The 144,179-nt window shown below is 42.2% G+C and overlaps 5 protein-coding genes and 1 long non-coding RNA gene across 8 annotated transcripts; 5 read left to right on the top strand and 1 right to left on the bottom strand.

The window, feature by feature from the left end:
* Positions 1-1,895: 1,895 nt before the first annotated feature.
* On the bottom strand, positions 1,896-4,269 carry LOC309718028 (uncharacterized protein; the record flags this gene model as incomplete). The annotated part of the gene is made up of 3 exons (XM_082552971.1): positions 2,587-4,269; positions 1,963-2,136; positions 1,896-1,910 (listed from the first exon to the last, which is right to left on the bottom strand). The coding sequence occupies exons 1-3, from the start codon at positions 3,685-3,687 to the stop codon at positions 1,896-1,898; spliced, it is 1,290 nt and encodes a 429-aa protein (XP_082409097.1). The 5' UTR covers positions 3,688-4,269.
* Positions 4,270-19,123: 14,854 nt separating this feature from the next.
* LOC309717849 (basic helix-loop-helix transcription factor scleraxis-like) lies at positions 19,124-30,760 on the top strand. Of its 2 annotated transcripts, none has more exons than XR_014279829.1 (3): positions 19,124-20,117; positions 20,389-20,674; positions 30,001-30,760. XR_014279829.1 is itself a non-coding variant. In XM_082552714.1 (3 exons), exons 1-3 carry the CDS (start codon positions 19,723-19,725, stop codon positions 30,037-30,039), a joined length of 651 nt encoding a protein of 216 aa, XP_082408840.1. In that variant the 5' UTR covers positions 19,124-19,722; the 3' UTR covers positions 30,040-30,760. The 2 variants fall into 2 exon arrangements, 1 of the variants encoding a protein (XP_082408840.1); XM_082552714.1 differs by having other exon boundaries at positions 20,389-20,605.
* Positions 30,761-60,069: 29,309 nt separating this feature from the next.
* Positions 60,070-65,293, top strand: LOC309717497. The gene is made up of 5 exons (XR_014279702.1): positions 60,070-60,594; positions 62,379-62,424; positions 64,694-64,771; positions 64,887-65,021; positions 65,211-65,293. It is a non-coding gene; the product is annotated as an uncharacterized lncRNA (long non-coding RNA).
* An 8,129-nt stretch (positions 65,294-73,422) lies between these two features.
* Positions 73,423-85,017, top strand: gapdhs (glyceraldehyde-3-phosphate dehydrogenase, spermatogenic). The gene is made up of 11 exons (XM_082550679.1): positions 73,423-73,510; positions 80,516-80,575; positions 81,275-81,371; positions 82,274-82,380; positions 83,196-83,286; positions 83,374-83,492; positions 83,610-83,691; positions 83,802-83,953; positions 84,086-84,248; positions 84,341-84,438; positions 84,533-85,017. Exons 2-11 carry the CDS (start codon positions 80,547-80,549, stop codon positions 84,600-84,602), a joined length of 1,008 nt encoding a protein of 335 aa, XP_082406805.1. The 5' UTR covers positions 73,423-73,510; positions 80,516-80,546; the 3' UTR covers positions 84,603-85,017.
* A 4,887-nt stretch (positions 85,018-89,904) lies between these two features.
* LOC309717792 (steryl-sulfatase-like) lies at positions 89,905-118,924 on the top strand. The gene is made up of 11 exons (XM_082552645.1): positions 89,905-90,446; positions 91,429-91,486; positions 99,357-99,529; positions 102,353-102,474; positions 102,743-102,865; positions 108,755-109,160; positions 109,241-109,377; positions 111,398-111,535; positions 111,978-112,137; positions 112,362-112,483; positions 116,477-118,924. Exons 3-11 carry the CDS (start codon positions 99,375-99,377, stop codon positions 116,827-116,829), a joined length of 1,716 nt encoding a protein of 571 aa, XP_082408771.1. The 5' UTR covers positions 89,905-90,446; positions 91,429-91,486; positions 99,357-99,374; the 3' UTR covers positions 116,830-118,924.
* Positions 118,925-127,625: 8,701 nt separating this feature from the next.
* tmem147 (transmembrane protein 147) lies at positions 127,626-137,737 on the top strand. 2 transcript variants are annotated; one of them, XM_082552653.1, is made up of 8 exons: positions 127,626-127,722; positions 129,976-130,078; positions 131,154-131,223; positions 131,316-131,381; positions 131,516-131,652; positions 132,633-132,717; positions 132,942-133,063; positions 136,911-137,737. In XM_082552653.1, the coding sequence occupies exons 2-8, from the start codon at positions 130,002-130,004 to the stop codon at positions 137,029-137,031; spliced, it is 678 nt and encodes a 225-aa protein (XP_082408779.1). In that variant the 5' UTR covers positions 127,626-127,722; positions 129,976-130,001; the 3' UTR covers positions 137,032-137,737. The 2 variants fall into 2 exon arrangements, with proteins under 2 accessions (XP_082408779.1, XP_082408778.1); XM_082552652.1 differs by lacking the exon at positions 127,626-127,722 and adding an exon at positions 129,201-129,307.
* Positions 137,738-144,179: the final 6,442 nt, after the last annotated feature.

Here is a 144,179-nt window from a genome sequence, read left to right as displayed (position 1 = left end):
GCGGCGGCGAAGGAGACGACGGAGCAGTCCAGGGGGCCGACCGCGCGGAAGGCAGCGGCGGCCCTCCAGTCTCAGGCGTGCTGGCCATGGCCTGGTGGGCACAGGACCAGACGAGGCAGGACCAGACGAGGCAGGACCAGACGGTGGCGATGCGGGGGCCGGACCAGGCGAAGCACAGGCTGAGGCTGGACCAGACGAGGACGAAGACTCGGAGGCCGGACCAGACGAGGACGAAGACTCGGAGGCCGGACCAGATGAGGACGAAGACTCGGAGGCCGGACCAGGCGGAGCTGCAGAGGCTGAGGCCGGACCAGGCGGAGCTGCAGAGGCTGAGGCTGGACCAGGCGGAGCTGCAGAGGCTGAGATCGGACCAGGCGTAGCAGAAGCACAGGCTGAGATTGGACCAGGCGTAGCAGAAGCACAGGCAGAGGCTGGCCCAGGCGTAGCAGAAGCACAGGCAGAGGCTGGCCCAGGCGTAGCAGAAGCACAAGCAGAGGCCGGCCCAGGCGTAACAGAAGCACAGGCGGATGCAGCTGGACCAGGCGTAGCAGAAGCACAGGCGGATGCAGCTGGACCAGGCGTTGACGAGGCGGTCGCAGGTGGCGGCTGGACAGGCTCCTCGGGCCCTCCAGCTGACGTGGCAGAAGGCTGAACGGGCTCCTCGGGCTCTCCAGCTGACGTGGCAGAAGGCTGAACGGGCTCCTCGGGCCCTCCAGCGGAGACAGGTGGCTGAACGGGCTCCTCGGGCCCTCCAGCGGAGACAGGTGGCTGAACGGGCCCCTCGGACCCTCCAGCGGAGACAGGTGGCTGAACGGGCTCCTCGGGCCCTCCAGCTGACGTGGCAGAAGGCTGAACGGGCTCCTCGGGCCCTCCAGCGGAGACAGGTGGCTGAACGGGCTCCTCGGGCCCTCCAGCGGAGACAGGCGGCTGAACGGGCCCCTCGGGCCCTCCAGCGGAGACAGGCGGCTGAACGGGCCCCTCGGGCCCTCCAGCGGAGACAGGTGGCTGAACGGGCTCCTCGGGCCCTCCAGCGGAGACAGGTGGCTGAACGGGCCCCTCGGACCCTCCAGCGGAGACAGGAGGCTGAACGGGCCCCTCGGACCCTCCAGCGGAGACAGGAGGCTGAACGGGCCCCTCGGACCCTTCAGCGGAGACGAGGAGGTGCTGGCCGGGCTCACTGGAACCCCCAGCGGACGAGGTAGATGGCGGCGTGGGAGCCGCGGAGTCCTGGATGAGCTCATCCGAGCTTCCAGCAGGAGCTGATGTAGAGCCAGAGAGGTTTGGGACCCCTGGCTGAATGTTAAGCCGAACAGAAGACCGTATTGCTATCGGGGACTGGGCCAATGGTTCAGGTGCGAGCTGAGCTACTGGAGATGCGGATGAGAGTGGGAGCTGAGCTACTGATGGTGGTGAAGTAGATAACTGCACGGGAGACTGAACTGAGGGCGTCTGCACTGGCACAGGGGACTGAACTGATGTCTGTTGTAACGGAGGTGGTGAGAGTGGAGTAGGCAGTGGAGTTGATGACTTCACAGGAGAATGAACCAGAGGTGAGTGCACAGGAGACTGAGCTAGAGGTGGTAGTGATAGTTGAGGGGAAAGTGGAGCTGGTGATTGAGTGGATGACTGTGCTAAAGGAGGCTGCACTGGGGACACTGGAGACTGCACTGGGGAAAGCAGAGCTGCAGGAGACTGCGCTAGAGACTGCAGTGATGGTTGTAGTGGAGGTGTGACGGGTGGAGGAGTGGCTGAAGTGGCTGCGGGTCGGGCGGCTAACGGCTCAGCTACAGAGTGTATTAATGGCAGGGTTATGGGTCGAATGACTGACTGAGGGGCATCCTGTGCAGCTGAGTGCAATGATGGGTGTGGGGGCGGATGTAGGACAGGTGGCAGTGTCAGTTCCCCTGGGCCTACAACGCAGTTGAAAGGTGCAGGCACCTGCTGGACACCAGTCGCTCCCACCTGAGGAGTAGGTACAGGTGCAGAGACTGGCTGGGTCCTGGCGGGCACAGATTTCGGCAGGGACTGGGCGGCTGCTGTCCCCACCCGAGGAGCCGATACGGGTGCAGGGACCAGCAGAGCCTCAGTTGACCCGGAAACCGGAACACGGACCAGCTGGGCGCCAGCCCCCCTCACCTGGGGAATTGAGACAGGTGCAGGTGAGTGCTGGGCCGCAGTTATCCCTAGAACACAAGGGGCCTGGGAGGCGGGCCTAGAAAGAACAGTCTGCAAGAGATCGATTCCCTGCCCTGAGTGAGCGGATGAGGAACAGCGCTCTGACTTTGTAGCGTTAAGTGTACTAAAGCTGTAGCTTACAGGCACTAATGCATCACCTTCAGTGTGTACAGACTCTAGAGAAATGTGATCAGCTGATGCACCAACAGTCTTAGAGCTTCTTTCTTCGGAGCTAACCGTACTTATACTGACAGAGGAGGGGTTAATAGCCGATGTAAACATAGGTCTGTGCACCGGAGAGGCAGATGAAACAAAGTCTTTTACCACCGGATCGCCAGAAGCAGTAAACCTAGGGTAAACAGTGGTGGGTGTAGAGCCCCCTGACTCAAGAACATTTGAATCAGTACATACGTCAGAATGGACAATCCCCGGGGGTGATGGCTCAGAAGCAACGAGCTGGGGTCGAGCTATCACAGGAACATTTACAGTCTTGGATTTTACTGTTTTACCATCTAAGGGGGCAGGTAGTAAAGCCCCAGGGGTGAGCTTAACTGCAAAACAATCATCCTCAGCAGACACACAGGTAAAGGGCACAGAGACAGGTGTCTCTAACTCAGGAAATGCTGACTTCGAGTTTTTAGACCTAGGAAACACTAGCGAAGGATGATCTTTCTCGAATATGAGTCCAAACGTAGGAGAAACTGTCTCTGAGTTGACCCTCCGGGCAGTACAATGGTTCATAAGAAGTTCGGGTTCAGATTCAACGTTTACAGACCGTGAGCCTTTAGCGTCTACGGCAAGAGTCACAGAGTTTGCATTCCTGCATTCAGAGTAGTGAGAACTAGCCTCAGAGTGAACAGAGAAAGTGTCTTTGTCACTCACCCCAGCCGGCTGCCCAGTAGTCCCGGAATCCGACTGAGGAGAGGACCGGCGACGGCGTCTCCTCCTTAATGAGGGAACGGAGGTGACGGGGAAAACCGGTGATGATGCGGGGGTGACGGTCTCCTCTTCATCATCCGACCACATCGCTGCTAGGAGAGCAGCGGGAGAGCGACGGTCAGAGCTGAGAGGGGATGGAGAAGGGCTCTGCGGCAGCGGCGCCAAAAAACCCTCTCGTTTTAGCAGCTGCTGTTGCGACACCGAGAGCCCCGTCTGCTGCTGCGGTACCGTCGCGGTGAGCTTAGTTTGCTGCTGCTGCGGCGGCTGATGGGCGGAGATCTCCGTCTGCAGTCGCTGTGGCGTGGAATCCCGGGAACGGACATTGTCTGCCAGCTCACGGGCTTGTAATGCCTCCTTAGCTCGGCTCAATTCGTCGATAAAGCCTTCATAGCAGGTGAGCTGCTGAAGGAAAGGGTTTCCCTCGATTATTGCCTTTATGGCGTTAAGTCCGACGGAAATTGTCCGTGAGTCCGAGGCGTGGGTTATTCGTTGCACCAGACTCTGTACACGGAGAATATCTCCCTCACGGGCGGAGCCTGCTGGGTCCATTTCGTGGTTGCGTCGTTCTGTCATGCGGCGGCTGTGTGAAGGCAAGAGAGGACCCAAATGCACGGCTCTAGACACACGGGGATGAACTCAAAGGCCGGTCTTTATTAACAGGAACATAAGAAGTCATATAAAACTATACTGGGAGCAACTAAAAGCTGAGGCGCTGGGAAGACACGGAAAATGCACACAACCTAGAGGGACGACGCAACACAGAACAAAGGGACACTCTGACATAAATACACAGAAGGTAACGAGGGGAGTGGGAACACACGGGGAACACAGCTGAAGACAATTACTCATGGCCGAGCAGGGAGGACACGAAACTGACGATACTGACACCAAGATGTGGACCTTAAACACAACACAGTACACAGAGATGAGCACGGAGAGAGAGAGGCAGAGAGAGAGGCAGAGAAGAAGGATGAATACGAGGGGATGAGGAGAACACAGAACACATAGGGTGGGAACACGGTACCAGAGCAAACACCACAATAAAAACATGGACACAGAGGGAATCCAAATACCAAACCAAACAATCCAATGGACATAAGAAACAAAATACAAAACTACAGAAAAACTAAGAACACTGGGTCAAAATGACCCAGGACCATGAAACTTTTGGTTCAACACATTTAAAGTGAGTAAATTCGTCACTGCGAGCCTTTAAATATCAAATCGATTTAAACCTAAACCGTAACAAATGAAAGTTAGTCCTGTTCACGTATTAATCACCAGGGGATGTTGCATAAAAAGAGATGACGTGTGCCACACTCAGGAGTTAAAGTGGGCTGGCATTTTGTGTATCTGTCACAACACCGGAACAACTGCAGGTGCCAGTAAGTGGTGATGGTGGCACTTCAGCATCTAGCTAGCTGTACAGAACACGAGCGAGAATAAAGGAAATAGCATGTTGTTTCAGGTAATTTCAAACGCAGTGTTTCTATCAGCTCAGGAAACATAAGCGAACACACAAACTGTTTGTGTGAAGTCTGTTGCTGACTAAAGGTCCAGCTGCTGTACTTAACAGAGAGAGAAAAGAAAGAGCTAACTTCACTCAGAGATGGAGAAAGATAAGAAAGACAGGAGAGGAAGAAGAGAGGTTATATTTAAACCTCAGAGCAGCAGTAGCTTAGATCCGCTCTATTGGAGCTCTGATTAGAAATAATTGTGAGTTGTGATTCTTTTTCCCACACTGAGCAATTACTACAAATTTTAGGGTCCCACTAAGTGCTGAATCCCTCTTTAAACTATTCATTTCCTGTTTAGAGGCAAAGTTACCCTCTGCAACGTAGGCAACAAAAAACAGAGATATATTCTTCTTCTGAGTCAAGCTGAGTACAATTAGATTTAAACTTTAGACTAAAATAAAGTTTGTATTCCTGTCTACTAATGTTCTAAAAGCATGAGGCTCAGTTAGCTTTGCACTAATTCCTCCAAGCAGCTACTTTTTACTTTCTTACTTTGAGTACATTTCAGAGCCTTTACTTTTTAACTTTTACTTGAGTAAGGTAGCTGAATCAGTACGTCAACTTTTACTGGAGTATTTTTAACACTACTATCTGTATCTTGATGCATTCTCAATCATCCAGGTAAGTAAATCTCCAAAGGTTGATTCTGTTCATCTGGACGTAGTTGTTTCAGTGGGAGAAACATTTCATCACTCATCCAAGTGACTTCTTCAGTCTCAGCTGACTGCAGGTTTCCCCAGTCAGATGAACAGAATCAACCTTTGGAGATTGGTATCTGTACTTCTACAGAATGTCTGTACTTTTGCCAACTCTGCTAGTTGTTGGTTGTAGCTTCCTTTATACCACACGGACGTGAGAGCGAAATCTTTTCATCTACCTCTCAGGAAGAAAGCAAGTAATTATATTGGGTTGGACACACCTTTTACCCTCAGGCCTGCCTTAATTCTTCACGGCACAGACTCAACAAGGAGCTGGAAATATTTCTCAGCTTCATGTGACAGCATCACATAAGTGCTGCAGATTTGTCGGCTGTACAATCTCCTGTTCCACCACATCCCAAAGATGCTTTGTTGTACTGAGATCTGGTGACTGTGGAGGCCATCTGAGAACAGGGAACACATTGTCAAGAAATCAGCTTAAGGCGATGTGAGTTTTGTGACATGGCCCATTATCCTGCTGTTCAATTGGTAGTAAGGAGCCAATGTGTGCCAAGAAATCCACGCTTTCATGTTATGGACACCAAATTCTGACCATCCATACATTCATAATAAAAATTAAGATAATAATAAGATAGATAATCCATCCATTCATTCTCATCCGTTTCTCTAGTACAGGGGGGCGGGGAGACTGGACCCTATCCCAGCTACCATAGGACGAGAGGTGGTGTCCACCTTGGACAAGTCGCGAGCCTGTCGCTGTACTAACACAGACAACCATTGCTTTCAGTTGAGCAGGGTGTGTTATCATGCAAGCACAGTTTTATTTACTTTTTTTTAAATGATTTTTTTGTGTATATTGATTGTAAATGTAGTGACTGTCATGTATAGTGTACATTTTGTTTAACATGTACAGCACTTTGGTCAACTGAAGTCGGTTTAGATGTGCAATAGAAATAAACTTTGATTTGACTTGCTGCTGCCTTCTCATCAGCTCGAAGAGTCTGTGACTCCTGACATTTTTACCCAGGGAACTGCTGCACACTGGATATTTTCTATTTTTCAGACCTTTCTCTGTAAACCATAGAGATGGTTGTGTGGGAAAATCCCAGCAGATCGGCAGTTTCTGAACCACTCAAACCAGCCTGTCTGGCACCAAAAACCATGCCACCATCAAAGTCACTTAAATCCCCTTCCAACATGATTCAGGACCTTGGTTTGAACTTCAGCAGGTCAAGTGATTGGCTGACTGGATATTTTGCGCTAACGAACAGCTGCACAGGTGTACCTAATAAAGTGGCAGCTGACTGTAGTTCCCAAGATAACACAGCAGCCATTTTTAACCATAGCTCAATACCATGAGAGAGGTAGTTAGCTTTTTACATTCATATTACACAATTCAGGTTTTTGCAAATTGTTTGCATGTGGCTGGTCAGTGTGTTCCAATCAGTTCCAGGCAACGCAGAAAATTCATTCGGCTGTTTCGATGGAAACACTTTGTGCAGCTTAAAGTGGTTCTGGAAATCCAGGGTTCGCTGTGTGAGGAAGAGAAAGGCACACCTTGTTCATTTCTACTATCCAGATATTCCCAGCTGGGAATCTTGATCCGAGACAGCAATGGCACAAATTTTCTGCTGCGAGCCAAACGTCTCTCCGTCTGTCTCCCTGCACTTTTTTTATTTGAATTAAAAATAAAAGCCATTTCCTGGTTGAGCTTGAGTGAAACGTGCACGTCTCCTGTGTGTGAGAGCAAGGCAGTGTGTGGGAGTGCATATATGTGTGTCTGTGATAGTTTTACCATGTGCAGAGTCGCTGCATGAGGCTGAATGAAGTCGGATGTGAAGGAACCTGTCAGATCTGGGCTACCGTCGGAAACACTCCTTCTGCTATTACCTCCTCCTCTTCCTCTTCCTCCTGATTGAAGACTGGACAGGAAAACTCTGCTATGCATGCTGCCAGGAACTTTGTCTTTATAATGTGTATGCATATAATACATTTGCATGCTGCAAATGACTTGAAAGTTAAAAACTGTTGTTAGAACATTTTAGTTTTCTCTTGCTGTTGTCAGTTTGTATGTCACTACCAAATATTTTGATACCAATAAATCTAAAAAATAATAAGTATATTCTATAGACTCTATAGTTTGGGGTTAGTCCAGAGGGGGAGTCATCAGATTTGTCCAATGTTCAGTCCCACCCTGGCAGCCCTTTGGCTACGCCCCTGGTTTCACATCTTCCACATGGAACAATCTCAGTCCAGGACTTTCCTTCAATCCCAACCCCAATCCTAACTTTAACCTAAACCCTATAATTAGCTTTTCGGAGGGAAAACTGTCCGCACAAGTCATTTTCTGGTAATTGACTGCAAGTAGAGTTTAAATGGTCACAGGCACATACGCATGCAGCGTGTGCACGCAGTCACTCCTATAAACAGTGGTCGTGTGCAGCTGCGGCGTTTGTGATAATGAGACAATCCTTGGAGGGGCTCATCTGGACCAAGTTATATCATCGCCCTGGAAACGGTCCACAGCTCTAAAATAGGAGTGTTTGCTCCCAGTCAGCTGCAGCATGATGTCATCCAATATAATTCAAACAATCAAGGAAAAAAAGGGATATCTGATGACATGTGAATGTGCAAAGAACGGTGGTTTCCTTAAATAAGGAGATTTTTGTGGTGCAGACTAATTTTGAGCTCTGTCTGCAGCTGATGTTTGTCTAAACAGAGACGTGCCATAAACAGAAAAACATGTTGCTTTAACCGGAGCACCTGTCCCTTATTATTCGAAACAAAAAATATGCAAACCATGTGAACTGTCAGTATATTTGATACATGTGAAAAACTAAAGACTTTATACAGTGCACATGAAAAAAAAAGCACCTCAGTCTGCTGTTTCTCAGGTTCTTCCAGGTGTTCCACTTTTCTAATGAGTTTCACTGAACTACTGACTTCATAGCAATCACTGGGTGTCCCCCTGCTGTGGCTTGTATTACTAACCCCACATCTGGATGAGGGAGTTCTACAGTACATTCACGGCTTTACGGTAGAACCATATGCAGGCAAAATACTTATAATTGCGCACATCACCTAAAGAAAACAAAACAAAACAAAACACAATGTTCAAAATAGACCATCGTTTTAGGTTATGTGTTCTTTTTTCCCTCCTTCTGGTCTGAGGAATAAGGCTGTCCTGTACTGACCCATTAACTGCCTGAATCTATATGAACGCGAGCGTGACCGTGTCACTCTCGCCTTAAAAGAGCTTCGGATTGGTCGAGTCTGGTCTGTTTTACCGAGCAATAGCTTTATTAAAGGCTGCGTTTGTGCATGTCAGTATGTGTATGTGTGTGTGGTTTACTAGAGGGCTGTGGTGGTTCTCAGGGGACAGCCCACTCCAGCTGCTCCTTTACAAGACTCTAACATCAAACACACACACGTACACACACACACTTAACACAAGGGCTCGACTTCACACATCTTTCCCTTACACCGTCAGCCTGCTTTAACAAGTTCATCAAATGAACGCTTCTCATTTCTTCCATTCCTGACATGCCGCTGACCTTCTCTCTCTCACACTCGCCCTGTGACATGAAATATAAATATACATATTATATATATGAATGTGTTCCCTTTTTTCTGTTTAATATGTTGTGTATGCAGTGCAGTTTCCTATTGTTTATAATGGGATAACTCACATGATAATCACCTGCAATTAAACAAGAGTTGTCAACGCGCTGCTGCTTTTGAGCTTTTGAGCAACATTAAAATATCTTTAAATATGAGCTATACACCAATAGGTGTAGCACCAGAGGTGACCATGATCTCTGAGCCGCCAGGAGCACAACGTGCAGAAAGGTTCTCTTCAACCCCTGCCACCCAATAATTTCAGTGTCACTTTTAAAGAGGGATTATTTTTCACTCTCCAAGGTCTGATGGGTGAAAGCTGCTTGACTGCTGCAACACAGTAGAACTGTCATAAAATGTAGTATGAAGTATGAAATGTTTGTACTTGACCTGCCATAAAACTCCCTTTGCACTTTATGTTTATTTTCATCACACCTCTGCATTAACGTTTCAAAAGCAGAACTTTGGAAGGAGTCTGCAAAGTGGTCCTGGGTACATTTATGTAGTCAGAAAATAATGGTACGCCTGCATGTCTATTGCACAAAACAAGGCTATTTTCCAAGATGTGAGAGTATAGATTTGCAAGGTGGGGTTGGAGCCTTGGTACTGACTGTGTGAGAAGCAGGGTGCACCCTGGAAGAACTCCCAGCATATCATGGGAGTTATGCAGGAATATAGAAAAACCTCACAATGAAAAATTTCTGTTGCAGTGCAATAGTGAAAAATACTTCTAGTGTGTTTTTTCAACATATTTTATTCAGCTCTGTTTTATTAGCCGTCATCACAGGGCACTTTACGTTGTGAAGTAAAGACCTTAGATAAAAAGAAACTCAACAGCACCCAAGAAAGAGACAAAACAAGACCACAGGGAGACAACGTGCAAAATAACAATACCTGGAAGGCAAGTAAGGTCAGTAACTGGAGCTCCAGAACCAGAGATGCCTGGGAGAAGGCAAAGGGAGAAAGAGGACAGACAGGAGAGAGGACAAAAGGGTAATGACACACAGTATTGGAATGTAAATAAAGGAGAGCAAAAAACGGAAAAACAACAACAAAAAAACAAAATTGCAAACTGCCACCTAGAATATGCTCTGTAAAAAGGGTAAGTGTAATGAGCTAAAGTTTAAGGCTATAACTTGATTGTGTTCTCAAGCACTTGTTAATTATTCTTGTTCACCTTTTTTGTCTTATGTGCTTACACACCACTCTGCATTTAATCACTGGTTATGAATAATCTCTGGCTCTACTTCACAGCATGTTTTGTCTGTTTGGTTGCCCCTCCCTGACGGTTCTTCCTGTTAAATGGGAGTTTTTCCCTCCCACTCTCGCCAAGTACTTGATTATTGGGGTTTTTGCTGTATTATTGTAGGGTTTTTACTTTACAATATAAAGTGCCTTCAGGCTACTGCTGATGTGATTTGGTGCTATATAAATAAAACTGAAATGAATTGAATTTATTTTTCTTGGTGGTTGTTGTTCTTTCTGAAAAACTACAAAACCTGCCAAAAATAAATTAATCTCAAAACCTCAAGTAAGCAGATCCCGTTTCTCATTTTAAACAATGCTAAATAAATGTTTCTGTGTTTATGTCTGTGTTTCTTCCAGTACCTCTCAAAGCTCACTCATGGATTTCACACTCAGTAGCAAGTTGCTGCTGATAGGCTATAGATAGTCCATACCCCTTTCTCTCTTTCTCTCTGTTGCGCTCCAAGCTGCCCTTTCTTTGTCCCCCCTTTCTCTCGCTCTCTTAGTGATGTGAGCTCCCTGGCATTTGAGGCAGCCAGTCATTACACCATGGAACGTATTGGAGCCAACCAGAGCTTCAGGAGTTTGGAAAACCAATGTGTAATGTTTTATTTATTATTACCTTTTAGTTACCACTCATTTATTACAAACAATCCTGTTTGCATAAATGATTTGTTTCATAAGAGACTTGATCAAAGGTTTAGCGAGGTTTTAGTTTATACCAGTGATAGCTGCCCAACTCTTCCATTCAAGTGTGGCACTGGAAATGATTGAAGTGAACCAGCAGAGCCGACTAAGCTCATATAACCAGTGAGGGAAAACACACAGCCCAGGAAAAAGAAAAAAAAGAGGGGGGACGGCAGAGATGGTGGCACATGGGAGGGGAAGAAAAAGTGGGTGAGAAAGTGACTGAGAGACATTTAGAGAAAGTTAAAAATACAGAGAGAGAGAGCTGAGGTGGTGAGTGAGTCAGGTGGTCAAATCGTTCCTGCCACCTCATTAGTGGCGATGACATCACAGCTGATTCCTCTTTTGGTCCGCTACTACTGCTCCGCCACTCCTCTGTTAACAGAGCTGCTACTGGCCAGTCTTTAACGGCAGAGTCTGGGGAGCCACTTTTATGTCGTCAATAACTCAGAGAAAGTAGAAAAGGAGGCAGGATCCACCGTGATTGGTGAAGCCGTCTTTTTTTTTTTTTTTGAGATTTGATTTTTTAATGTTAGATTTATTCCCCGTCATGAATACGCTGCAGAGCAGCTGCAGCTGTCTGTATTCAACTGATTTAGTTGAAGCAGAGTCTTTAACGGTTTCTCCTGAGGATTTGGCTCACATTAATGCCTATAGAGAGATTTCAAGGACGTTTATGTAGCAACAAAGCAAATATCTCACAGGTGAGCAGCAGTGCTTCCAAACTGGGTTTCAATTCAGAAACAAACCCACTACTTGTTTGTGTGTGTGATTGTGCTCATTTTCTGCATACAGCATTAACTCAACAAGAAATATAAGCCCGATAATCAGAAGAAGGCTGTTCTTGAAATGTAGCAGGACTTTGATTTACACTGGAACAAAATGCGTGTGAGTGTGGGTTAAAGTTAATGTGTAACCAGCTGGGTTATGTTGGCTCCGCCCACCTGGAATTGACCTGTTTGGAATTGACACACAAGTCATGTGTTGACCACCTCCACTCCATGGTCTTTCTTTTGAAGATGAGGAACAACATGGTTCAGTCTTGTTTGCCTGATACTGAGTGGGGTCGGCTTCTCTATGCAGCCAAGGCTGCTTTGCCAGTTCAGTTTTATTTCCAGCATCACTTTTCTGGGTTGCTGCTGGGTTTTTATTAAAGGTTAGCCTTCATGGCTGTTTAAGTCTCCTGTGTTTTTATTCATTTATTTAAGGAGGGCTACTTAAGTGTTGACTTGATTTTAAACTTTATCAGAGATGTCCAGCACCTATTACAGAGCCAGTTGTGCACTGTAACAAGTGACTTCAGTTGTGTCGCTCATTCTTTGCTTGCATGTGCTTTTCATTTCCACTGATTGTAGTTTGCAGTGGCAGGAAGCCATTTTAAAGTGCCATTTGGCTGTCTTTTAGGGAAACCTTTGTTGTGTGGAGGAGAACCAGAAGATTGTTTGGGTGCAAGTCTCAATATGGCAATAAGAACTTTTAACCTCGTGCCAGTCTGGTTACAGGCTCCTCAAAGATATGCAGTAACTATGTCTCTGGGCTCCTGGACTATGCACCAGCTTTGATTTTGATTGTCTCCTTGGCAGGACTACACCGCGTTCAGTGGAGCTGCTCTGCTGTGATGAGTCCTTGAAGTCCGTCTGAGCATTTCCCTTGTGTGTCTGTGACGCGTACTGGATCTCCTCATATGTCAGACTTTGGGGAAGAAAATGGAGCCATGGGGCGCCAAATCTGGTACGTAGGTTGAAAGAAATTGTGCTGATGTGGCAAAAAAAATCTGGCACAATGGCACACATCACTGCAATGGGTGTTTCTGCCAAACGCTTTCCCACATCAGGATGTAACAGCTGTGCTCGACACTCTGACCTTTGTGGATTAATTCACAGTCCATAATGAATTAAAATAAATAAATAAATAAAAGTGACCATACAACACGCCCTCACTTAGATTCCTGACATGTTGATTTTGGGCTTGTCCATTGAAGTTTAATGTTAAAATGCAGTCCAATGCAGTGACTTTTACTAAGAGGTAAGCAGAGTTGCCATCCTAGAAATCAGTGTTACATGGATTACTGCTGCATGTGTTTAAGGTTGAGATCATTGTAAATATATTCTGTTTAATGACAAGCATTATATTATAGAAAATCGGGCTTGTGGTCGCTGTCCTGTGAGAATCTCAGTTGTTCATGAGCTCATAAACATAATCATAAATTAATCTGAAAGTGCTGCTGATCCTGCACCTGCTTAGCTTACCAGTTTTATTAGAACGGACATGGTGAGAACTGTCCTCTCTCCATCGTTGCCAGCTTATTAAATACGTTTTTAACAGGTTTTTCAAACTCCATCTTCTCGACATACACCGTTAGCAAGATGAAACTGAACTGTTACAATAATAAATCACTGAAGCTAGTTTGCTTGCTAATGCTAGCTGTGTTTCCATAAGAAGACATGGATCTAACTGATCTCAGAGCAGTGAAAGCGCCAGCTCGCGTCACACGCTGGTTTCTGGAAAGCACTGCTTGCCTTGCTTGTCCTTATGGAACACCACTGGCAAAAGGTAAGAGTAGGACTCCTTGGAAGCAATCTTAAAAAATACAAACCAAACCTGTAAAAAGTGTTGCAGCTGAGTTACCATTGAAAATTTTGGGGGTTTCTATCAACTTGAAATCACAACTTCTTCCCTTAATTTCTCTTAAGTGAAGCGTGCAAGTTAAGTCTTACTTATTATCTGTTGCTTGTAACTTAAATCTGTTGGAAGGTTCTGACTTGCTGAAATAAGTTGTTTTAAAATAACTTAATTAAATGTGTTACCAGTTCACATAATATCATTGAGTTGTTCCAACAATTCTCTTTTTTTTAGTAACCAACCAACAAAACAAACTGAAATTGATAAATTCTGGTAATTTTTGTTTTTACCCTAGTAACTGGGCATTACATTTGGACCTTTCTGCACTTTTCTTGAGTTATGATGTTAAATGAACCCATTGTTCCCATATGAATTCATACTTTAAAACCAAAATAAAGACTTTCTATTCAAAGACGATGCTTAGTTTTTAAATTTATTGCATCCAACTCACCACAAATAGCATCCCAAATGGTTCCCAGCTATGTGCTGGGTGTCAGGAGGTAATTGGTGCAGGCATGAAAGCCTTTAATTGCTCATCCAACTAATACTCTGATCAATTACCAATATCACAAAAGACAAAGCAGTGTATACTTGACATATAGGTGTTCCACTGATCAAGCATTTAAAGGCAGACATAAATGGAGTGTGTATCCCTTTGCAGACTCTCATTATGCAGTGGAGGTGGACTTTATCCTCGGTTTTCCCATAGGAGTAGATCAGTGACCAGAAGCTGCTTGTGGAAAAAACACAGTGCATGTGTGAATTAACCTAATTTCTTTATTTTAAAGTAAAGGCATCTGATGAAAACCCCGTCAAGGTGGAACAGAAACTCAGAATGCAGTAGAAATGAAGCAAATTCAAAACGACCACAAGATAAAGGATTAGAAGCAGATTTCCGTCTCTCAAAGTTTCTTTTATTGGCCCACTGTGTTCACAAACTAAAAGGAGACATGCTCATACAGCAGGGCTCAGATGTATGACGACAGCCTTCAGACGCACTCAGACAAACGAGATAAAAGTCACATAGACTTTAATTTCCCAGCATTTCTTTCATTGTTTTACAGCGTTCTGAGGGATGTCAAATCAAACAATAGCTTTTTACTACACGCTTGAACCCAGTGCACCGCAAGCGTGTTTGTGAGAAACTCTATCATAAAACGGGATATGAACGGAAAAAACTAAGAGAACGAGCGCAGTTTCGACTGATGTCTTCCAGTTGTGTGACCTCTCTTTCCTTCCCGGTCTTTTTTCTGTCTCTCTGCCTCTCTCAGTTTAATAAGGCCAGCTGTAGAGTCTGGCTCTCTTGGGAAACACAGTAGAGTGTGGCTGGCGCTGAGGCTGAATGAGGCTGAAATTGGGGCTAGTGGTGGTGGGGGCTGCAAGTTGGGGGGGCGAGCACTTCCGACCATTTTCCCCATACAATACACTTTGCAGTCCGGAGCGCTGGCAGGCTGCCACCAGCTCTCTCCTCTTCGTCTTCTTTGACACCCCCCCCCCCCCCCCCCCATTCACTTCCCCCTTTTCCATCCTACTTTTCTTCCTTGTCCTGCTTTCCACCTTCCCACCTTCTTTTCTCTCTATCCCTACTCTTCTTCCCATTGTCATTATTTGTGCGCTCCCTGCTGCGGAGAGCACACACTTACTTTTGGTAATGACCCAGTCCAGACGTCTGCTTAGTGGCATCATAACAGAGATCTTCCCCTTTTCCCTCTTTCTATCAGTTTCGGTGGAGGCTATAGAAACGATTATCCGAGGACTACAATAAATAGCTCAGTTCCTTGGAGTGTCTTTCCCCTGCTAGGCGCCTGCTCTCTGGTACGGTATCGAGTCCAGACCTGCTTCCGAGTTTTGACAGGTCCCTGACCTGTGCCAGAGTTGTTCACTTCACTTATTCTGACTGAGAGAGAGAGAGTGTGTGTGTGTGTGTGTGTGTGTGTGTGTGTGTGTGTGTGTGTGTGTGTGTGTGTGTGTGTGCGCGCGAGGCTGGGCCCTACTAAGATGGTGGGTGTTTTTCATCAGACTAATGAATAATACGTCTGAGCTGAGCAAAGAGTATCAAGCGAGAGGAGAAGAGGAGGAGAAGGGATGGGGGAGGAGAGGGGAGGGGTAATGACTATCAGATGGTGCTCTACTACTGTGCTGCTGCCACCACTACTGCTGCTGTGTCTTTAAAGGAGAACACCACTCAATTTCAAAATGCGTGATTAAAAAACACACACAAAAAATAAATAAATCTAAAACTGTCATTAAAAAAAAGAACTTCCAAAGTCCCAGTGTGAGAAGAAAGAGCGATGCAAGTCGAACATAAAGTTCACTGCTCATTTTTCAATAATCAATCCTATTGGCCTTTTTTTCTGTGATGTTGGTTCATGGGATTCTCTAAAATGAATTTGCCAAACTCTCTTTGCCAGCTCGTACTAAATCACTTGCTTCAGCCTGACAAATGCCATAAGTCCACGGTCCAGAAGGTGTGTGCTCGGGAAATTACATCCTCGGTACAATCAACACCTCTTAAAAATACCATGAGTGGCTACCTGTTCATTCACAAATAAAAGAACTTTTGAAACTGCCTTTTTCTTCTGGCTCCGCTTTGAGCTGCGTCGCGCAGCTGTTTCCAGTGAAAAAGCTCCAAGTCTGAACATATACTTGCTTTTAAGTATGCGTTCACCAGTGCACGATATGGCCATTTGGCACTTGGTTGGTGCAAAGCCTCAAAACCTAATGCTAAGTTTATACAAGATGCAATTCCCACATTCTGGTAGGACTCTGTCATATAACACGGCATGTCAAATGTCACCGTTTTCATTATTTGCACTATGCAAATCATGCATCATACATGTACAACTTAAGTGTAAAACTGTAAGTGTTACACTGCAAATTGGGTCTGCAGTTCAGTACAACGATAATATCTGACACAGGAACATTCAGCATCACTGTGTAATGCACAGTCTGCATCGAGGAATATTGGTCAATATTTTTATGTAGTTTAAATGTAAATGTTGCCATTACTGAATTGTAATGCGACTCCTTTCTTCTTATGCAACATTCACTTGGCAAACATACGTGATTATAAATAGTGGATATACCCAGTCGAATGGGTTCTGGCAGTGATTCAGAGAGAAATGGATACTGTATTAGACCAGCCACACGCTCCTGGGATATGCAAACTAGGGGAAGATCATGCTAATGCAATGTAATGATGGGCCGCAGAGAGAGCGCAGCTGGTTTGGAAATACACCTCCACATTTTAGCGGTCAGTCAAAAATATGCAGATAGGCAGAGCACAGCGCAGAACAAGTCGTTTCAAAGATCATGTCTTCATCTCTCTCTAACTCCAGGGCTGTAAATCATCGCAGGATTCCTCAAGCATTGACAATACTAACATGCCACATTACCGCAACTCCTGACCTTTTGTTGCATGCCCCCCCTCCTTCACACACACACACATACCACATTTTCTGTCCGTCTCTGCCGCAGCTATCAATTAAAGGCATATATGCCAAAGCAATAATATTTAGAAGAGATCCAAAATGTTCTCCAACCCAAACCCAACTGTTTACCACATACTGTCCTAGTTTTCTCCCTCGCAAGAGCGATGAGCTGTCGGATACGGCGCTGGCTCCTGAAAGACAAAGTTTGTTTTCACTGAGGGATTTTGTTATTTTTGGTCCACTTTTATTTAGTTTTTCGGCATTAGGAAAAGTTTAAATAGCTACAAGAGCATCATTAAAGGTTCTTTTTCTTTTAATCTAAAACATTGATTGGAAGTTGGCCTGATCTCATGAACGGATGTGTTCAATAAGAGTTGAAGGGAAGTGGAAAAGGTTTTTTCCAACAAAGTGTAAAATTGTTACACTTGGGGGGTGTTTCCCTTGCTTTCTTCCTTGTTTCCATTACGTCCTGCAGCTGAAGATTATTTTTTATTTATTTATTTATTTTTCTTAAGGAGATTTATTCATGGTAGCAGTGTGAACTCTGCAAAGGTGGTGTAACGTGAACTGTAGGAGCAGAACCGCATTGTTTGATTGCACCTTCAGGAGGAACCGATCAGTGCCAAAACTTAATGCTTCTCTGCTTCTGTGAAGCACTCGTATGTAGGAAGAGCAGCACATTTTGTTTTCATTATAGTAGTCCGACTGGAGTTTAATTCCCACCTATGCTGCACTTTTCTGTGCTTCCTGTAGGTACTGCAATCAACCGCTGCAACCAGCGTTGGCTTTGGTTCATTCACTCAACACCACAGCATAAACACCACGACTAAGATTGAAGGGCAGGGATGGACACCGAGGGGAGGGGAGTCAGGGAGAAATATGGGCAGAAGAGGGAAAAAGACAGAGAAATCGAGAGTGATGAATGCCGACTGTAACATTGTGTAACTCTGACAGATTATTCATTGTGCTATTAGTTTTCAGCAGCAGCTTACTCTTGCCAATCTACACAAAAGAGGCATACCAGTAATGGCAGTTGGGTTTAGAGTTTTCACTGAGGTACTGCTGAGGATTACAGACTTCATAGCTGAGCTTTACATAGGTTGTCAACCTTTAACCGCTGTACATTTAAAGTAGGAAGAAACACATAAAGGTCACACAGTCTCTTGGCAATAAGAGTTAAGCTGCGCGATCATGACTAATAATATCACAAAGAGTTTAAGCAGAAAACACAATTAGACTTTGACGCTCCTGTCTTGCCTTGTCTCTTGCTAATTTACTCCCACTTGTGTCTGTCTTCTCGCCTCTGTCTCTGCTTCCTTTGCTGTACCTCGTTTTGAACTATTAACTTCCTTCTCGAAGAGAGGATGACAGATAGATGAAGGCAGTTTAAAGTCGCAGCTCTCCTACTACAATCTCCAATCGCATGAACCTTAAATTCACGTTAAATGTCTGAGTCCCATGAGGATAGATACATTGCAAAGCTCTTTAGTGCCACAGCTCGTACAGATAAAAGTCTTGCGGTCGGATAAACCTACATTTTGGCGTCATCCATGAGCTCAGCGATGCCTCCCGGCCAGCTGTCCCGGGATGAAATCAGAGATGTAGACGGAGGGAAAGAAAAAACACTCACACTCGCCACTCTGTCTTCACAGCTTACTGCAGTCGAGGAAGTGGTTGAACGAAACATGATTTTTTTTTTCCTGCAAACGCAAAACCCAGTTGTACCTCTTGCTGGTAGCGTGCCCTGTCAGACTAATGACAGAAACCAGGAAGAACATATCATGTGAGAAACTGAAAACAAGTTAACACAACAGAAATTCTTTTAAGATATTCAGTCGTTATTCAAAAGACAGTTTGGTAAATTTGATTCTGGACACATTTCTGTGGAAAAAAGAAAATAAATATAGAGAAATAGATCAACCTGACATCTGATTGTACCGTCCAAGATAACAGCTTTATTACTAATGCCACATGACAGCATTTTATCCAACACATCGACCGTATTTCTTAAATTTTAGAGGGCCCCGTGGGTGATGCAAGATCTGTTTTAGGGTGGATTTCCCCTGGAACATATCAGCATGCAGCCAAAACAAACTCCTGCGGATGGTTTGCCTCTTGCCTCCGGTCTCTCCGGCCTGCTTCTAGAGAGCAGCCAAGGGACCCTCAGTGCTCAGAGGGAGGAGCAGTGCAGTCCTTTTGCCCTCCCACTGGCTTTAAGACCAGAGACAGACGGAAACACTCAGACTGCAGGCACATGTGGAGCAGAGACACACAGAGAGGGAGAAAGGACAGAGAGCACGAGAGAGTGAGGCGGCTGGCGCAGAGTCGTTCCTGGAATTGAAACGGGCAAATATAGAAACGAAGGGCAAAGAAAGACGCGCAGAGAAGCAATGAGAAACGAGACCAATTTTTGCTTCAACATGCAAGTATAAACTGATTTTTTGATTCTTATTTTGAAGTGATAGCTGCAGGAGACACAGATCTTTGGGATGTGAAGTGCATGTGAATAGATCCAGAAAGAACAAGAAGGACTTGGAACCTGCAGCTGTCCATGACCCGAGTGCTCTGAGGTCAAGTTGTCGTGACCTCTTAACCTGCTTTAGGATCAACTTCAATAAGGGGAGATTACAAGTTGAGGCAAATTAGACTCGCAAGGGAAACATCCGATTCTCCTGGCTTAATTTGTTTTGTGAAGAAGAGAAGTTTTGGGGGAAATATCTCTGGTGGACACCTTCAGCCAGCTTCAGCCAACAAGCTTCATCAGCTCAACCTTGCCTTGAGGAAGCCCCCACAAGACTGACCGGTAACTGTCACGCTGTTGCGCCCAAGATGACATTCGCCATGCTGCGCACGGCACCCCCCGCGGGCCGCTTCCTGTACGGCGACATCGCCCTTCTCTCCGAAGACGATGACGAGAACGGCAGCGAGGGCTCGGGCTCCGAGGAGCGTACCAGCAATTCCTCCAACGCCGCCTTTCGCTTGTCCTCGTCTTCCCCATCTGCCTTTCACATCAAGGTGAACAGGAAGAGGAAGCTGTGCGGGGGAGGAGGCGGAGGGATAGAAGTAGGGGGCATGGCCGCGAGACTGGTCCCCCCGGACTCATCTCCACCTAAGGAATATCGCCAGAGGAACGCGGCCAACGCGCGGGAGAGAGATCGCACCAATTCTGTCAACACAGCATTTACAGCGCTGCGCACACTCATCCCCACCGAGCCTGCAGACAGGTAAAGACCTGCATGAGTTACTGTTTTGTGACATCATGCACAAATAAGACAGGGACAGAATGATTTCCACCTGGAGAGCCAAATAAATGATGGTTTTATATTTAGGCCTTTAATCTGAAACTCTCCAAACTCGAACAGGGAAGAAAAATTCTAGCATCTAGCATCATTCTCTTGCAGGTTTGAACATATCCTATGAGGCAGATATCTTTACGTTACCCTCCAAATTTCTTTTTTTCCTCTGTCAACACCACAACTGTTTTCATGATTACAGGAAGTTGTCAAAGATCGAGACGCTGCGTTTGGCCAGCAGCTACATAAGCCATCTGGGTAACGTGCTGCTCCTGGGCGAAGGGCTTCATGACGGACAGCCCTGCCACGCTCCCTCACCGCCGTTTTTCCATGTCAGCTCCTCCCCCAACCGAGGATCCGACCAATCAGCGCAGCCCAAGCACATCTGTACCTTCTGCCTCAGTAACCAGAGGAAAATGGTGAGCGGATAACGAACTCTCAGTCAGTTAAAGAAGAAGAGGGAAATCCGGGAAAACATTAAGTTAAAAGTGCGTTTTGCTTAAAAATCCTCTAAAACTAAATGGCGGGAAGTTAAAAAGAAAAGTCTTGTTTTCTTTATTTATCTTTGTTAAATTTTCCAAAATACAAATGATAGAGATTTAGCTGAAGACCAGTGCGGTCAGAGACACTGTGTGGTGGTTTAGGACAGCTGACCTGAGATCAGTGAATGTGCCCATAAACCAGATTGGCCCAGAGGGACTGTAAAAGCAAAACCACTTTTTAAAGGACTCAGTGTTATTGTATCATCGGGGGTTAGTTTTAATTAAGCAGGTGGTTTCTGAAAATCTCTGAGCATTACAGTCCACAGCAGTAGTTGTTTTTCTCTCCGAGAGCTGGGTTCAAACAGCACGCAGGCTTTTTCCAGACTAAATGTGTACGAGTGTTGTGTCTAAACCCATCTATGGTGTTGTTTGTGCTCTCTTTTTAAAAAATATGAATTTAGAGTTTACAAGGGTATTTATGCAGTGACTGAGATTTATGACCAGGAGCCCGTGAAATCCGTCCAAAACCATGCGTATAATTTCAAGAATGCATTGACGTCAGCCCGAATACGAGAAGGTTTTAATCATAACTTCTCGAGATTGACCTGAGAGATACAAATTGGTAACTGGCAATTACTTTGTTCCAGTGAAAGTCACAGTCACAGGACAAAATGTAGGTGGAGAATCGATAACATTTTAGAGCAAAAAAACCAAAACAACCAACTTTTCTTCTCCACTTTTGTCAATAATCTTGATAAAAATCTACATTTCTCTACAACTATTAAAATGGATAAGCTACACCTTAGGGCGAACCTGTTTCTGCTCATATTTGATTGAGTCATCGCGGGAAATTAACATAATCAAAGCCACTCTCGCAGACGAAAATCATCAGCTTGATGAGAAAATACAGAAAATGAGGGATCAGCTGAGTGAAGTTAAATATATATGACCCCAGTTCTGATTTTGACAAATGCTACAGAAGATGATAAAGAGTTGACCCCCCCCCCCCCCCCCCCCCCCCCCCCCAGCCCATAGCTGCCGCCCATTTAGCAGGATTTATGGGTAAGGGGCTGACATCTGGCAGACTCCGCCGTTACCCCAGCAGTGTGTGAAAGCTAATACCCTCCTCAGTGTCTCAACCCAGAGACCCTTTAGCTGGGGGATAACCTGAGACTCAGCAGTCTTAGTGTCCCCCCCACCCCTCCAAACTTCTGCGAGTGAAAAACTAGACGTCCTGAGCGTCCAAACCCAGACGTCCTCAGCTCGCAGATAACTCGCCTGAAACCTATACCCCGTCCCTTCTTTTTTAACCTGTCTGTCCTCGCTGACTCCTTCACTTCCTCCTTCACTTCCTCCTTTGTCCTCGCAAACATCTCATTCTGTTTCATTTCTTCACCTTCAACATGTGCACCCCGGCTCCCCTCAAACACCACCACCACCACCTTTGTGCATATCGATCGACCTGATGGAGGTCAGAGCTGCCAGTAGGAGCTTTGTAATACTATCTGCTGCTGTCAGCTCGCTGCTGTGGTTGCATGACTGACCTGTAAATGCATGCTGGGTAGAAAACTATTTCTCATGTCAAAACACTCGAGCGCAGACACTTCAGCTTACTCTGTGTTACACACTGTCAGTCACGTTATGATGTTTCCCGGTAGCTCAATGAAAAGTCTCATTATTCTCCCCTGTGTGCTGTGTACGTTGCATCAAGCGTACTTGGCTGACTTCCCCAAACGAATCCAGAAGAATCGCAAGCGAGAAGACAGAAGATGAGTTAGCACAAGGGTGTAGAAATGGTTGCTTAGTTTTGGTTTATGCAAACAGTTTTATGAATCACACACAAACAACTATAATGTCTTTGCAGTTCTGCTTAAAGTGAATTTAGTAGCTTATCAGTATCACAATGTGAAGATCTTTTTTTTTTTTAACTCTATATTGCATTTTCTTTTACTGCATACAACCAGTAAAAAATGTTAAATGGTGCACTTTCTTGGTCTAATTTCAGTGGTGGATTAATCTTCACTTGGTTAGTTAGACGGTTAGCAGCAGGATGTTGTGTGGGTACAAGTACAGCATACACTGTGTGGCTATGTTTAAAGTTAAGCTGTATTGGCACACAGGAATAAGCTGAGCTGGGCTTTGGATACAAGAACAGGACTTGTTAGCTGGACCCTTCAACAAAGGCCCGGTGGAGTCATAATAATATCACTCCACCAGGCTCCAGTGCTCCTCCTCGCCATCATATCGGCACACGCAGTGCAAAGAGGCTCATGTATCCACGCTGAATGTTTATTGTGCGATTTCCAAATTAAATTGATGCATCCATCCATCCATCCATCTTCATCCGCTTTATCCGAGGCCGGGTCGCGGGGGCAGCAGCCTGGTGTGTGTGTGTGTGTGTGTGTGTGTGTGTGTGTGTGTAAATTGATGCAATTATCTAAAATATATTTTAGGAGAAAAATGAGGTTCATTTGGCCTCCTCTGATTGGCAGAACCTGAGAGCATTTCGTTTTCTCTGGAAAAGTGGCTACAGTGGGTCTAAGTGGGCTAAAGAGCAGAGTCGGTGCTGGTGATTACAGAGAGGAAACGATTGTGAAGGTAAAATGAGACTTTGTGTCCTGAGTGCTCTCTTTGTATGTTTTTATGGTCATTGAGGTTCATCACAGCTGTCAGGTCTGCTTAGACCAGCTGCTTCAGTTACACTTCTTTCCAGCGTCGGAGAGGGCGAAAGTGAGAAAAGTATACGCTCATTTCCTCTTATTATGTGTGTGAATACTGTATAACTGTTTCAAAACAAACAGTGTTGTTAGTAATGACTACTGCACACGGAGTGCTACGCTTTACATCTTACAGAGTCGGAGGAATAGTGATGGGATTTCATTATGTGTCGGTTCTTTGTACACATGTCTTAAGGAGCTTTAAAATGAATTTCACTCATTTACGGTGAGTTTCCTGAAAATGATACAGAACATGATTAAAACCCTCTCAATATCGCTGCGTCGTCAAATGTCAGCCGTTTGATGAATGACGGGTCTTTTTTTTTTTTTGTCAGATTTTAGGTTAAAAATTTTCACCCACCTTCAAGTCGTCTGAAAAATTCGAGAGGTTTAGTAGAGGCTTGTCAGGAAAAAAATGTATCTATTTTTAATTTTTTATGCCAACATAAAGAACAAAATCTCTCTCTTGATGCCCTAAAGTGTCAGGTGAAGCATGAAAAGCTACTTTGTGAAATTTACTCTCAGTATCTTTTTTGTTTTGATGCCAAATACCTCCTTGAATGTTCATATATATCACAGCAAAAATCTGATGTGTAAGGGGTGGAGCACACGCAGTTTGGCAAAGACAAAGTGGATAGCAGCTCTTGCATGCTGGTGCCTTTGATACTTGGATTTAAAAAAGGGGGGGGACATGCTTGATGGCTACATCTGTAAATGAGATGTACAATACTGAGGACAGACGACTGAGGTGAGCCGAGCACGGCTCAAATCCCCGTGCTGTCTACTTGATTGATGCAGCTATCCTGTGCAAAGGCTCTTTGCTGTCAGTGCAACTGTCAGATGCCTGGACTCAACATGTGACAGGAGAAGCTCACAGTGGCAGCTTTTATAATCATCAGCTCTTTATTGTCTTAAGTCAATATCTGGTAGAGGTCACCTTCAGTGATGGTGAAAGTGCTGAGGTGGTTGTCTGCTGCAGTTATTTTACAATCTGAATTTATGCAAAACGTGATTCAAAACAAACATCTTTTAAAATGTGCTAATCTATCTGTCTCTAGTCCGCAGCGTTCAACTGTGGCCTATTTCTTTTGGCCCGAAACAGAGAGCGGGTTAATTCAATTCAAAGGGCTAAAGTAAATAGAAATAGCAGTTCGTCTGCCAATAAGAGCAATCACACTGCATTCTCCTTTCTAGCTGGATGTGACGTGCCCAAGCGTTTTCCATCATTTGAATTTCGAAGAAGCTCGTCTGATTAATTAAAAGCAACATCTTATGTTCGGAAACAAAATTTTTAAAAAAATGAAAGAAAAATCTGGTGAAAATATAACTGCTCTGGTGCTTATGGTGTGGTTGGTGTAAATAGACCAGCGCTTCTTTTGAAATGGTTAAATTTAGATGCGTTTACAAGCATTTTAAGGCACGGCCCAGAGTTTTACTCGCACTCAACGGAGGTCATTTATTTGGAATTTCTGGAAATCAAAAAGCAAACGTAAGCAGACAATGCATTCTGCCTTTGATATCGCAAACGGTTCTGATTTATATCTCGGCTGCAGCACAACTACGCATGGTGATTTTTGTATGTGGATGGAGAGACGGGGGCACTAAAATCTCACTGTGCAACTGGAAACACCTCTTCTCTGCTGGTGTGAGGGCGAGGACCACTTGCATTTGTTTTTGCATGAGACGGATGTGAGTGACACATCTAGAGTGAATTTTTTAATGTGTCTTAAGCAGCAACCTTGCAAACACACTCACAGACAGATACACACACACACACACACACACACACACACTGGCTGGCTCTCTGTGTCTGGAAGTCATTGGCAGCACAGAGCGGAGCAACAAATGAGCTAATTGTTCTGTAAATGATTTATCCTCTGCTGAGGCCATACAGCCAGTGTTTAATTCAGCGGCTGCTATTAGAAACACATTGACGTTGGGCTTTGATGGTGATGTTAAAGGAGCCTGGAAACCACTCACTGTGAAACGCCCTCCCTGCTTACGCTCACGCCCACACCAATCACACATATATATACACACACATGTGGGCACACAGCACACCACCGCACTCAGACACTTTTATCAAAAGCATTTCACCCTACCTCCTAGTCTTTCCAACCAGACAGCCGTTCACCACTTCTAGACAGCGTGCAAAAAAGAGAGAAAAAAAGTCTTAAATATGATTACTTAGTTAAGGAGTTCTGGATCATGACTGCGTTTTCAACACTTTCTAAACTAATGGTGTGCAGGAAGTTGTGGAAACAGAGATGGAGAAGTAGAGCGAGAGAGAAAGAGAAATAGCCAACGACTCAGCGGGATAATCAACTTAGCTATTTATCCTCCAGTTTGGACAGTTGGTTTTTAGGCTGTGCTCAAACTACACTTTGCTTCTTTATAGAGATCAAATGAACCATGGGCCTAAAGAGGGCTTAAATGCATGCATAGGACATGTGCGGGGCCGCGCTAATGACTGCGGTTTTTGCAGTTATTTGGATATTAGTCTGTTTTCACTGGAAAAAAGCATTGCGTCACTTTTGTGCACGGAGTCGACGTCTCGGTAGAACGTCATAGATGAAAACTAAATTGCCCTCATTTGCTGATAATGCTAGCGTTGAGTTGGAGGGAATGTTTTTCGTGCCTTGTGAGCAAGAGCTTCGCTATGCTAATGAGGTGCATCGAAGGCAGCTAACACGCTGATGGCAGCGTCTAAATGTATTCTCAGCCACGCTCGGTGTGTGTGAGTTTGTGTACGAGTGTGTGCCCTCGAGCGTGGACCTGTCTGTATATTTTCAGCACAGATGGAAACGGTTAAATCCTAATTTAACACCAGCAGAAGAAGCCGGGTCAGATAACTAACAAAATCTATTAGCAAAACTATCATTCTGTAGCCATTCGGTCTTTGGGGAAAGGGCCGCTCACCCAGAAAATTAAAGCAAAAATACAGAAAGTCGAGCCAGGCTTTAGAGAAACACAGCGACAAAGCAGGATTTATGCTGTTTCTTGAAACAATATGTACTGAAGCTAATGACATACTGGTTTTTTTAGGGTCTACATCTTAGCACTGATGATCAAGCGCTGGTTAGTGCATAATGTAGCAAAATTAAGTCATCTGAGACTAGTGAAAATGAAGTCTGGCTTGTTATGGAGTCATTAAAACAGATTTTTAAAATGCTGGGGAAAATAAAGTACATGTGTGGCTGCCTGGTGCAAGCAGCATCTAATTAGGCAATCTAAGATTAATCAAGAGCCATGCTTACTGGCAAAGCTGCAATGAACATGAATTTGTGATGTGTCCAAGTCACGTAGTGGCAGACTGGGGCCTTATTTTGTGTTTTATTTCACTCAATTGAAGTCTCTTATGTTTTATTTATCAATTAATGATCATTTATGGGGGAAATTACAGCTTCTATAAGCCACCAGAGGCCCTGACGCATACACATACTTTCACTCGCTAAACTGAAAGGATATTACCAGTTTTCATTTCATGGTTAAATACCAATCTCCTTATACGATTGCGGGCCAGTGCCCAAGTAGAAATTATTTTTTCCAACCAGTCATTCCTGTCCTCGTGCAGCCAGAAACTAAATTAGATGTTTGTATTTGACAGAACAGCTTAACACAGGAAAAAAAGAGAATGGAAAATCCAGTTATAGGTGAAGGAACGGCAGGATTGGGTTTCGGAAAAACAATACTAAAGACTGAATTTGTGGACTTGATAAGATGCTGTGAAGACAGTGTTTACTGTCTTCACATTAGGGTTAAGACAGGCTGCTTTCTCCTTGTTGGTCCAAAAATATTGTTCAAGTTTGGTAGTATCATCATATCATATCTAAAGTAAACATCAGCAGGTAATCATATTAATGTCAGACAAATCGGCCTCCTGGGAAGACAGCGGTATGTGTGTGTGCGCGCGAGCCTGTTTGGAAAGAGAAAAGAGAGAGCAGAGATGTCATCCGAGCATGCCCTATTAGTCTTCAGGAGATTGTTTTGACTACCAGGCCGGCCTTAAAGCCCCCCTCCCCAAATCCCCTCCACCTTCTGTTTTGACTGAACCGGCTTCACTCCAGCTGAACCGCCTACACCAGCTACAGCTGTGCCTCTAAACTGTCACGGAGCACTAACAATGAGACGTGGGCTGATTCCTACCGATTCCGCTGCAATTTGATGTAATTTGGGAAATCATCCAATTTTCACACACAGGTTTCAAGTGAAATTTCTCACGTACCCACTTTAACTCTAAACTGCCTCAAGTACTTTTCCTTCCACTGACAAATGCCTTTAATTTTCCCCGTTGCTTTCCAACAAACACCCAGGAGCATGGCTGCGTTTTTGTCTTCCAACTGATGGTTTTGATGGTTTGTGAAAGGGAACAAGCACAATGAGATCACAGCGTCAATGAAGCCGAGGTTTTTCCAGGCTGTAAGTGACACAAAATAGACATCTGAGCAAGACTACATGTCATGTCAGATGGTTAAACTGACAGATAATTTGAGGCAGATCATTAGTCTTGTGTAATCTTTTACGGTGATCATATCAAGACTCTTCAGTTGTACTAGGAATGGATTTGTGCCTGAAGCAAGGGTTCTTAATGTGGGGGGATCCCCCAGCGCTCCACGAATCACAGCCAAGAGATTTACTATAAATTATAAAACTGCGCTCTTCAGCAAAAAAGAGCAAATCTACAGATGGGATCCACGGACACCAACAAAATAAGGATTTTCTGTCCTTTTCTCCCACTCGTTTTGTCTTTGGGTCATAAGAAACTCTTAATATGATATAAGTGCCTCTTATTTATTTATGGTACAAACAATCCAGAAGGCAACTGAGAGTATAAATGGTGGTAAACATATGCTTATTTGCATTAGGATTAATGCTGAAAGACCTCTATGATCTTTAAAATGAGGAAACCCTACATGTGCTGATTGATGTTCTTATATTTCCTTATGCTAGTAATATCTCATCTACTATCTACTTAGTTTTGAAAACAGGACAACAGAAGAACAAATAAGACACATTTGGTCACATGAAGTAGTTGCTTTTAAGCGTGGCTACTACATACTAAATTATACCGCTGGTGTTGCTCATACTTGCACTCGCAGCCAGTAACACAGTGGTAATGATTCATGTCTAGCAACGGTAATGGTTCAATTTCAGTGTAATCTAATGATCCTCTGCTGATCCAGCTGGAGGAAGGATTGACAACAACAGTTTCTGCGTCTCCTCACACTCACTCACCTCCGTCAGTGGGAGTACCAATTCCTGTCCAAGTCTTATGATCTCATTCTTTGATTACCGCCTGATACCCTTCCAACCACCAACCCACCTATGTTGATCTCAGGCAAACGGATTTTTCCAAACACCTACACCTTGTGCGCCGTCTGAGAGGAAATGTGTAACAGGTGTTCGGCGTGATGAGAGGAAAGGAAAGTGGGAGGCAGAGAGGGTTAGTTGAGATGATATGAGAGGGGGTAGAGAAAAGTCAGGAGAGGACATGAGTGCTTATATTAGCATATGGGATAATGGTAGCCTTATTCTTCAGCTGAAGAATTAAATAACAAAGATCCGTTGTCAGCTATGAGTTAATCCTTAAAACATCCGTCTTTTTTCTCCTTTTTAAATTTTTTTTTTTACAAAAGCATGGATGATATGTGTTGCATATCACTCAGTGGTGTGTTCAATAAAATCCCTTGACTGTTGCCTGAAAAGCCAGTGGTAGATGGCCCAAGTGAGCTGAGAAGAGGTTAGGTGAAGAGGGAAAAAGTGATGTTATTTTCCTGGCCAGATAGCGAAGGTCTCCCAACCAGCCAGGAAATCAGGGCCTCCTGCTCTGATACCACAGATAAATGAGAAGCATATCATCATGCTCTGCTGTCATGAACCAGCTCATGATGTCAATCTGCAGGCTGTAATAGTATTAAAGAAAAGCTCATTTCTCTCTGCCACCACAATTAATGTTGTGTGCTACATTACAGAATGTGTTTATGTGAGTTTGCTGCACGTAGTCAAGGCTAATTTACTCTCCCATCAACTAAAAGCAGAGTACATCTAAAACCACATGAACTTGCTGTGCCAGTGATTCCAGTACGAAACCATATATTTTTGAGTGCATTTTGTATGGTTTACATAAAAAAAATCATCTTTTTTACCTGTTATGATTTTTTTTTTTTTACTGTAAAATTGCTGGGCTTCTTTAGAGCCTCTGTGATGAAATATGGTTTGAATAAATTCATTAAACGTAAAGTATACTTGTGTTAGTGAAACCAGAGAAAGCTTCGATCAAAACTGGCAAATTTTCATGAAATGACGATTAAGAAGTTTGTTTCTTTGAGCTTACCTCAAATTGTTTTTTATATTTGTGAGACTGGACAGATAAAGTCGACTTACAGGAGGGAAGACTTTCTGAAGCCACCCTCCTGAGAAATCTATGAAATATATCAAGTAAAAACACCAACAACATCCATAAAGAATCAATGTTCGATGGCAGTTAGCCTTTTTTCCACCTACCGTTTAAGTTTTCTCCAGCTCTAACTCATGAGAGCAAAACCCAAACTGTTGTTTCAGTTTGATTTCAGTGAACCCGTCAATGATGTGAGATGTTGTTTCTGTCTCTTGCAGAATAAAGACAGAGACAGGAAGACCGCCATAAGGAGCTAACAACGACGACACGAGCCACGTGGATAAAATGTTCATCACTTGCTTACAGCGATTTTTAAAATTACTGCAACTTGAACACTAACCAGACTCAAAGACTTTTGAAGGACTCCTTGCAGCACTTCCAGGATTTTCCAGGAACATTTTAACTAAAGTTTGCATTTTGTTAAATGACCTTTTTTTTAAAAAAAAAAATTTTTTTACAGTTTGAGAACTTTCAAATGGCTTTCACATGCATACCAACACCACCAAGAACCTCTTAATACCACTTATAAAAGACTCTTGACTGTATCAGTGACTCTGAGAACTTACGGCACATGATCTGAAAACACACTCATAAACTTGTATTCCCGAAAAGCTGTGTGTTATTAATGTGTAAACTGAAGTATAAATGTATATTTATGTGACATAACATTATATAATGAAACTATGTTATTTAACGGCTATATGACTTTTTTTTTGACAAACAATGTGCATCGTTTTGAGGTACAATCGTTGGCTATATGACATCACAAAAATATGCTGGAACATTGTTGGCATTGGTTATTTCTAATAATCATTTTTGAGAGTTGAACTTAACTCAAGACGAGCAATAAATTGTTTGTATATCTGGGATTAAATTTCATTCATATGCTGCTGGTATGTTAAACAGATTGTACTCTAAAATGTTCTCCTAATTCTTGCCAGTCCCAACCAATAAACGTTGTAGAAGTTTCCACCGTGACTTTCCGGTGAGCTGCAGATATATTTTAAAATCAATGCTGTATTATGCTTTTGTGGCTGGTGGAGAGAATTAAGTGGAACTTCCTCTCTGTCTGATCCCATAGCTCACATAAACCTAATTACCCTTACTCACCTGCGACGCTCTCTTTCTCTCTCACATGCTTGTTCCTTCTCTCCTCGAGAACTCGGTTCTAGTTGGTGCTGCTGTTGCTCAGACTGACTAAAGTTGCAGATGAGGTTGGCAACAGAGGCTTAAGGAGGAAAGAAAAAGGCAAGGCAAAGGGAGAGGGGAGAGGAAAATGAGCAAAATTGAATCTGCAGGTTGGCTACTTGGACATCTGCCTTTGTCCCTTTGCTGTCCTCTTCTTTACCTTTCCACATGCTTGTTCTCTCTTCTCCTCTGCTCTTCCTCTCTTTTCCCTGGAGTGCCACTGCCCAGAGTCTGGTTATTGATGGCTTTCCAGTGTGCTTAGCCCCACACCAGCTACATTCTTCTGAACTTGTCCTTTTATTGATGCATCCATACATCATCTACTTGTTTTCTTATTTTTTCTGCTGCCTTTTCCAGTGTTTCTGACTCTGTGTCCTCCATCACCTTCATGCAGCATCTCCTCCAGTCTGGCAACTGCTGTGATGGAAAATGTAGATTCTGCCCTTCATTTTTGAGCATATTCTCTTTTTTAAAGTAATAATTTATCTTTTTCTTTCTCCTGTGACTACTACACATTTTTCCTACATTATCTTCAAGGTCAGAGGATAGAAGTTATGGCTACCTGAAAATGTTGCATCATCTGGGTGATATATTATCCTGCATGAAGAGTATTAAAATCTTATAATGCCACTGGTGTCCCAAAGTCATATAACAGTAGAATTTCTTAAGCTATTTTCCACCATTAAAAGAAATGTAAATTGAGCCTGTTCTTTTAATGGAGGCTAACCGCTGTGCTGCACTAGTTCGGTGTTCCCAAATTATTTTTTAACAACGCTAACAAGCTGTTTCTGCGACTGAGGTGCCAATTATCGAGCTTTTTCCTACAATGTGACAAGTGCCCGATGAAGGAAAACAACTAACAAAAAATTCAAATGCCACTTTCCACTGCCAAAAAACAGCTTTTAGTGGAAATGGTGCTGAAAAACAAAGCTGATTTATTTTGTGTGTGTGCATGTGTCAGATCTTACAAACACCCCCAAATTATATCACTACTGGGGACTCACAGCCAGTTCTAGAGTTAATATGTCCCCAGATGGATGTCTTTTAGAGGACACGCACTTTAAAGAAACAACTCACAAAGGTGATGAAGGAGAGAAACGTGTCGTCTGAAAGTTCATTAAAATCTGAATTAAAGATAGCTTCAAAGCCTATAATCGCTTATACCAAAGAATACAGTTGTTTGATATGCCCTACGAGTTTTTTTCTTCTAAAACGTAACGCGGGATGACAAAAGACTAAATCTCAGGACACGGATTCAAAATAAGTGGTCCCTGCTGCTTATAGGTTTCTGAGAAAAAGATCTGAAAAGCACCGCATGTCTTAAAGATCTTAGTCCTATCATGAGCCGATGAAATGTAGATAATCTTACTGCTGGGGTATTTTTTTTTTTGTCTTTTTAAAAGGAAGCAATAGCTTTGAAAAAGCTCTGTGTGTCTAGCGTGTCCTAATGACTTCTGGTCCAGTTAGTCTGACAGTCTGATCTCTCTAGCAGGCCGTCTGTCTGGATACTAAAGGGGGGGACTGGTTCCTCCCACACAGACCAGATCAGGTTCCCCCTACGCCTACGCACGCACAACTTAGCATACACACAGATGACCGTTCACACGTTTGTGCGCAGATGAACTTACATATGCACAAACAGATGGATGTACTGTGTGAGCGGACGTGCACATTTGCACACACGGGAAGATCTGTGATATAGCTTAGCTTTCTAATGATCTCTGTATTTTATATTGATGAAACAGATCAGCTGAGAGGGCAAACTGCTTTTTATTTAAGTGGGCGGTTTTGGACCAATGTGAACCGGAGGTTGGAAGACCGACTGACTCTTATTATTATCACTATAATGATCTGACAGAGATGACCCCACGGAAATCTGGCATGTGAACGCTGATAGCTGAAGTTATAAAAAAAAAATAGAGTTTGTGCTGGAATTTGCACGCTTTTACGGCACCACCGGCTTTGGTATGGACCATTTGTCTTAAAGTAAATGATTCAGATAAAACATAACTACACTTCACTTCATTCAATGTTTGGACATTGACTCTTTATTTTAAAAAATGCTTCCGTCCAATGCCGCAGTTTGTTTGAAATCAAACAATCAATATGTGATTGATGATTGTAGACTTTCACAAAAATATTGCATTAACTGTTTAGGATTTAAACAGTTCATTGGATGACTGACTGACAAGCGGTTTCATGGCCTGTTCCCTTGTTATTTCATGACAAATTAAGAAGATAAATGATCTGGAGTTGACTCCCACTGTTAAATTTGCATTTGGTTGCTGTTCACTTGAACACTCAATATGAGGCTCAGAGAGATGTTGACACAAGTGAAGGAGACCATCATGAGGCCGAAAAACCAAAATAAACCTATAAGAAAGATAACAAAAACTTTGAGAGTGGCTAAATCAACATTTTGGTACTTTTTTAGAAGAAGGAATGCACTGACCAGCTCATCAACACCAAAAGGCTGGAAGGACCACAGAAGACAGCCAAAGTGGAAGATGACGGGGAAAAAAATTCATTTCAGTGATTTAGAAAAACAACTAACCAACGTCAAGAACACTCTTGAGGAGGTGTATCATTATTAAAGTCTACAATCAAAAGATGTCTATTAATTATTGATTAAACTCAAAAACAAGAAGGTCAGATTAGACTTTTCCCAAAAAAACATCTAAGAGTCTGCACGACAGCGAAAAAAAATCTTTGGATAGATGAAGCCAAGATTAGCTTCAACCAGAATGATGTGAAGAGAAAAGTACGGAGAAGGAGAAAAACAGCTTATGAGCTGAAGCATACCACATCATCTGTCAAACATGGTGGATGAAAGTTTATGGTATGGGCATGTATGACTGCCAGAGAAAGCGGGCCACTAGTGTTTATTGATGATGTGACTGCTGATAGAAGTTGCAGGATGGATTGTGAAGTGTACAAGGCTCTCTGCTCAGATTCAGCGAAATGCTGCAAAACTGATCAGATGGCATCTCACGGCCCACAAATTTTGCAAAAGCAACCCAAGAGTTTCTCAAGGCAAAGAAATGGGATATTCTCCAACGACCAAGTAAGACGCCTGATCTCAACCCAGCAGAGCATGCTTTTCATTTAGTAAATGCAAAAATGAATGCAGAGAGACCCACAAACAAGCAGCAACTCATCATTGAGTTCTAGACTTTAGGCAGTCATTGCCCGAAAGAGATTTTCATCTAAGTATTAGAAAGAATCAAGAAAAGTATAGTTTTTTAAACATTATATTAGTTTGTGCAGTTACTTTTGAGCCTGTGAAAATAGGGGCTACACATAAAAATGGCTGTAATTTCTAAACAGTTATTGCCGTAGCTTTGTTAAACGTCTTAAATTAAAGGTAAAATTCAAAAACTTTAAATAGTTATGGCCTTGGAACTGCAGTCAGAGCTTTCTTTTTATTGTCTATGTATATTTGCAGTTTACATTTTTATTTGTGTTGATGTGTGGCTACAGTCCCACACACCAACGCAAAGCCCTATCCTAATGAGGACACACACTGTCTTTCTTTTAGTTTTTACATGTGAACACAAACATGACAACACAAAGCAAAGATGGAAACCAGCGCAAAGAGACTTTAAAGCGATCGCCACAGATTCTGCTTTAGAAACACGAACAGGTAGAAACGAGCGGCTTGACTGCTCATCAGTTTGTTACCTGTTGAAGTTCACGGTCTGGCTGCTGCCTGCACACGAATTGCAATCAGTTGATTTTTGCATTAATTGTGAAGGAAGAAAAAAGCATGTTTGTATGATTTTTTTTCTTTCTCTCAGCCATGTGTACAGATATCTGAAGTACCTTTGAAACACAAGTAATTGCATAACTGTAACTATAATGTAATTACTCAATTTATAATATGGTGCCTTGCAGGCATCGGGGGGCAGTTATCAGCCTCCTGAATCTGCTTCTGTCCCTCAACTTAACGTAGGCACAAGTTGTTTTGGCTAGTAGGAAAAATAAAATGTTTCCTATAAATGTTTTAGTGTTAAAATGTCTGCCCAAAACCTACTCAACTAATTTCCCCAAACATATAGCATTATGCTTCAATATTAAGACATTGTCCTGCCCAATCAGCTCTCACTTCACTATTATTAAACGCTATATTGGATGCTTTTCATCTCCTCTTCCACGTTCAGTGACAAGGAAAAAAGAATCATAGAAGGTTATGTTTTAAAACATGTAATTATAGATTTTTATGGTCATTTGGGTGCAGCACAGAAAGCTCCAAACATAATACTGATGAGCAAAAAACTAGTAATATAATTTCAACTTGTAAAACAATTCGCAGTTCAAACGTCCAGCAGACAGGGCGGAAGATTAACATGAGGTTTAATTCATTTTGACTTTCTGGCAACCCAGAAAATGCAAAAACAAATATACACTTTCCTTTTGAGCTCAATTTCTACCACCTCTAGAGAGAAATATTCTTAAGCTACTAAATACTATATTAAGTTCTCCAGATAGCTGCTAACGTTTGCCATTCAGTGCTAGGCTGTGAGATGCAGTGGAATATTCCCAGGTTTTTGCTGAAAACAGCTGAAAAATGATACTGAAAGTGTCCAGGTTCCAAATTCTATGACCAAAACAATATGCTAAACTAGACTATGCAATTTCTGGAGAAACTGGTGGGATTTTTACTGCTGTTGGACATTTTGGAGTGCATTTTCTTGTGTGGGTTGCGGTTTAAAATTTGGGAAGAAGGACACTTCGGTACACAGACATACAGAGGTACACAAGGTATCAAATAACATGACCCGGCATTTTTATCAAGTTCCTCTATGGCTGCTCACTTTATTAGACACTTTAGCTGTACCTAATAAAGTGACTTTCACAGATGGACCAAACAAAGTGGCTGGCAACAGTTTTACCTACCAAGGTGGCCACCTCTGTATCTAATAAGGTGTCCCTAATAAAATGGCACTGATGTAGGTGTAACTAATACAGCCATTTTAAAAAGCACACAACTGTACCTAATAGAGTGGCCACATATGTATCTACGCAGGCGTCCCTAATGAAAAGGCCACAGGTAGACCCAATATAGCTGTCCATGTTCACTGGACACACTGGATATTAGATGTATGAATGGTGTTTCTATAACAAAGTGTGCAGGACTAGTTGGGTGAAATAGATTTGGTTTTCTCTACGTTGTTCAGTTTGCAGTAATCCCACCAATGATGCTAATATGTGCCAAGGCTCCCAAAGGTTTGGGTTTCTTACTGTTAGTGTCATGTGACACACAGCTGATAATACTGTAAAAAAATGTTGGTGAATGCAACTCTTAACACGTCACATATGGAATTATTTAAACAAACCTCCCTAAAAACTGTTTTATGCAAAAGCTTTCTAAGCCCTAGGTGTCAGTCTGTAGATCCATAAAATGAAGCTTTGTGAAGCTCAAATTAATGTTTATCATGGTATTTATTGACAAATAAATCTTTTTTTAAAAACAAGTGGCTACATTGGCCGTTCTCTCAAAAGCGTTACCAGGTTTTTTCTACATTAATCAACAATCATGACACGAGAATCAGTGAAGTAGAGAGAAGCACCTCCTGTTTTTTACTCTAACTCATCCATGTTTTTGTACTCAGATGGTACCCAGCTGAATAAGGCCTATTAATTAAAGATGCACAGGTAGCAGTGCTTTTCCTGAAGCATGACCTCCTGTTGACACTGGAGCACAAGTTTCCTCTGGTGTCCTCTTGTGCTCGGTGAGCATGTTGGCCAACTTCCTGGCTCCACTTGAACTGTCTCAATAAAACATAAAGAACAAAGATATAAAAATGTGGAGGAAAGAGTGAAATGCACCTTTAGGAACATTAGTCTTTGTAACCCAAGTGGGACCTGAGCTACACACACACACACACACACGCACACACACACACACACGGCAGGAGGCTAACTGCTCCAAGTGGGAGCTGTGCTGCTGCGGGCCGGATGAAAGGAAACACTAAAACTACAACGAGGGAAAGACAGGTGGCCAGTTTGGCAGCTCCACACACTTGCAAACATTCTGACACACGCATACACACCAACACACACGTATGAGTAGGTACACAAACTCCTTCCTCCTCTAACCCCCTGTTGTGCACACCTGCGAAAGTGCCAAATCCCGGACTTGTTCGGCTCTCTAGCTTTCTTAATGCCTCCTCTCACTGTATCTCCGCCCCCCCACAATGAATCTTTCTCCCCCTTTTTCTCTTCGACAGGTCCTCAGAGTACACATTCCTCTTGTAAGCTAGCAGCCTGGCTCACCTTTAATTGGTTGTTAAAAAGACATTTCCTGCTGAAGAGGATACCACCATGGAAGCCTATATAATTGCATGTGAATGTGTGTGAATGTGTTTTTCCCCAACAAGAGGGTAATTAAGGTGTCCAAATGTTTATCTTTTAACTTGTGCATCACTCTTGCAATCATCAGTCATATTTAGTCACCTTACCACAAAAACACGTGAAAATGAGAGCAGAATGAGCGAAAACAACTTTGCGGCTGACCAGAGAACCACAGTTCCTCATCATCTGCAAAGCTGTGAGTCTTGCGCAATCTCCTCAACACTTCTCAGATTTAAAAGGCTCGCTGTTTCCCTCTGCTGCCTTGTCAGGTAAGGTCAGACAACAAAAGCTGATGCACTGTCTAGTGCCAGTGATTGTTTCTCCATTTCACTCATCCATTGATCCCACATTTTCCACCCTTTTCAAAAATGCCATTAGTAACTGTCTAGACTCAATACAGATGTCTCTTTAAAGAACTTTAACACTGGTTTAAGAGAATTTTTTTATTTTAAGAATTGTGTTTTAATAGTTTAACTATTGCTTTAGTTGCGGTAGCAAGGAAATGAATATGTGACCTCCATTTAGCAGAGGCAACTTTTACAATAACATAGTTTGTATTGTTTTTTTCAACAAAACAAGCATCTGATACATCATTTACCATCTGAAATGTAATGTATCACATGAACTGACAATTAACGAGATGAACACTTTATGTAAGTTCGAAGCCTAGAAAAAAAAAGAAAAAAACGAAGAAAAAACAAGAGAAAAAAAAGAAAAAAAAAGAAGAAAAAGAAAAAAGAAAAAAGGGGTAAAAGAAAAAACAAGAGAAAAAAAGAAAAAAGGGAAAAAAGAAAAAAGAAAAAGAAAAAAAGGGAAAAAAAGAAAAAAACAAGAGAAAAAAAGAAAAAAAAGAAAAAGAAGAAAAAGAAAAAAAGGGGAAAAAAGGGAAAAAAAAGGGAAAAAAAGGGAAAAAAGGGAAAAAAAGAAAAAAAGAAGCGAAAAAAAGAAAAAAGAGAAAAAGGGAAAAAAGAAAAAAGAAAAAGAAAAAAGAAAAAAAGGGAAAAAAAGAAAAAAACAAGAGAAAAAAAGAAAAAAAAGAAAAAGAAGAAAAAGAAAAAAAGGGGAAAAAGGGAAAAAAAGGGAAAAAAAGGGAAAAAAGGGAAAAAAGGGAAAAAAAGAAAAAAACAAGAGAAAAAAAGAAAAAAGAGAAAAAGGGGAAAAAGAAAAAAGAAAAAGAAAAAAGAAAAAAAGGGAAAAAAGAAAAAAACAAGAGAAAAAAAGGAAAAAAGAAGAAAAGAAAAAAGTTTGAAACCTAGAGTTAAAAAAACAAACAAACAAATTGTAAACTCAAGAAATCCCTGTTTGTGTTTAAATTGGTGTATTTAGGTGCATGATGTTTTACCTACTCACAGTTCCATAAGAAGTTGTTCCAGGTTAAAGATCTTACAGTAGGTGCTTTTATCAAAAACATTTATCGCACTGAGCTCAGGCTGAACGTCTGAAAAGAATTTCGGAAGCATTTGGAGTGAAGCTGTATGTGTAAAATGTTGAACACTACGTTTGGCATCAGTGAAACACATATGGATATGTCTCAGGCTGTCTTTCCACCAGCCAACAGGATTACATCTAATTTCTCTCTCTTTGCATCCTTTGTTAAACTATTTATTTATTTTATTTATATTACCTCACATACAACATAAAAATAAAGTCCGTGCTATGGTCAAATCTAGGGAAAGGACAATATCCATAAGGAAGAAGACGTCAAAAAAATTTCTCTAGCAAATGTTTCCAGCGCTAAATAATTGAATTACGTTTTACGAGAAAGAAAGAGTGATCCATATAAAACATACTAGTATGTTTATGTATTTACTGTACTGTAAGTTTGATAACCAGATGCTTAAAGGCCCTCTGCAGTGACAGTAGTAACACAGGAAACCTTTGAACAGACCACTGAAGAAACAGGAAATTAAAGGAAAATAAACCAAGATCACATTAGAGGCTGATGAGAAATTGCTTAAGATCTCATTTTCATACTGGGAACACTGACACAAGCTGCTGTGCTATGGCTTCATGGTAGCAATTTAAATGTGCAGACCCACATGCTCATAATTGCAAGGGAAAATACTAAATCAAACCAAAGACAGGCCAGGTACAGCTGAACACTTAACAAATGGACTTTCAAACTTTAAACCTTGACAGTAACAACAAAAGCAGATACCCTTAATACTGCTCTGTATATTGTGTGTATTTCGCCTGCACTAAAATAGCGTTAAGGGTAGATTTGTGTCCATTTGACAGAATAATTCTGCGCTGTCAGGGTTGGAAAACAGAGCCAAACCTTAACCAAGCACAGGCTAAATCACTGCCAGCTGACAATCTCGGGTAAATCTATAAAATCTTATCAACCAAAACAAAGCCTGAATATCAGTTAACTGTTCATTAACTCTTCCTTCAGTCCTGCATTAAGTTTTCGACCAACAGAAATAGTGGGTGACCTATGCAGACATTTCTACTAGATCTGGGCTGGGCTAGATGGATATTAAGATAGATGGGAGTTTGAGACACACCCTAAGCTGCCTTAGTTGCACACACACACACTGGGCTGCAAGTGTAATAAGCGTTTCATCCTTTTACAGGCTGTGTGAATCAGGAGGCACTTTAGGTTTTATTAGCTTTAAGCAGGCGTGTACAGATCCAGCTGTGACCACGTATAGCTCTCCCCAGACTAAAACTCAGAGCACCCTAGACACAGTTATTAGTTGGAAGATGAGAAATAAAAACCAAAACAGGACTAATCAGAAAAAAAAAGAAGAAAGCAAAAAGGTTTTTTTTTCCACAAACATAAATAATAGGTCAACAAAACTTGACAGCAGGTTTGGGTGTGGCAGCGAGGAGGAGCACATCCAGACTATAGCAATCCTCTGCTCAGAAAGAGAGACAGAAAGAAATGGCATGAAAGAGAGAATCAGAAAAGAAGCCAAGCTTTCAGTCAGTAGCAGCTTGCCAGAGCGTTGCTTTGCTTCGCCAGGTCCCTGTGCTCTCTGCTCTGTCCTCTCCAATAAGACCCCTGGTTTAATGCTGGAAAATTCTCTCCAAGCTGTCAATCACCTCCTTTAATAAAAACAAAGTATAACATTGCGGTCTCGCTCGCTCTCCGTTCTCCCTCGAGAATTAGAATGCAAGGTTTTGTCTGCGGAACTGTGAAAATCTCCTCTGCTTTTATTAGCAAAGCCCTGGTTCGCCCGAAACTCTGGAAAAATCTGGCCACTCTCCTCTCTGTGTCTCCCATCTGGACTACATTAAAGCCAACCACCTGGACTCAAACCAAACCTGAAATGAAACTGGGGGTATTACAGAAAATAACTCCAGGATCTGCCTGCATACACACGCACACTCAGATACATATCTTCCTATATTCACTCACTCACACACACATTCACATGCATTTGTGCTCCAGACATGGTTCATGGAGCTTTTTGTTTCTCCAGCTTTCTATTTCATGCTTAATTAGATTTCCTTTAGGAAAACTATTCTTAACCTACATGGGATCTGATTTGACTGACTGGCTCATTGCATGTTATTTTTTTTTATCTCAGTTGTTTGGTTAACTCACTAGCTGATGGGCTAGTTGGGTGCTGACAAGCTGGCTAACGCAGCTGACAGAATGAGTGATTGACTGGCTGACTGATGAGTGACAATTACTGAGTGGCTGAGTGGCATTTGGCATTGTATCGCATGTGTGACATTAATGAACTCTTTCTTCTACCTGTCAAACTAAGAAATAGTCCTTTAGGCTTTTATTTCTGGGCCTGAGAGCACTGCAAGGCAGGCATCATTAGATTTTAATTATTACTGGTCGTTATCTTATTCTTTTGAGGCACAGATCCATTCTTGTCTCATATTAACTATTAGAGTATTATGAGACGTAATGTTACTTTAGTTTTAGGTGTGCATACTTTCTCCACAAATTGAAAATGAATTTAAAAAATCACTGGTAAGTTGTTTTGGCAAATTAGTGAACCTCTTTAAAAGACAACACATTTATATTTCCAGTGGAAAAAGAGGCCTAGGGCTACGATCTACTTAAAGGCTTGGTTAGCATTAAAGGACTGTGAGAGACTGTTGGGTTTAGTCTATAAATGTGTTATTATCAACAAGTATAAATTACATCAGTGGTAAAATGATCAGTAAATTACTAAAAAAAAAAGATTTATCAAGAAATCCTGATAACATAGGATAGATACACCTATATACCATAGATAAAAAGCAGGTGAAACCAGCATACCAGGAGCGAGAACCAGAGAGATGGACAAAGGCCATCGGACCCTGTTAGAGAGGAGAGAGGGAGCCTGCGGTAAGGATCCAAATGTCAGCCAACTCCTCTACATGGATGACATTAAGCTGTATGCCAGGAGTGAACAATATATCGATTCACTGAACGATACCATGAGGATATATGGCAATGACATCGGGATGTCATTCGGACTGGAGAAGTGTAGTCAGATGGTAACAAACAGAGAGAAGGTAGTCAGAACCGAGAGGATCACAACTACCAGAAGGCGACATTGCAGACATCGAGGACCGCTATAAGTACCTGGGAATCCCATAGGTGTGAGGGGATTTTTTTTCATTAAAGGCTGATTGATAGTGGAGTGGAAGTTCTTCCATAAAATATGGTTATATAGAATTCAGTGCTAAACACATCACCTGTCAGGAAACACTGCATAAAGGTGGTGTTCCAGTTCCAGTCACAATTTCTGACTTCCCACTTAAAATAAAACACTGTATTAAGTGGGATGGGCCAGTAAAACGAAACACCAGTAAAAGACACCTGAGGCAGAGTGAGCATATTAATAGCACTGAAATCATAATGCAAAGTAAAAGACACATTTTACTCTACTTCCCACTCTCTATACAACAGGAGGTAGCTTTTCATGTCATTTTCACTCAGTGAGTGACTCATTTGCAAAGCAGGTGATGAACTCCTGAGCTGCATGAAGAAACCTTAATGTAGAGTTTTGCTACTTAGCAACCATCACTAGTAACATTAGGTTAGATGTGGAATTACTTTTAATGTTCCATTTTTCACTTCTGACAATGCATGGTCAGACTGGACCCTTTGCAGGGCTGATTATATATTTGATACTCCTGCCCTAAGGCATACTCTTCTTTATTGTCTATTTTACACTAAATGTGACCATAAACCATAATCTGAATGAAAAGCAGTTATGACTATGGATATATTATGAACGTCTTTACGTCGTAAATCAAGTGAGAAGTGTGGTAACTTTCTCAGGAGTATCCCCTTACTGATCATTAGAAAGCATGCAGATTCGAGACACTTCTGCACTGGCTTCACTTTGCTTTTATTTACAGTCAATGACATGTGCACATGCTCAGACAAAATAAGCCAAAGCTGGTTGCATTAGGCAGCTTCCTATAAAGAAACTTCCTTCCAACACTTTGATTAGTGCTTATTTGAAACTGTAGCATCACATTTCTCTAAACATAATCAAGTTGTTTTTGTGTCCGAACCAAACTAAACCCAGACCGTAGCAGTACGACATCATAAAACTGATTTACTGATCATTTGTAATCGTTTTGGAAGAGACAGATACTATTGCCCAGCCACAAAAAAAAAAAAAAAAAAAAAAAATCTGCTCAAATTCCTAACCAATCAATGACATGTAAAATGTTTATCTAATTGTATTATGTGAATAAAATGTGAAGTGTTACATTTAATGAAAACTGGTCAAATTAAATTGACTTAACTGGTACACATTCAGTAATGATTAATTATCTAAACAAATTGCTTTTGATTTGATATATTTCAGTCACCCCAAAATAATGCTTCTACTGAGGTTTTTTTTGTTTTTTGAGTGTGAGATCTCATTTACTAATTTATTTAATCTGAAGGTTTTCAATGTTATTCCTCAAAGAGCTGATGTTGTTGTCCTTATTTTTTTAGAAGACAACAACATCAGCTGAGAGCAAAGAAGGCCTGTTTCAAAGACATCAGAAATGATAGGAAAGAGATAATAACTGCTGGTGATTTGCAAAATATTCAACATTACTGTAATCAACTTAAATACCAGTTATATCGACATTGTACAGAACATGCTGAGATGACAGGTGCAGCATGCATCGAAGATAAAGTTATTCTATCCCACCTTTGCTACCAGAGCTCTGCAGATTGGAGAAACGAAGCAGCACACGGGGAGGAACTGGTAGCTCAATGCTTTGGAAGATACATGCACGCAAACAGGCTGCCAGCTGGTTGCACTCCAAAACCACTCTTAACCTCCTTAAATCACCAAGGTAAAGTGTTAGTAGAGGCAGAACAAAATGAAATGAAAATAAACATGGCAGAGCAGCGTTTACAGGCCAGAACCCGGTATCACTCCCCTTGGTGGAAAACACACCATAAATTGCAGCAGATCATTTTGTGGAATTACGGAAAAAAGTGGTTCCACACTCCAACAGAAAAAATTGGGCAGCTGATTTATGTCAGCATTAATTATGTGTGCATGTGTGCGATGCGTTTGGGTGATTTGTGCATGTGCCTGCTGGGTGTCCTTGTTTGCATCTATTTGTTTATATAGAAAGGCCATCTCAGCTTTGTGTGTGTGTTAGTGTATGTGTGTGCACACGTGTGTGTGTGTGTGTGGGCGGAGAGGGGGATAAAATAGGGAGAGAGTGGATTTTAACTGTGGAGAGTAACAACTCTGCGGTTTTTGACCATATGATCCCGTACATTTCTTCTGTAGGCAGCTGGACAGTTTCCACCGCTCATAATAACAACAATATGTTCCAGATGAATCCCACTCCTCACTACTGTCAGCGTTTGGCTGCGAATCCAACCCCCGGCTGCACGGATTTGTAAAGCATATATCCTTTGACTGGTACTGGTCTGGAGCCAATAAAAAAGGGACAAGACAAAATCATCAGTGTCAGAGCAATTCACTGTTTACTGTAGCGTCACTGAGTGAGATGTTCTCCTGGGACACGATGAAAGGTGACACCGCAGCTAAACGTGCTCACAAGCTACTGTGCTGTCGTGCAGTTAAGATGCTAGTGATGCATCCTGTGTGCCAACCAAATGTTACAAAATGCCCTCAGAGAAACATTTTGGAGGTTTTTTAAGCTTTCACTTTGTGGCCCTTGAACTGATCAGCTGTTGTAGCTCTCTCTCTGACTCTTTTCCTCACAGTGGTGGATCGGAGCAGCATATTTACTGTACAGGCAGAGAACTGAAGAAAAAACTAAACCCAAGACAAAGAATTAAACTACTAAAAAAAACTTTAAAAAAACCTGGAAATCTCAACATGAAGATGACAATGCAAAAATCAAATTTAACAACTAAGGAAATAACTCTTTTCCAGGCTATACCCTACTTCAGCTGAGCCTCTGGCAGCTCAGTCATTGTGGGCGGCTCACAACCACTGCCAGCACAACAAGGCTGCAACTTCGGCATATAGACAGTGGCTCCTCCTAATCTATCATTCAATAGATAATTGCAACGAGAAATCCCTCCCTCTAAATAAATGAATGTTGTTACAGACAATGCAATGCAGTAGCATAAACACAGAGAAAAACCTGCTATCTAATTATAAGAAAATTGGAGAGAGCACTGTTTGCGGTAATTACAGCTGTGGGACTAGGTTGAATAATATCAGCTTTGCACATCTGGACATAGCAATTTTTGCTCAGTCCTTCCTGACGAAATTGCTCCATCTCAATGAGAAGGTGAAAAAGGTCAAAATGAAATTCAAGTTCAGCTTGGGGCTGGGCTCTGTGTCCCCTTCGGTTATGTGTCTGGGATCAGTGCCCTGTGGGAAGATCAATTATCCGCAACTACAGGTCAATTTGCCCCTACAATTCTGCACACAGTTTTATTTTTTAAAGCTTTCAGTATTTGATGGCACATAATCCACACCAGGAGATGTTCCCACACTTGTACCTAATAGGAACGAAGTGTGCTTTACTAAGCACCTCTGAGTATGATGGCCAGAAAACTTTAGTCTTCTGACTATAAATGATCATTTCTCATGACTCTTCCAAAATAAAGGAGAGAAAAAACTTCAAGGTAGTTGCAACAATATAACAACACTAAATTGGGATGGTTTGACTTCTTTGAAGACTTCATCATCCCCCAAATTAGAGAAAGGTATCTCGGCCTATGGTTTATAACACAAACAGGATTATACACTGGCAGCAGCTCGAATGGAAAAATGGGCATCAGTCACAGTTGTGTGGATGGAAATTTGCCCCACAGAGCAGTGCACGCTATGAGTGAAGAATTTTCAGCGTACCTCACTCTGCTGTAATATTAATCTTACAGGACATTTTCACGGACCAGCTGTCTGTTGGTATTTCTGGTGTCCATGAAGAGCTTGGTGACTTGGGCCATCGTGTGGAGGCATCTCATTTTCTGAATGTTCACTTTGCTTCCAGACATTTGCTATCAGTGCAAATTTGTGTGTGCCTGTGTGTGATATTAATCTGTCATGGACACAAAACAAGGGAAATTTTTTGGTCAAGGAACTGTGCCAGAGAGAAAGAAAGCTTCAGGTTAGTACTGTATCTCATTTAATGAGTTGGTCAGTTTTAAGGAAAATTGATTGACTTGTGAGTAAAGTGGCTCGAAAGGCACTAAAATGTTCTCTCTACATAACTTTACTGTGCATGATGGGGATAAATCAAGTGTGTAGCTGTACATAATATGAACAGAATGTGTTATATCTTTGATTTTCAATATTGTATTATGTTTGAATTAACTGTTTATTTGCAAAATTGTATTTTTCCTTTGGCAAAAACTCACTTACCCCCTGCACTGCCAACATACAGAGCCTGTTATGAAAGTGACTCAAAGAAAGATGATACATGCAGTAAGACGATACATCTCAAGGAGTAAAATAGAAACCAGGATTTCACTCCCTAGATAACCCATAATTCATACAGCCCCAGGACAAAATGCCTGTTACAGTAGCCCACCAAAGGAGGCGAGGCAAAAATGATTTTAAGAGCACAAGACATCAGGGATTGGGAACTCCAAGAATATGAGCAATTTATAATCCAGGAGAACATCAGCGACTGCCAAAGATTTGACCTAGTGTTCTTGTCCATTACTCAGCAGCATGTTTACTTTGCAAAGCTTGCTTTGCTATAAGAGCTTGTAGCAGATGATGCGTGCTGTATGCGAGGAAAGAAATATACCAAACTAGCAGCAGCAGTGACCTGGCAGTGCAGGATACGCCCTGTGGAATCTGGGTGCCACGGATTTTTAGCCACTTCCATGAGCAGTTTAGCCAGTCAGTTACAGCAGGGTTTTGTGGTCAGGGCGAGGTCAGAGCGCACCGTGCTTCCCTATAGAGCAGCAGCAATGGCTGAAAAAATACAGGACAACCATAACAGGCTCGTGTCATGAGTAACTAAATATAATCTGATAGCACAGCAGCGAGCTGTGCGTGTAATTGTTTCCTATATTGTTCACTTCAGCTCAGTGTGACATGTCTGAAGTGTGGTTTCTGTGAGACAAATTTCTGTTGCTGTTTATTCTTTGTGGATGTTTCTAGGAATAGCTGAAAATTGTTGCTTTTGTGATCCTGCTCGGCATAACTCAGATCGGTCAATTACTTCAATTCAGTTGAATTCAATTGAGTTTTATTTATATAGCACCAAATGACAACAACAGTCACCTCAAGGCTTTTAATAATGTAAAGGAAGAGACCCCACAATTATACAGAGAAATCCAACAACCACACGACCCATTTATGTCCTCATCTCAACAATGCACAAAACCATCACATTTGTTTAATCCAATCTAAGGTGTGGTGTATTCAGCCATCAAATCTTATCTGCAGCTTTAACTGCTGCATTTTTACAGTGTGACAGGACAGTGTCTCCTTTGAGGCTGAAATATCTTTAAAGGCTCCTTATGGGAAAACATCTTTGATGGAATCAGTGTTAAAAAGTCCAGTTACCTCTTATCTTGTCCAAACAATATGAAACAGTTTAAACACCCTTATCTATGAAACCACTGTGCAACCTAGAGCAAAAGAACAGCAGAACTGGATGATATCAGGAAAAAGCTTGCATAAATCCTCCCTAAAAACTGTCTGCATGATGAGCTGTAAAGAGTTATGGTTGTTCTTCTGTCTTCGAGCCACTGTTTCATTTCTAAATAATGATGCTGCACTCGAGCCTCGCCCAGATATATGAGCTTGGATAGAAGCTAGCAGCAAACTGACATTTCATTGATGAATGGTTTTACGTGTCTTACAATTTTATGTTAGTTTTCTATTTTTATCATGGAACATGATCATGTAATAAGTGAAGAAAAACACACAGGTACATAAAAAAAAAAGTGATGCTGTGGTTTTACTGGAACCGACTACAGTCTTTTTCCCAGATGGTCTACTGACTCCAAGGATCGGGAAATTTAAATGACAAAACAGGCAAGTCGGGAGGAGAAATGATGGGAAGACAGATGGATGACATGTAATAAATGGAAGATGCTTCCAATAGTGACACAAAACATACATCCTGCGATGATTCATTAAATGAAGATGATGACTAAAGAGACCGAAAACCGAGATCATCGCTAGTCATTTTTGTTTTACTTCTGTTTTGCTTTCACTGCTTTGGCTTTGGAACGACAGCCTTGTGTGCCATGGTTGCAAACTTGTGTTATTATAACATCAAAGTGATTATGTTTAGAAATATGAGAATACAGTGAAAACATCTAGAGAACCGAGGGTGGAGATCAGCTTCTGTTTACACTTTGTAAAGGCTGGATTTACAGTGGGCTGACCCAGCCAGCAGTCACACAGTGCAAACATACCCTGGCAGATGGGGAGTGATGGGATTACAGGTCCCAATAAGTTACGGTATGTGCTTCTGCCACTTGTCTCTGTATGGATCATAAACCCACCTTCTCCTCTAAGGACAATGAACCTCCTTGTGAGAGAAGGAAGGATGTTCAGGGAGAATGAGCTGAGCCTGCCAACAGAAATAAAGATGGAGGAGATGGAGCGCTCTGTAGAAATGTGGAAGCGCTCAAAAGAAAGAAAGAATAAGATCCCTGCTCCTCTGTGAGCCATCGATCAGATCAGAAGCCACTCGCTTTTTGCTAGAAGAACAAATGATAATATTTTGATCAACATAAATTAGGATTTGCACATAACAGAGTATTTCATTTCCATAGATTGTACGTTTTTAATCTTAAACTGAAAAACTTTAAAGTATCTTAAAAAACAGTTCAGGTCTACACATAATCTGTCCCCAGAAAGTCATATAAGGGAGTAAAGTAGATTCTTGGCTTTCTGCAGCATCTCTTTGCTTAACTTTGTTTCCTGCAGAATTAAATACTTAAATCATTTTACTTTTTGAATAATTCAAAAACATTTGACAGACTGGAGTAATCCTCTTTATATTTGTTGCTTTGTGCTGGTAAACGTTGAATTGAACTTGGTGCAGTTAGATCGAATTACCAGAGAAGTCTCCTGTGTTTTGTTGTTAGGTAAACGTAAGATATAATATCAGAGAGATCAGTTAAATGAAACCCAATCGCTTTTGGTTTGATCATCTGAAATTAGCCGACTCATTCAGCACTTTGAGAAGCACTTTGCTGAGATGAGAGGAATCATCGTGTTCTGTTGTCAGAGGGAATTACTCTTCTTATTTTTGTCTTTCCACATGTTCAGATCACTTTGGCCAGTAATCTGATTGTCAGTGCACACCACAAGCAGAAATAGATTACGGTGCCTACCATGAAATACTTTCTATCTCTGTTTGTTTACAGGTTTTCTTTTAAACATAAATGAATTTGTGTATATATGTGTGTGTTGTTGGGTTTCTTTTTTTAATAAATGAACCTTTCCGGATTATCTGCAAGGTTTTCCAGCTCATGCTGATTACAGTTTCAGACAACAACAAGCTGAAAGTGGAAAAAGAGGTAGGAAAATTTGTACTGGGACCCTTTTGGGAACAAATTGGCTCTGTTACGGGAATTTCTGCTAAGCATTTTAGAGTAAATGTACTGTTTAGTGGCAACTGCAGCTGACTGAGCCGTATGGAAATAAAGTGAGCAATGCATGACAAGCTTTTTTATCAACACAAATTGTGGTTGAGACAGCAATATTTCTACAACAAAAATGGCCCACGTGAGCAGGCACAAACTGCAGACTTAGGTCAGTTATTACTTTGGGGAAACTGCTGATATGCTTTCTTTTTGTTTTAGAGCACACTTTGTCAGGACTTTTGTTTCTTGCCAGCAGCATACAACCGCATGCAACACAATACCCATATGGCATTTGTCAGGAAAGATGTCACCTTTAAATGAAAGCCAGCCCTGGTCAAGGTTCCTTTCCAGGCCCTGACAGACCCTGATGTCCACAGTACTCGTGTTGCTGTAAGGATGCTGGTATCACAGTGAGGTACACATTTATAGCAGTACTTTTCCATGGCGTTTCGTGCCTGTTTAACTCTCCTCCACACCCAGCGTCAAATAATGAAACTGCACCAGTGCAAAATTTAACCCGTTTTTTTGGTGTCAAATCAATAGTTTATCTCAGGCTGATGTTAATCATTAGGTATCTAGGCACCAGGTTTAAAAAGATACACAGTGTGGTATTATTATATATGTTGATGGGTAGAAATAATCTCTGTTTCAATGCTCTGCAGCTTTTTAAAATAAAAACTGCTGTAATATAGTGAAAATATTTTTGCTTTGACTGATTTACGTGTGTTTCTCCTCACTTATTTCTCCTCAGTATAACACAGAGATAATATAACTCTTGGTTGTCTGAAATTTTAGCCTTTTTGTTCTTCTTAATGTAAGTTCATGTAGCTTTTTTTTTTTTTTTTTTCGAGTTGAACTCCCCACCGCTGAGTTATCTACAATTCTCACCGACACATTTAACAGCAACGTCTAATAGCTTAAACCATTTCTCCCCTTTGAGGTTAGCTTCAAGTTTGAAATATGAAGTTGGAGCATATTTAGTGATGGAAACCACGAGAAGTGCTAAAAATACCTCTGCCAGTCTGGTAGCCACGAGGCTCCATCACACACTCATTACCACACGACCTGAGGTTGGGAGGAGAGGAGAGAGGAGGGGATGTGGTCAGGAAAAGGAGGCATATAGCGTGTGTGTGTGTGTGTGTGTGTGTGTGTGTGTGTGTGTGTGTGTGTGTGTGTGTGTGTGTGTGTGTGTGTGTTTGTCTGTCTGTCTTGAATGGGTTAGCAGCAGAAGGGAAGGGAGAAAGTAAGGGATGTGGTAAAAAGAGGAAAAGAGAAGTGGAGAGTGAAAGAAAGGAAGAGGGAAGGAGGGAGGAATGTGAGGTGTGTGTGTGTGTGTGTGTGTGTGTGTGTGTGTGTGTGTGTGTGTGTGTGTGTGTGTGTATCTGTCTGTGTCTGCACAGACTCAAGAATGGTTGTGGTCAGATACATTAGTATTATATGATATTTCCTATGGTCTCTTGGCATTTTTGAATGACGGCACATATTGCGCCTGCTGGACTATTACTAAAATCTTACATCACATCATTTCTGAAGAATTTGCAGTTTGTTTGTCTCGACAAATCTCTTTTTTCTCTGATCCCCTCTCCTTCCTTTTCATCATTTCTCCTCTCCTCTCCTCTCTCTCTTGTCTTCTTTCTCCATTTCTTTCCATCCTCGGCACTGCTAGCCACCTTCCTTTATGTCCTCTCTTCTCTGATTTATTCCCTTGTTCCTCTCCATCCGTCCGTCTGTCTATCCGGTGTTCTCTGTTCCAGCTGCTCTGTCCCTCCAGGACCATCAATCCTTCTCCTCAACCCATACCTGGCCCTCATTCAGCGCACACATGTGAACACATGCCGTAGAGATACACACACACACACACACATCAGGAAGCCAGAGGGGCAACCTGATCCTTCAGTCAACCTTGGAGTGAATCACACAGATGGAACTTCCAGGTTTGGAAATCAAGACTAACAAGGTGATCTGTGGCTCAGCGGGCCGAGGCTGTGTGCTGGCAACTTCATGAGTCTGAGCTTGGCTGCCACTGACTTCAGTGAATGATAAACTGTAGATACGCACACTGATAGCAGGATTTGGATTTTTAAAGTTTCTTTAGAAACAGTTTATCGAAGCTTAATCTTGAAAAGATTTTAGAAACCAATATTTTATCTGTTTAAATTCAAACTGCTCAAATTGAGTAAAATTATAAGTTCCAGTTCATTTATCTGTTTGATGAGGAGGGTATAGTTTTTAAAGTATTTATTCAAGGTATTCACATGTACTGTAAATAAAAGATGAACATCATCTTTTATTTGGCATCTTTTGTGCTGCAGGCAGAGAGAGGACTCAAATGCAGGAGTCCGTAGACAAACTTCAGAACTTAGCACAGCTTCATTTCTGGACTTCACAAACAAAATCTTTACTAGCACAAGGAACTGAGAGCTTAGAAAACACACGGCATGAGGGAAGCTGCTATAGCAATGTCATGAAGAACAATGAGAAACTGAGGACTTACACACACGAGGTAATTAGGGAGATGGAACACAGCTGAGGGAAACAAGGCACAGGTGAACTAGGTCAGAGTAACGACAGGGGAAGCAAAACTAAACAGAACACACACAAGACGAGGGCCTGTCAAAATAAAACAGGAAGAGCAAGAAACACAGAGGCAGAAGCCCGGACTCGACACAGAAACTCAATGCACACGGGACTGTCAGAATAAAGCAGGGAAGTCAGACCAGCAGCCTTTGGAGTGCAACTTGACGAGCGTGTTTTTTCTGATGTTTTTCATACTGTACACACATTCATGAATGAGGAGAGGGTAAGTGACGGAAGGAGAGGTAAGTGACGGAAGTGATGTTGTAGGTGACGTCAGACGCCGGAGATTTTGGCGGAGAAAAAGCAAATGGTAGCATAGAGTTTAACAAAGGTTTTCCAAGCTTCAGTATTTCCAAATATTTTCCAAATATACTAATCAATTGTCATATAACTAACAACATCTGTTTTATCATCTCTAACACCCTGGAGGACAACGGGGAGAGTTTAGACGCTCTCCAAGATTACATCGACCGCTGTTTTCAAGATTTAGTAATGCATAAGGCCCAGAGTGCATCTTCCCCGGCCAAAATCGAGACGCCGTCATCGAAGAGAAGTCGCCAGGCAGACTCCCCCGGTACAACATCGCCTGCCGGCAAAGACATCGCAGAAATCCTGGAGTCCATCGACAAGCGATTGTCCAGTTTCGATGCGAGGCTGTCCCTGGTGGAGATCTTACACCGGGAATTTAAATCTCTGAGAGAATCCCTGGAATTCAGCCAGCGGCAGGTGGAAACGCTTGCCGCTGAAAATGCCACGCTACGGGAGTCGGTTAAATCTCTCACCGATAACGTGACCCAGCTAAACATTGAAAATAAAAAAATAAAAGAGTCCGTTATCGATTTACAAGCCCGTAGCATGAGAGATAATCTTGTGTTTTCTGGTATTCCAGAAACTGCCGGAGAGGACGCAGAGGCAACGGTGAAAAGCTTCATTAAAATCCACCTGAAGCTGCCGGAGGACACCGTAAAGAACATCGACTTCGATAGAGTACATCGCTTGGGGGGCGTGAGGTCGCGGACCGGGAGACCACGGCCTATTGTGGCCAAATTCAGCCAATTCAAACAAAAGGAACAGGTGAAGAGTCGCGGCAGAGAGCTGAAAGGAACGGACTTCAGCGTGAACGACCAGTTCCCCAAAGAGATCCTGGAACGACGCAAGGTCCTGTTCCCAGTTCGACGTAGCTTTATCCAGAAAGGCTCCCGTGCTGTCATCGCTGTGGACCGGCTCTACGTGGACGGACAGCTGTACCGCGACCCCGGCACCACACCGTGGTTATACTGACTGCACTCCAGATAAGAACCCGCTACACTCTTTTCTTATTCATTCACACTTTCTCCTTTAAAATGTGTTTAACCTAGTAATATCAGTAGGATGTCATAGCAGATATAATACCGTCACCCTCCGTCATTGCTTTAATTGGAATGTTTCCGTTTCGTTTCCTTTTTTTTGTTGTCGCTCACAGTTCATGTGGTTTCTTTCTTTCTCTTGTCTTTCACTGCTGTGATCACCTACTTCCCCACTCACCTACAAACAACACCCTCTATTTCTCCATATTTTCACAACACGATCACGCAAACACATCAGCTCAACGGCAGCACATTCACAACAGCCTCACAGCACGCACAGACTTGCAGGACACATAAGCAAGCCACGCTTGTTCATATTAGTGAATATTCACACACATAGTCAGACTTATGGAGTCTCTCACCACACTTCTTTTTCTCTTTCTATTTACAAACAAGGGATGTTTCCATATTCTCTCCACCTGTCTAAACGAAACACCCAGCATACATCATTAAACATACACGCACAATTAAGGGCATGCTGAGGTTTGTCACATGGAATGTAAATGGAGCTGGCACCAGAGGAAAGAGGTTAAAAATATTTAACCAGCTTAAAAAACTACAGGCAGATGTTGTTTTATTACAAGAAACTCACAAACCTGTCACAGGTTTAAACGAACTTAAAACACCTGAGTTTCCTAACGCGTTTGCAGCCGGTTATAATTCTAGACAACGGGGAGTAGCAATTTTAATACATAAAAATGTTAATTTTACAGTACTCGATACAGTTATAGATCCAGAGGGTAGATTTCTAATTATTAAACTATCAATATTGAACAAAAAACTATGTATTGTTAGTATATATGGTCCAAATGTTGATGAACCCTCATTCTTCCACGGTTTTTTTAGTGCACTCTCTGAACACCTTGATTGCACACTCATTCTTGGCGGTGACCTCAACCTTGGACTAAATGAAGAAATGGATAGGCTCAACACAACAGGAACTCAGCGTAATTGGCAGTCCACAAATATAATCAAACAGTATATGAACGACTTTGGTCTTTGCGATGCATGGCGCTCTCTTCACCCCACCAGTAAGGAATATACTTTTTTCTCGCATGTTCATCACTCTTACTCTCGTCTGGATTATTTTTTGGTCAGCAGCTCACTGCTGTGTGACATTTCAGACACTGAGATTCATCCTATAGCTGTCAGCGATCATGCTCCTGTATCTTTAACACTAATGCACAAGAATAATACTACGCCAAGTAAAAACTGGAGATTTAATATATCACTACTTAAAGATGAAGACTTTATTAAATACTTTAAAAAGGAATGGACTTCATATTTAGACTTTAATGACACTCCCGGAATATCTGCTTCTGTTCTATGGGAAGCAGGGAAAGCTGTGATGAGAGGTAAAATAATTTCTTTCTCATCACACAAAAAGAAAGAAGAAAACAAAAATATTCAGGAATTAGAAAAAAACATCAAATCACTAGAAGAAGCCTACGCGTGCGACCAAGATCAGGAAACATTGAACAAAATATGCAAAACAAAACTAGAATTAAATGAAATTATTAATAAAAAAACACAATTCCTTATACAAAGACTTCGCTTGCAGAATTTTGAACACAGTAACAAATCAGGTCGATTTCTAGCTAACCAGCTAAAAATAAATAAAGAAAAAACAACTATATGTGCTGCTAAAGATTTATCGGGGAACACAATATATGATCCTGGAAGAATAAACAACATTTTTAGGGATTTCTATGAAACTTTATACTCACCACAAATAAACCCATCTAAAAATGAAATTGATCTGTTTCTTGACAACGTAACTCTTCCAAAATTACTAGACAGTCAAGCAATGGAATTGGATTCGCCACTGACGCCAAGTGAACTCCAGGAAGCCCTGATAAGTATGCCCAATAATAAGGCTCCAGGTCCAGACGGCTTCCCTGCAGAATTCTACAAAGAATTCTGGACAATTTTGGCACCAGTATTCCACAGCATGTTGCAGGAAATCGAGGAAAATGGCAGACTACCACCAAATATGAATTCTGCCAACATTAGTCTCCTGCTAAAACCAGGCAAAGACCCTTTATTTCCCTCAAGCTATCGTCCAATTTCTCTTTTAAATGTAGACCTTAAAATAATCTGCAAAGCTCTCTCAAAGAGATTAGAGAAAATGACCCCCCTCTTAATTCATCCTGACCAAACTGGTTTCATAAAGGGTCGGCACTCCTCAACAAACACTCGTAGATTACTTAATTTAATAGACTACTCATACGATAAAAACATCGAAGCCATAATATTATCTCTAGATGCAGAAAAAGCATTTGACAGAGTTAATTGGAAATTTTTATTCGCAACTTTACACAAATTTGGTTTTGGAAACTCTTTCATAAACTGGATAAGAATATTATACAATTCCCCAACGGCTCGTATCAGAACAAATGACCAGACATCCTCCAGCTTCTATCTCCTGAGGGGCACCAGACAGGGATGCCCACTCTCCCCCTCACTTTTTGCAATTTTTATCGAACCTCTAGCAGCAGCATTTAGACAGGCTACAACAATTAAGGGCATAAAATGTAAGAACATAGAACATAAAATCAGTCTCTATGCGGATGATGTGTTGCTTTTTCTGCAAAACACACAAACCAACCTCTCTGAGGTAATTACTTTAATAAACTGGTTTTCAAGAGTTTCAGATTATTCAATTAACTGGCCAAAATCTACAGTTCTCCCCATTAACTGCTCCTTCCATAATTCTTCCTCTGCCCCACTGCAATCCGGAAATATTAAATATTTAGGTATTAATGTCTCTCCTAAGCTTTCAGACTTAACTAAACTAAACCACATCCCACTTCTAAAGAAAGTAGAAGGCGATCTGACTAGATGGAAATCTTTACCCATATCACTCATGGGAAGGGTCGCCACTATAAAAATGATGATCTTGCCAAAAATAAATTACTTATTTTTGATGATCCCTAACAAACCATCACAAGATTGGTTCAGATCTCTGGATTCATATATTTCCAAATTCCTTTGGAAAGATAAACCCCCGCGTATTAGCTTAAAAACGCTACAAAGAACCAAGGATAGAGGAGGATTAGATCTGCCTAATTTTCACCAATACTTCTTAGCCAACAGGCTTCAGTTCATCTCAGAATGGTTAAAACATACCTTCTTAGTTGAGCCCTGGCTAGATGTTGAACAGGCACTATGCAAGGATCTAGAGATTTCAGACCTACCATTTATTAGCTCAAACATCAAAAGACATGAATGCTTTAAAAGTATCAACATCAGCTTTTCTCTAACAGCATGGTGGGAGTTTCTAAAAATAACGGAGTCTTCATTAATCCCATGCAAACGTACACCTATCTGGAATAACCCTGACATATTACAAAACAATAATATGATTAATTTCCCAGAATGGAGTTGTAAAGGAATTAAATACTTAGAACATATATTAGAGGGAACAGAATTTATTCCATTTGACAGACTAGTTGAACAATATGGGATCAACAAGACAAGGTTTTTAGAATATCAACAAATTAAATCCATAGTAAAAAAGAAATTTAACCTCAGTCAAGTTGAATTACAAACACCACTAAGTGCGGCACATTTTCTTACTCTTAAATCCCCCAAATTATTATCTAAAATATACAGAACACTTTCTAAATTAGATGAATCAATATCCCTTCCTACTGCAAAGTGGGAAGCAGATTTATCAGTCAACCTAGACCAAAACTTCTGGTCTCAGATTTGCTTAAAAACTTTTAAATTAATTAAAAATCCCAGTCTGCAATTAATACAATACAAAATACTTCATAGAGTGCACTATACAGGTCATCGGATGTTTAAGATGGGCTTTACATCTTCCAACAACTGCTCACACTGTCAAGGCAATACACCAGACAATTACATCCACGCTCTTTGGTTCTGTCCACCAGTGCAAAAGTTTTGGCGCGAGATATGTGAAGACTTATCAAAATGTCTGAAATGTAACATTCCAACTTCCCCCTTAGTGTGTTTGTTGGGCAGCTTAGATAATGTCACTTCAGAAAAGAATATAGCCCATATGATCTTCACTGCCCTATGCATAGCCAAGAAAACAGTCCTCATGAACTGGAAAAATAAAAATAATCTTAATTCTAACCAATATAGAAATTATCTATTAGATTACATTAGTCTTGACACAGCCTCTGCCACCACATCAGATCAATTGCTCTGGGCCCCTTTTATCAGCTCCATCACCTAGTGGGGGTGGGGGGTCATAGTTTGGTCCCGCCTTCACTGTTGTGATTGGTGAGGGGGTAGGGACAGGCTTAGGGCGTCGGGGGGTTCCCCGGAGGCATCTTCCTTGGGGGGCTCAACCCGGGGTAGCGGTCACGTCCGGTTGAGGGCTCTGTTGGCTCTCAGGTGACTGTTTCCTCGCGGCTGCGTGCAGCGGGGCTAGGGGAGGGTCTGTGCTGACGGACGTGGGTTACTGACCTGGCAACCTGGCTGCCCCTGGGTGGGTCCGGGATGGGCGTGAGGTTCTGGGGGTGCTCCGTCTCTGGGCGGGGGCCCGGGCCGGGCCTCGGGGGCTCGGGTCCTGGTTGGTGTGTTGCCGGGGTTGTGGGCGGGTGGGTGCATGGGGGCCCGGCCCTGGAGCAGGGTGCCGCCGGTGCATCGAGCCGCCTGGGGGGCTCTTCAACTGGTGGGGGGATGGTCACATCTGGCAGGAGCTTTCTTCTCTCAGGAACTCTCTGCAGGAGGGGGAGATACAGGAGAGGTGGAGGAAGATCTCAGCCTGGGCGTTTACCGTCTTATGTAGTCTGGAAGATGTGTGGTTGGTGGGGTGGGTGCAGTTTTCTCTGTGGTGGGGTTGGGTGGACTGTCCAGGGCTCTGAGGAGTCGGGGGGCGCTACTGCACTGGGCCCCGGTCTGATGGGCCTGGGCCCCCCTTCCCTGGCGGGTCGCGGAGGGTGGGAGTGCCTACTGGGGTCAGCGGGGGAGCTGGCCCCAGGGAGGGGTTACCTGCCCCTCCCTTCCTTCCCTCCCCATCTCCAGCTGCCTCCCTCTTCCCGCTCCTCCACAACCACCCACACATGCAGGGCCTTGGAGTGGGGGTATGTCACCAGGGTGCAGAGGAGGCTACCCCCCCCCCTGTCCCCTTCTGGCTGCCTCTGCCTCAATTTTATCCCACAACTTAGACATTCACATTATTCACACTCTCATTACACATACATATAGGATCTTGGGGGTGGGCACAATCACGGAGTCCAAATCACCATCAGGGTGTATACCTCACCCCTGACGTCGTTGCCCACCTCTCAATTTTAAATACACTTAGTCATTGAGGGCTAGCAGGAGGGACCATGCGCTTACCTGCTGCTCCTTGGCAGGTAGCTCCATGCCCTCCTGGGTTTTAATTGCACCTTAGAACACATATGCATCAACACTACAATGAGCGGGTGGAGGGAGGTTTGGAGTCTTCTCCCACCCCCGTTCTCTGCGGCCTGCTGGAGCGGGGGGGCTAGTAGGAGGAGTTGGCCGTCCGACTGCGGTCTGGGGTGTGGGGCCTCCCTGCTGCTGCGGAGTCGGGGTGGTCTGCCTCTCCCCACCGCAGGGAAAAGGGTAACACCACCTGGGTCTGGGTGCAATTCCCCCCTCCAGGGGCAAGGGTACCTAGACCCGGTTTGTAGAGTACGCTTGGGGAGTGTGATTGTGTGTACAGCGTCTCTTTATGTCTGTCTCCACGTTGGTTGAGTGTGGAGTGAGTGCATATGAGAGCATGAGGGTGGGAATGGATGTTGGTGTCTGTGTGTGCCTGTATGTCTGTGTCTATATGTCAGGTTGGGTATCAGACGCCACCTCTCTGGGGACACCTCAGGCCCTCCAAGGTTTGGAGGCCTATCTCCACCCACCACCACTTCCCCTGCCGGTGGCGGACTCCCTCAGGTGTCGGTGTGTTGGTGGTTCTTTGTGTCTGGGGGTGGGCGTCCGGGTACACACCGGCTCACTCCTTGGCGGCCGCTTGTCGGGGCCTGGGGCCTGGGGCTCGCTCGGGCCCCTTTGGAGGTGGGGTGCCCCCGGCCTCTCGGCCTAGGGCTCGGTCACTCAGGCGCAGCTGGGGGCCGGCGGAGCTCACGGGCGCGTCACTGCAACCCCCCCTGGCTTCTGCTCCGCGGCTGCTGAGTGAGCCCTCATCTGGGACTCTCCTCAGCTCTTACTGGAACAGTGGCGCGGCTGCCCCTCTGTTGGTCTTCCATGGTCTCTTGTGTTCTGGGGGCCTCTGGATGTCTGGAGTTTTGATCTCCTCCATACCCGCTTCACACCCTGGAGGATGGGGCTGTGGCCCCCCCACACTCCCTAGCAGATCATTACATGGAGAAACCTTTGGAATGCAAGCATGCTGATCCACACAGGTATGCACACATGGGTATTCACAGACGCGGACTAAAGCTTTCTTGGCTGCTGCCTCAAAGCACACTGTGCGCTGTCTATCTTGCGTGCTGCACAATATCGTTTATTACTTAGTAAATACTGATATCTATGACTAGCTAGTTTATTGTGATGGTGCTTTGTTTTCTCTATTATTATGTTGCTCTTTGTTGTTTGCTGTCTCCTCTGTTTGTTTGTTTGTTTGTTTGTTTGTTTTTTCTCCATACAGGTGACCCAGGAGTTTTTTTTTTTTTTTTTTTTTTTGTCTCTCTTCCCCCCCTTCTCACCGTCTCTTCTCCCCTTGGGTTTTCTTTCTTTCTCTCCCCCTCTCTCTCTCATTCATTCCCCCTGTCCTATTTATTAAAAAAAAAAAAAAAAAAAAAAAAATGACAAAGGATGAACTGAAGCTCTGCCATCACGTAATGTCGCATACTGCTGTTTCTGATGTCATTTAAGAAAAAAAAAAAAAAAAAAAAAAAAGAATAAAGCAGGGAACAGACTGAGACCAGGCACAGGAAAACACGTACAAAATGGGACACACGTACACAGACTCAGACTGACTAAATACAGGGAACGGATGGAGGAGACAGAGACAAGACTAGAAGACACAGAATGAGGGTGAGAGACCGAGGGACCGAGAGAACTAACTGGGAGAAGTCAGTTTTTCAGGTGTCTTTATGGCATAAATTCATGCAGGTGTGTCATGGTCTTATTTAAGAGGCAGTAACCTCGTCCACCTTCCTCATAGCAAAAGCAAACTGACTCGCATGTTTAATGGCAGGAGAAGGTGTGTGTATAAATATGATGGAGAGGAGGCCTTGGGCCCGTTACAAATAAGATACACCCCTGTGTTTGCCCCCCGAATGTCTTTAACATAGATCAATCCTGGCAGCTGTTCCTATGAAGCATCCTTCAGTGTCAGAGTTTTAAATCCCGCTGCTAATGTGCAGACTTATGGGACACAGCTACAAAGGCATACAGGAAGAGGAGAGCGGGAGGCAGATCTCCAGGTAACACCAAGCTTGTTGCAGCTCATCATAAAAGTCTTCTTCTTTGTTTATGGCTGGAAGGAACTAACTAGTCGTTGTTTAATCGCATAATAATTCAGTAATAATTAATACGACCTCCTTCAGTTCATTTCAAAGTTATGCTTCAAGGACATATTGCTCTTATTTTCTCTCGCCTGTACAGTTCCCTTTCGGACCTTTCCTTCTCTGGAATTTAAAAGTGTGAATTATTGTGTTTAAACAGATAATTAAAGGAGTTGTCTGGGTAAACATTATCACATGTTTCGGTCCATATATATGTCAAAGGGTGCGGGGCAGCCCAAAGCAAACACATGACATCAGCACACAGAGAGGCATGCTCACAGAGACACACAGAAACCGGTGTTGAGAGAAACTGAGAGATGAAGTGCGATATAGGCGGGAGAGAAGAAAGATACGCAGTAACAATAAATAGGCAGAATTAGGTGAAAGAGAAGAAGAGGAGGTGGAACACGGGACAAAAACACAAAGAAATAGGAAAGAAAGCATTAGAAAACAGAGAGAACGTACTATATATGGTTTGTGGGTGGCCAACAGATGATGTGTTATATATGCTTAACATTTACATGTACACGTGATAGTGACAAGGAAGAGGGATAGATGAGGAGCAATAGGGGAACGGTCACAGGCGGGACTGGGTGTTGATGCTAGAAGGCGAGAGGAGACAAGAGGGGAGCGTAAGATGAGTAAAGCTCAAGTGTTAAAATATTTTATAGCAGAGGCCGAACACAGAAAGAAAAGAGAAGGCAAAGAGCTAAAAACAGAAAGGAGGGAAATGAAAAAGAAATGTGTAGAGCTGAGCAAAGACTAAAAGTCAGGAGTTGCATATATACAGCTGGGCATTCTGGGGAAGAGCTTCACTAACAGCTGTTAAAGCAGGGGTGTCGAACTCCAGGCCTTGAGGGCCGGTGTCCTGCAGGTTTTAGATTTCACCCTGGGTCTACACACCTGAATCAAATGATTAGTTGATTACCAGGCCTCTGGAGAATTTCAAGACATGTTGAGGAGGTCATTTAGACATTTAAATCAGCTGTGTTGCATCAAGGACACATCTAAAACCTGCAGGACACCAGCCCTCGGGGCCAGGAGTTCGACACCTGTGTGTTAAAGCATCATAGCACCTCACTGCTGATTGTGTGTGTTTTATTATTGACAGTATATAATCTACTGAGCTCATTAGGAACTATAAATAAATAAGATCTGTACTTTTATTACCACGGTTAAGACCTTAAAATGAAACCTTTATAGATGAGCAGTGAGAAGAGTAATTAGCTGCAGTCACATTGAAAAATATAATGCAGTGTTGGCTGATTGTGTTAGTGATATAGCGAGACTCAAAATGCAATAATGTAATACACAAAATGAGAAATATATGACTACATCAAAGAATCTGATCTTTTTCGCTTATCATTATCAGAGTAAAAAAGCCTTTTACGACTCCAGTCTGTTTACCTATTACCAAATTTGGACTTGGGAAAGTGTGTAAAGCTTTTTTCAAGCAAGAATTTGTTTTTATCTGTTCGGTTGTTGTTAATAATGATACTTAGATATGGTCAGCATGGCTTTCTCTTTCAGTTTTACTCTAGATTTGTGAGCTACCAGTTCCTTTTAGTCTAAAGTTAACTGTCACACAAAAACAGTCATTAGGATTTCTGGTAAGAGTTTACTCATTTTCCTGTGTCTTGTTCACACACACACTCTCTCTGTGCTTTTTCCTCCATACCCGACTCTCTGTTCCTCCCCAAAAGCCTTTGCTCATGTCTCCCGAGAGCCACCTGATGTTTTCGACAGAAGGTGAGCAAAAGGGAGAAGACACGTTGCATCTCAAGAATGTTGTCTTACCCTTGCCACACCACGTTTTATACACACACACGAATATTTGTGAGGGCATTCCACCAACCTGCGTCGTTCTTTAAACCTTACCCTTGACATTCATCCAAACCACTATGTGACTGAACTTTTGCTCTTGTGCTGAATTCAAACCGCAACAAGCGGCAGAACAAAGTAACACAAAACATTATTGTTTTGCATGCACATCACTTTCTCGCCAGCTGGAAAACCAGTTAGATGTTGTAATATACACACCACCTATGCAAAAACTGTCCATCTTTTTGCCGCTGCCAAAGCCTGTCATCTAGAAAGAAGAGAACTGCTTCTGAATCACCTTGACTTCAGATGTGCTGAAGAGCAGGGGAAAAGAAAAAATGAGAGAAATTGGCAGCAAGATGCTCAAGGCGGGTACGACTGGGGACATAAAGAAACAGAGAAATAAAATATAATGCAAGAAATGCATTGTTAAAGAAGGATTGAGATCAGAGAGTAAAGAAAAAACATTTAAGCAAATCTTAGCGTGGTCAAACTGTGCAAAGTGAAGGGAACTCGGCATGGTACTCTTCTAACAATGCTGGACTCAAAGTGAGAATTTTTAGGATTTTTACTGTTTCTTTTAACCTGGCACAGTCATTACCCATCATACAACTCAACCACAGAGCACTGAGCTGGACATTTTAGGTATGTTATGGTAGTACTGACAAATATAGCCTGAAGGCTCAAGCAGAGATGTGGAGTGGGCTGCAGAGATCTGGAAGAGATCTGGCCAAATCACTTCTTCCAAACTCTACAAGCCCTTTGTTTATAATTTCAAAGTGTTCACCCTAGCTGATGCGCTCTTTGAAGACAGAGTAGTTGCCAAAACCAGCATCTGAGCTTTGGGGAATTTTGGAGGCTTTTAGGTAATGTCAGTAAAGTTTCACTCATGTACATTCAATCACTGTCCTCACCTCTTGGTCTAATCTGATCCAGCCAACACAGCATTACAGATAAATGATAGGACAGTCTAGTAGCCCCATTTTCTTTCTTTGCCCAGCATCAAGCCTAGCCCCCATCAGTGAGGGCAAACCATCAACTCTCTGAAAATGTTGGACATTTTATACCAACTTTCCTCACACAGGATTTTGTCAAAATAAACAGGAGTCGTGTGAGTGCCCTTTAAATATCGACCACTCTTCTCTTTTTCTATTGAGGTTTGACTGGTCCATAGACTGTACTCACTAGCCACAGTGACATCACCCATCAGTTTGTGGGCTACCCTTTAGGCGATGGGCCGAATGTTAGCCCTAGAAGTCCCAGGTCCAGTCAAAATGGAATACGCCTCCTAGGATGGTTGAGAATGACCGAACTAAGATCCTGTGGGATTTCCAGATACAGATGGACAAGCTGGTGATGGGTAACCAACCTGACATTGTAGTGATGGGCAAGCAGAGGAAGATGACCGCAGTGACAGATGTAGAAATGCCAAGTGAAAGCAAAATCAGAAAGAAAGAACACAAGAAGCCTGAGAAATGCCAATGGCTGAGAGGAGAGCTTGACATGATGTGGCAATATATTGTGTTTGATTACCACAAGCAACAGTGGTAATCGAAGCACTTGGTGCAGTGACCCCCAAACTGGGTGAGTGGCTCCAGCAGATCCCAGGAAGAACATCTGAGATCTCTGTCCAGAAGAGCACAGTCCTAGGAACAGCAAAAATGATGCGCAGGACCCTCAAGCTCCCAGACCTCTGGTAGAGGGCCCGAACTTAAAAGACTGCCAGCAGGATGACAAGCTGTCCCCTGCCCACACAAACACACACACATCTTCTCATAAACATCTACATGATCTAATTTCTTTAACATTCAGAACCGTGCACACCCTCTGCTGGTCATTAGGAAGAATGCAAGCTTAAGGTACATCTGCATGCCTTCACTTTCTAATCTCGTAGGCTATGTTAGTACCTCATCTACGCTGTATGGCCTTGACCTAACAAAATCTTTCCAGTCTATTTTAGCATAATTTGATTTGCTGTATTATTACATTTTTTAGAACCCCGAATTTATGTCTCACACATTCATAATGTTGTCTGTACCACATATATTGGGCATCGCTGATTTTGGAGATTCTTTTATATGATCTTTTTAATGTGCCAAGCTGATCGATAGTTTCTGTTAAATGTCAAGTACTAAATACTCAAATACTACATATTCACTCCATGATATGTTGCCTGATAGGTTGTTTGTTTCCACAGTATGATCCAGCCAAAGTAAAGAAAGGTTCAAACTGGCACCAGCCCACAGACCGCTGGGTCTGATTGCAGTCTTTGCAGGTAGTCTGTCTCTCAGATAGACTAAAATGCTGCACTTCACAGAGTCGTGTCAGAGCCAGCAGTGTTTGTAAGAATCTGCCAATTTCAAGTTGAGGATTTCAAATCATATTAGCAGATATCCTACGGAAGCCTCCAAGAGAAACAAATCTCTGCTGTGATGAGGTGACACTTCCAGATCCTCAGTGCCAGGCCAAAGAAAACACAGGAGAGTGGGAGAGGAAGTGAAAAGATGCAGACAGTGGAGAGATAGGTAGGTAGCTATGAAGGTAGGAATGTAAAGTGTGTGGATGTGTGGACTGATTGATCACAGCTCATTTTGTAATTATAGGGTGTAAAAATAATTTCAGCACATGATATTCTGTTGTCATTTTTGCATTTTTCATGTATCACTGTCCAAGATCTCAGTTTATGTAACCACAATTGTGTCTGTTTGTGACAGTATTTTCCTACAGACAGCGTACAGTTTCAAGAGGGGCTTTCAACCACGGCAAACGTTCTCCTGCGCAGTTCTCCAAAATCCCAACCGCAGGCTGCTCGATGTGGATGACGCTGTGTGTCACTCGAATGCTGACTGGCTGACAAGTGAACCAGAACAGGGTAAGGAGAGACAGCAGACGTCACCATGAACAGGAGAAGCACAACAAACACCAAAGAATACAGCATGAAAAGTAAAGACAGCAGCTGGCTCGCTAACTGACCAACAATATCAGGAGCAAGAGTGGCTCACAGGCTCACTGACACTGCCTTCATCTGATGAAGGACACTCTGCAGGTAGACGGGCAGCTTGAAGCTGCCAATGCACTGACAACCCGCCACCACTGCTTGACTAGAATTTCCCAATAAGTGATGGTTAATTAATCCAGTGGTCATTTCACTGGATTAAATAAATCCAGTGAAATGACCTAAAAAATAAAATGCATGATTTTTTTTAATGATGGATTTTAAGCTTTCCTTTCTTCTTCCCATTTGACAAACGCCCTGACTGTTTTGTTTTTAAGCATGTTGTACATGTGTTTTGCTTTACTTCTCACCGAGATCAAGGCCACTTCACAAAGTGGCCTTGATCTCTGGATTTACACTGCAAGCTCATCCAGAGCCTGAGTAAATGTTTGTTTATTATATGTTCACTTACTTAGAGGCAGCATATTTAAGTCACATCTAGCCTGAGGTAAACTAACATGCATTCATGCCTATACTTTATGCACTTTTAGGAGATCAGCTGGAGGTTAAGCCCAGTTCTGGCGATACTCACGATGTAGACTTTTCAGAGGATTGCCTTTCTCCAGACCTTCAAAGGACGGCTCACCATTTCCTTCCCCCATTCTTGAACTCTGCTAGAAAGACTGGAAAATTCTGAAAATGCAACCGTCCCCAGCCCACGTTACACATATAAGTGGTGCGGATGGTTTAAATCTGACTAAAGAAGGCTTTGCTGTATTTCATCCCCCGTCTTCCTTCCTTTCTTGCATTTTCCACTCTGTGCTTTCTTAACAGGCAGATATGCTATAAAAAATAATTGTTATAATGAATGTTTTAACTTTGGCTAAAATCTGGTCCGCTAGACTCTCCGTCCAGACTCTGTGGTTACTGATGCTAAGCAGCTCTTGGCATGAGCATAACTCTGCGATTAGTGCCCTTTTAAACACTTATAATTCACAGCCTATGAAAATATTATCAGAGAGGGCCAGCTCTCTGCCTGAGGGGGTCAGGAGGTTGTTTTAATGGCACCGTGGGTTCAGTGTGTTGAACTGTTCGAGCTCACAGCATTAGACTTCTCTTAAATCACTTTCAGTAGGTTGAGAAAGTGGAGAAAAACTATTCGAGATATGGTCATATGTGCTGTAATGTAAACGTGAAAATTAGCCATAATGTTCTGGCTATTAAGACCTTCACATAACTGCCACATGTGGAAATTATTTTCAAATTACAACATGATAAATGGTTTGTTTTTTCAGAGTTGTGTATGAAGGAAAGCCTGAATTCTCATATGTTCACATCCGCACATGTACACACCCACACACCTCTGCTCCGACCTAAATTTCCTGTTAGGTAGTGGTGGAAGGTGTACATGAAAGATATGTCATTTGGCCGGTGGCTGGTTTCAGCTGACAGTTTACATAAGGAAGTTTAAATATCAATAAATACTTTGTCCTGCCACACAGGTGCTTTCCTTTTATAATGTTTAATGTATGGTGTGTGTGGAGGCAAGAAATGATGAAAACGATCCAAGAAAAGCTGAGTTTATGACATCAAATAAGGCTGCACTACAACATAATCTATGTACTACAAACAAAACGGGGGCTCAATGCATATATAATGTCTGCTGAATTAGGTCTTGAGGTCCAACTGAACAGTTAAATTTATATATTTTAAGTGTACAGACTTTTTTTGGGGGGGGTGTTTCTTTTTTGTTTTCTTACCTCCAAGTAACTCCCTCCTCACTAATACTGCCATATATTAGTGTTTCCAAGGCAGTGCTTGCAAACTTTTTTCTTTTTTTCAAAAGTTTCTAATGTTTTTTACTATCAAAAATACAATTTCTGCAACAAACACAATCTTTATGTATCTAAATCCATGATTTTTAAGCTCTGTGAAAATTAAGAGGATAAGAAGGTTTATTTCTGTTAAAAAGGAGTTCCTTCTTCCCACTGTTGTTAAATGCTTGCTCAAATCTGATTGTTGGGCCTCTTGATGTAGTTTATGAAACCCAAAAATGTTCATCAGCATAATCGCATCAACACGGCTCTTTATAACAGGTATAATTTGTTGTGTATACATTTTTTTTATGTTTCTTTATTATTTCTTAAATATATATACACTTCAATATTTTATATGTGTTTCATGTGTCAGCCAAACATAAATGAGCAACAGCACTGACCTTCAGAGGCCACTGTTACTATAAAGGGAAGTTTGCCCCCTGGTGCATGAAACTATATGTGTGCTACTGTTAATAAATGACCGTGCTGCTCCTCTTTTTCATCAGGTCATCTCGTTGTGCCAGTGAAAAACTGAACAGGAAACACTCACACACGTACAGCAGCGTGCTATTTAACACAGCTGTTTGTTGAAGTGTAATTTCCCATAAAGTTGACACACTTCATTTATGGAACTAACTCAGCCTTACTAACTCAACACAGAATGATGTGGTTAAGAAGAAGACAGGCTGGCTGAAAGACAAATAGCTCTTAAAAAGTTTTAGAGTTTGTTCTTCGGGTCTCCAGACACTGACGGGAACATCCAGTCCAGCAATTACAGTTACACGCTCACAGGCAGATCCTGTTTCTGTTTCAAACTTCAATATCTCACGTTGCATCTGTAACTCTTTCATACCTCTCTAACCTTGAGCAGAGCTGTTTAACATGACAGCAATGCAGAAAAATCCAAATTTAGTACAGGTTCAATATTTAGTGACAAAACCTTTAGGTGCAAATCACAGTCCCTCTCTGTGCTATGCTGCTTAGTTCAGTCACAGCAATCTTTCACTATATTTTTGTTTTGTTTTGTGAACAACAAGGCAAGCATCTCTCATGTTTTGTTTTATGAATATTTATGCACATTATATAAAGTGACTAACCTTGTTGTCCATTTAATACACTATGTTTAATCTCAGTGGAAAAGATTTCCTCTCCAAAGTATGACACCAGGTAATCAGATGGAGAATATTATGTTTACCTGTTAGACTCATCTATGCAGAATAATGCATTTGCTGCAAGAAAGAGTGAGAATTTGCAGCCAAACAGATCAAGATTGAATCCCGGATATTTTTTTTTATCATTTGTTTTTATTCTAATGTACAACTGTACAGCTTATATTGTGTTACTAATGGCACTGATTGTGGTTTTATTCTCTATTGTAAAATGTTCATTTTCTGTTTAATGTGAGACAATGCAGGAAATTTACCCATCACGTTACAAAGAAATGTAAGTGCTCCTTTGCTTTACAGAGTAGAATGTAAAACCTTTTGCTTTGTAAATGAACATCTCAGGAATACTTGCTTAGCAGTCAGTTTGATAACGTATCCTGCAGGATTTAGATGTCTTTGATCCAACACAGCTGATTTAAATGGCAAAATTACCTCCTCAACATTTCTTTAAGTTCTCCAGAGGTCTGGTAATGAACTAGTCATTTCAGGTGTGTTTACCCAGGGTGATATCTAAAACCTAGAGGACTGGAGTTCCCCACCCCTGCTGTAGGCATTCAGTAAATACATGTAAGATAAGATTTTTGTTACATTTGAAGACAAGAACATACTTCTAGTTTTCTGTCATTCTGACTAAATGGGATATAAACATTTTTGCTCCACATCGTGTCACAAGATTCATTGTGGTGTCTATGACCAAAAACCTTCATGTTGCATTTTGACAGGCGGATTAAAGGTTTTAGGGAGGTTACATCTTTTGTAGATTGTAGTGCAAGATGAAAGGGCTGTTTTGGTAAATTAAGTTTTAGAGCTAAAGTCTTTTAAAATGTTTTCAGAAATATGCCAAAGCAACCAAGAAAGACTCATCCACATGTAGGATCTGGGTTTCTCCAGGAGATGGCGCTTTTGTTTATTTTGTGTGTCCCGAGTGGGCCTCAGGATGGCGCAAGATTTCAAGCGTGTTTACCGTCACTCAAACGAAAATGACTTTGGTGTTTAACCCCGTGAACATCGGTAGAAAAATACATCTGTGCAAAGGTTTTAAGCTACCACTTATTTTTCTATATATTGCTAGGACGATGGGAAATATGTGCAGCAATATGAGCAAACATACATGGAAATACAGTATTTAATTAGGGGGGAAACTGTTTGTACAATTCTAATGAGCTTGAAAGTCAGTTTAGTACCACCTTTATTCTTCATCACAGCCTGAATTCTCTTTGACAAGCTTTCTTGTCATTTCTTTAAGTAGTCTTCAGGAATACCGTTCTGGGCTTTTTGAAGGATATTTGAAGAGATTCCTCGGATGTTGCCTGCCTTTTCTTCTGTTCTGCATCAATATGATCACACGTGCTTCACTATTGAGGTCTAGGCACAAGGGAGGCCACATGACTGATGGTGTTCCCATATTTGTTTTTCTATCCAGATATGCTTTTACTGCACTGACAGTGTGTTTGGGATCATTGTCATGCTGAAAGATAAACCTGTTCGAGTCAGAATCAGACTCTTTCCTAACGGTACTACATGGTGATCAAAATGAAAATGTATACTTTTCGGTGTTCATAATTCCATCAATTTTGACAAGACCAGTTCTTGTGTATAGATTCAATCAAATTATGTGTTTTTGTGACAAGCTTGTCACAAAGTGCCTAAGTGGTTTAACATAAATAAGTAAATAAACATTCCTCTGAAAATGGTCAGGTACAAGGATGGGACTGAAAATGAGAAATCATCCAATGTCCAACAGCTTCAGAAAGCCTGAAGAATTATTACTCAAGACTATTTTATTTATTTATTTTGTATATAAACATTATGTAGGAGTAGGGATAATAGGTATTGATTTATGAATAACTTGACATGAATAACTTAACCTTATAATATACTACAGTATATTTCTAACTAACTACATATCTTATTTTATTTCTTTAACTTTCTCTTTACAGTTCTTTCATTAAAAATGTAATATACTTTAGGCACACGCACGCAGACGCAACCTAAAACACAATTTACCTAATTAACATAATGCATTGTCATAATTCTCTTTATTTTACACAACACCATAGATAGATAGATAGATAGATAGATAGATAGATAGATAGATAGATAGATAGATAGATAGATAGATAGATGGCGCTGTTAGTCCTTATTTCGGATTTATTTCCGATGCTTCATAGCCTTCATAGCCTTTTACCGTAACTATAAGGCTATGTGAGCTAAACAAGTTACAGATTCGTTATGATTCGTCACTTTCATTAAACGACATCCTCTAGACGGAGCAGCTTGCTGTACGATGCTGAAACCAAACACTGAATCTATACTGACGAAATTCGAAAGGGGGTTGTGAAGCATGTGCAAATAACGTCCCTCCTACCGCACTGCAGGGATTTCCCATTTTATGACTGCACGCATCCTGCCTCACGTAGGCTTGTTCTTAGTCTGACATGTGATCTGAAGAAAAGAAGAAAGAACAGAGCTAGCATATTTACGTGTGTGTGTGTTTTATTATTATTATTAGTAGTAGTAGTAGTATCATTATGCGGGATACTGTATTTTATTGCATATTGGTCGTACGGTCATAATCGATTAGTCCAGTTTAGAATACCGCCAGTTCTTCATGTATGACTACGTGACATGTCCAGGGCTCCCTACATATCGCTGCATACATCCATATGGGCTCTCTCACACACTAACTGCCCTCCATAGGAGGGCCAGTCTGCAGTCAGATCAATGCACAATCGAGGCCTGCTACCAAAGCGTTTGGCCCTCCATCTAGGGTTGCCAACCGTCCCTTAAAATACGGAATCGTCCCGTATTTAGAAACAAAAGTACACGTCCCGTATTGAGCTAATAAGGGACGCACTTTGTCCCGTAATACAGTGAGAATCAAAAGTAGTCTATAACTTTTAATGGAATTAACGCTTTGTTTGAAAACATAATTCCCAGCCCCTCTCCTGCTTTGTGACCAATGAGCTGACAGCACACTTATGACAATTCGAGTATGACAATTCAGATTACCGCTCATCTCATTGGTCGAGGAAAGGTCGCTTGCGGAGAAAATACCGGAAGACAACAGATGACCACAACAAGAAGCATGGCCAACAGGGAAACAAACGCCGACACTGCGGTGCAAGTCTCGGACGACAGTACATCTAAAGCTGGGCAAACACTGTGCGATTTTTTCAGTCACGTTATTCAGCTCCTGCTCAAACTGCACGATTGACTCACAGGGGTTAGAAGTTCATAGGTCACGATGCAGGTCTCACACTATACCGCCCGATGCTCTGATGCGACCTGAGTGCTCACACTGTGCGTCCATAACATGAAGGTTATAACAGAAAATCTGTCGCTCGCTCTCTCTGTCTTTCACTCACACAGACACACCACCACCATCAACTTTGCTAAATTGCTAATGAAAAACATGATCAGGCAGCTGTGATTGAGCAGCAGTGTAGATCCAACTATTTTCACGGTTGTTGTGGTCGTGATAATTTTGTGATGCCACATCGAAAAGGCTCGGATGAGCTTTTCAAAGTTCTACAAGTTGTGCCTCCATCGCTTGTGTCCAGATCACACGCTGCACAGCCGTGCTGCAACGTCTTTTTCACCGACGTTTACGTGTTTGCGCGCGAGCAGTGTGAGCGGCTGTGGTGAGAACCTCACGAGCGATTGATGATCGGGAGCTGGTCGTGAGGTGTTAATCACTTCTCGTTACCCCACGTATACTACACGATGCACGATGAAGGCCAAAATCGGTCCGATCACTCAAAAATCGTCTCAAAATGGGCCTAAAACCGCACAGTGTAAGCCCAGCATTAGAGCAGCAATGTTTGTTCCCCTCAGACAAAGGGAAGAATGGGAAAAGGAAAACACCTGGCTGGAAAACGTTAATATGGGCATGTGCAGTGAATATCAGCGCTATGTGGCCAGAAGTGTGATAATATAATTTATTTTGTGTAATAAACAACTGCAAGGATAGATGATTACAACAAATAGATCACTAATACATAAAAGTAATACATAGATGAATAATGATGATGAGTTAAGATGCGTAATCATGGGAACAAGCGGGTTTACAAACAAGAGCAGCTGATTAGCATTAGAAAAGCTGAAATAATATTTCAACTGAAGCCGATTGTACTAAATGCACTAAATGTGCACTGTTACAAGAATGTTTTTCTTTCTATTGTTTTCTATTATTTTAAGTTAAGCAGGACAGAGTGCTTTTAAAGAAAGATTTACTTATATTCTCAAAAGTTAAGCATGACAGGCTTCTGTTTAAGAAGGAGACCTGTTTTATTGTGTTAATGTTGTCATTTTGAGCTAAAAATAAATGGCTAAATGATCATTTGTTTCACATGTGTTCATATCACAAAGAATACACATCTACTTAAATCAAATTCAAGTCAAAGGGTTAAAAAAAATAATTTCACACACAAAAAAAGAGCTAGAAAATTCACCACACTGGGAAGGGTGAAGACAACTGGGTCGCCCGGCCCTGGCCACGAGGTGTCCCTTATTTATTTTTCAGGGAGTTGGCAACCCTACCTCCATCCTACCCTCCCACACGTAGAGTGTCACCAGCCTAGTTACTTTGTATGCTTAACTCGCACTTTTGCGATCTAAACCAGCTAGTGCGGGCTCATGAATTGTTCCTATGTAGCCTGTAACAGCTTTATTAAAGCAAATGTGCCCCATTATATTACATCAGAGCCTCGTGTAACCGCTGAGCATCTTGGGACATCGGACCAAAATCTTCATCATTTCATCGCTGGCGTCCTGCCAGCCTCGCTCTTCCTGTCTGTGCATTTCTTTTGATATTCTTATGAATATCACCTTTCATCCTCTACGCCACCCTCGATCCTGCCCTGCGGACAGGCTCTGTGAATAAAGACGTTAACCACACCGACGATTCATTCTTCCGTTACTATGGCAGCGAGGAGAGACCGTGAGCATGTACGCGTTCAGAATGGAGTCCTGACAGAAGATGGCATGACGTCACGTCACCAGGGCGACCAGGCTTCCCGAGTCACGTGTCTAATATAAAAGCGGAAGGCGCCTCGGTGAACTGCGCACACAACTCAAGAAGCATCATCCGTGAGGTAAGCCGCTACACCGCTTTGCTTTTCAGCGCAAGGACCCAACTAACGTCTGACTTTCAAGTATTTTTAAGTATTCAGGTAGAAGAAATGAATTCCGCTCTACTTTCAGTGTTTCACTCCTCTTTCAGGATGTAGCTACGTGACTCGCGGAAGCTGGTGAGCTTATCATCGCCCTGCATCCACGATTCATTAAGTCGGGCACATAAAACGTCGAAGTGGTGCAGAATGAGAGGAAATAGGCCCCACGTGTGCTGCAGGGGTGGTTTATGGTTTATTAAGTGTGTCATTTTTGGCAGGGTTCACGCTTGTATTGTACAGGAAGAGAGGATGCGGCCGTGGCCTTGCAGTCTGGAGAGAGGCAGGCTGTTGTGTTATGTGTTCTGTCTGCGCCATTTTTAACATAATGTGGCTTCAATTAAGAAATAAATCCCGAAAAACACGAAAACAATCCCAATTAGACTGCACTGTGAATTATCATGACGTAATTGTCGTGTATTAAGTTTGCTCCATTCATTCGTCTCAGCGGGCAACGTGACATTGGCAGCTCGGAGTGCTGCATCTGCGGAAGTGGATTAGTCTCCATGTTATGTAACCCAATAGAAAAATGAAGCCTATCTCAGAAGCATACTGATCAGTAGAGTTAGGAGGCAGATGCTTGAATGAATATGTCCCGCAGTGATGCACGGGGATGTAGGGACTTGAAGGTGGAGGATGAGTAGATGAAGGTGACGCTACGTGCTTGCTCCTGTCTTCACCATGAAGTCTGTCGACGTTGCGCTATTCTCAGCTGAGCTGTGCGCCTGCAATTACTGCAGCCTACATGAGGCAGAGGCCTCAGAGATGAGCGAATGGACAAAATGAATAAGCTATGGTTTATTTCATGGCAGAGAGAAGGAGGCTGCAACTCCCCCCTCTTGACGGCGCAGTGTCGCATGATTCTGCCGCAGTTTACTCCAGACTGGACTGACCTGTTGATGCAGTTCTCTGCTTAGGAGGCCCGTGTTCTCCTTTAATGGCACAGAAGCATACAGGATACAGTTATTGTTCAATTCGTTATTAATAGAAAAGGTCAGATGAGTTCAGTACAGGAGAATTATAATGAGATCACAAGCGTGAATTCATTATTTTAAACTCCACAGAGAATCGTGATGTTTGTCAATATTTGTGTAGTAATACATTATTTGTGTAGTAATAAATACCACGATGTTGGGTTATTAGTTAAGGTGAACAGTGTTTTTGCTGCTGATTGATTTCATATGCAGGTGTGGTGGGCTACATGCAGATGGAGCCATGGTTGACTGTTGAAGGTCATCCCTCCGGCTAGTGAAGGTCACAGCAGGCCCAGAGCTCCAGTGCTGATACCGATCAGCCAGTAATGCTTCATCTTAGACTCCTTTGTCAGCCTGAAATCATTTATTGAGATTTCAACCATGAAGGGGCACTCACACGTTAGCTCATACTGCTCTACGCTGAAGGTCACAGTATCTTAGGATCCTTAGCAGTCATGCTAAGCACTGTAGTCACACCCTGTGCTGTCAAGAGGCCTTCAGGTGATGTGCATGACCGATGATGACCTGTTCCTTTAGATTTATTTCTTCTACAGAGTAAAGAAATATAGAATTTAAAATTAATGCCGGGGAGTTTAGCTAGTCTCTGCCTGTAACACACGGGACATGCTATCCTGAGGTGGAGTTCAACCATGTAATTACTAAGATGTAGAAAAGCAGGGGCTCATGTGGCCTCTTTGATGTTGGGTGTAAATGTGGGCTTGATTTTCGTGTGCTGTCTGCAGGAAGAACGCTATCAGGCCACGTTAGTCATGCCGGAAAATATTCCCTACCTTGAACCACTCATTTTACACCCAGGTACTTGTGGGTAAAACCCTACCCACATTAAATGACCACATCCTGTAGATGGTGGGTTGTCCCCTCTACTAAAAGTTAGTTTTGCGATGACACAGATTTACAAGTAGCCTTGAGTCATTCTTGAAGCACTTATGAGTCGCTGTTTCTAGATTAATTCAGGTTTTCCATCAAAGGAGTTTAGTGGATTACAGGCTGAGGTTGGTGTGAGTGTCCCACTTGACTGTGCTCTGCAGACGTCTTATCACCCTGCAATCTTTTTTAGGTTGTCTGAGCGAGAAGGAACTCCAGAGTGATTCAGCGCTCTGTGCGTAACTGCCCCCAATTTGAGGAAATAAACTCTTGAAAAATGTAGGAAGTAGAGCGTGTGGATGTAAGATTGCCTCACTTATTCAGCACAGCACTTCTTATGGATATTACAGTTATAATATATGTTATAGTATGTGGATTTTTGCATAACCAACATCTTTTTAAGACAAGCAGAGAACACCGCATCATTTTACCAACGTGCTGTGGCTTAGCTTATGATATAAAAGGAGGCAAAAGACAGGGACTAACACTTAAAAACCAGTCACAAATTAGTGCTGTGAGGACTGTGTGTGTCTGTGATCAGCATAACTGGGATCAGGGAGTCACGTGTCCTTCTGCTGAGTCCTCTGCAGTTTGATACAGCACAGGCTTTACTAATTCATGATGGCCGGTGTGTGCACAAACTCTATACAAGTTTTAGTGGATTACCAAACCATTATAGGCCTCATTGTATTCATCTTATCAAAGCTGGTGTATCTGGTCATAGGAATACACAATTGAGTGCCACTAATTAAATGCCTAATAGAAAAGTAGGTCTTCTAATCGGCCTGTCCCTGTCCACAGAAGGCCGGTATATTAATTACAACACCAAAATACAACAGTAAAATAGTGAAATAGGGGAAAAGCCCTTATTGGAATGGAAATTGCAGTAATAGTATGACTTTTCCCATATAACTTTAACTCTATAGTGCCCAGCAGTGCATAGTGAAAGTGATACGAACATTTTTATGGCGTTCTCTCAGAATAATAACATAATAGTATAGCTCACTGCGACTTGTTTGATTTTTGCAAATCATCCAGAAGCGGCAAGAACAGAAGACATTACCTAATTGGATAGTGCGCCCGGCCTCTGGCCAATCAACCTACTGCAGTGGAAAACCACTGGAGAGAGAGCGAGGGTGTGTCAGGGGGATAGATAGCTGTGGGGGAGGGGTTGCAAAATAAGGGCAAATGAAGGAGGAAAGCCAGAGGAGTTAGTGGGCAGGAAAAGCCCTGTCAGAGTCAGTGAGTTCACTCACTCACTGACAAATCTTTCAGATGGAAGCGCTTCCAATGAATGCACCAAAGCAAACCAAAGAGCGAGAAAATTAGCTTCAGTCTGCCTCCCATGCAGTCAATAGAGTGAGCTGTGTCTCTCCTTCAGCTCCGTCTCTTGTGTGTGAACAGTGTTACGTAGCAGAACATCTGTGCTACCTCAAACTTATGTCCATATAAGGGTTTGTAGCAAGTCCCTGCAGATCGTATGTTGTTCAAAGGAGACATATTTTGAAGAAACACAATCAGTGTTTGTTTTGTCAATCGTAGGTGCTCGACGCTGTAAAAAATGTGCACAGAAGGAAAGAAATGCTGTGTCATTATGCTCCACTCCCCTCTACTCCTTTCACTTACGCGTCCGCTCTCAATTTTGAGAATTTATTTTTTTCCAGCTGCTGATCGTCTTTGTCCTTTTTCTGGTCGAATAATTATGAGTCATCTCTCTCCCTCAACAGTCCCTCCAGTGCACGTACAGCAAACACTGGAGGGGCCCCTGTTCTGCACCCCCTCTGCATAAACCTGGGTGAGGAATATAGGCCAAAGCCTTGGGGGTTGGGGGAGTCTGTGTCGGTGGTGGTGGGGTTACGCAGACAAATGAGCGCCGACAAATAGAGGGATGGAGGGAGGGTGGTGAATTTTAATGATTAGTTTGGGTGGTGGGAATGAGCAGAGGGCAAATGTGTGGAACTCATGGAGCCAGCAAAAGTAAGGGAGGGATAACAGCTCGAAGTGCAGGTCAGAAGGGAAGGACAACAAGCACGCACCATATGTCCAGCTATTCAGTATGATCTAAGCTTTAATACCATTCATTCTTTTATTCCTTTCACCTGTTCAGAACGATTTTCACCACCAATTTCTTGGAGCAGCCTTGTTCACCTACATTTAGATCAGATCTCAATTTTTTCCCAGTCTTGCATTGACTCCTCAGGTCAGTCTGTCTTTCTGTAAATGCCGAACAGTGTTTGGTGCATCTGCGTGCAATGCATGGTCAGAAAAGTATAGAATGCTTATGTTCCTTCTTTGAACAATTGAATGAGTATCAGCAGATTGGAAGCTGCAGTTACCAGCATATCACCTCTCCGCCCTGCACAGTGCTGTCTTTGTGAGATGTGGCACGTCTGTGCGAGCACTCTTGGGGGGTGGGTAATAACAGACCAGTGCTGTTTGGGCTGACGGTAAATTCAAATGCAATGTCCTCGGTAGATATGCGCAATAAAAACCTGGTGCAATTTAGGCGACCTTTAGTGAAACTATGGTGTTGTAATTGTTGCACAAAAACCTTACAAAGTGTAATGTAATATACCTCACCATTAGCATGATGCAAAGAGTTTTACTGGTTATCATAGTGCTCCTTAAATGGACTACTAAATAGTGATGCATGCAGCCTGATACCAGCGACCTTCATTGTGTCATGACAGAAGTGCCTGCCATGACATGAGTCTGTCTTTAGTATGTGCTCCATCATGCCGTCCTGCAAAGATCTGTCTCCTTGTGAGCGCCCTGCTATTCCATTTTCTATCTTTAGTTCAGTATAAAAGCCTCTTAAAAAGTAAGAGAGCGGCTGTTTTGTTATGGTTACCCGAGGCAGCTGCTCCGTGTTGGAAAAACTTGGAGCAAGAAGAGAGAAAATCGAGGAGGGAAATGAACTGTGAAACAGGCAACAAGGGCAGAGAGAGGTGGAGGGGGGGACCCTGCAGTGTTTTGTGAATGCACAAAAGGTGAAACCTGAGAACTGCGCGGTCACACTGGACCTTCTCCCTCTCTCTTGTCCCCTCTCCATCTTTTTTTTTTTTTTTTGTCTTGGTGACCTTGTGTGTGGATGCAAGCAGCAGAACACAAAATGGCCGCTCTTGCCTTCAGCGGACGGTGCTGCAAACATGGAGACAAGAAGTCTAATAACTGAAAGCACTGAGGCCATCACAGGTCGCATCACATCACTGCTGGCAGGCTGTTCGATAAATTGATTCTGACTGGAAACAAATGGTGCCGCTCCTCTCTGCTTTAATGACTACAGCAGATACATCCAGGTGAAAATAATCCAGAGTCTCATGTACAGTTATTTTTGCGTGAAAGAAAGAGAGCGATTATTCATCATAATCTGGCACTCCCTTTATTCTATTTAAAGTGCTCCCACAATGCATTTCACCAGATCCACGACCTGCCCTACTTGCTTGTCAGAGAGACACGCACACATTTGTGTAGACACACACACGCTCTCTGTCTCTCTCTCACACACACACACACACCCGCGCACACACACACACACAACAGATTAGGAGATTACAGTTGTCTAAAATGACGAACAGCCAGTTCCAAGGACAATCCGCATTGCCCTTACTTACTCTACCTGCCCTGCCACTCGCACATATACACACACTTACATGCACATGCTGTCTCACACACACAGCACCAGCATCACCAGCACTGCTTTGATTGTGAACGTGTTATTGGTTGGTGACAAGCTACAGATGGAAACCTCCCATAACCCCCCAACATGAGGTTGCATGAGTTGGGAGACTAATATAGAGAGAGCGAGGACAGCGAAGGAGCTGAAGGGGCGGAGAGGGGAAGCAGAGCTGGTAGAAAAGACAAGAAGGGTGGGACTAGGAGGAGGTGTAGTGAGGAGGAACCAGAGTGTTCCAGTATGAAAGGGAGAGGAAGGTAGAGGGAAAAAGGTCATGCTTCCTCTCTATCAAGTCCCTGCTTGCTCCTACCTCCTTCCCTTTATATCCCATTGTTGTCGAAACATGTCGCTGCATGAGGTAACACCTCCCTACTCCTGCGGCAGTTGCCTGTACAACACATTTTTTTGGCAGCCTGTATTTTTCCCCTGTTGCCATTAAACACAGTCACACTCTTGCACACTTTCTGGCTTGTGCTATGCTTTCAGTCATCATACCTGGCTCAAAAATGTCATGCAAATTCATGAGCGTTCTTCACAGGTGTTAAGTGTTTTTGCCTTTAGTGCTAATGCGTCACAGAGGGCATCCAGGTATTGTGAGATGACAGTTTTTTACAGTGTTGCCTCAATGCTGAAATCACCGAAGGGGCTGATGTTGAAATTTGGGCATTTCAAATCTTTTTAAGATGTTGCATACGACAACATGTAACCTCACTTCACCCCACACGGCCTCCGACTGAGTGGAGAGGACAGAAACAAGTGTGAGGATCAGTGTAAAACGTGGAGGAGAGAAGGAGAGGAAGACAAAAAAGACCATCTGTAAATTCAAAGTGAAATGGATGATAGAGGGTAGCTTGGCACAAATGGATTTGTGATTTATTGCACATGTGCTTCTTTTTGGTTTTGCCTGCTCATTTCCTGTGGTTGTATGAGTGTAAGGTCATGTATTAACTTGCCACAAATTTTTTTTCTTGACTTCCGGTATATTATATTCATTTTGACACTGCAAGCCAACAATATATCTGTCCTTCCTAAAGCTGCTTCATTTTCTTGGGGCTGCACCCTGCCTGACTCTGATGTTTTAAAAATTTTATATATCAGCTATTTTTGGCTGGGTTGACAACATCCATCCATCCATCCATCCATTCGCTTCCGCTTATCCTTCTCAGGGTCGCGGGGGGCGCTGGAGCCTATCCCAGCTGTCATAGGGCGAGAGGCGGGGTACACCCTGGACAGGTCGCCAGTCTGTCGCAGGGTTGACAACAGATGGCATTTTTATCTGCCTTATCTGGGGTTGATGGCTTGCTTGTTATTTTCTGTCATTTGATGTTCAATGTTGTTTAAATTAATTCATTTCAAATGTGATGATTTATTTAATTTTCTTTCTTTTTCTTCCAGGTTACTCCACACTCCCTAAGCAGCAGCCACCATGTCAGACCTCTGTGTTGGAATCAATGGGTCAGTTTGAAACACACACACACACACACACACACACACACACACACACACACACACACACACACACGGACACTACTAAGATGGGTAAGAGTGACTTCTGGTGGTTACAGTAGGATATCATTGAAGCAAAAACTGGGGCTGGGCAAGCATTGGTGGTTAGTAAAGATGTGTTAAAGAGGAACCAAAGGGCAAATGCACCATAACACCATAACAAATTCATTATTAACAAGTAATAACTGCACAGTAAAGCCTGTTTTGATGCTGAAAGGTTTACTGTGATATTGAATTGAAATTATTAGAAGTAAACACTCTCCATGATTGAGCCACCTCTTCCTTTAGCCATCGTTCAAATTATATTATATTGTGGTTACAGTTTGAGGCTATATTTGTTTTCAGGACTAAAAAAAAGATAATTGTTTTTTTGTTCAGAAATAATTTCATCCACCGTAACATTTCTGTAATATCACAGTCACAGATGTGCTTGTAGTGAGGGACACAATCTGTCTATTTTTGAGTAATTGAAAAAGCATGACATGATGTGGACATATAAGAGTGTAGTGAAAGTTCCTCGTATTAAAACTGTAAAGTGTTGCTGCAGTGGACATGGACTGATCCCATGGGTGCTGTGACATCCTGAGGAAGTTTCCCACTGTTTTCCCATGGCAACTATTCCTAATCTCTCCATCTCTGTCTCTGCAGATTTGGTCGCATTGGCCGCCTGGTCCTGAGGGCTTGCCTTCAGAAGGGCATCAAGGTTGTGGCTATCAATGACCCGTTCATTGATCTGCAGTACATGGTGAGTAAATCTACTGCCTGCTAAGTAGGGCTGTGCAATATGACAAAAATCTCATATCCCGATATAAGACGTTTATCGTCCTGACAACGATATAAATCACAAAAATGCAATATTTTCTGTAAATTCTGTGACTCTCGGGCAACTCGACTTGTGTGAAGTTTTTCCAGCTGGGCGTCCTTTACCTGGATGCGAGTGTTTTAACCGATGCATGAAACTATACATTTTTAGACATAAGTTGTAACGGCCGCCGTTTTCTTTCAAAGTTTAGTCTAAGGTTTATTTTTTAGCACCTAACGGCTCTTTTTTTTTTTCTTCTCATCCGTAAACTCTCTGCATGCTCTTTGACGTGATTCAGTTTATTTTGAAAAGTCTCAACAGGATCTTGAGCTTTATTGTGAAAGGTTTAGTAGAAAACAAACAAGCGGACAGCGGAGCCACGCCATGGTTTTACCATCATTGTTGCTAACGACAACATGTAAAAATAGGCGCTTGTCCGTGTGGTCATATTAAATATAAGAGAAAGAGAGAACTTTAAGAAATGAATATAGCCACTACAGTGACCATCAAAACGATGAAAAAATATTGCTGTAAACAGCTTATTTTACGACACCACGAAACAAACGATAGCGTAAAATGAAACGATAGACGTTTTTATATCGTCATCCGATATATATCGTTATATCGAACAGCCCTACTGCTAAGTTATCTAAATTATTCAGGCTGTGTAGTATAAATCCATGACATGTTGTCATGTAGGAATGGACGTCTGTTGTTTGGGTGCTAATAGAAAACTTAATCTCTGAAAACTGCCCAGAAAATTCCAGGAGGGTATAGAACGTGTTTGCTTCCTTGTGAAGCACTCCCCATATTAACGTCATCACTGTCATCCCTCCTGCTTCTAGGTTTACATGTTCAAGTACGACTCCACTCATGGCCGTTACCGTGGTGAAGTGTCTGCAGATAATGGCAAACTTGTCGTCGATGGCCAAGCCATTTCTGTCTTCCAGTGGTAAGTAACGACAGCATTAACTGGCCCGTGGCTGTGTTCTGCTACAGAGAGCAGATGTTCCAGTTCAGTTTTTTTTTATATAAAGCTGCTTCATTTTTCAAAGTAAACATCCAGTGACATTAGAGGAAGAACATCAGCAATCTTCTCTGACCAGGCATGTGATGAGAGTGGGGAAGAGTGTAGACAGGAGCGGTACAAAGCACTGACTATGGCTCCAAGAAAAGTTGCTGCTCTGCAATTGTGGCATATAAAGAAACAGGGAGTGAGAAAAGGGAAGTGAAGAAGAAGTGGTCAGTTCACTATGGGAAGTCCCCCCCCAGCAGCTTGAGGATATAATGACTGCAACAACTGAGGGATGATTGAGGGTCACCTGACCCAGCCCTAGTTATGAGCTTTTGAAAAAGGAAAGTTTTAAGTCTGATCTTATAGAGAGGGTGTCTCTGTCCAAAATCCAAGCTTGGAGCTGGTTCCATAGGAGAGGGCCTTTAGAGCGGAAGGCGCTGCCTCCCATTTTACTTTTAGAAACTCCAGGAACCACAAGTGAGTCTCAGAGCGATATGCCTTGTTGGGATAATATGAGGTTTTTAGGATGTGATGGGCCGCATATTTAGCATTTTGCATGTGAAAAGAAAGACTTTTAAAATCAATTAGCCAGCTGTATGTAGTAATACTCCTGTTTCGAGGGTTTTTTTTGTTTTTTTTTTTAGGATAAAATACAGTAACGTGAACCAGGCAAAAGCAAAAGAAGCTGTTTTACAGAGACCTGCCAAATTTAAGGTGATTCTGGACTGATGCAGTTTCTTCTATAACTCTAGTATGAAGCCAGCTGAAATCCCCTGGGGCAGCTCTGGAGCCATATATGTTGTTGAGTCCACTGGAGTTTTCCTCAGTGTTGAGAAGGCCTCTGTAAGTACAAAAACACAGACAAACACAGACAAACGCAATGACATTCCAGGAAATGTTTCGAACCTGCGCTCTCTCTCCCAATCACAGTCTCACATCCAGGGTGGTGCAAAGCGTGTGGTTGTGTCAGCCCCCTCACCTGATGCTCCAATGTTTGTCATGGGAGTTAATGAGGACAAATACGACCCCTCCTCCATGACTATTGTCAGGTAACACAATTTAATTGTTAACCTAAATTTAGCTTTAGAACCTCAAAAGAAACCCTAAATATCATATCTACTAGTATATTGTAAAATAACTAATCGTGTCTGTTGCTCTGTTCATAGTAATGCCTCCTGCACCACCAACTGCCTGGCCCCCCTGGCCAAAGTCATCCACGATAGCTTTGGCATCGAGGAGGCCCTCATGGTAAGTAAGAGTAATTCTATACAGTATCTGAGTATGATAAGCAAATGTAATATTTATGATCTTCTTTTTTAAGTCTTAAAGGTTAATAATGTGTCATGTGATATCTGTAGACAACAGTCCATGCATACACAGCCACACAGAAGACAGTGGATGGTCCCAGTGCCAAGGCCTGGCGTGACGGCCGTGGTGCCCACGCAAACATCATTCCAGCTTCCACTGGTGCTGCCAAGGCAGTGGGCAAAGTCATTCCTGAACTCAATGGGTAAAGACACACATACAAAAGTTTCAGCTGCCTAAGATGGTGTACACTTTAGCCAGTTGTTGAAGAAATGAAGACTGATTAATAAAAAGTGCAGAAATCACTTTTTTGTCCTCTGCCTCCTTCTTTCTGTAGTAAGCTGACAGGCATGGCATTCAGGGTGCCAGTGGCCGATGTGTCAGTGGTGGATCTGACATGCCGTCTCTCCAAGCCTGCTTCATACGCTGAGATTAAGGAAGCCGTCAAGAAGGCCGCCGAGGGACCCTTGAAAGGAGTGCTGGGTTACACCGAGGACCAGGTATTCTATATAAACAGCTGATTTAATATTGTTATCATCGATCTGTGATTTGCTTTACTTTACACTCACGTGGTGTGCTTTGTGTTTGCCAGGTGGTGTCCTCTGATTTCATCGGTGATACCCATTCCTCCATCTTTGATGCTGGTGCTGGCATCTCCCTCAATGACAACTTTGTCAAGCTCATTTCCTGGTGAGTTTTCAGCATGTCCCGTCCAGCCCCTCATAGAAAACAGGAAGTCTGAAGAAAAGATGCTAACTAATTCATTTTCCTTTCCTCCAACCAGGTATGATAATGAGTACGGCTACAGCAACCGCGTTGCCGACCTGCTGCTGTACATGCACTCCAAGGAGTAGGCACTTCCTGTCCACCAAGGAAATCAGCAAAGGGACCACCCCTAATTCATCCTTTACTTCCACCCTTCTCTTTTACACACAAGCCCAACCCATAGTCATAGCATCACAACCATTAGCTCTACTACAGTATATGTAGGCAGCAGCAGTGTGTTTGAGTGTTTATGAGTTATTCTGGTTTTGTTTTATTCTTCTTATAATTCCAAGGCGACTGTTTGGTGAAATTTTTGTGTCCGTGTGCCCCTCTCCACCTCCCACTGCCACCTTAGATGTGTCATTATGACTCAGTACTATGGTAACTACTGTATCCATCGCCCTGTTGGTGTGTTTAAAGGCTTTATCACCAGTAAAAGGAGGAAGCTGAGAGGCAGAACTATTCCAACTCTGCTGAAGGATAAATAAAAGTTGAAAAACCTCATGTTGTCCTGTTTTATGCTTCCAATCAACCAAAACACAACTTGTTTGACTGAAATATGTAATAACAACCATTAACACTGTGATATACAGAATTACTAGAATTACTGTAACAATGATAACAAGAAGATCCATGACATAGCCACTACTCCTGGTCATGACAGCATTTTAAATTAGCTGTCACTGTGATCTTTGGGTATGGAGATGCAGAGGAGGGATGGTGGATGCACTCGACAAAAGATCCACACTGAAAATTATCGTGATTTGCTTTGAACTCCAACTTCATATTCAAAAGTTCTGGCAAAAGCAGCTGTGTTTTAATCCACAGGATAATCTTCCAATTTCCAATTTTATTTATAAAACACTTTTAAATACCCAGCAAAGGAAAAAAGTGCTGTACAGAAAATAAGTTAAAACAATAGAATAACAGAAAACAGCAAAATAAATAAATAAAACACATAAAACATAAAATTAAAACAGCCCTATATTAAAACAAAAACAAGATAAAACAGCATAGAATCACCTAAAAACAACTGAAATAAAAACCAACATCTCACACGAGTCAAATTCAGGGTGAAGAGGTGGGTTTTCAAGAGTGACTTAAAAACAGGTAAAGAACTGGCCTGTCTAATCTCTAAAGGAAGCTCGTTCCACAGTTTTTGAGCTGCTACAGCAAAAGCACGATCCCCTCTAAGTTTATGCCCAGTCCTGGGTACATTCAGGAGCAGCTGATCAGCTGACCTGAGAGAGTGGGGTGGGTGTATAAGGCTGTAGCAGCTCAGAGAGATACAATGGGGCTAGGCCATGGAGAGCTTTAAAAGTAAATAAAAGAATTTTAAAATGAATCCCAAAAGAAATGGGCAGCCACTGAAGTGAAGCTAAAACAGGGGAAATGTGCTCAAACTTTTGAGTGTCAGTTAAAAGACGAGCTGCGGCATTTTGCACCCTCTGTAGATGACTAATATATGATGCGCTGACCCCAATATAAAGTGCATTACAGTAATCCAGCCGAGTGGTAACAAAGGCGTGGATCACTGTCTCAAAGTGCTGCCGTGAAAGAATTGGCTTTATTTTTGCCAGCTGCCTGAGGTGAAAGAAGCTAGATTTTACCACTGCCTTAATTTGATTATTAAACTTCAGATCACAGTCCACTTTGACCCCTAGGTTTGTGACAGTTGGCTTAACATACTGGGCCAGGGAATCTACATACACATTGGGGGTCTCAGTGGGGCTACCAAAAACCATCACCTCTGTCTTTTTATCATTGAATTTTAAAAAGTTAACAGACATCCAAGTCTTAATGTCATCGAGACACTGAAATAATGGCTGTGTAAGGTATCTGCCTTTTTTCTTTAGAGGGACATAGATCTGACAGTCATCAGCATAAAAGTGGAAAGCAATGCCATGCTTTCTCAGTGCAGAACCAAGAGGAAGCAGATATAAAGAGAAGAGGAGGGGGCCTAGAACTGAGCCCTGTGGGACACCACACAAGAGGGGAGCGGAGTACGACACATAGTCACCGAGGCTGACACAAAAAGTTCGCCCTGCCAAGTAGGACCTGAACCACTCCAGTGCTGTGCCCCTAATGCCCACCCAGTCCTCCAAACGAGAGAATAAAATGGTATAATCCACGGTATCAAACGCAGCTGTCAAATCTAAAAGCACAAGAACAACACAGTCCCCAGCATTAGTCGCTAAAAATATGTCATTAAAAACTTTTAAAAGGGCTGATTCAGTGCTATGAAAGGGTTTAAAACCAGATTGAAAACCTCGAGAATTTTGGAAAGAAAAGGTAGGTACTTCATGCATGTGTCTTAAAGGCAACCCCCTAGCGCACACACACACACAGATGTGTTTAGATGCTCTTGTTCTTCAATGAACTGTGCACAAGTCAAGTATATAAATCATATTTGATTCAGATTTAACAACAAAAGTATGAGTTGATTTAATTCACACGAGAGAATCGTGGATGCAGATAATATCCACTCTAGATCGTAGGTTACAACTTTGAAGCGTCACAAGTTCAAACCTGCTCAGTTTGATCCTGACTTGATTGTCATGCTTAAATGTTTCTACTCGTGCTCTGTAGAATAGAAACAGCTGTTCTACAGACACTGAGATGTAAACATGGGCTTCTTAACTAATAAGACAATAGCCATTTTTTGTGTATTGATATGTCAGTATTTGGTCATAATTATAAAAACTAAAGTTGGCTAGTAAATGTCAAAATTTGTTTTGTATACAGAGATAGGAAAAACGTGGGAGATTAATAATACATTGCCAGCTCTGATGTATCAAGTTAATGCTGCCATGAGAGAATAACTGCATATTTTTAACGTTAAAGTTCAAGTCAGCTCTGCAAAAACAGGGGACTGGTCACTGAGGACACCTGCTGTCTTTTTTGCAATACTGCAGAAAGGCACAGTCTGCATGCTGCTGTGATGCAGGAACATTTTTTAACTAAGCTTGTCGCTGCCTTGGCAACTTTAATTGCTCTTAAGAGCATTTGACATGCAAAACTCTGAACTCAGCTGTGCTGCAGTGCTTCCTGTTGTTTAACCGTATATATTTTCACCACCTCAGTAGGGGCAAAAAGTGCCATGAGCATGTTACATTGATCAACGGGTGTGTATCGTGAAGTGATATGAGAATGTGTATATTATTACAACTGCACATCACTTGCAGCTACAGCAATGGCAGTAAAAGTGAAAATCTGGGACTGAGTCGGAGGGATATCATTCCCATCATTCCTTTTTCAGAAACACAGATAGTTTTCGAGTATTAGATGCGTATGACCATAAGGATTGTACGTGGTTTACCATCAGCTTTAGTGCTACGGCTAAATGGGCAAAAGCTTGAGATTTTATTTCATTTATAAAATAACAACTTTAAAGGTCAAAAAAGTTCTGATGGTAAAATATTACACTAACTTTATAAATGACAGTTTCTTAGATCTCATGGCCGTAGACTGCCATGCTTAATGATTGATGGAAACACAAAAGATGATATTGAATCATCTGCATTGTTGAAAATGTTTATGTTAAAGGACTCTTTTTGTTCGTTTCTTGTTGTTGTTCTTGTGAACTGGACACACCATGTGACTGAGACCTAGTCTCTGAACTTCTGCCTGATAAACGTGGATTTATCAATTCTTTCAGGTTAACCAGCATTGAAGGGGTCTGGTTTAAGTTTTTAAGAATGAATTTTCTAGCTGCCTATTTTCCCCAGTAACAATCTTTAAATCCCAACAGAAAACATTTTCTTTTCATTTGTTTTTCCAACTTCAGACTAACTTTAATTTACTGCCATTTTTCCTCCCCCCACATGGAGGTAGTTTGTAATCAGTTCCCTTATTTTGTTGTCTGTCTGTTTGTTAGTAGTCAAGTGTCCACACTTTTGAAGATATAATTTTCCAATTTTGCATGGTTTATTACCCACAATCTTTGGGGTGAATCATGTTCAAACTTCACAGCAATATAGGCCTTGGGGGACCTGAGGACCTAACTATGCTAAACATTTTACCATGACCTCTTCAGCAGCTGGAAACTTATATCAGGCAAGAATGGGACCAAATTCCAACATCAAACCTCTAGGATCTCATAATCTTGATGTGCAGAAACAGTTTTGGAAAGAAGAGGAAATGCTACATCGCAGAAAACATTTCCCCGTCCCAACTATTTTTTTCCCTGTAGCAAGCATCAAATTTGAAATGAGCTCACTTTGTGCATAAAATTGCAAAATTTCACTGTTTAAACATTTGTCGTGTTATATACTTTCCTTTTTCAATAAGATGCTGGCTCATGTGATTTGAAAATCTTTTATTTTTCATTTTGTTCAAATTTAAAGAATGTCCCGGTTTTTGTGGAATTTGTGTTGAATGCTGCACTTTGGTCAATGCCGGTCGTGTTTAACACCTCAAGACCAGCTCCCGATCATCAATCGCTCGTGAGGGTCTCACGAATTTGCGTGTCATCCTTGCGCAGGGGCCATGCTAATCTTCTCTGTATCGTATCCAATTTAGCGTACGCGCTTGCCGAAGCAAGGGCTCACACTGTGCGGTTTTAGGCCCATTTTGAGCCGATTTTTGACCGATTTTGGCCTTCATCGTGCATCGTGTAGTATACGTGGGGTAACGAGAAGTGACCAGCTCCCGATCATCAATCGCTCGTGAGGGTCTCACCACAGCCGCTCACACTGCTCACGCGCAAACACGTAAACGTCGGTGAAAAAGACGGAGCAGCACGGCTGTGCAGCGTGTGATCTGGACACAAGCGATGGAGGCACAACTTGTAGAACTTTGGAAAGCTCATCCGAGCCTTTTCGATGTGGCATCACAAAATTATCACGACCACAACAACCGTGAAAACAGTTGGATTTACATTGCTGCTCAATCACAGCTGCCTGATCAATGTTTTTCATTAGCAGTTTAGCAAAGTTGATGGTGGTGGTGTGTGTGTGTGTGAGTGAAAGACAGAGAGGGAGAGCGAGCGACAGATTTTCTGTTATAACCTTAATTTTATGGACGCACAGTGTGAGCTCTCAGGTCGCATCAGAGCATCGGGCCGTATAGTGTGAGACCCTGCACCGTGACCTACCAACTTCTAACCCCTGCGAGTCAATCGTGCAGTTTGAGCAGGAGCTGAATCGCGCGACTGAAAAAAATCGCACAGTGTCTGCCCAGCTTTAGGTGTACTGTCGTCCGAGACTTGCACCGCAGTGTCGGCGTTTGTTTCCCTGTTGGCCATGCTTCTTGTTGTGGTCATCTGTTGTCTTCCGGTATTTTCTCCGCAAGCGACCTTTCCTCGACCAATGAGATGAGCGGTAATCTGAATTGTCATACTCGAATTGTCATAAGTGTGCTGTCAGCTCATTGGTCACAAAGCAGGAGAGGGGCTGGGAATTATGTTTTCAAACAAAGCGTTAATTCCATTAAAAGTTATAGACTACTTTTGATTCTCACTGTATTACGGGACAAAGTGCGTCCCTTATTAGCTCAATACGGGACGTGTACTTTTGTTTCTAAATACGGGACGATTCCGTTTTTTAAGGGACGGTTGGCAACCCTACATATCGGTCACATATTTGTCAGTAGTTTGTACTGTGAGCAGCAGTGTAACCCTGAGCTGAGCATCAAAGACAGGCGGTGCAGGCTTAGTCAAATATGATGGGCGAATTTTTAATTAAGTTTTCTCCATTGTTTTCCTTGGTCTGACTGTGGAGTTTGTTTTGAAATTCATGACAGGAAGTACTTCTATTTAGCTAAACGGAAGCTAAACGGAAAAACAGAGTAGCCCCCACTTCTTGCGTGATTCTGGCTTCACAGCAGGAGCTCAAACAACTTTGCAAGATTTGAGTGGCGCAGAAATTTGGGAGAAGCGTCCCACAGAGCGACAGTACAGCCTGCGCTCCGGATCACCGTCTGTCATTCAGCAGGTGAGTAACACTTCCGTCTGTCTGCAGGAGCAAGTGTGCTGAATACTCGAACTCTGTTCATTTATCTGCAGGTTAGAAGTAAAACTCAAAGGCAAAAGTTATTTGCTACTAAAACTCCTCTGTTAGAGGATGGAGACCAGTAACAACAACAACAACAACAATAAATAACAATAATACATTTATAGCAGTTTGGATAAAGCCACACATTAAAGATAAATGTTCCCGCATGCAGACACACAGTCCTGAACACTGACTGAGAAAAGGACGGTGCTCTGACAACAACAACCTGACGTGATGCGTGATGTAGTGTGATGTTGCGTGGTGTGGAAACTACAGTATGGAGAAGATGGGTGACAACATGCGCATGGAATAGAATAGAATAGAATAGACCTTTGTTGTCATTGAACATGTGCCAGCGAAATTGTAGAAATGCTTCACCAACGTGTTCTTACCCTGTTGATCTTTGCAGGTTACTTGGATAAGAAAAAACAATATTGATCATTTTTAGAATAAAGATTTCGATATTTCTAAGGCGTGGCAGATGTTTTTAAAACGATTGCATAATTGGCACTTAAGCTGTGAGCGCAGTGCCAAAACTCTCTGTCCTAAATCACTCGGTGCGCAGGGTGAGGAAGTGAGGTGTGAAGAGCGCACACAGCAAGCCACGTCTGGCTGAAGAATCTGTAACGAATACAAGTGAAATGTCCTATGAATGAATCCGTGTTAGTGCGTTAGATTAATCTCCATGTGATAATGTGCGACATAGTACCTGGAACTCTCTCATCTGATGGCAAATGATGTTAGGTCTGCTTTCACACACATTTAGCCTATAAAATCAAATGCATGTTATTTTAAGATAAGATACCTTTATTAATCCCACGGGTGGGAATTTTTGTTAATATTTAAATATTATATGTAAATGTCCTAATTACTTATTTAACTGCTTTGATCTAGTGGAATGTCTTCCTTCCTCCTTGTTTAGGATTTCTGTGACTGCAGTAAAATTCCCTCCATCCATCACTTACCCCACGAGACCTGAGGTAAAAATTAATTTATGATAATCACACAATTCTCACTAATTGAACTGAATGCCAATATGCATTTATAATGAACATTTACATGATCTGCACAACTTTGTTTATTATGTTGTTGTTTTCATGAATGACCGGAGGGTCTGTCCCAGTGAATCATGGGACAGCATTTTCTCCTCTCTATTAAGAAAATATGGCCCAGTGTATGCTGTTCCAACAGAGCTGATATAGGAAGCACCAAAGCTCCTTTCCTCAGTATTTGGGGAATTGGAGCATCTCTTATTATGGCGACTACACTACCTCTGGTCATCACTCTAATTTAGGAACATTTCTAATCAAAGTGGATCATTGGGACTCGTGGCGTTACTGTCACGGCTGGCGGGGTGAGCCGTGTGGTGTAGGAGGAAAAGGACCCAAAATGCAGGCAGTTGACTGGTGATGAGAGTGATGTTTTATTTACAGAAGTGGAGCAACTTGAACAGGCAGTGAGAAAAGACGAATGACTGAAAAAAACCTAGACTGGGGAAAACTTAATGACAAACCTAAGCGTGGAACGGGGAGCGGAGACTGCAGAGCGCCGTCTTTACACCAACAAACACAGACGATCCGACGATGAACAGAAGCCAACACACACTATAAATACACACTAGGTAATGAGGAGATGACGCGCAGGGGTGGACACAGCTGACACTAATGGACATGATGAGAGGCAGACCTACAAAGTAAAACCGGAAACACACAGACTGTTTTACAACAAAACGCAGGGACCTGAACGGAACACAGAGGGGAGACACAGGTAGGGATAATAAACACGACAACCAACCCAAAGAATTAATACCAAACACAAGATGAACCCAAAAAGAAACACAAAACGCTGGGTCAACGACCCAGGATCATGACAGTTACACTCCTTCCTGCATATACACTTCCACATCCACATTACATGTGAATTATAATCAAAATAACAGGTGGAAGATTAAAAACAAATGAACATACAAATATGAGTTTTAAACAGTTCTGTTAAACAAACCACTGATTCATTCGACCGAATCGACTGATTTTTGAAATAAGTTGCAGTTATAAGGTGCCAGTGTTTAGAGTTAATCAAGACCAGGACAAATTAAAGTTTAGTGGAACTAAGAGATCCAAATGACTGGAAACCATTAAATGTTTCATTTTTGCAACGTTTCAGATTAAATACATACGATTGGGAAAAGCTTTGATATGTGAGATTCAAATGCTTGTCAAAAGTAATACCAAGGTTTTTATCAGATGATTTGATATTGCTGATGTAAGGGCTCTCCTCAGAGAAGCTGCCAGACCCAAACAGTGTCAGTTTGAGACATCCAGTTAGTTAATGGCAGTGAAAGATTGCCTGAGGTAGCTGTTGAGGTTGTTTGTCTTACAGCTGTGTATCATCTGCAATGACAGAAGATGCTTTTGAAGCTGTTTAGTAGGATAGGATATGTAATGAAAATAGAATTGGTCCAAGGATGGAGCCCTGAGGGACTTCATTTAAATTTATACGTACATTTCAGAATTCGTATTATTACAAATATGTCTCTCGGTGAAGTCTGATGAGAACCATTTGAGAACGTTGTCACAGATACCAACACAGTTCATCAATCAGAATGGCATGATCAATGGTGTCACCTGCTGCAGGTCAAGTGGGAATGAAATCAAATATTTCCCAAGTGCATAAGAATGTCATTAGTAATTGTTAGTAATGCTGTTTTCAGTTTTGTCAATAATCAAAAGTGATTTCATACTTTCTACCTTCAGTGTTAGGCAGAGGCGGAGCCAGACATTTGAAACACCCGGGGCTTAGCCCTAAAGGGTATGCATTTTTTTTTCTTTCTTTTTTTTTGAGGGGGGGGGGGGTTAGAAATGACTGAAAGATTAATAGGCTCTGTTTTGAGTTTTGTTCAAAAAAGAATGACTTCATATAGGGAAAAATATATATCACATATGCAGGACACCTTAAACTAGTTTTTTAATTAAGCAGTGAGGCAGAACAAAGTCAGGGCTGCATCAAGACACGAGGACTAAACCCCAATTCAACCAGACCCAGAACTGATCCAGAACTAAAACAGGACTACAACAGTTCAAAATCAGGACTACTGAGGACTTAACCAAGACAGAACCAGAATCAGAACTAGATGATAGCAGCACTAAAAATCATCATAGACCTGCACTACACTTATTTTTTTTAATTGTACCAAAGTCCACTATTTAGATTCAGAAAAGTTTATATAATTATTTAGCCTTGTTGTGCAAACAAGCCTGCAAAACTTAATAAATATATAACTTGAAAAATAACAAACATAAAAAGAAACACGAGATACATGAGTACCTATGATACGGTGATACTTTTGGTAAACAACCATTTGACTAACATGTGTGTCTCACCTGCTCTTGTTCCATCTCTGTTCTGTCCTCATTCCCCATCTCCCTCTCTGCTCCTCTCTCTCCCTCTCTGCTCCTCTCTCTCCCTCTCTGCTCCTCTCTCTCCCTCTCTGCTCCTCTCTCTCCCTCTCTGCTCCTCTCTCTCCCTCTCTGCTCCTCTCTCTCCCTCTCTGTTCCTCTCTCTCTGTTCCTCTCTGTTCCTTTCTGTTCCTCCCCTCTCTCCCTCTCTGCTCCTCTCTCTCCCTCTCTGCTCCTCTCTCTCCCTCTCTGTTCCTCTCTGTTCCTCCCTCTCTGCTCCTCTCTCTCCCTCTCTGTTCCTCTCTCTCCCTCTCTGTTCCTCTCTCTCTGTTCCTCTCTCTCCCTCTCTGCTCCTCTCTCTCCCTCTCTGCTCCTCTCTCTCTCTCTCTCCCTCTCTCTCTCTCTCTCCCTCTCTCTCTCTCTCCCTCTCTGCTCCTCTCTCTCTCTCCCTCTCTGCTCCCCTCTCTGTCTCCCTCTCTGCTCCCCTCTCTGTGTTCCCCTCTCTCTCTCTTTGTGCTGACAATCATCAAATATACAGTTGAAACCAGATATTTACTCTTCAGATAAAAACACTTTTTTAATTGTAACATCAAATCAGACTAAATGTTTATTTTTTTTAGATTGATAAATATAAAAACATATTCGTTAACTTTCTATCTGTATTTCTTAATTGCAAATGTATTCAAACTGAGCCACACTTATGGAGCTCCACAGTTCTGTTCCTGGTGTTTTGGTTGACATCTCTTTATTTTCCCATGTCAAAGAAACAGGCTCTGTGTTTTGCCTTATATGCATCCACAGCTGTGCCACCAATTTACTCACATGGACTCTACTAACCTATCAGAAGCTTCTGCAGCTCAGAATGGAATCGTCTGGAGTTTCTTATTATTTAACAATAAACTTAGTGTACATGTACTCCTACATTTGATCAAAGTGATAAAAAAATGGACAGCTCTGTCTCTTTATTCTGACATTTAACTAATTCAAAAGATATTTCAATATTTATCTAAAACAAAAAGTTTACTCTAAATTGATGTTGTACAGTAAAAATGTTTTAGGTTTTCTCCCTAAAGTGTATGTAAATATCTGGTTACAAATGTGAATATCCTGCTGTGTACTGAAATCCCTCTTGTTTTGCATAGAAATATACCAAACAACACACAAAGCATAATATATAAAATACTACCTGAGTTTTTTCTTTGAAAGAAGCTCCTTATGTCCATTCTTGTATATCAGTGCATTACTGAAACAGATTTAGCCGTGGAGGGTAACGACTGAAAATATGAAATAAACACACATGTAAGCTAAGACTCTCTAAAGAAACAGCATTGTTGTTGTTCGGCTTTTCATTTCGCCATTTGTTGATTCACTTGAAGAGCGAGTAACGTAAAATGGGTCAAGTGATCAGTTTGATATCAGTCTTTCGTGATGCACCGTCATATTTACATTATTTGTACGGTACGAATGATTTGCTTTGGTACCTGTGTTCCAGATCTACTGGCGTTTAGATCAACTGGCGTTGGTCGAACAGATGTGTGGCAGTCTTGCGTTTCAGGAGCTGCTACCGACAAACCAGCAAAAAAACGGCAAATGTGTCATCTGTGACACTTGTGAGGTTGTCTCAAACACACTCCGTCAGTCTTGATGCTGTTGAACAACAAAATGTATAAAAATGTGGCGAGTTTACCTGGTGATATCCTCATGCGCAACGCGATCACGAAAACAGCAAACAAGTAATACCACGCCGATGTTGTTCACAGGACAGCAAGAGTAAACGATCGGGAGACTGCTGTCGTCGTTATCGTTCCCCTCGCACGGTTTGTTTCTCCGAATTCAGCGTTTTTGCTTCACAACTAAAGCGAGCAGTTTACTTTGTGCACTAACATGGAGTCAAGTCAACCAGCGCCACCTCTGGCCAAGTGCCACAGCCTACAGCCAGATCAACTTGTGACACACATCTGCAGCACGTTTGAATTCGTTTCATGCACATTTGTACCTTTCAATTGTGTCTGTTTGTGCGTCATGCAAATAAACCTTTGAAATGAATGAAATGACACTAATATTTCATGTATTCCTTATTGGCCTACATTTGTACAAAATTCCAAATTATATACACAAAGTCATAGAAATCACCACTCCAATTGGTCATCATGATTTTGATATTCTCTTTTTCCATAACAATGAAATATGCCTTGGACAAATATGACACATCAATATTTCATTAGTGTTGTCACATCACATCCTGTAAGCATCATCTGCCTGTGTCCTTTCTCTGGAAATGATATTTCCAGCCAATATAGGCAATCCATCAACATGGCTGGAGAGTTGGTAGTTATATACAGTCTGTATAAGTGTGGTTAATCCAATGAAGATTTGTAAGGAGACGGCAGTTACTTTGAATTCACAGCAGTTACACAGTGATTAGTAATAAACAGAGCCAGTGAGAGTGAGTGGATTTAAGAAAGTCAGTGACTCAGGTGTGTCGCTTGGTTTGTCATCTGTTTGTGAGACTGGAGGAGACGTAGAAATCCTTTGTTTTAAATCTTAGTTAGGAAGGTTCCTGTTTGAAAACAAGCACTTTTTGTGAGAAATGCAAGAAGTACATCTGCAGAAAGCACACAGTTACATTCTGTCCATCATGTGGACAAAATAGAAAATGTTGAGCATTGAAAAACTGAGAACGTTGGGCAAGTTCAAAATATGTGTTTGTAAGAACGAAAAACCAAATTGTTCCTAAAATAGTTATGGAAAGTCACTGTTGTATGTCTGTGTTCTACATGTTTATCTAATGGAAAATAAAGTTGCTATTGTTTTATTGCAGTTTATTGCAGTTTCTTGACAATTCTGAGTGGATTTACACAGTACGGGTCAAAATGACCCGCAACAAAATCAATGTCACTTTTTTGTTTTTCAACTTAATACAAGGGTTAATTTCCAAAACTTCCATATGATCTTCAATTTGTAGCAGATCCACTATCACACAGCAGCTGGAGCAGTTTCAAATGGAGGTCAGTCCACTACTACCATAGCCTACTACTAGATTAACTTGTGACACATCTACACCTGCTGCTATGATCACATTGAGTAGAGGCTGAGTGGCTGCACTTACCCCTGGTACATCCAGATCTACCCACAAACATGTTGAAAGATGCAATGCCAGCAATGTGGATTGTCAACACTGAAAACAATCAGTAAGCAAAGACAACAGGGATCATTTGTTTCTGTTTATTTAGCATGCACAACATTTGTAGTCGCCTTCTGCACAGGGGAAGTCCACACACACTGTGTGGTACCACTTTCCACAGAAGGTGCATTCAATCTGCAAGATTGAATGAGATTGTCAGGGTCATTGTCTGACTGTTTATTACTAATCACCCACTGTACATTCACAGTAACTGCCATCTCCTTACAAATGTTCGTTAGATTAACCACACTTATACAAACTGTATATAACAACCAACTCTAACATGTTTGTTCGCAGAGAAAAGACACAGACAGACTACGCTAACGACATGTGATGTTACAACACTAGTGAAATATTAGTGTCATTTCATTCATTTCAAAGGTTTATTTGCATGACGCACAAACAGACACAATTGAAAGGTACAAATGTGCATGACACGAATTCAAACGTGGTGCAGATGTGTGTCACAAGTTGATCTGGCTGTAGGCTGTGGCACTTGGCCAGAGGTGGCGCTGGTTGACTTGACTCCATGTTAGTGCACAAAGTAAACTGCTCGCTTTAGTTGTGAAGCAAAAACGCTGAATTCGGAGAAACAAACCGTGCGAGGGGAACGATAACGACGACAACAGTCTCCCGATCGCGTACTCTTGCTGTCCTGTGAACAACATCGGTGTGGTGTTACTTGTTTGCTGTTTTCGCGATCGCGTTGCGCATGAGGATATCACCAGGTAAACTCGCCACATTTTTATACATTTTGTTGTTCAACAGCATCAAGACTGACGGAGTGTGTTTGAGACAACCTCACAAGTGTCACAGATGACACATTTGCCGTTTTTTTTGCTGGTTTGTCGGTAGCAGCTCCTGAAACGCAAGACTGCCACACATCTGTTCGACCAACGCCAGTTGATCTAAACGCCAGTAGATCTGGAACACCTGGTCAAACTTCAGCTCTCCTCTGTCTGCCTGGCTGCGTTTCTCCAACAGCGCACTCGCAGGCAGCAGCTGCCCCGCCCCGCTTAGTGTCTGAGCTCGGATCATACCAATATTAGGGGGGATTTACGCACAGTTGTAAATTCCCACAGTGTGCACTATGTGCTTTGAATATTGTGTGTAGTTTTTGTTTTATACAGTTGTCAGCCAGGCATCTAACTATGAAAAAATTACACTCCAAAAGACCCCGGGCTTCTGACAAAACAACCCGGGCTTAAGCCCAGTAAGCCACCCCCCGCTCCACCACTGGTGTTAGGAATGTTCATTTTACTCTTCACAGCCGTCACCACAGTGGCCGCAGTCTTGGAGTCTGACTGCTCATTACTGATTTTGTTACCTGTTCAAGATTAGGCTGTGGCTGCTTTAAGTGTGGGGACACAATTTCCACCATGGTTTCTAAGCACTGATCCAGACAGTTCAAGTTTCCCGTGTTTCTAAAATTAAGGGACTAAGCGTGTAAATGTAAAAAAGTAATAAAAATATAATGTAAAGCAGTAAAAGGAGTTAGTAGCTTTTTCTCAGCTTTCTTGCCAGCCCGTTCTCACTCCCGAGGCGTAACATGCCGACGTTTTGTCATGTCCCACGGCGTTTCTGAGGAACGTGAAAGGAGACCTTCAGCGTTCTTGTGGTACGCGGAGGGTTATGAAATCCAGTCCAATGACACTCCCGCGGTAGTAGACGTTCCAGCCCTGTATTCCAGCCCTAAACATGACCTTATCCCCGACCTTAACCAGGACTTAAAACGTTAAATAGCGTGTTTTTAAGCGATTTGAAGAAAAAGAGCGAACATATGTAGATTGAGTCCAGACGGTTCTCATATTTCCTCATTTTTCCGAGGTCGTCATTTAGGAACGTGGTGGGTAGCCGAAAACGTAATATGTTGACGATGTGTCACCTAGCGTAAAATGTTCCGCTTTGGGAGTGAGAACGTGTTGCTAATGCTGCCTGTAACAGTCTTCATTGTCAACCTTTCACTCGACTGTGTGCTGGAATCATAACCAGTTTGTATTATTCATGATTAAAAGCACTAGAAGAAGACACGAGTACAGTCCTTGGTTAATGACTTCACCACGGTTTGTGAAATGCTTGTGAAAATGTTACTGTAGCGTCAAAGCTATGGTCAACTATGGTCAGTTAAATTATATTCATTGGTAACTGACAGCGACTGACGGAGGCTTCAGAGTCATTGGTGGGAAACTCCAGAATACTACTGGCTGTAATACAGGTACCTGTCAGTGTATCTTTACACTACAATTACATGTGGTTTGATTTTTCTTCCAGTGTTTCTGTTCTGACAGCATGAAGTGCACGTGGCCACTTTCCTCTCTGTTGCTGCTGCTCTTAGAGGTGAACAGTGCTTCTCTGCAGGAGACCAACAGGCCTAATTTTGTCCTGATAATGGTGGATGACCTAGGAATTGGAGACCTCGGCTGTTATGGCAATAACTCACTGAGGTAAGAACATGTTGCTTCTCACTGACGCTGGTGAAGCTTAAGTGTAATTTGGCTACTGGTTCTTAGAGACGTGATTGGCAGAAATGGGGGGGAACTTGTAATTCTTCAAGCTGCTACTCCCAGAACTCTTTCATTTGACCTCCTGTTATTGTAGGCCGTTTTGTTCCCATACTGGAGTGAATATCTTTGATTGTGGCTCTGTTGATTGTTCACTGTTCAACTGTTCACAGTTGTCGGGGGTAGACTACTGAATCTGTAGATAAACAGGACAGCAGGCTGCAGAGAGGGTAGAAGAGCACAACATGTTCCTGTGATATTTTGGATATACACTACAGGAAGCCCAGTAGAAGAGAGAGGACTCATAAAAGACTGGCAAATACACTCAACAAAAATATAAACGCAACACCTTTGTTACTGCTCCCATTCCCCATGGGATGGACGTAGAGACCTAAAATTCATTCCAGATACACAATATAACCATCCCTCCCAAACAGTGGTCACAAATCAGTCCAAATGTGTGGTAGTGGGCACATCTGCCATATTGAGATAATCCATCCCACCTCACAGGTGTGCCACATCAGGATGCTGATCTGACATCATGAGTAGTGCACAGGTGTACCTCAGACTGCCCACAACAAAAGGCCACCCTGGAATGTGCAGTTTTTTGCGCTATTGGGGGTCTGGGGACCCAGAACCGGTCAGTATCTGGTGTGACCACCATTTGCCTCATGCAGTGCAACACATCGTCGCATGGAGTCTATCAGATTGTCAATTGTGGCCTGTGGAATGTTGGTCCACTCCACTTCAATGGCTGTGCGAGGTTGTTGGATATTCGTGGGAACTGGTACACGCTGTTGTATACGCCGGTCAAGCACATCCCGAACATGCTCAATGGGTGACATGTCCGGTGAGTATGCTGGCCATGCAAGAACTGGGACATTCTCAGCTGCCATCTGCCCTGAACAATGTGAACCATGATTCATCCGTGAAGCGCACACCTCTCCAACGTGCCAGACGCCATCGAATGTGAGCATTTGCCCACACAAGTCTGTTACGGCGACGAGCTGGAGTCAGGTCAAGACCCCGATGAGGACGACGGGCATGCAGTTGAGCGTCCCTGAGACGGTTTCTGACAGTTTGTGCAGAAATTGTTTGGTTGTGCAAACCAATTGTTCCAGCAGCTGTCTGGGTGGCTGGTCTCAGACGATCTTGGAGGTGAACCTGCTGGATGTGGAGGTCCTGGGCTGGTGTGGTTACACGAGGTCTGCGGTTGTGAGGCCGGTTGGATGTGCTGCCATATTCTCTGAAACGCCTGTGGAGACGGCTTATGGTTGAGAAATGAACATTCAATGCACGGGCGACAGATCTGGTTGACATTCCTGCAGTCAGCATGCCAATTGCACGCTCCCTCATTGCTTGTGGCATCTGTGGCATTTTGCTGTGAGACAAAACTGCACATTCCAGGGTGGCCTTTTGTTGTGGGCAGTCTGAGGTACACCTGTGCACTACTCATGATGTCAGATCAGCATCCTGATGTGGCACACCTGTGAGGTGGGATGGATTATCTCAATATAGCAGATGTGCCCACTACCACACATTTGGACTGATTTGTGACCACTGTTTGGGAGGGATGGTTATATTGTGTATCTGGAATGAATTCTAGGTCTCTACGTCCATCCCATGGGGAATGGGAGCAGTAACAAAGGTGTTGCGTTTATATTTTTGTTGAGTGTATAACCAGAAACTAACTAATTCAAAGAATATTCAAAAACACTGGACCCACAGACCCAGGACCATGACAGGAGATAGCCTCTCCCAGAAACTGTGCCAGTGGAAATATTATCATTTGGGATTACTTCACTGTATTGGATACTGTGCAAACAACATAAATTCAGCATTTATTGCTTTATTTAATGCTACATTTAGCATTTATTATACTAAAGTGACGCTACCCAAGAATATCCGCTAATATGAAGCCTATGTGAGCTAAGTACAAAAATCAAGGGAACTTTTTTAAAAGATATTTTTAGATCAATCTCAAACTACCTCTGACTCAATGTACTGCTCTAAAATTCTCCTTTGACTTAATTGGGGCCGACTAATTGAGAATAAAGATTTCTTTGTCTGTTCATTTGTTTCTTGTCCTGTTTCCTGTTGTGGCCTCTGTGTGAAGAGCCTTTCGTCGAGCTTGGTTTTACTCAAGGTCTCTTCCTGTCGAGTTCTGCCCATTGGGGAGTTTTGGCTTGTAGGGGCAATATTATTATAGATGACTGCTGTCGAGCAGTTATTATTGCATCCAAGTGCAATAATAAAAATACATACATACCATTTTATATTTGTTGAATGAGATTTTATTCCTGTGCTCTTGTTTCCATGCAGTAAGTTTTATTTGTCGAGGTTCTCTTTCTGATATTTCTTTCTCTATCTCGCTACAGTAAAGGTGAGTGGAATTTTAATAGAGCTTTAATTCTGCAAAGACGTCGGTGCTTTCAAATATTTACGTTCATCTCCAGTGTTTTTGAGTAGATTCAGAATGATCACAGCGGCGTGTCCCGGTTAGTTTTGTTTACTGATTTTTATCTAAGTCATAGTTTTTCTTTGATAAGACCTTTTTTATGAAACAGGGACACTGATTTTGTAAAATAACAGTAAAGTGGTGATTTGTGATTGATTGGAAAATTTGGGCATTAAGAACTGAGTAAGAGATTCTTGGGCAACAGCTGGAGATAAGTTGCTTTAACTTTATTTCAGGCATTGACAAGTCTGACATATTCTGCTTTGATGAGAAACCTGTTCTGTAATTGCTGATGATGTGATTTGCAGGACCCCCAATATTGACCAGCTGGCAAAGGAAGGGGTGAAGCTGACCCACCACATTGCTGCAGCCAGCCTCTGCACTCCCAGCAGGGCAGCGTTTCTCACCGGACGATACCCAGTGCGATCAGGCCAGTTAAAAGCTGCACACAGAAACAAGCTTCCCTGACAGGAGCAGTGCTCAATGTTGGCCTGGTGGAGAAGTTTCCAGAATACAGGAGCGTTAAACACAGCCACCTTTAACAGAGGCCATTCATTTAGTGAATTATTTAAGATCGCTTTGAGCCCAATTACAATAAAACTGTCTATAAAACTCTTTATGCACATTGTTGTGAATTGAGTCATTTTTTTTATGCATGCTAAAGTCACACGTTTGTTTTTGTTTTTCTTTCTTTCCAGGTATCGCTGGTTATAGCAGACCAGGTGTCTTTTTATTTAATGCAGCATCTGGAGGTCTCCCCAGCCAGGAGATTACGTTTGCCAAGGTTGTCAAACAACAAGGCTACGAGACTGCTCTCATAGGTATGATGCATGAATCTTATGTGTCTTATTAGCAAAAACAACAAAAAGCTTGTCATTTCAGACCCTTACACATCTGTTAGGAATGAATATGAATATGTGGAAACGCTGAAAAAGCATTATGTCACCAAGAAACATGTTTAGAAGCTGACATTATAAGTGCTGTACTTTGGTGTGATTTGTCTGATGTAGAGTCTAAGCTGGTGACTCTGTGAACTTACCAGTGCAGTTGTTTTAGACACAGCGTGAAAGAAATGAGCAACGTATACCGTGGATAGCCATTTCATTGGCAGACTCCCAGTGTCATTGGGAGTCTAACCATTGGTACACTGGTCACACTGCAGTGCAGTCCTGGTTACCTTCGACTTAGTGATTTGGAAGAAGGTTTCTAACATCTGCAGTTTAGATTGTGTTGCTGATATGACTTAATGATAACAATTATGTTGCTGTATTTGTAGACAGGTCTTAGTACAGAGACTTGATTTTTCCATCCTTTCCTGTGAATCAGATTTTTGTGTATTATTAGTTTAAATTCTGTTTGTGTGTATAGAGCTTGAGATCGTGACAGTGTAACCGGTTTCTGCTTCATCCCGCTGCAACAGTTCGGCCCAAACAGACTCCTCAACTCTGCGTTGTGTAGTGTTTTTAAAAAGACAAGGAGTCTCTGATCGATCGTTGCCACTTTATTTCCTGAATGGAAACAACGGTGTATTATCAGTGCACAGGCTCGCCATACACCACTCCGCACAGCACACTACGGCAGAACATCTCATTAGCATTCCGCTTTAGCATACAGTTTCACACATTAATAAACAAATGAAAAGTACATAAAACTGATGTTAGACATGTGTCCACTAAGCACTTATTACACTCGGTGCTCGTCAGCTAATCAAACATGTTTTATGTGTCTGTACTACTTAGCTATATTGTGTGCGGAACAATACAACTCACCTCTCGTATGGCTACGGCAGACTGGCAGCGATTACTGCAGCCAGCCTCACCTAACCAGCCACACCGAGAGGGGGGGCGCTGTTTCCCCATTACACTGACATTTGTGGCAAGTGGAATAATACCACATAAACACTGTTACAACAGCACAGTGCATTTACAGGTACAAGCCAGTGCATTTTTTATTCCCTCTGGTGTAAAGTCTCTGCCAAATCAAACATGTCAATCATTAAGAGTAAGATTTCCACACTGTGGGGGGCCCAGGTTAATGATAACTGCCTTTGGTGCTGTTGGCCAACAGTGTGCTGATGGAAGGAGACCAAGTGGAAGGGAAGCAAAGCCAGGAGCACGGCAGCTTGATTCACACTTTCTACATGGAATATAATAATAATAATAATAATGGATTGGATTTATATAACGCTTTTTCAAGGCACCCAAAGCGCTTTACAATGCCACTATTCATTCACTCTCACATTCATACACTGGTGGAGGCAGCTACAGTTGTAGCCACAGCTGCCCTGGGGCAGACTGCCATATTGCGCCATCGGCCCCTCTGGCCAACACCAGTAGGCAGTAGGTGAAGCGTGTTGCCCAAGGACACAACGACCAGGACAGAGAGCCTTTGGATCGAACCGGCTACCTTCCGGTTACAGATGCGCTTCCCAACCCCCTGAGCCACGGTGAAAGAAATAGAGTCGTGGTAATCTTTACTTTTATGTGAATAGTGTTTTGCAGGTGAAGAGAGGGTCAGACAAGATCATGAGTCTGAAGCTGGAAATCAAAGGATGACGTTGAATGTTGCCAGCGTGGTAACTGAAGCAGAATTTAATGGACATGTGTGGCGTCTTCTTTTTGAGGTCTTTACCTTACAATATAAAGCACCTTGAAGCAACTGTTGTGATTTGGTGCTATATAAATAAAACTGAATTGAATTGAAGGAGAGAAATGCAGAAGGACCCCAACCCAAAATGGCGCCGGTGAGGTCGGCTGCCGTGCTGGATGCTCTGCCCTAACTTCTCCACTTTTTGCAGTTTTTCGTCACTTTTTGCTATATCTGCGATAATCTTGCATGGGCATCATGCAAAACACACAAATCCGCTACAGTAGAGACACTTTGGTTTCTATTGGTCTGCAGTACACGAACATTTCACCATGTTTAACTCCGGACCCAACCTGGCCAAAGGAGATCCTGAGAGAGAACAAAGGACGCGACCCTAAGCGACGGCCTCGAGGTAAAAGAGCCGGCATCAGGAATAGGCTACGGGCTCGCGCACACCGCGCACCCATGCCCAGTATCCTGCTAGCCAATGTTCAATCCATCGAGAACAAGCTTGATGACCTCAGAGCCAGAATCAAGTTCCAGAGAGACATTCGGGACTGCAACCTCCTCTGCTTCACCGAGACTTGGCTGAACCCAGCGATACCAGACCACGCCGTGCAGCCGACGGGGTTCTTTTCGGTTTACCGCATGGACAGGACAATGGAGTCGGGGAAGAAAAGAGGTGGTGGAGTGTGTTTGATGGTGAACAACAGATGGTGCGACAGCACAAACATCTCCCCACTCACACGCTCTTGCTCGCCCAATCTGGAGCTTTTGATCGTTAAGTGTCGCCCTTTCTATCTCCCTCGGGAATTCACTGCGGTCATTGCCTGCACTGTTTACATTCCGCCTCACGCGGACTCGGACACTGCCTTATGTGAGCTACATGAGGCTCTCACAGATCAACAAACACTTCACCGAGATGCCGCACTCATTGTTATGGGAGATTTTAACAGAGTGAATCTCAAACTGACATTTCACAACCTTCACCAGCACATCAACTGCCCCACCCGGGGCACGAGGACATTAGACCACTGCTACACCCCGTTCAAGAACTGTTACAAGGCTCAACCCCTGCCGGCATTTGGAAAATCGGACCATTCCGCCATCTTCCTCATACCTGCTTACAAACAAAGGCTAAAGCAGCAACCACCAATCAGGAGGGAGGTCGCTCGCTGGACGGACCAATCGGTGGCCGCGCTGCAGGACGCACTGGATGACGCAGACTGGGACATGTTTCGGCGCAGCTCTGATGACATCAACATGTTTACGGAAGCGGTTGTGGGATTTATCGGGAAACTAGCGGACGACACAGCAGAAAGAACTATCATCCGAACGTTTCCCAACCAGAAGCCGTGGGTGGATAAAAACATCCGCGACGCTCTGAGATCACGCACCGCTGCCTACAATGAAGGGCTTGTCTCCGGTAATATGGACTTATACAAGGCTGCGTCCTACAACGTGCGCAGCGCGGTCCGAAAGGCAAAGCGGAGCTACGGGGAAAAACTAGCGTCACAGCTACGACAGTGCGACTCTAGGAGCCTGTGGAAAGGACTGCGGACTATAACGGACTATAAGCGACCAGCTTCTTCAATGATGAATGCCGATGCTTCACTGGCTGATGAGCTGAACACGTTTTATGCTCGCTTCGACGCCGCAGCAATTAAAACAACAAACGGCTGCGCGCGCTCGGAGTGCACCAGTGAAGAAAATGCTTTCGTCATCACAGAGCATGCCGTGAGGAACACCTTCAGGAGGGTGAACACCAGGAAGGCAGCAGGACCAGATGCAATCCCTGGCCGAGTCCTTAGAGCCTGCGCTGATCAACTAGCACCGGTGTTCACGGAGATCTTCAACCTCCAAAGAAACAACAGCCCGCTTGCCACAATGACTACCGTCCAGTAGCACTGACTTCAATTGTGATGAAGTGTTTTGAAAGACTGATGAGAGATCACATCACTTCTTCACTTCCTCCCACCATCGACTCACTTCAGTTTGCTTACCGGACTAATCGTTCCACAGACGATGCCATATCTCACCTGCTCCACACATCCCTGAGTCACCTGGACACTGGCAGAGGGAATTATGTTAGGATGCTGTTCGTGGACTACAGTTCAGCATTCAACACAATAATTCCCTCTAAGCTTTTCACCAAGTTGACGGATCTAGGACTCAGCTCATCACTGTGTCAGTGGATCCTCAACTTCCTCACAGACAGACCCCAATCAGTGAGGGTAGGAAAACAAGTCTCCCCCTCCATCTCACTCAGCACTGGAGTGCCTCAGGGCTGTGTTTTAAGCCCCCTGCTGTACTCACTGTACACTTATGACTGTGTAGCCACATCCGACACCACCTCCATTGTCAAGTTTGCTGACGACACTGCTGTTGTGGGCCTGATCTCCGACAACATCGAGACGGCCTACCTGGAGGAGATTAGGAACCTGGAGACCTGGTGCCAGGAGAATAACCTCCTCCTAAACATCAGCAAGACTAAGGAGCTGATCGTGGACTTCACTACAAAGCAGGCGAGGAATTACAAACCCCTCATCATCAGTGGCACGCCAGTGGAGAGACTGGACAGTTTCCGATACCTGGGTGTCCACATCACTCAGGACCTGTCATGGTCCTGTCACATCAACACCCTGGTTAAGAAAGCCCGTCAGCGTCTCTTCTTCCTCAGAAGACTTAGAGACTTCCATCTGCCACTGAAGGTGCTCAAGAACTTCTACTCCTGCACCATCGAGAGCGTCCTGACGTCAAACATCTGCACCTGGTTTGGGAACAGCACCAAGCAGGACAGACGAGATCTGCAAAGGGTGGTGCGCTCGGCAGAACGCATCATTCAATCAGAGCTCCCTGACCTGCTGTCCATCTACACCAAGCGGTGCAAGTCCAAAGCTAGGAAGATTATGATGGACCTCTCCCATCCCAACAATGGACTCTTCTCACTGTTGAGGTCTGGGAAGCGCTTCCGCTCCCTTAAGGCCAAAACAGAGAGAATGAGGAGGAGCTTCTTCCCCCAGGCTATTCGGGCCCTGAACCAGGTGTAGGACTGGACTCTCCCAAACACGTCACTATAAGACTGGACTCTCACACACGTCACCACACGCACCACCACACATTTCCTATAATCCTATAATTCCTATAATTTATAATCCTTATCTTTATAATCTCTTCTGCTATTTGCACATTCTTTACTGTAAATTCCTAAGTTAATTTGTAAATTTTTGTAGTAAACTGTAAATTGTAAATATTGTAAAACTTTTCTTCTGTCATTTAATGGTCGGGCATTGTACAGCTACAAGCATTTCACCCCCATGTCATACTGTGTATGGTTGTGTGTGTGTGACAAATAAAATTTGAATTTGAATTTGGTGTGGATTTTGCAAATAGGATGGAATGGCTGAATGCGGAAGTGCAGAGGTTAAGAAAGGAGGAAGTGAGGGCAGCTATGAAGGTGTATGAAGAGTGAAAAGGTGGTTGGTTGGAGATGTGTAGGAGACAGGGCAGTGGACCTTTGACTGTTTAACAGTCACAGAGAGTGAGAAGATGCCTGAGGAATGGAGAGTTTTGAAGAACAAGGGTGGTGTGCACAGATGTAGTAACTACAGAGCTTTAATGCTGATGAGCCATACCATGAAGTACACTATGGGAAAGACTGGTTGAAGCCAGGTTAAGGAGAGAGGTGGTGAATGCCCCAGATCTCCTAGGCTCTGTCTTGAGGTATCCTGAGGTAGATGCTGAACCCTGAGTTGACCCCATTGCCTGTGAGTGTGTGAACACGCGGGTAAAAGTGCTTAGGCACAGAAAAAGCTGGTGTATGAATGCAGACAGCAGGTGCTATGTAAGCGCCAGTCTATTAAGTACAGCATTAAATGTTATGTCAGACAAGTTGAATAAAGAGGTCTTTGGCTGAGTGTCTCGTGTGCTCATCGCAGACAGTTTTGAGCGTTATTAGCAGCTAAAAATGAAGTGACAGAGCTCACACCGATGTCAATATTTATACCCGTAACCGTAGTGAGATTTGTTTGTTATAGGACGTGTACAGTTTACTCTCTTATTGTGGCTTCGAGCTTAATCGGGTTTCTACTTTCTGAGTTTTTGTTTCTTCTTCTTGTCTGCAGGAAAATGGCACCTGGGCCTGAACTGTGAGAGCCGTGACGATCACTGCCACCACCCTAACAACCACGGCTTCAATTATTTCTTCGGTATCCCTCTGACTAACCTGAGGGACTGCCAGCCTGGACATGGCACCATTTTCCAGTTCCATAAATATTTGCCATACAGAACAATGGGCATCGTTTTGCTCACTACAGTTGTGCTGCACTACAGCGGGGTCATCGGCAGAAGGTCGATCCTGAGCTTGATGTTTCTGTTGCTTTTGGTCACTGGTTTGCTAGTAGCGTTCATCATGGTTGTCCCATACTTAAACTGTGTTCTCCTGAGGGACCACAGCATTGTGGAGCAGCCATATAAGTCTGAAAACATGACACAGAGGATGGTCCACGAGGCAGTGGACTTCATAGAGCGGTACGTGAAGCTTTCCTGATTCACCTGGATCTGAAAACTCTCTTGTTGCAATGTTTCATATTCATTGTTTGTTTCTGCAGAAATTCAAACAGGCCTTTCCTGCTCCTTTTCTCTTTCCTCCAAGTCCACACAGCCATCTTTGCTTCAGCAGCTTTCAGAGGAACGAGCCGCCATGGTATCTACGGGGACGCTGTGCAGGAGGTGGACTGGAGTGTGGGTAGGTCATTCTGTCTGTTTAAAGGAAAAGCTGCTTTTCTATGTCTGTCAGTTCTTTCAAATCCAGTAAAAAAAGCCCAGAAGCTTCCGACCTCTCCTCTTTGCCCAGTTCAGTCAAATGACACTAAGAAAGAAAGAGCCTTCAGGAATAATCATTAAAGTGGGAACAGAAGATAAGTGTGTAGTCATAGCAATTACATCTTGTCACGATCTTATCATGTTAGGAGGGTAGGCTCTGTGAAACCCCCCCAGCTTCACCTGCTGCTGCAGAGGAGAGAAGAACCAGTGAGTGAGGCGAGATGGAAGATGTGAGGAGATCCACTTAAAACCTTGTGGATGGAGAACTGATCTCACTGTGCTTTGTAGTGTTTATCATGACCTGACCTTAGTATACTGCATGTCAGGGAGAAGCCCTAATCAGACAAATCGCTATGAGTCTCACGTGGCGACAGTGGGAAGAAAAACACCTTTTTAAAAGAAAACCTCCAGCAGAGCCAGGCTCAGGAAGCTCAACCATCTGAGCCGACTAGATTGGGGTAAGGATTACTAAATATTAAATGCAATACTGGTGTATAGAGGAGTATAAATAGGAGTGAAGAACTGCATCATCATCAACAACTATTACAGCATAACTACTGCACTGACAGGGACTCGAAAGAGAGAGCAGATTTCTCCTGTCTTGGCTTCCCTTCATTGGCTTCCTGTTAAATCCAGAATTCAAAATCCTGCTCCTCACATACACGGTCTTAAATAATCAGGCCCCATCTTATCTTAATGACCTTGTAGTACCATATCACCCTATTAGAGCACTTCGCTCTCGCTCTGCAGGCCTACTTGTTGTTCCTAGAGTATTTAACAGTAGAATGGGAGGCAGAGCCTTCAGTTTTCAGGCCCCTCTTCTGTGGAACCAGCTTCCACTTTGGATTCAGGAGACAGACACTATCTCTACTTTTAAGATTAGGCTTCAAACTTTCCTTTTTGCTAAAGCATATAGTTAGGGCTGGACCAGGTGACCCTGAATCCTCCCTTAGTGATGCTGCAACAGGTGTAGGCTGCCAGGGATTCCCATGATGCTCTGGGAGTTTCTTCTTCACTCACTATGTGTTAATAGGTCTCTCTGTCATTACAATTATAATAGTCATTACTTCTCCGTCAGCACTCTCAAAGCCAACAGTTTTTCTCTATATTAGGGTCTAAAAATAAAGCCCCTTGAAGTGACAGTTGTTTTGATTTGGCGATGTATAAATAAAGTTGAACTGAACTGTTTTTGGCGACTGAAAAAAGTTAATGTCCAGTAGTAATGATGGACATGATCAATACAATCCCTGTGTCAAGGCTGATGGGCACGCTGGACTCAGGAGATCAAAGTTCAGTGTGTTTGTTTACAGCGAAAGTATATTTGCACAAAGACACAATGCAAATAGTGGAATAGTGGTCCAGGGGTCCGGGGGGAAGAGAACCCATGTAAAACAGTCCATCTCAGGGTTCGACCCACCACACACCAAGGAGGGGAATCCAGGGAAATGTACAGAAGAAACACACTTAGTGTTCGAGGATGTCGGAGGCACCACAAACACAGAAGGTTTAACTCATTGTGTTGTTGAACGGTCCAGTGAAGAGTGGCCTTGATGAGATGAGGACACAAACACACGTGCACAGATAGAGGAGAGAGGCACAGAAAGAAAGCAGAGCAGCCAGCGAGCACTGATGCCTACTTTGACCAATCTAATATAGAAGATGTATTTTTCCTCCTTCTTTAAGCTGCTCCGTTTAGGGGTCACCACAGTTCATCTGCATCCATCCCGCTCTGTCCCTCTGCCTCTGTCACACCCACTCTCCTGCTTGACATCATTGACGACAAACACGAACCTCCTCTGAGGTCTTCCTCTTTTCCTCCTGCCTGGCAGCTTTAACACATGTGTTGTTTTACAGTTTCTCTTTCTCGTTCTGTTATTCATACTCAAACGGAAAAATGTTTCCAAATAATTACAGACTGGAGTTTGCACTGTGTGTATTCTCAGGTCAGCTCATGGAGACGCTGGACAGACTCAGCTTGAGAGGAAAAACTCTTGTTTACTTGACTTCAGATCAAGGGGCTCATCTGGAGGAAATCTCTGCCAGAGGCGATGTCCACGGGGGATCGAACGGAATATATAAAGGTACACCGAGAAGAAAAACGGAAAACTGTTCTTGGTTGTAATGCTTAAAGCTGAAGACCTTTCTGCCTGTATACATCAGCAGGATTTTACCATTTAGTTAATAATTAGGGGCTCATCTGGAGGAAATCTCTGCCAGAGGCGATGTCCACGGGGGATCGAACGGAATATATAAAGGTACACCGAGAAGAAAAACGGAAAACTGTTCTTGGTTGTAATGCTTAAAGCTGAAGACCTTTCTGCCTGTATACATCAGCAGGATTTTACCATTTAGTTAATAATTATAATTGCAGCCACCGGCAGAGCAAATGTAGACAATGACAGTACCACCTGTGCAGACGGCTCAGTGGGGATTTGGTGCAGTGCTATCATTTAGGCTTAATTGGTAGCCGGATGAGAATTATTTTCATGACTTCTTGTTCTTTTTTTTTCTTTTACCGAGCAGCAGGGAAGTCCACGAATTGGGAGGGAGGAATCAGGGTCCCTGGAATTTTACGTTGGCCTGGGAAAATCCCTGGTGGCAGACAGATAGATGAGCCCACCAGCAACATGGACCTGTTTCCTACTGTGGTGCAGCTGAGTGGAGCTTCAGTCCCAGAGGACAGGTGAGGCTGCACAGCGGTGAGACTGTGCTCCTTCCTTATGTCAGCCTGAAATCTAGGTCACATTTAAAGAAAGGAGAGGCAGTGAGAGCGATTCACAGTGAGGGGAATCCTGGATGTGAGCAGAGGGAACATGTTTTCTAATGAAGAGTGGGGTGTTAAGGTAATCCAGAGGCTTTGATCAGTTGCAGCCACCATTGTAATTCATGTTCACTTTCTTTCTGCAGGGAAATAGATGGTCATGACCTCATGGATTTGCTACAGGGGAGAGCTGGACGTTCCAAGCATGAATTTCTCTTTCACTACTGTAATGCCAACTTGAACGCTGTCAGATGGCATCCCCAAAACAGTAAGTGTGCAACAGAGAAAGATGAAGCCGTATTGATAACCTCTACCGTTTGTTGACAAGTGCAAACACACTTTGCACCAGGTCAGGCAGCATTTTTAACCTAACCTGCAGGGTCAGGTTCAGTCTGTCCAAGTGACACAGCATGTCGACCAAAAAGACCAGATCCATAATCCACTTGAGGTCCGAGAGCTCGGGATAGTCCTTCTCTACCATTAACAGTTTCATGGGCGACCGTGGCTCAGGGGGTTGGGAAGTGTATCTGTAACCGGAAGGTCGCCGGTTCGATCCCCGGGCTCTCTGTCCTGGTCGTTGTGTCCTTGGGCAAGACACTTTACCCTACCGCCTACTGGTGTTGGCCAGAGGGGCCGATGGCGCCATATGGCAGCCTCGCTTCTGTCAGTCTCCCCCAGGGCAGCTGTGGCTACACCTGTAGCTGCCTCCACCAGTGTGTGAATGTGAGAGTGAATGAATAGTGGCATTGTAAAGCGCTTTGGGTGCCTTGAAAAGCGCTATATAAATCCATTCCATTATTATTATTATTATTATTATGGCATCCAAAAGCTCAAAGAAGCGAGAGAGTGCCTGGGTTTATCACAGCCACCTCACAGTGCAGTGCAGCAGCAGGTCACCTGGAAGCCTCGGGTCCAGCTCAGCGATGAGATTCTTGAATTGCATGTGGTTAAGTGCATGTGTGTGGATGCAGTTGATGATTTCCATCACAGGCTTCATGACGTTGTCTAAATTCAGTGATTTAGACGCGAGTTGCTCCCTGTGGATGATGCAGTGGAACCAAACGTGAAACATGGGGAGGGCACAGAAACAGAAACTCCAAGCTTTGTTTGCAATAATCAAGTATAAATCAAACACAAACACAGGGTCACACCCATCATGACACTCGCACCTACTGGGAAACTTTGTGGTATTTCCATCTCACGCACATTTGCATTTGATGAAAATACAGTGTTAAAGCACTTTGAATCACCTTGTTGTTGAATTGTGCTATACAAATAAATTTCCCTTGCCTTGCCTTGCCTTAAACTCAAACGAAGCGAACACGCAGATTAAAAAAACCACAAACTTCAATATAAGAGCTGCATGAAACCAGGCAAAGAGCTGCATGCGGCTCAGGAGCCGCGGGTTGGCCACTTCTGAAATGGATTAATAAACTACTAAAATGTAACATACCAAACTAAAGGACAAAGATCACTTTGTACCAGACAGATACAAACTCTGGTATTTGAGGCCATATTCCTGGTGCTATTTGAAGTCAACATACAAAGATGAAAAGAGGCTGGCTTCCTCAAGAGAACAATCATCCAAAGCAGACTTAAATATTTGTAACAGTCCCCTGGCCTGAATATCAGAGAAGGTCTCAGGGGAGATCTGACACCGCAAGACAGTCTGAAAAGATCTCTCAGCTGAAGAGATCTGCAGGAGTGGCAGCTTAATATTATTAACTGCCACCAAAAGTGTTTACAGGCTGCAGCGTGAATGACTTGGTGTCCACACTTTCACAGATTCCACAGTTACTTATGTAGTTTTTCCAAGTTAATAAAATACAGAATGGAGTTCATTAACAGCAATGGTCTCATTTGAAAACCTGAGCATGCTGCTGCATTTCTATTTATGGTCACTTTTAAAGACAGCAGTTTGGCCAAAGTGCCCGACCACTGCTGATCTGTATCACACTGAAACATATACTATATTACTACACATTATAGAGTTTATGGATAATAAGTATACCATGGCCCCATACTCGTGTTTGGAGTTAAAATTTAAAAAGTGAAAGCATGAAACCAGCAGGTGATGTGAGCCGTCACATGGACCAAATGATACAAGTGCATGGATGAAAACAACTTCAGACGTTTCCTGCAGATTTCTCACACTCAGCTCAGGCTGAGGCCGTCCGAGCTTCTAGAAGGCTCTTTAAGCCTTCTGCAGGAAATGTTTGACCAGAGCTTTCAACAAATGAGGAAACTGACCAACTACAATCCCAGGTGTATTGTAGCAACTGCTCATTTAGCTGAACTAGATCCAAGGGCAGCACCGTGGTGCAGTTGTTAGTAGGGCTGTGCGATATGACAAAAATCTCAGACATTTATCGTCCTGACAACGATATAAATCACAAAAATGTAACATTTTCTGTAAATTCTGTGAATCTCAGGCAGCTCGACTTGCGTTTAGTGTTTCCAGCTGCGCGTCATGTAGCTGGAGTCGAGTGTTTTAACCGATGCATGAAACGATACATTTTTAGACATAAGTTGTAACGGCGCCGTTTTCTCTCAAAGTTTGAGTCTAAGCTTTATTTTTTAGCACCTGACGGCTCTTTTTTTGCTTCTCATCCGTAAACTCTCTGCATGCTCTTTCACGTGATTCAGTTTATTTTGAAAAGTCTCAAAAGGATCTTGAGCTTTATTGTGAAAGGTTTATGTGGAAAACAAACAAGCGGACAGCGGAGCCACGTTGAAAAACAATGAAAAATATTGCTGTAAACAGTTTATTTTGCGACACCATGAAACAAACGATAGACGCTTTTATATCGTCATCGATATATATGGTTATATCGAACAGCTAGTTGTTAGCACTGTGTGCAGAGTGTGAGGTTAACTGATTATTCTAAATTGTGAATAGGTGTGATTGTGAGTGTGAACGGCTGTCTGCCTGTAAGTGTTAGCTCTGCGACCGAGTGGCGGCCTGTGCAGGGTGTAATTTTGTAATGTACCATATCAGGTCATGAAAAAAGGCAAATGGAAAATGTGTTTCTCTTTGATATTATTTGACAAAACATACATTACACACTTTACAAAAGGTTGATTCTGTTCATCAACCTTTTGATAACATGTGGCTTCTGCAGAGATCCAGTAGGCTGGTCATCTACAGTTAGGTCCATAACTTGTTGGACAAAGACATCATTTTTTTGTAGTTTTCAAACCATATGTGACTGAAGTATTTCAGCTTTCATTTAAGGGGTTTTACAAACATGCATTAACTGAATTACAGCCACTTTCATGCAGAGATCTAAAATGAATTAGGTAGTTCAATGACAAGCAGTTTCATGACCATGCGAGGTTATTCCCTCATCAAATGTATCAGATATACAGTGCTGTGCATTTGCCACATCCTGTTTCAGATCATCAAACAAATTTTATATTAGACAAAGACAAAGTAAATACAAAATGCAGTTTCCAAATGATGATTTAGGAGAAAGAAACTAAACCTACGTGGCCATAGCTATTCAAGTAATCCCCCCCCTCATGTCAAATCAGCAACTGACTGTGATGAATCCATTTTTATGGAAAGCTGAGTTTAACTGGATACTGTGTGACCTGATGAATCAAGGAGGATAAAAGATCTCAAAAAGTTGCACATCATGACACAAAATACACTCTAGAACAGATAAGAACCAAAGTCATTAACATGTATGAGTCTGGAAAACATGACTTTGCAAAGCTATTTTTAACACTTTGGGACAGCAGTAAGGCAGAGAGGGGCGTCCATGGAGAGAATATTGAATTAACAGTTTATAGCTTCTCGCTGTAATTTTGAATAAGAGGCCCAAACACGATGAAGCTAATGTTAGCTTTATTAGGGTGAGCTGTGACGTGCACAGGGCTGTACTCTGCTCAGATTCAGACAAATGCTGCAGAAACCTGATCGAAATCTTGCAGAGCAGCTTTTCAGTTGATAACCAGAAGGATCCACAAACTGAAGGTGGATGCAGTAAATGCCTGACGGAGCGTCTCTCAGGAAGAAATGCTGCATTTGTTGATGTCCATGGGTTTTAGACTCCAGCTGGTCATTTTCTACAACAGATTTTCATCCAAGCATTAAAATAAAATTGTTAGTTTGTTGAATTAATGCATCTGAAAATGTATAAATGTTGTGCTTCCTTTGGTTTGTAAAAGTCTTACATTTAAGGCTGAAAGTCTGCACTTCAACACCCTGCTTCATGGAGGGAAAGTGGCACTGAGTGCTTTCATTTATCGTTCTCAGGTAGCTCGGTGTGGAAAGCTTTTTACTTCACTCCAAACTTCTACCCAGAAAACAAGACGGGATGTTTCCATACACATATCTGCTTTTGCACGCCGGAGCACGTTACCTTCCACGATCCTCCTCTGCTCTTCGATCTCTCAAAGGACCCATCAGAGAGCACACCGCTGACCCCAGACACTGAGCCTGCCTTTCACTTTGTCCTGGCCACAATGAAGGAAGCTGTGAAGATGCATCGGCGCTCACTGAAGCCAGTGGAGAACCAGTTAAGTCGCGCGAACCTGATGTGGAAGCCCTGGCTGCAGCCCTGCTGCTCCACAGTCACGCAGCTCTGTCAGTGCCAGCTGTACCAGTAAGCTTCTGTGGAGGCGGCACTGGAAGATCCTTGCTGCTGTTTAGAGTCACACTAATCTGAATATGGACACTTCATATGAACTTCTCAAATCCACGATTAAACCTTTGTTTTGTCAGGGCGCAGTCATCTGTTGCACTGATTTTATTTCACTTGATGTAGTAACAAAAGCCTCACATTCAGAGATCTAGTCAGCACACAGGTGGCAATTATAAAATACAATAGACTGGATAACAACAAAGCTGAGCGACTAACACAGTAAAGTTGTCAGCTGTCAAATCAGAAAATATATTATGAGACTTAGACCTCAATAAAAGTTCAGAGAATCGTCTTGTACTGTAGCTCTTAGACTTGTATGAGCTGCAAAGGGGGGGTCATGAATGATTAACAAATGTTGTGATACCCACGATCTGATACTGATTTTCTGGTTTAGTTGAGGCAGCTGAGGTAAAGAAAATCAGGCTTGGTTGAACTAATTTCCAGAGAATATGGTGACCATCCGTGAGCTGAGCAACAGTTTGGACTTTAAACACAAAGTCAGCTAGATTTCAAAAGTCTAGTGTGGTCTGACATGTTTGTATACAGTTCAATTCAGTTTTATTTATACAGCACCAAATCACAACAACATTTGTCTCAAGACGCTTTATACTGTAAGGTCGACCCTACAATAACAAAAACGAAACAGAACAAAACCCCAACAATCAGGTGACCCCCTATGAGCAGCACTTTGGCGACAGTGAGAAGGTAAAACTCCCTTTTAACAGGAAGAAAGAACCAGGCTCAGGGAGGGGCGGGGCCATCTGCTGTGATTGGTTGGGGTGAGAGAAGGAAGACAGGATAAAGACATGCTGTGGAAGAGAGACAGAGATTAATAATAACTAATAATTGAATGCAGAGTATGAACATGATGTCAACTGTGACTGAAGTAGAAACTCCCAGTGCATCATGGGAATCCCCCGGCAGCCTACACCTATTGCAGCATAACTAAGGGAGGATTCAGGGTCACCTGGTCCAGCCCTAACTATATGCTTTAGCAAAAAGGAAAGTTTGAAGCCTAATCTTGAAAGTAGAGATAGTGTCTGTCTCCTGAATCCAAACTGGAAGCTGGTTCCACAGAAGAGGGGCCTGAAAACTGAAGGCTCTGCCTCCCATTCTACTTTTAAATACTCTAGGAACAACAAGTAGGCCTGCAGAGCGAGAGCGAAGTGCTCTAATAGGGTGATATGGTACTACAAGGTCATTAAGATAAGATGGGGCCTGATTATTTAAGACCTTGTATGTGAGGAGCAGGATTTTGAATTCTGGATTTAATAGGAAGCCAAAACAGGAGAAATCTGCTCTCTCTTTCTAGTCCCTGTCAGGACTCTTGCTGCAGCCTTTTGGATTAGCTGAAGGCTTTTCAGTGAGTTTTTTGGACATCCTGATAATAATGAATTACAGTCGTCCAGCCTGGAAGTAATAAATGCATGAACTAGTTTTTCAGAGTCTCTCTGAGACAGGATATTTCTAACTTTAAAGATGTTGCGCAAATGGAAGAACGCAGTCTTACATATTTGTTTAATATGTGCGTTGAAGGACATGTCTTGGTCAAAAATGACTCCAAGGTTCCTCACAGCGTTACTGGAGGCCAAGGTAATGCCATCCAGAGTAAGAATCTGGTTAGACACCATATTTCTAAGATTTTCAGGGCCGAGTACAATAACCTCAGTTTTATCTGAATTAAGAAGCAGAAAGTTAGCGGCCATCCAGGTCTTTATGTCTTTAAGACATTCCTGCAGTTTAACTCATTGGTGTGTGTTATCTGGCTTCATAGACAGATAGAGCTGGGTGTCATCTGCATAGCAGTGAAAATGTATGCTATGTCTTCTGATGATACTGCCTAAGGGAAGCATGTATAATGTAAACAGAATTGGTCCTAGCACTGAACCCTGTGGAACTCCATAATTAACCTCAGTGTGTGAAGAGTAGGAGTGCAACGATACACAAAATTCACGGTTCGGTTCGGTTCGATACTTTGGTGTCACGGTTCGATATTTTTTCGATACAAAAAAATGTTCATGCATTTTTAATTTGTCATTTATTAAAATTATAAATATATATTTTAACTCAAAAGTACAGTTTTTAAATTTAACCCTAACCCTTGTGCGTGTTTTTTATTTTGACAGCGAATGCGCACCTGCGGACCACTTATGTGCAGCCCTGGTTATTTAGCTCATCATATCGCAGCCACAGAAATTCTTTTGTCCATGAAACCATAAAGCTGCACTTTCTTTTTGCCTTATAGTCTGATTTGTCATAACTTCTCCGTTTTGTGGTAAGCTTTTCTTTGGCTGTCACTTCTTCACCCTGACCTGTCTTATTTGGCTCAGCAGAACTGAAATGCTTTTACACGCTCACTCACATAAGCTCAGCGATTCTCTGCGCGATCAACCTCTCACATGTGTAAGCTGCGGGAGATTTCACTTGTCATGTTTGCATAGTAAGCTAACGATTAATAAGACGATGTCAGAGGAATTGGTGCACAAATTATCATCACTCACAGATCAGTGCTGTCGCTCTCTATACACAGTTCGCACGATTGCAAAGTGAAAGCAAAAAAACAAGCGCAAATTCAAACGCGACTTCAATATGTCACATATTGACAGTGGCTCACCGATGCCAATGACATAATTACCCAGCTACATTTCTGAAAGAATGCAAAAGCATTGACATATATTTTTCCTACAATAGCCCGACGGGCAGGGAAGAGAAAGATTTTGGTAGCCCGACTGAAAAAAATCGCTAGCTCCAGGACGTCGGGCTAGCGATATTGCGAGCCCTGTATCTGATTGAGGAATCACTCATCTTTGGAAAAGAGAGTTTATTACAGAGAAATGGCTCTTTCCAAAATAAAAGCTATACTATCCGCTTCTTCTGGGCTATATTCTCAGCAGCATAAGGAGAATCATGTGCTAACAGCTGTCTAAATGACTCGGCTAAAGTTAGTGCTTGCTTTTTTTGTCTGCTTCGACTTGTCTTTGCACTAGGATGATGTCGGCGTAAATGTGCAGTCATATTCGTTGTGTTCCCACTAGTGCTTTCAGGTTAATCTCGTTGAAATGACCTTAACGCCACAACACGGCAAATCTCCGTTAACGAGCTACCGCCGATCGCTCCGTGCATGGGGCTAGACGGCCAACACGTTAACGAGCTAACTGCGCTAACACACTAGTTCACACCAATGTAATTGAGCATTGCATGGCACATCCAACATACTGTTTTACTTTAGTCCATGACTCGCTTACCTTCAGGGTCATACGTCACATGAAAACCAAAATAATTCCAAACGCCAGATCTGAATGAGGTTCAATTTGCCTGTTGCAAGTAGAGCTTAATTTCTGTCTCGCTAGCTTGCCCTGCGCTCTTCCTTCTGACTATGCTGTCTGTGTTGAGCGCTCAGTGGATCTGCGCTCGACAGTGCAGCCTAGGCGGAGCAGTCGAACACAGATTCACTGAGCGCTCAACACAGACAGCATCGTCAGAAGGAAAATTGATAAAATAAATTACAAATGTTGTATTGTTCGATACATATGCGTACCGAACCGAAAGCACTGTATCGAACGGTTCAATATCGATACGAATATCGTTGCACCCCTAGTGAAGAGGACTCTCCATTTACATGAACAAACTGGAGTCTATTAGATAGATATGATACAAACCACTGCAGTGCAGTACCTGTAATACCTACAGCATGTTCTAATCGCTCTAATAGGATATTATGGTCGACAGTATCGAATGCTGCACTAAGGTCTAGCAGGACAAGCACAGAGATGAGTCCACTGTCAGAGGCCATAAGAAGATCATTTGTAACCTTCACTAAAGCTGTTTCTGTGCTGTGCTGAGCTCTGAAACCTGACTGAAACTCTTCAAATAAACCATTCCTCTGCAGATGATCTGTTAGCTGTTTGACAACCACTCTTTCAAGGATGTTTGATATGAAAGGAAGGTTGGAGATTGGCCTATAATTAGCTAAGACTGCTGGGTCTAGAGCTGCTTTTTGAGTAAAGGTTTAACTACAGCCAGCTTGAAGGCCTGTGGTACATAGCTGATTATTAGAGATAGGTTGATCATATTTAAGATCGAAGCATTAATTAATGGCAGGACTTCTTTGAGCAGTTTTGTAGGAATGGGGTCTAAAAGACACGTTGATGGTTTGGAGGAAGTAATTATTGAAGTTAACTCAGAAAGATCAATTAGAGAAAAAGAGTCTAACTTAACATCAATGGTACTAAGAGTAGCTGTAGATAATATTACATCTGCGGGATGATTACTGGTCATTTTTCCTCTAATGATTAAAATGTTATTTGTGAAGAAGTTCATGAAGTCATTACTAGTTAACGTTAAAGGGATGGTAGGCTCAACAGAGCTCTGACTATTTGTCAGCCTGGCTACAGTGCTGAAGAGAAACCTGGGGTCGTTCTTATTTTCTTCAATCAGTGATGAATAGTAAGATGTTCTGGCTTTGCGGAGGGCTTTCTTATAACAACAACAACAACAACCTTTATTTATAGAGCACATTAAAAGCCTAGTGCTTTACAAAAAACAATAAAATAATACAGTTAAAAATACAGTTATAAAGCAGCAAACTATTTCTCCAGGCTAAATGATGATCCTCTAAATTTGTGACTCTCCAGCTTACGAGTCATCTGCTTTCAGGTGAGTGTTTGAAAGTTATACCTCTGATGTGAGAATTTCTTTTTCAGAGGAGCAGATTCGTATGTAGTAAAGAAGTGAAATTGTTAACAAGATAATCGACCTCTGTGGGATGGCATGAAACCTTTTGGAATCCAAGATAACGCTGACCTCAGCCAGGGGGACAGTGACAACCTTCAGCAGCACCAGGAAGAGAGCCATGTTGCTGCCGTTTGGGTTATTTTCCCAGAGAAGACCCATCTATAGCACCAGTTCACTGATGGTGTCAGTGGTGCTTTATAATTACAGTGAAAACTATAAATGTCTTGTGAGCAAGCACTCTACAATAGTGGGAAGGAAAAACACCCTTTTAACAGGAAGTAACCTGCAGCAGAACTATGCTCAGGGAGGGGCGGGGCTGCCGGGCCCCTGCAGCCAGTCTTACCTGAGCCCTTTTCCACACCCCACCACCCTGTGTTTAAGTCAGGACCTGCCCTAGCGTCTTTTTAACCATCAGTTACTGTGTGTGTGTGTGTTCCAGTTCAGGTTCAGTCACTGGAGCTCGAAATTCAAATAAACTTATTGGAACCACATTTAGATGTACGGCTGAAAAATATCATTTTGTGCAGCACCGTAACAGGTTCAAGCCTGACTTCTCTGAAAAGCTCCATGAACAGTGCGTCTGTGGCTGATGACAGTCGCAGGACCTCTGTGATCATATCTGGCACTGGTGGTAGTGGAGTGAGAGATCAGAGAACAGCAGTATCTATTCATTCCTCAGAGCTGAGGAAAAAAGTTCATTTGAACTCATCAATATCCAAAGAAATCAGCCTAAACTGCACAGAATGTGAGCGTGTGAACAAACAACCAATGAAAGCTTAGTCTGGGGCTGAGCATCGGGGCATGTGACCTGTAAATGTGTTCAGTGTGTTTCAGGCATAAAACCTGCCCACAGCGTGGAAAGAAAAGCGTCTGGACTTCTTTGAGTTGCTTGAAGACGTTTCACCTCTCATCCGAGAAGCTTCTTCAGTTCTAGTTATTGTCTGAGTGTGTTGCTGGGTCTGAAGTACCCGGCCCTCGAGGCCTGGAGTGTGACACCCCTGGCCACACTCCAGGCCTCGAGGGCCGGTGCCCTGCAGGTTTTAGACGTGTCCTTGATCCAACACAGCTGATTCAAATGGTTAAATGACCTCCTCATCATGTCCTGAAGTTCTCCAGAGGCCTGGTAATGAACTAATCATTTGGTCAAGGTGTGCTGACCCAGGGTGACACCTAAAACCTGCAGGACACCGGCCCTCGAGGCCTGGAGTTCGACAGCCCTGTTGTAGTTGGATACACTGTCTGAATGTGCCTGCAAAAAATAAAATAAAATCAACCCTCAGCATCGCTAACAGACCTGTAGCCTGGTGTGTTTCAGCAGTGACGTGAGCTCTTTGCTTTGAGGGAACGTGGACAGGCTGACTATGATGAGGACTGCAGACCGTAAGTCACATCAGAGCTCGTGATAACAGACTGTCTGTTGAGAACACAGGGATATCACGCATCCTGATTCGCCCTCAGTTTAGGCCATATACTTTAATACATGTCACGCTCCTTCATGCTCAGATAGTACAGTGTAGAAAACAATCAGGAAATAGCCGTTATGTTTTGCTTATTTCTTCAGCGTGCAGGCGAGGGTAACAAAGAAATCTTTGCAGCTTGTGGAGTTGTTTATTAGCCTGTGCAAAGGTACCAATCATATCTGCCGAATGGATCTCCCAGCAGCCCCGGGGCACAGCGGGAGCTTCTACTGCAGTATTGTGGTTACAGCCCAGAATCCCATTTCCCCAAATAACTGTGGACAGAACAGCACAAAGGGCACGGATGTTCCTGGATTGCATAAATACTAGACCTCCATCCTCTTTGGGCCTTTGTAGAATCAGTTTCCACTGCATTCGTTTAGGACCAGAGGACAGTGCAGCTCGCAGATGAAAAACTTCCAGGAGCTGAAAAGCATTCTCTGCTTTCCAGTGGATCTGAACGGCTTATCACACAAATAACACATTGCAGGTGTGAACAACAGCTTTTCAGTCCCATACACTGAAGTCAACAGCTGAATGATTACACTAACAAATGAGCTCCTTCAGTTGGCCTCCGTCCACACAGCAGTCCCCTACTGTAGTTCATTACGAGACTCAACATTAGGGAGAAAAACATAAGCCGGGGTTTCTTTGCCGCAGGCGCAAGCTTTAAATGAGCCTTATTACCACAAGCAGCAGGTGAGCTTACATAATAACACAATACGCACAAGTGAGATATGTGTGTGTGTGTGTGTGTGTGTCGAAATCAAATTTAGATGTTACAAGTTTAAAATGCAAAACAATCCTGAATCGTTTCAGTAAGAACTCAAACACAAACTCAAGCCTGTCCTGGTGACTCAGGTCATGTTTGTCTGTTGACATTAGTGTTGAAGACTTTGTTGTTAAAGGTAAGAATAAAAGTTGACTGATTACAGCAGACAGTAGGATGACCTCTGTGTTTGCAGCAGATCTTCACAGATCTCTGTTACTAATAATGTTTAACTGACGATACAACATTCAGGTTCTGTACTATTCAGGACTGTTCATGATGCACATCCCTGGGTGGACTTCTGCACGTCATAAATCAGCTACATAAACTGACTTGAACTGAATTCATGATGATCATTGGTGGATTTTCCCTGCACATGTTTGCCAGTCGTCTTTGTCGTGAGTCTGTTGAATATTTCAGAAAAAAGGGGCCGCACAAAAGCAACTATTTTATCTTAATAGATCAATTTTTAAACTTTTTGAAAAATAAAGTAAAAGTCTTTTTCACTTAGTTACATCTGAACAGTTTTGCTAAATCTTGGAACCCATGAGGCTGTGGGTCTATAGCTTTGCTCTTTTACTTTCTCCTTTCTCTCTTTAAAACTTTAAGACACAGAGGAACAGAGCCTTTTACTCCACTGGTTGTACTTTGTGTGTTTATTTAACTTTTTTCTCATGATTTCCATTTACTTACATTAGAAACAAATGAGATTAGGCCACATTCACTCATCATAGTGTGAATGTGGGGGCATAGTGTTTGTTTAAGGTTTGAATGGCCCAGGGGAAGAAGCTGTTAGTTTGTCTGGAGATGTGGGTCGGTGCCTCAGAGACACAAACAGGTGGTGGGTCAGGTGCAAGGGGCTCACCTTTGATGGTCCTGGTTTTTCTGAGACAGGAGGATCTGGCGATGGCCTCCAGGGGTGGCCGAGGGCAGCCAATGATTTTTGGGGCGGTATTAATTACCCGTTGAGCAGCCTTCCTGTTCTCAATAGTGCCCACTGTGTACCAAACACCCAGGCAGTAGGAGAGCATGCTCTCTCTCTAATGAGAGTGGAGCGGACCTGTCTGTGCCTCATGAAGTCCATTATGAGTTCTTTTAAGGACGTTCAGCTTCCGGTTATGAGCACAAGCGGGACAAGTTCTCTCCACCCTGTCCGCTGTCTCATCTCAACAGAGAAGAGTCCAATCATAGTGGTGTCATAGGCATACTTGATAAAGACGTTGGTTGGATGGGTTGGTGTACAGTCATATGTGTACAGGGCATACAGCAGGGGGCTGAGAACGCAGCCCTGAGGGGATCCGGTGCTGAGTGACAGTGGGGGGAGAGGTGGGGCCGAGTTGGACTGATTTAGACCGGTTTGCAAGAAAAACTTTGATCCAGGAGGATCACGGAGGATCTGAAGGTGGTCCAATTTGGCTGTGAGGATTTCTGGTATTATGGTGTTGAACGCTGAGCTGTAATCCATAATAAGCATCCTCATGTAGCTCTTCCTGCTCTCCAGATAGCTCAACTCTCTGTGAGGGGTGATGGTGGTGGCATTCTCTGTGGATCGATTTGGTCTGTACGCAAACTGGTGGGGGTCGAGGGACGGGGGGTAGACAGTCTCTGATGTGCAGAGACACTATGTGCTCGAAACACTTCATGATTACAGACATGAGGGCTATAGGCCTGTAGTCATTGAGGCTGTCTATGCCAGTTCAGTCTTTCTTGGGGATGGGAAATGGTAATTCATTAGGTAGTAGAATATGGGGGCAGAAAAGAATAAATATCACTGATCACAGAGAGACAGACAGAAAAAAATACTCTCACTTCTACATATAACCCCTAATTTAGACCCTTCAATCAACTTAACCTTTCTGTCTGTGTACTGTGAGGGAAACAGGAGAAACCTCAGAAAACTCATGCAAATGCAGACCGCTTCACTGGTATGCAATGATCACACTAGAATACCTGCAAGATTGGTACAAACATCAATAAAACTAGCATTAATCAAATAACTAAAAACATATAGTGTCACAGTAGAATTTGAGTTGTAAAGGAAAGCATCTTTAAGAACAAAGTCAAAGGTGACAACAGAGTACAACAACAGGGCCATTTGAATTGTATTTGAAATTGTGCAGAGTTCCTATTGGTAAGCTGGATGTTGAGGTGTGTGTAGGTGGCACTGATCACATAGCTGGTTGCTATAAAAGCAGGGTGATTGCTGTTCAGCAGCCACGGATCACATCATAAACTGACTGACAGCAAATACAATCTCTGAAAACTGATCTGTGTGGCTTGTTGTCCAAACAGGAGCAGATATGGGGAAAAGCAACTTTGAACTGGCACTTTGCCTCGTACTAACGGCTGCCTGTGGCTTAAAAGGAAACATTGAGTGTGACACACACATTTTTATTGGGAAAAGGAACTGGACACAAGCAAGACTATTCTGCCAGACACATTATGTTGACTTGGCTACTTTGGAGATGATAAATATGAAAGTTATTATACCATTTTTGGTCCAAAGGAATATCCCAAACACTTGGATTGGTCTACTCAGAGATCCTGAAGATGACTCATTCTGGAAGTCTATAAATCTAAGGTCAGTGTCAATTTTGAAATGACCTTTATGTCAATATCCATGTCTGTTTATGCTGATTTTGAGATGATTGTTGTGTTGATTTCAGAACAGGTGAAGGTGTCTCAGGTGATGACCTCTCACATACCAGCAAATGGGCCTCTGCACAGCAGGACTACTGTGCAGTTGTAGGAGATGACCTCATGTGGTACAGTGCACAATGTTCAAGTATCAATAATGTCTACTGTTCCCGAGGTGATGTAATCCAGTATCACACTGTTATGCTCAGTTGGTATGATGCTGTAAAGTGCTGTATGGAAAACTATGGTTACCTAGCCACTGTCACCCAGGTAAACTCAGGTGATGTTGACAAACGGGGCTGGATTGGACTGTATCGAGTGGGAGGCAAGACCTGGAACTGGACGGGTAGTTTAGCATCTAGCTACAGAAACTGGGCACCAGGACAGCCCCTCACTGCAGACTGTGGCTCTTTGCATGCTTTTATCGGAGGCTGGGTAGGCTATGCTTGCTCTGAAAAGTTTAACCCTTTTTGTTTTGTTGACAACCTGGTGGTGGTGAATGAGAACAAGACATGGGAGGACGCCTTGATTCACTGCAGAGAGATGAAAGCATCATGTGCTGGTTGTACATACGACCTCCTGAGCCTGACCGATGTCTCTCAGTACAACTATGTCAGAGACAGGATCTACAGAGCAACCACTGATGAGGTTTGAGTTTATTAGTTTTGAATTATAGATGTTCTTCTAAATGCATCACTTGTTCATAGATTCTGCATTAAACACCAGAGGAGTTCACGTTCAAGTGGCTTTACTCTTTCTACTAGTTCAGTGCTTTAAGGCAGGCTGTGCTGTGGAGATGTCCTTTCATGTCCAATGTGTTGAAAATGTATACTCTAGAAAAGAAGTGCGTGTAAAAATATATATATTTTTTTTATTTTATTTTATTTTTTTTAAAAAAGGATCAATATTCATTTCAGAAAAAGCTTCACTAAAGCCTTAGTAATCAGCATTTGTGTCTGGCTTAATTTGCAAATATAAATCTTTTTGTCAGTAATTGATTGATTTGCCAGTTTATTTGCATTTTTCAGCTTTCTCAGAAAACTACCAACACTTCCACAGCCAGGAGTGACTCTCCCAGTTTTGTCCTGTATTTCTCAGGTTTGGATTGGCTTGCGCTTCCTGGGAGGAAAATGGTTTTGGAGACAAACCAGGTCCCAAAGATATGCTGCCGGACTGTCCGTCCAACTGGGAACACTGTGGGACAAACAGCACGTGGATGATCAGGGACTGCGCAGACAGAAGAAACTTTGTCTGCATTCAAGTAACCCCTCAGTGAATGAAACTGGCAGCTTAACATCAAATGCTACAATAATGCTTGTTCTATCAGTTCTTTAGCATATATTTAATTATTGTACACCTCTAAGTTTGATTCTAATATTATTAATCCTTTCATTTTATGCAATATAACTGTAACAATCTCTGAAAACAATGGTGTACTCTGAGGTTGTAGATACTTTGAAATGAAAAGTGCAGGTGATGTTTCACTTGTTGTGTTTAAACCTCTGCATCCAGCATATAAATTGTTTTGGTTTGCCTTGCTTTTCATTTATAATTAATTTTTCATTAACATGAAATCATGACTTACTGCTGCTACAGTGATACAGGCTCCTATAATGTTGGCTCTGTTAAGGTTATTGTAAAATATTTCAATTCAACAACCATCTCAAACAACTCTAGCTCTCAAAACGTAAGAATATTATTTAGTTTTTTTTAAAATACTCAGTCTATACCAAAATATTTCTTGTTTGCTGAAGACAGATTGCATCATTTTGATGTTTTAAGCAATTAAATAACATATTAAGAGAAGTATAACTGACCACCTGGGCTCTAGTGGTGGGAAGGGTCTTTGCGAGCCTCCATTAAAGCAAAATCGCACCAGAAAAGAAAAAGAAAGGGAGGGAAGAAATGTCAGGGAAGTCTGCTGTGTGGAGAGAAAAGCAGAGCAGAGCAGCTACAGGTTAAAATATATCATATAACATTTAGAAAAATTTAATCTAATGCAATTTAACATTCTGTTTTTAGGTTGACTCTACTTTAGAATTACAGTTTCATGAATATGAACTATATCTAAAAGTTTGGACAATCATTTAAGCTTTCATAATAATCAATAAAAAATGTAATTACATTATTAACCATTATTATAAGTTTCATTAAGTTATAACTGGTGAAAAACTACCCGAGGTTGGCAATGTCCCAAGATAGGGCTTGCACTTCTCACCACTGAAATCCAATAGGCCAGATAATTTAGTTTTAAAGATCTAATTAGTGATTTTGCTAAAAAGAAAATGTGCCAAGTGGTATGTTACTGAGGAATAAACTCCATCATCATCTATACATTATCATTATTGATTTATTATATTATTATTTGCATTTATTATATTATGATTTTTTTAAGATTTCTTAACACTTACGATTTTTTTGGCCTTCATGTTTTGAACCATTACACTGTAAATTAGGAAATCTGATGCTTTGTGTCCGTTACTGCAAATAAAACATGGCTCCAATGAATTGTTCAGTTGTCTTTATCGTAAGCAGTTTCTAAATGTGAGCCTTACAAAGCTAGGATTGCCTTTTGACGCCCTTTTATGCAATAAATGAAACAAAGTAGATTTATTTACTTATATTAAAATCAATCATTCACGAGGGAGATGGGTTAAGAAAGGAAGCAGGGCCACAGATTATTTATACATACAGTCCATAGTTTTGCGCTAAAGGCCCCCGGAACCAATTGTTAGGTTCCTACAGTAAGTAGAGCATTGTCGGATGCATTCCGAGGTGGAGCTAAGCTTACTTCCGTTTGTCATTCAGCTAGAGAGCTGCTGGATACATGGTGTGTCGCTTGTCAGGTATTTAAAACGCAGTAACGTTCTCCTTTTCTCTTTAAAAAGTTTTGATACGTCAAAACAAGGAAAGAAATGAGATTCGTAATCACAACATAGGAAAAGAAGGTGCCGGAGGGTTTGTTACCTGGATGTCGCGGTGTGTCCGCACAGGGTGTGCGGGATGTAGCTTAGCCAGCTAATGCACTGGTTATTCATTTCCTTTAGGACCCTACACTACTCTGTAGCTCTGCTAATATTCATATAAAATACACAAGCTAAACGACTCACTCAGAGACGGCAGACTGTCTTTGAATTTTTAACATTTTAAATTCCCGCGATCAGTGCAGTGTCATCAGTGAGGAGTTGATATTAAAATACTTTTACAGTAAAGAAGTAAACGCTGGCTAAGGTTTAAATGGTGCTGAATGAACCAAAAACCCAGTGACGGTAAATACAGCAGATATTATTAAACTGTAACTGATAGTAATTCAAACCCGTAAGTGAGCTATTTCGAACTTTTTGTCTGCTGCGGGAGTGAGCAGCTTTTCTGTGTTTTAAATCACTATAGTATCATATATAATTAAAGAGATGTTTTCTCTTGTTTTCTAACACAGTAAGTGGTTTTACTGACTTAAACTAATGCAATTGTTTCCCCCAGTCTTTGATCATTCTCTCTCTTTCTCTCTCTGCAGGAAGCTGCATTTTGTGACGAGACATCATGACACTTTTTCACTTTGGGAACTGCTTTGCTCTGGCCTATTTTCCGTACTTTATAACCTACAAGTGCAGCGGCCTGTAAGTGTCTGTGTGAATCAGTCAGTAATGCTTGACGGTACAAGATTTAAATGCAGTTACAAGTAACACACTCATACATGGGCTCACATAGACCCTTCTTTCACATTCTTCTTCTTCTTTGTGGTAACATATGTTGCCAGACTGGGAAGTGTCTGCTAATAATCTTCTTAGAAATGTTCGCGCTTTTGGAGAGGGTCCACATAATCCTCTTAGACCTGCATAGTGTGCATAGTACGTTCATTAAAGGCATAATGTAAACCCTTTCTGTCACCATTACTGCATGGATATATTAAAGCTCTGTTCATCTAATTCAGGCATGTCAAATTCATTTTAAATGATGTGCTATATTCAGCCCACGTTGATTTTAAGCAGGCTGGACCAGTGAAAGTACATAATGAATATGTAAAATTACAGAATAATTTCTATTAGTTGATTGCCAAGACTAATTATAAAAAATATAAGTTTCATTAATTTACAGAAGTTTTTTATTTTTAAAACTGTGGCCTCATTGTTTGTTTGGTTTTTTAAACATAATATAATAGATGGTGGAAAAACAGAAACCTTTGTCTATTAATTGTTTGTCAATTAATTTCGGGGTGTCAAACATATGGTGCGAGGGCCAGATGCAAGTTGACACAGTAAATGTAAATGGACTGGTTCTTATATAGCGTAAATGAACAAAAACTTTGTCTTTTAGAATTACAGGGTATTCTAGGCTATGAGCTACTATTACATTTTCTGTACAATTATGCATTTATTCCTTAATTTAAGCACTTTAAAAGAAATATTAAGCTATTTAAGAGGTTAAATGCACAAAGGGAGGTTTCACTGGTCCAACCCACTTAAGATGCAAGTGAGCTGTATAATACCATTCATACTATACAAATTACTTTTGTATAGTATGAATGGTAAGCTGTTTTTTTTATTGATATGGAAAGCTGTTAAATGTATGAAAATGCATAATAATAAGTTCATAATCTAAGCTGTTCAGTGGGCTCAATTGGAGTTTTTTGCTGGGGCTATTCTGGCCCCGGGCCTTATGTTTGACCCTCTTGAACAAATGTTCTCTGTTTAGCTCGGAGTACAATGCCTTCTGGAGATGTGTCCAAGCTGGAGCAACGTACCTGTTTGTCCAACTTTGTAAGGTGAGACATTTTTTGTGGTTATGAAAATGGATCATATTTTTTTGAGGCAGGAAAAAAAGCACAAAGTTAACATAAGTAAGTTTGGGTTTCAGATGCTGTTTCTAGCCACATTTTTTCCCACGTGGGAGGGAGGAGTAGGAGCGTATGACTTTGTAGGGGTGAGTGTTTAATGACAGTAACAACACCAAAAAGGAAGATAATCGTTCTTGTCATGTGTATATCATTAGAGAAAGGAAAGCATACAGAATACCAGCTTTAGCATTAGGCTGTAATGTTCTTGTTTGCGTTTCAGGAATTCATGAAAGCCACAGTGGACCTGGCAGACCTTTTAGGCCTCCATCTCGTTATGTCTCGCAACGCTGGCAAAGGAGAATACAAGATCATGGTGGCTGCCATGGGCTGGGCAACAGCAGAGCTCGTGATGTCGAGGTTAGCACTAACGTCTCATTTTATCAAAATGTGCTACACATCTACACAACAGGGGCTCATTCTGCATGTACGATCACACGATTAAAGTGCTGTCACAGTGAAGTTTGCATAAGCTCAAACAAGCTCAGGAGACGTTTTCTGTAGCATAAGCAGCATTGCGTGAGGACCTGAAACCGTGTTGCTTAACCATGGCTGTGCCGTTCTTGTGAGAGGAACTGGTTTTAATCGAGCCAGTGATAACGGGAGGATTTAAGGGGAAGGAAAATAGCTCAGTCATTAAAATCCCTTTGCCTGCTCATTTCTTTTAGAAAGATGTCACTTAAATAAATGATATGAAATGCATTCACTGCCCACAGTATATGACACCATTTCACCATGACACCAGCCATTTCTGCTGCCTTGTTTTTAAGTCAGACAACAGTTAAAAAAAATCCTACATAACATTTAAGTAATATTTAAAGCTGATAACTTTAAATATTACTTAAATCCGTAACCTGTTTTATATTGTTTTTTTTTTATAGTATTTCATTTTTAAATTTTACTTTGTGGCCACATGTCTGTGAAAGGCTCTTTATAAATAAATGTTATTTACCTTGAATATTAACAGAGTACATAAGAAAACATGTAAATGATAACTTAATTAACATGATGGACACAGAAGTTGCAACAGTTAATGAATATCTTACTGCAGCATGCTTTTTGATTATTAGTTTCCTGTTACTTTTCCCTCACTACAAAGTAAAAGAAAAATATCCAAGACAACTGTTCCTATTAAAAGCGGAACAAACATACCTGTTTCTTCTCTTATCGATAATTTTCAATTTTAAGTTTCTCACAGACTTCTAAAATATTTACTTTTGTCTTTATGACAGGTGGCCTATTTAAGTTTATTAAGAACTGTATATATGTAAAATCATATTATATAATCACCGAGTGAAACATGAAAAACAGGTCCCATAACTCACTATCCTGCTTTTCAGGTGTCTTCCCCTGTGGGTCGGAGCCAGAGGGATTGAGTTTGATTGGAAATACATCCAGATGAGCTTTGACTCAAACATTAGTTTGGTGAGTGACTGCTGCTCTTCTCCCTTTTTAATATTTTCACACTAGTGACTCATCTTGTTTGTAGCGGTTTTACAGAAACATCACAGTAGAAACAATTTGGTCTTTGCATGTTCAGAGAAATTTGAAGTTTAAACGACTTCATTCCTGCGTTTCTTTTCTCTGTTATAATTGGCATTATCGCCATTGTTGTAATATGAGTGATTTTATTCTGGTACATTATTAAGGTACATTACATTGCTACGGCATCAGTGGTATGGATGTTTACACGATACGACCTTCCAAAGAGCTTCAGGCTGCCTGTGACTGTGCTGCTGGCTCTCTGTGTCTATAAGGCCTTCTTAATGGAGTAAGTCTTGGATGTTTCATATTTCATGTTACCATTCTTATATTATATAGGCTTACACAATATAAGAATTATTGTATTTTTACCACATTAAAGTCATTTTTTACCTACAATAATATATTTAACATTTATCTGCCCTGTGTGGGTGTAGCAAGCATATTACTGTATGTACAGTAATATGTTGTATCCTGGACTAACATTGTTATGAAGATGTAGGAACAGCACCGACAGAAGGATATCAGATCACACTTGCAACAATTTGAGTAACTTGAATAACTCGAATACAAAAAAATCCCTGATGCAAATTTTTTGCTTCGGTACTTCATTTAATGCAACAGAGATTGTCTGGGGTACCTGGATGTCCATCATGTGCATGCACAGAGGTACCAACAGACTGTTTCTGTTGTGGTACCTCTGTGCATGCAGGTACTACAAAGTTACATGTGCAACCTGGGTGCAGGGGAAGAGCAGCAGCCAGCAGTCGTCTCCTTTTCATTGTTTCACCTTTAAGCGCATACTGTGTATGTTGTTACCATTAGCTAGCTGCAGTGCTTACCACCTGTGCCAGTAGCCTCGATCCTTCAGTTGGAGCTCATTTTTTCTCTCCCAGAGGCTTCATAGATCACAACTCTCTGCACTCTGTTACTCAGAGTCGTGACAAAATGACAGGAGACGCAGTTGGGTGCAGTGACTGTCCAGGTGTTTCACATTGCCTGCAGCAGTTATCCAGAATGCATAGAACCCTAGTTATATTTGTAACTCTGATTTTACATCAAAGCCAAACGTCCAACTTAGGTGGGAGTGCATTAGTCCACCAGTGATGCTCCAACAATATAAATCTAGGAGGTGTAGGATTCATGAAAGGCATCAGCACAAAGCCTGTAATATTTATCAATTTTAAAAAATATTACAAATAATGTTCGTAAAATCATAAAATAAAAAGTCTGTAAAAAATACCTGAAATAGCTTTTAGGAAAAAATATTTTTGACTCGATAAACTGTTGCTTTATTGTTTGAAATTAGTTTTTGGGATTGATCTGCTGTTGAGTTCATGGGATTCATATACCGTACTTTCTGGACCATAAGCCGCTACTTTTTCCCTAGGTTTTGAGCCATGAGGCTTATACAAAGGTGCGGCTATTCTGTGGATTTTTCTTCCACCACTAGGGGGACTCTAACCAGAATTAGAATAAAAAACAAGATAGATGAAAAATCAATGCAAAGAAGAATACACTACTTTTTCTTTAGCAGATAGAACACGCACAACAAATTACCAACTGGTAATTATTTTCAAATCCTCGCCCCTTCATCATGGAAACCACACGAAGAAGTTCGTATGATGCAAGTTTTAAGTTGAAGGCCATCGATCTTGCTATCCAGGAGGGAAACCGCGCTGCTGCATGCAAGCTTAGCGTCAATGAGTCTATGGTGAGACGTTGGAGGCGGCAGCGGGAAGAGCTCATGCAATGCCAAAAGTCGAGAAAAGCTTTCAGAGGACATAAAAGCAGGTGGCCTGAACTTGAAAATGTCCTGGAGGAATGGGTGAACACACTGAGAGCAGGTGGCCGAGGTGTATCCACTGTACAGATCCGACTGAAAGCCAAAACAATCGCCCGCGAAATGAATATTAAAGATTTCAAAGGTGGGCCGTCATGGTGTTTCAGATTTATGAAACGTAAAAACCTGTCCGTCAGGGCACGGACCACTCTCTGTCAGCAACTCCCCCCTGACTATCAGGAAAAAGTTGAAAACTTCCACAAATTCGTTGAAAAAAAGATACAAGAAAACTCCATCGGACCAGACGATATAATCAATATGGATGAAGTACCTTTAACATTTGATCTGCCTCTGACTAGGACCGTTAACAAGACAGGTGCATCATCCGTGTTGTTGAAAACAACAGGCCATGAGAGGACGCACTTCACCTGCGTTCTGGCATGCACGGCATCCGGACAAAAACTTCCACCAATGGTGATTTTTAAGCGCATAACTATGCCGAAAGAACAACTCCCGAAAGGCATAGTGGTCAAAGTTAACACCAAAGGGTGGATGATAGAAGGTCTAATGAAGGAATGGTTAACGGAGTGCTATGGGAAGCGCCCGGGAGGATTTTTTCACCGGAAAAAAGCACTGCTTGTTTTGGATAGCATGAGGGCCCACATCACAGATTCTGTGAAAGCAGCGATCAAGAAAACAAACTCCATTCCAGCTGTGATTCCTGGAGGTACAACAAAGTTTTTGCAGCCACTTGACATCAGTGTAAATCGGGCATTTAAAGCTGCACTACGGGTTTAGTGGGAGACTTGGATGACAAGCGGTGAAAAGTCATTCACAAAAACTGGCCGCATGCGAAAAGCATCCTTTTCTGATGTCTGTCAGTGGATCCTAACAGCGTGGAGTGCTGTGAAAGAATCCACCATCACCAATGGGTTCCGAAAGGCTGGACTGCTGCGCGGAGAGAGTGGCGCACCTTCAGAGCCAACTTCACCGGAGGATGACAGTGACACGGAGAGCGAGACTGATGGAGACAGATGTGATGAAGCGCTTCTGAGCCTGTTCAACTCCGACACTGAAGAAGACTACTTCATGGGTTTCAGCGAAGATGATTAAAGTGACATGTGGTTTCAAATACAGGAAAAATGGAGGTAAATAAATAGCGGTTATTTTCTCTTGGTTCTGTTACGTTTTAATCAGCAAAGTTGCTGCCGTGTTAAAAGGCATTGTTCGGAAAGAATCTGTTCAGGTACATACTTGTACATTTGCACTACAAGATTGTTCTGTACATGCAGTAAATATCTATTTTTTCATCATAGATATCTGCGGCTTATAGCTGGGTGCGGCTTGTATATCTTTTTTTTAAAAAAAATTTTAAAAATAGAGCGGATGCGGCTTATATACAGGTGCGCTCTATTGTCCAGAAAGTACGGTAATAATGAGACATTTTTGAGAAAACAAAGCATGGAGTGGAGCTACACTCTCAAACTTATACATAGCTTCCTAAGTTTTCCATTAAAAAACAAAGTAAAACATATTTAGAAATATCTTTTCTTTTTCTTTTTTTAAAATTGGAGACATAATTACTAATAGAAATATGGTTCCGGAATCAAAATGATCTGTTTCCATAATTTTTACTGGTTAAAATAAGTGAAAAATTGTTGCAGTACAACTGCAGGATTTGTGGACTTAAATACACTTTAAATGAAGAGAAATTATTTAAAGATGTGGCAGCAGAAGATAAGATAAGCTAAGATAAAACTTTATTAATAATCCCTCGGGTGGGTTCCTCTGGGAAATTCGGTTTCCAAAAGCACAGCACCGACAAAAGTTACAGTTACAGAATATTATATTTTTATATATATATATATATATATACACACACACACACACACACACACATATAAATACAGAGACATATATAAATAAAATAGACGAAGGGGATAAATAGAATAAATAGGAATAAAGATAAAAATACAAGTGAATTGCACATTTCAAGTATTGAGAAAGCCTTTGTGAAGCACAAGATGGCAGTACAACACTGGACAAGTATATGACCTAATATTTTTATATATAAAGGACATAATTTGCAGGTAATTGGAAGAATTGCTAACTTGCATGTTGTGCACCATAAGTGCTAAATTCTCCAATGAATGACTTCACAGTTTGGCATCTTTAGAAACTCTTGCAAAGAAAAGTTTCTTGTTCTGTTGGTGTGAGTGGAGTGAGTAGAAAATGGGGTCAGAGTTTGAATAAATGTTTTGAATATACTAATTATCCCTCTGTGTGTTTGAGCAGTGTTGTTTTGCTCTTTTAATTTGAAACTTACACACATTTTCCCTGGTTTTGTCTTCAGGTTGTTCGTTCATGTCTTCCTGTTGGGCAGCTGGACAGTGTTGCTGGTGAAAGCCGTGCTGACTGGGGCCATCTCTCTGTGCTCACTTTTCCTCTTTGTCACTCTGGTTCACTCCAACTAAATAACCCTAACCCCCCACCGGGCCAAAGCCTTTGACAGTCTTTCTGGTCCTGATAGGACCGGGGTTGTCCTGAATCAGGAGCTGACACCACATCAGTCTTGCTGTCACCATACAACATTCAAGATGGCTGAAAAACTACAGTTGATATTGAGCAGAAGTTGGGCAGGTCTGCCTGGAACACTTACCAGTGCTCCCAGTTTATTGTGATGAACCCATTGTTAAAAACTGTGTGTGCTTTCAGTCCATCTGTTGAAGCTGCAGAGCTGCGGTGGTGACATCAGAAGGCTTCTGTAATACGATTGGCTTACCTAAGCTGTGTTGGTTTCATGGAAATGTGACTTTTATATCAAATGAATCAAGACTTAGTTAACAGCATATTTAGTTTTAAATGTTTTCCAGCATTAATGCTCAACGTAAGAAGTTTAATATATAACAAATAAATGACATCAGTAGTTTGTTTGCCCACATGTGTCTTTTTGTTTGTATAAAAGTAGTAAAAACATGCATTCTAGGACTTTTTTTTCTCTAATTATTGAAAAGACTTGAGGTCTAAATAAAAAATCAGAAATGCCTTGTAAAATTAATGACAGGTTCTGTGATTTTGACATGAATAAATGTCTTTGTATTCTTTCTCTCAACTGTCCTTTAACAATCAGCCTAATTTGTTTTTAATAAAGCACAGTTGCAGCTATCTCAAGAAAACAATCTAAGCATTGTTTCCTTGGTTTCTTTTGTATTCAAAGATTCACACTTTGGGCTTTGCATCTGGGGTTAAAAATCACTTTAGAGTAACTCTCATTTTCTGTTTTTCATCTTTTTAATTGAATTTGTTCATGACCAGCACGGTGGGTGCCGTGGTTACCACTTTTTGGGTTTGTTTTTTTTTTTTAAATAGTTTTATTGAGAAAGAGGAATATACATTATTCGTTCACAGTTACAATACAAGCTGTTCCCCGCACACACGTTAAAAAAAATACAGTTTTAAAAAATTCATTAAAGGGGGGGGGGGGGGGGATAATATTAATCAGCTGGTAAAACGTTCAGTGACTTGCAATAGTTGACAAAGGAGCCCCAGACACGATATATTCGGCCTTTGCTGCTAGGCCTATCTTTTGCAATTTTAAAAAATGACATAACATCTCGAAACCAAAAAGAAACTGAAGGTGTCTTTGAAGATTTCCAATGGATTAAGATACGTCTAGCCCAGAGGTCGACAACCCGCGGCTCTTTAGTCTTCATTTTGCGGCTCTGGGTGGTTTGGGAAAATAAATTAGAAGTATTTAGCTGAAGTGTATTTTATTTGTGTTTAGTTTTTTTTTTTAACTTGTAGTTCTAAATTGGAAGATTGTGATTTTGAAATATAAAAATAAAATTATATCTTATTTTTTTCGTCGCTCAAAATAGGGCTTTGGAGCGTGATGTCACACTCGCGGAAGCCGGTGTACCCGCAGAAACGCCGTGCATTCAGGGGCGGAGCGTGGGGGTGGCTTACTGGGCTTAAGCCTGGGTTGTTTTGTCAGAAGCAACCCAGGGTCTTTTGGAATGTAATTTTTTCATAGTTAGATACCTGGCTGACAACTGTATAAAAGAAAAAGTACACACAATATTCGAAGCACATAGTGCACACTGTGGGAATTTACGACTGTGCGTGAATCCCCCCTGATATTGGTATGATCCGAGCTCAGGCACTAAGCGACTGAGCGAGAGGGCGGGGCAGCTGCTGCCTGCGAGTGCGCTGTTGGAGAAACGGAGCCAGCCATACTAAGGAGAGCTTAAGTTTGACCAGGTACCAAAGCAAATCATTAGTACCGTACAAATAATGTAAATATGACGGTGAATCACGAAAGACTGATATCAAACTGATCACTTGACCCATATTACGTTACTTGCTGTTCAAGTGAATCAACAAATGGCGAAATGAAAAGCCGAACAAATGCTATTTTTTTTTAGAGAGTCTTAGCTTACGTGTGTTTATTCCATATTTTCAGTTCTTACCCTCCCCGACTAAATCGGTTTCAGTTATGTACTGAAATATAAGAATGGACATTAGAGGGTTCTTTCAAAGAAAAAACTCAGGTAGTATTTTATATATTATGCTTTGTAAGTTGTTCAGTATATTTCTATGCAAAACGAGGGATTTCAGTACACAGCAGGATATTCACATTTGTAACCAGATATTTACATACACTTTAGGGAGAAAACATAAAACATTTTTACTGTACAACCTCAATTTAGAGTAAACTTTTGTTTTAGATAAATATTGAAATATCTTTTGAATTAGTTAAATGTCAGAATAAAGAGAGACAGAGCTGTCTATTTTTTATCACTTTGATCAAATTTAGGAGTCCATGTACACTAAGTTTATTGTTAATTAATAAGAAAACTGCAGACGATTCCATTCTGAGCTGAAGAAGCTTCTGATAAGTTATACAGGCTTGTTTGCACAACAAGGCTAAATAATTATATAAACTTTTCTCAATCTAAATAGTGGACTTTGGTAGAATTTTAAAAAAAATAAGTTTAGTGCAGGTCTATGATGATTTTTAGTGCTGCTATCATCTAGTTCTGATTCTGGTTCTGTCTTTGTTAAATCCTCAGTAGTCCTGATTTTGAACTGTTGTAGTCCTGTTTTAGTTCTGGATCAGTTCTGGGTCTGGTTGAATTGGGGTTTAGTCCGCCTGTCTTGATACAGCCCCGACATTGTTCTGCCTTGCTGCTTAATTAAAAAACTAGTTTAAGGTGTCCTGCATATGTGATATATATTTTTCCTATATGAAGCCATTCTTTTTTGAACAAAGCTCGAAACAGAGCCAATTAATCTTTCAGTCATTTCTAACCCCCCCCCCTCAAAAAAAAAAAAAAAATCCCACATTCATACTACCCTTTAGGGCTAAGCCCTGGGTGTTTCAAATGTCTGGCTCCGCCTCTGCGTGCATTTATCGAGACTTTCAACCCCAGGTAGGCCAATTATGGATCTTCGGATCCACATTATGTCAGCAGCCATTCTCCACTGTGAACTATGTTAAAAACAAACACAGTTCACACCCCACAGATGACAGCTTACAGTCCTGCTTAAAGATGAAAGCCCCACCGCTTTTCACACACGATTGCTGTACGCATAGAGCCGGCTGTAGCTTTTCAACAGCAGAGAGAGCACAGACTTTAAGGCAGCGAGGCGTGATTGCGGGTCCCGCTCAGGTGCGTCCGCCTCCCCTGCAGCGGCGCTCCAGACCACGCCCCGCCACACACATTAACCAGGTAAATACATATTTAGGCAGAATTTTGCAAATATCTATTTTTTTTTTTTTTTTAGCAGCATAGTGCTTTTTTTTCAATTATTTTTTAAAAGTCAGGTCAAGGCTCCAAAAGCCCAAAGACGATATAAGGGTGGCGGCTCACAACAGTTTTGTTTGCTACATGGATCATTTTAGTTAAGCTGGGTGTCTTTCCTTTTGTTATATTTCTTTAAGAGTTCAAAATGTGTTATTTACGGTGGCCCCTAGAGACAAAGCAGTACAAACTCCAAAACACATGCAAACCCCAAAGCACATGTAAATTCCAAAACACAACGAAGTGCAAAATAAACGGCAAGTTTGTCTGTATGGGACGGTCTAGTCTCCGTCGTGCTTCCCAGGTTGCCTAGCAACCATGATACTAACCGCTGGAAACGTGTCATACAACTTTGTTTGACAGAAATGAGGGAGAACATGTTTTGTTCATTTGTTTGTTTGTTTCTACAAGAGCTTTGTGTGATTTGATAAGTATCTGAGGCTGAGACCACAGGACAGTAAAACATGATTTTTGGGCTTCATTTCTGTACTGAACAGTCATTTAAGATTAGTTAGTAAATAACAATTAGCTAATGTTGTTCATGAGACTAAAGTCATATCACTTTGGTAATGTAAATATAATATGGCCAATATTATAGTTATTATATTAATCATTATTAGCTATTACAGCAGTGAACATGAACTCTGTCAAATACTGAGCTTCAGTACAGATTCAAGTTGCAGTTATTTATGTCTTATCACCTTAAATCTTCACTCAAAGACAAGTATCTTTGACAGTGCATATATAGGTGTATCATATATAAGAGACAAATGTTGTTCCTTCAGTATGTTGGCATTACTAAATTTGGCTCATTGCTTACATATATTTATAAAAAGAAAATGTACAAGCTGTGATAACTGTTTCTGATAAAATGAAGAGTAGACTGATATATGAAATATTCCTTTATTGGGTGAGAAAATCAGACCATGTCATAACTGCTTTAAGTCATACAGAATAGATATTAGAGCCTTAAACAGGCTGGCCTCTGCTAAATGGGTCAAACTGGGCAGAAAGTATACAAACACATAACATCCTTATAGAATATGATGTAACACTATAGATCAACTTACCTCAGAATATATAAAGCATATAAACAATTACAGCAATATGATGCAACAAACACAGCAGTGCTACTAATCCAAAATACTCAAAGCTTCATAGAACTGAAACAAACATTTATTTTTAGCTCCATTCTGCTGCTGATACATACTTTAGGTTTCTGAATATTACACTTGTTGCTGCCTTTCATAGTGTTTCACTTGAAGGCCCTGAGTACTTTCTCCCACACTGAAAACACTGGAATGATCAAATTATTTGACCATTACCTAATAAGACTGATTCAGGACAGACAATTAGTTATTTTAAACTTTTCTAGCAGTCCTTCACAAACAGGGAACAGTCTGTCTATTCTCTCCATCTGTCAGCTGCTGCTGGCTCTTCCTCCTCTTCTTCCTCACACACTGCTGAGTTTGTCCTGGTGGATCATCAGGGGTGCAAAGCCTCACAGATGATATGCAGCAGTGGGTCCCTCAGTCTGTCCTCACTCTGGACACTTGCAGTCGTCACATATGGAAATCAAATGTGTGATAAGCTGCAGGATTCAAACACAAGTGTCACTTATAAATACATGTTCATACTTTTATTACACAATCAGAGAGAAAGAAACAGAGAGAGAGTGCAGGACAGACAGACAGGTGACAGTCTCAGGTGTATACACTGCTACAAAACAGCACAAAAGAAGGAGGATTGTGTTATTACGAAACAAGAAGAGTTCCCAGATGGTACAGTGGACACATGTGTGACTCCTGTGATTAAAGCATCTTTCTTTCAGCGTAACGAGTGAACCGCCAGCTCGTTCAAACACACGTTAAAGTCCGTTTAGCTCGACACCACCGAACAGAGGCAGCAATATAACATAGCTAACATTAACAGTGCAGTGAATCCTGCTTGTGCCGTGATATTCAGGACTGCAAACCGAGCAGCATCACTGACTTTCAGCTTGTTGTGTTTGTGGATATATGACTGACTTTAATTATACATAAAATCATCACATTCTCTGTAAGATTAAAGTCAACTATTGAACGGCGTATATTTTGAAGTAAAGGCTTTAAAAACAAGTTAGTACAAACATCGCTAATGTCACATAACTTTCCCGACATGTGGCCAACAGTAATGTTTTAATGTTCTTCATTATAAAAACATTCGCGCACAAATAAGTGACATAATATTCAGTACTTACTTCTGAAAGTTTACTCTTCGGCGGCTCCGTTTCCGCCGTTTTTTTCGGCAAAATTATCCACACTACCGCCGCGCTATGAAATCTGGGATATGTTGGGCCATGAAGGCTACACCGACCCATCCTTAAAATTCAGGGAAATTAAGGACGCATTTGAGGGCCGCATTGTGTTTTGGAGTTTGCAAGTGTTTTGGAGTTTTTACGTGCTTTGTCTCTAGGGGCCACCGTAGTTATTTACATGAATAAAATGTAGCACTTCATGGATTTCATAAGCAACACACTTTAGTTGCTCTGTGGATTCTTTTAAAAAGCAGTTAAAAACTATTCTGTTCAAACAAGCCTTTTGTTGATCTACGTATTTTATATTCTTTACATTATTTACATTTGATCTTTTACATTGTGTATAATGTTTATTGATTGTATTGTTTATTTTAATATTTGTGTACAGCGCTTTGTGACTGCCTGTCTGTGAAAAGCTCTTAATAAATAAACTTTACTTACTTACTTTAGTTGTTCACACAAAGCATAAAGGTAAAAAAAAATATATATATATACAGTGTTATCTTCATTTTAGATTTCAAAAAGTATTTGCGGCTCCCAGTGTTTTCTTTTGCGTGGAAACCGGGTCCAAGTGGCTCTTTGGGTGTTAAAGGTTGCAGACCCCTGGTCAAATCAAATCAAATCAAATCACTTTTATTGTCACATCACATGCGCAGGTACACTGGTACAGTACATATTACTGAATGTGTATACTAAATATGTATATCTACGTGTGTGTGTGTGTGTGTGCATATATGTGTGTGTGTGTGTGTGTGTATACATATTTTACAAATTAAATAGAGTAAAATAAAATAAATATATAAAATATACAGAGGTTGGTAGTTGGATATTGTGCAAAACAAGTGGCATTTATATACAGTATGGAGTGCATAATGTTGAAGTTCCAGTAGTGAAGGTGAGGTGTCTATGAAGTGTTCAGCAGTCTGATGGCCTGGTGGAAAAAGCTGTCTCTCAGTCTGCTGGTACGGGACCGGATGCTGCAGAACCTCCTTCCTGATGGAAGTAGTCTGAACAGTTTATGGCTGGGGTGACTGGAGTCCTTGATGATCCTCCCCACTTTCCTCAGGCACCGCTTCCTGTAGATGTCCTGGAGGGAGGGAAGCTCACCTCCAATTATCCGTTCAGAGCACCGCACTACTCTCCAGAGAGTAGTGCGGTGCTGTTGCCGTACCAGGTGGTGATGCATCCAGTGAGGATGCTCTCAATGGCACAGCGATAGAAGGTCCTCAGGATGCGGGGGCTCATGCCGAATCTTTTCAGTCTCCTGAGAAAGAAGAGGCGCTGCTGCGCCTTCTTCACTGTTTTGTTTGTGTGTACTGACCACGCAAGATCCTCAGCCAGATGTACCTCAAGGAACCGGAAGCTGCTCACTCTCTCCACAGCAGCGCCGTTGATGGTGATGGGGGTGTGTACTTCTCTGCACCTCCGGAAGTCCACTATCAACTCCTTTGTCTTTGCGACGTTGAAGGTGAGATGGTTGTCTTGACACCAGTGGGTCAGGGCGCTGACCTCCTCCCTGTAG

The sequence above is a fragment of the Aulonocara stuartgranti genome (genome assembly GCF_965226115.1).
Source record: "Aulonocara stuartgranti genome assembly, chromosome: 11".
NCBI lineage: Eukaryota > Metazoa > Chordata > Actinopteri > Cichliformes > Cichlidae > Aulonocara > Aulonocara stuartgranti.
Note: the sequence above shows the minus strand (reverse complement) of the source record. Positions and strands in the feature narration are given on the sequence as shown.

What these genes read in the sequence shown, in the direction of transcription:
- LOC309717849 (XM_082552714.1), top strand. Translation starts at nt 19,723, where the DNA reads ATGACATTCGCCATGCTGCGCACGGCACCCCCCGCGGGCCGCTTCCTG. An exon ending in CCCACCGAGCCTGCAGACAG is followed by an intron (nt 20,118 to 20,388) that starts GTAAAGACCTGC and finishes TCATGATTACAG; the next exon opens with GAAGTTGTCAAAGATCGAGA. An exon ending in TCAGTAACCAGAGGAAAATG is followed by an intron (nt 20,606 to 30,000) that starts GTGAGCGGATAA and finishes TGTCTCTTGCAG; the next exon opens with AATAAAGACAGAGACAGGAA.
- gapdhs (XM_082550679.1), top strand. Translation starts at nt 80,547, where the DNA reads ATGTCAGACCTCTGTGTTGGAATCAATGG. An exon ending in TCCTCCATGACTATTGTCAG is followed by an intron (nt 83,493 to 83,609) that starts GTAACACAATTT and finishes CTCTGTTCATAG; the next exon opens with TAATGCCTCCTGCACCACCA. An exon ending in TGGGTTACACCGAGGACCAG is followed by an intron (nt 84,249 to 84,340) that starts GTATTCTATATA and finishes TGTGTTTGCCAG; the next exon opens with GTGGTGTCCTCTGATTTCAT.
- LOC309717792 (XM_082552645.1), top strand. Translation starts at nt 99,375, where the DNA reads ATGAAGTGCACGTGGCCACTTTCCTCTCTGTTGCTGCTGCTCTTAGAG. An exon ending in TATGGCAATAACTCACTGAG is followed by an intron (nt 99,530 to 102,352) that starts GTAAGAACATGT and finishes TGTGATTTGCAG; the next exon opens with GACCCCCAATATTGACCAGC. An exon ending in CTACGAGACTGCTCTCATAG is followed by an intron (nt 102,866 to 108,754) that starts GTATGATGCATG and finishes TCTTGTCTGCAG; the next exon opens with GAAAATGGCACCTGGGCCTG.
- tmem147 (XM_082552653.1), top strand. Translation starts at nt 130,002, where the DNA reads ATGACACTTTTTCACTTTGGGAACTGCTTTGCTCTGGCCTATTTTCCG. An exon ending in ACCTACAAGTGCAGCGGCCT is followed by an intron (nt 130,079 to 131,153) that starts GTAAGTGTCTGT and finishes TTCTCTGTTTAG; the next exon opens with CTCGGAGTACAATGCCTTCT. An exon ending in TTGACTCAAACATTAGTTTG is followed by an intron (nt 132,718 to 132,941) that starts GTGAGTGACTGC and finishes TACATTATTAAG; the next exon opens with GTACATTACATTGCTACGGC.